Genomic DNA, 144,179 nt, shown 5'->3' on the forward strand with positions numbered 1-144,179 from the left:
CTGAGGCCTGAACATACACCTGGTAAAACTTGCGAACATGTGAAAACTGGTGAACATGTGTACAGAGAACCAGGTGGTGGCCTTGCGAATCTATAATACAGATGATTGATGCTGAATAGTCCAGGAGACCCCAACAGAGCTGCTGGAATGAGCTCTAATGGGGAAGAGAGAAACCTTTTCGTTAAGGCCACAGGCCCTAGAAATCAATCTGGCAATTGTGGATCAGAAAACATGACGTCCCCCATGAGAACCATCAGGTAGAACAAAGAGGGGCCCAGTCTTGTGAACAAAGGCTATGGTTGCTAGGTAGACCCTGACATCCAAGCAGTTTACAGCAATTTCCTTACCGTGTTTTGAGGCGGGACAGATGGAGAAAACATTCAGGTGCAAAACAAGAAAAGAGTTGCCAACTCAGAATGAAACAAATGTAATGGTGAACAGGAAGCCAGCGTTATGCCTGAGTCTTTCCAACTGTCGGCTCAAAGGGAGGGGTCTATTGAAAGATGGATCACAAGTTGAGATCCCAAGGATTGGGATGAGTGAGATTATTCCCTAGGGTTCAGCTGTCTGCACTATGCAAAAGTATGCCTTCCATGTGCGATAGTAAGAGTAAGGTGGGAATAACAGAATCAGAAATACCCCTGCCCTTCAAAACATGGGTTTCAACATCCATGCCATAAAAAAAAGCCAGAAACTGGGAAGCATGATCAAATAGGAGGCCTTGGGCCAGTAAGTCTGGTCTGTTTGAAAGAGGCTAACTCTGTCCGCCAGAAGTCTTAGTATGTCTGTGTACCACATTACTCTGGGCTAGTTTGGTATGATGAGAACCACCAAAACCCTTTCTGCCTCTATCTTGTACAGCAGTTGAGGAAGAATCTCCACTGGAGGGAAGGAATAAACAAGTTTGAATGGAGCCCACAAGCATCTACTGCTAAGGCTAGAGGATCCTGGGCTTGGATACAAATTTGTTCAGCTTGTTGAACCTGGAAGCCAGGATGGTCACATCTGAATTTCCCCACCTTTGACAGTTTCTGAAAGATCTCAGGGTGTAGGGACCACTGCCCCAGGTCCAGACATCAGTGGCTTAGGAAGTCTGCCTGTCTGGAGTGAAACTGGGCAAAGGGAACTGGAGGAGGGTTCTAATAACCCTTAAACTCTCTTGCAGAAGCAAACAGGTGCTGTGTTGACCTGAGGGCTCACATGTGGTATCCTAGAGAAGCAACATTCCACTGAGGAAGGGTCATGCTGCTTTGGGTTTTATTCAAGATTAGACCCAGGTACTCCAAGACAGTGTGAGGGCTTGATATCAGACACTGGAAAGCTGATTATCCAGCAGAAGGTTAAGCATTAAATCCTCCTTTGGATGTTGGACAGTTATGGCTGAGGGGTCCTCCACAAAGAGGTTGTCCGGGTAACCTGTGACATGAATGTGCCTTAGGCTCGAAGTGCCAGACATGTGGCAAGCAACACTTAGAGCGCAGAGGATAGCTCAATGTATTGCTACAAATTGGAGTGTTCGTCTCTCTGAGCAAAATGCAAAAAGTGTTGATGTGGAGAGAAGATGGGAATGTATAGATAGGCATCTTGTATGTCTAATGATGCCAGAAAATTCCCTTGTCTGACAAAAACAATGGCAGACCTCCTGATTCCATCTGGAATTTTGTTACACAAAATCTGTTTAGAAATTTTAAGTCCGGAATTGGATGGATGCCCCATTTGGGATTGAGACTACGAAAAGGTTTGACTAGAAACCTTTAAAATCGCTCTTGTGAAGGAACTACTGGTAGAACCACTCCTTGTATCTGAACTTGGTGCAAGGTGGTCAATAAGTCTGCCTTCTTTTGGTCTGAAACTGGCAGGTTGGAAAGCGAGTGAGTAGGGGGCAGAAATAGAAACTATGTTGTACCCTCTGAAATAAAGGATTAGACCCAGGGGCCTGGGACATCTTGGATCAATACTAGTGAAAATGCCAGATGTCCCCCCCCCCCACTCCAAGGAGTGGAGTTGCCCAGCATTTTGAGGCAGGCTTGGTGGGCATTGGCGCTCCAGGCTTGCAAAGAAAGGCAGCGTGAAGCCTTGGTTTTTGGGGTTGATGCCTGGGGACTACTTCCACAGAGCAGAAGTAGCAGTTTTAGAAGTTAGAGACTTAGCCTTTTTTCTTGTGAGGTAGGAGGACCTTTTCCCCAGTGACTTCCTTGATGAATTTATCAAGGAATTCTCCAAATAGGCATTCACCATCAAAAGATATGCATAGAAGATGCTTCAAACAACCAGGTTCATCAGGTTAAACTTTTAGCCATAAAATCCTGCACATTTGCAGAGATCAGGCATATTCTATAGACTAAATGAATTGTATTCTCTAGAGCAGCCTTTCAGCACAGAGAAACCTTTAAAATAAATTTCTGGTCTCAAGGAACCCCTGCTAAAAATTACTATATCTACAACTCATGATACATTAGTGTGATGGTCAGTGAGAAGAATGATTCTTAACACTTTCAGTCATTGGGAAGAATTACCCCCTTACAGATTGCTAAAAAAATCAATGGTGTCAGTGGGAACTTATGTGACCGGCAGAAATTGATAATTGCTCAAGGAACCCCTAGCCACCTCTGGAAGAACCCTAGGATTTCCAGGAACTCTAGTTGAGAAACCCTGCTTTAGTGCATTAACACAAAATATGTTGAGGGCATCAGCTGAAATTGTTCTAGGAGAGCAGGGTAGTTAACTAGTTCCTGGTCTGTCTCGCCCAGTTAGCCATAGTCTGGCAAGTAGATATGGTTATAATTGCTGGCTGCAGGGCTGGCCTGCAAGAGCAAATAAATACTTGAAAGTGTTTTAAAACACAAACAGATTAATTACAAGGGGGCACATCCTCCATAGGAACTGTAAGGTGTTTAGTGAGAGCTGAAAGAGCCATGATGCTGGGCCTACTAGAGGTTCAGGCTTCATACATCACAGTGAGGAAATACCCTGAAGGGGTCTTCAGGGTCTGGGAACCATAGAAATTGACTACAACTCTGGACCTGAATAGCACCCTGTAGATATTTTGGGGGAGAGTTAGTAAATTTGGTGTACCCTCCAGCTTTAGTGAATAAACCCCTTTGTGTCAAGGTAAGTACCCAACTCTGGATCCCACTCCAAATAAAACATTTCAAGCTGACCCACACAGGGGGGTACTGGATGCAATAACTGAGGGTTACAATCCTTAAACCACTAGATAGTCCAGGGCAATAAGCAGTCAGATTTTGAGAAAAGTATCTGAAGAAAACAACCGATTGGTTTATCAGAAAAAACACTTTTCCGGAGGAAAACAGGTCCATCAGGCAGGACACTAGCAAAAAAAAAACGTTAATCTCCTGGAGTGGGCAGGGTTGTGCACACAGAGGGGAGTAATCACCTGTAGGTGGCTTGTATATTAACACATGGTCTATAAATACAAATCCTGCATATTGTACTGTGCAATTACAATATTGTGATTTTTGGTTTACCAGCAAAATCCTTTTTCTTGGAGTATATTACAAGACACCTTTATTCCTCCCCACTCCCTGTTCCTCACTGCTTGCTGTAAAACTAAGCCTCAGCTGAGCTGAGAGGGGTTTTGCCTGGGCTGGGAATTCCTGCCTTTTTTGGCATCCAGGTAGTAGATGAAGCTATGCAAATTATTCCTATTGCCCAGCCACCCACTCATAACAAAGGAATAACTCATTTTGATTTGAGATTAAGTGAGACACACAGATACCTTCTCTTAGTATTAAACCCAACTTTGGAACTTTGCCCTATTTTTATAAGGTTTGTAAATGTAAACTTTGTAAAGTACCTTTGAAAAACTTTGAATTAGGCACAGTTTGGACATATTCATGTTGGCGCCAGACAAAAATGTCATTCACGCATGGGCACTTCACTCTGCATTCATGAAATTGTGCCATGATTGCATCATCGTGGCCCAGCTGCTCAAGCACCTGGAGAGGGAGAACCAGAAGATGGAAGCACTGGGAGCAGTGACAGCTCAGGGATAGAAGGGTTTGTTTCACAGGTAAGTGTAGTAATGTTCTAATGTGCAATGCATACTAGCACATTATTGTATCAACCCTGGGGACAGAAAAATAAAAAGGCATTATTTACTGCCATCAATTTTTTGTAAATCCTCACATATACCCAGTGACTGGCTTTAGTTCATCCTCCACAAGATGTACCTGTATATCTGCAGTCTTCTCTTCATCCATTCAAAGTGCTGAATTTGAAAACTATTCAGAGTTCAGAAAAAAGAGGGTGGAGAGCGGAAATTACGCAGTGCAGAGCTCAATGAGGTGAGCTCTGAGAGCGGATTGGAGAAAAGAGACACACCCTCTCAACACAGCTCATAGAAGCAGAACTGAGGCTGTCAGTCTACTGGAGGCCCCTCCCCTGTCACCATTTTTCTCTGTCAGGAAAATGGACAGCTGCCATTTGCCATGTGCTTTTCTTAAATACCTTTTGCCCTGTACACCCTTGATAACACCTTGTTTTGGGGCAAAACATGTTGGGTTAATAGATTTTTGTGGTTTTTAATTCTTTATTTTTAATTATGGGCACTTAGATTTGTTGGAGTAATATGGGTTTAGTTGTAAGAAGAAAAAGGGAGATTTTTGGACTGGTAGAGTTAGTGGATTGATAGGAGGGCATTCTTTTCGCAGGCTGGAAGGGTACTGTGGTATACTGATTTTGATGGGCAGCTGAGCTTTTTAGTACCCACAGTATCAATCCATGCCTTCGGGTTGTGGTATATGGCCAGGATACTAATTCCTACCATAAACACATTTCCACTCAGACAGAAAGATTTACCAACGGCAGCTAAAGACATACTTGCCATCTCCCTTTAATGAAGGCAATTGTATAGCTGCTCCATCATTTTGTATTTTTGCACCAATTCTGCATTACCCTATAAGGTTATACACCTGGCATTCATAGGACTTCCTTTCATTTTCTACATTGAGTTTTAGAGAGTTATGAATAAAATGGAAGTTTGAGGTCATAGTGGGTTTGGTGCATGGATATAGCATACCCCTGCTGTTTCTCTAGTAATAGTTCCCACGTAAAGACCAATCTTACAGTAGAAGTACACATCAGGTTGTTTTTGGTTTGTTGTGTCAGAAAAACTTGCCAGAAGTGACTCATGCTGATAGAGGAATGAGGCAGCAGACAGAAATTACAGTGAGAGCTCTTAATTGAGACAAGTACACATGTTTCATGTCTGAGGTTAAAAAAACCACTTTAAGAACCACTACTGTGCTCCACTTTGGTTTAGAGGCAAGCTTTTTTTGGTTCCTTTCATCACACCACACCAGTACCCGTCATATTACATTTACCACAAATGAAAGTGTAGGTTAGGTGTATGTGCAAATGCTTTCTACAAAACCACAATGACATGTCTAAGTCAGCATACATCATTGGTGTTGATAAGCTACGCTTTAATAATTTGATTGTTAGTTTTAGGAGGATAGAAAGGTAACAATATTTAGTCACAAAGTAAGAAATCCATACTTTTTAAACAGTAAATATGATGAATTGATAAGGAAGTTGGTACTCTTTCAAAGGCAGAACACATAGAACCAGTTACAATCCTAATAGGCCTTGCTGGTCATGTACTGGTTGTACTGCTGTAGCTTCATGTCTGGTCTCTATGTTGCAATGAGAACTCCATGACACATTGTTCTTTCTAACATAATATTTATTTAGATATGCTGTTCTTCAATAAATGTATACACCGTTTACAGATGGAATGGACCAACTATTGCACCAAAATTCACAAACATCAAAATCTGCCCCACAGCAGAAGACAAGCCGCCTGGGAATGTGGGGCACAGGGCTAACTAGAGCAAAGGAAGAGACGCTATCAGAGGTGGACAGAAAAGTTTAATAACAGAAGCTAGATCATACCAATCACATGAGCCAGAAGGAATGGGCAGCAATCGTCCCAGATGGGAAACCTAACAAGTTCAATGAAACCTAAGTACCTGCATAGACTAAGACTGGCAATATGTGGCAGTCCAGCAGCTGTGAGACTACAAGTCCCAGCATCCTTCAGGAAAGGCAGGGTCTTGGATTCCACAAAAAAAACAAACAGCCACAAGTTGCCTTGATGTATATGGACTAACAACTTTAAAATGTGTTACCTCACATAAAACAGCTATCAGACCTCAAAAGCTTTTAATCAACAGCTGAATTTAGGATATTTCCACCAAGACAATTTAGCCAGCCTCTTCTCAGCCTGAAATGGATGAAAACATTGACAGCTGTTCAGTTACACCACATAAAACCAATACATGGTGCCGATTTGGTAAAGGAACAGAGGCTGTTCACTCTGCAAAATGAGTGTTCAGTTATATTAGGAAACAGGTTGAAGTCGTGTTCACTTAGCAGTTAACAGGTTTGCTTGCACATGTTTGGATGACTAAAGTAAACACAAGATTCACCTTAAAGTGTTACTAAACCCAGAGCCCTGCATTCACTATATCTGATCTCCCACAGTACACAGAACAGGGAAATGCAATTATTTTAGTAAATATAAACTGCTGGACAGTGCTGATTGTCCCTGTGCTGATCACATGCACTCTCCCACCCCCAAAAAAACCTAGCAATACACACCAATCTGAGCATGTGCAGCTTGCCCCCATAGCCTTTGTTCGAGATATTTAAGAGACACTAGAAGGGGAGAATCAAAGAAGATAGGATCAAACATCCTTTTTACACAATGCGGAGGATCAACTCCTTAGGTTCCACAGTGAGTATAACAACAAGCATGCTTTACTGCATATACAGACTAGATTTAGTAACACTTTCAGCTGGCCATACACCGTTTCATATTTTGTTCAGCCTGCAGGCTTAAAGGAAAAAAAAAAAATCTAAGATTCCATCACCCACACTATACAGCACCAAAAGGATGAATCCCTCTGCTGGGCTATTGCAGTGGTCGTTAGAATACCTGGATAGTCGCTGCATCTGACTGGATGCAGCTACTATTCGAATTTTTCACTTAGCTATTTCGATTTTTCAAATCGACTGATGTCAGTGGGAGGTGGCTGACAAGGCCACCCAATGAGCAAGTTTCAGCCAGTTCTTCAGGAACCGGACGAATTTCAAACAGTGTGTAGCCAGCTTTATTCACTAAGCTAAAGGAACGTCACCTTGCTGAGGACGCCAAGTGTATTATTTGATTAAACCCCTCTGAAATTCTTCAGTGGGAACAATTTTCTCTAACTATCTGCGCAAGGCAACAGGTGTTTTTGAGGCCTTTCACAAGATCAGCTTAGTTACTTCTGTTGAGAAGTAATGCATTAAGACATCTAAAGCGTAATGAAAAAAATACATAAAATCTATGTGCACATCACTGCACAATAAATAACTTTAGTGCCTGAAAAAGCGCCAGTCAGTGCTTCACCGCATGAAACTGAGGCAATCAATACTAGTCGTTCTGTAACATCTTCTAATATGTATTTATAAAGCATTTCACTCTCAGTGTTGGAATATTACACACAACAGTAAGCAGCTTGATGGAAGGTGAATTAATGTTTTGAGGCCCAACTCCAGAATAGAAAATCCCTCTGATTTATTCCCACTCCCCTGGAGCACCAGCACCAAATATATTTTAGTTGTTTTCAGTCTGGTCACATGACATCATGGGTCCTTTGCCTCCTCAGGCAGTAGGTGGGCCCTGAATGCCATAGACTGAAAAAAAAAAGGCTTGACTCTGCTCTCTGATGAGTTCTCCCATGAAACCAGGGTGGTTTGTGGACAAACCCCCAGGGGGTCTATAATTGATACCCTGGGATCACAGGAGGATACTGGACATTATTCAACCTGGAAGATGATTGACACTGTATCAGTGGACAGTGTAAAGGGTAAGGAGGATAGGCTGAGTATTCCAGCAAGAGTGGCTTTGGATTTTTATTGCAGTGGCTTGTTTTTTTTTTAAGCTGGTGTTGGGATTTAAAGTTATATCCAACTATGAGAGTGCTGCATTTCCATAAACAAAAAAAAAAAAAAAACGAAATGCAGAATATAATGTTAAACAACATTTCCCACTTTACAAACACATACTGTGTACCCGGCACCCATGTTGGCAGCCATTCTGGGGATTTTTCAAAGAACACAGCCATTCAGTATGCTAGAAACTAGCAGCATATTGGTTTGCCCAAAAATGACTGTTTCCACAATAAATGGGTGACAGGTACACTTTGAGAGAGACCATTTCTGCCCTTTTCATTCAAGGGGCTCCATAAAAGACTGTAAACTGTGGGGTGTGGGGCGGCTGCAGAATGATGGCGGGGAGGGAAAGTGTGGATCTCAGTGCTTGGCGGAGGAGTCTCGAGGGTAGAATTCTGCCAAGGTGCTTGCAGGGATTCTCTTGAGCATTTCTTTGGGGAAGATTCGAAGGAGCTGCCAGCCGATGTCCAACGTCTCGTACACTGTGCGGTTATCATACGGACCTGAGGAAGCAAGGAAATTGTGTGAAAAGCGTGCTGGGAAACTGGTCAGGACATTAAGAACATAACCAGAAGTGAAGAGCAGACAAGATAGTACTACTAGACTATGAAGTCAACGCAAGTCAATTGTCTTAATTGCTAGGACTAGGTTATTCCTCTTATTCTGCTGCATGAAATGTCACTTATTGACTCAGATTGTGTCTAAAGATAAAAGCATGCACATAACAGTTGTGTAACATTCTTAAACTGCTGTTTACTGACACCGTGTGGCAGCTTGTTAGAACATTGCTCTCCTACTCTTAAAATACCTATCAATTGGGTTCTATAGCTTAGGACTTATGGGGTTAATAGTGGGCCACGTCAGACCCCCCTGGTGCCCTTGCTGCTCCCATCCATGTGTACCAAAGCTGCTATTATCCCTTAACGAGCCACTCGTTGCCTTGGCAACTGACTGCCACCCACGCGCATACACATCCCCCATGTGACAGTCCTTCGCAAGCTATTTAAAGGAGGGCTGAATAGCAGGATCTGCAGTGATAACCGGTGATGGCTCAGGACCACCCGGAGCCACCCTGCTGCCAAACTCAATTTAACTCCTTCTGTGTTGCATAGAATGTCTTGCAAAGTCACCACATACAGAAATAGCCATGGTAAACGTGGCGTGGCCTCTGACACAAATTTACATCAATCATTCACTGTCAACATTTCTGACTGCATTACATAGAATTCTTACAAAATCCACCATTCAAAAGTTCTCAGAAACAATTCCCCCTTTAACAGGGATAAGCAAAGCCCAAAAATACCCTGTAAGCTTTAAATAGAGCCATTAGCTGGCAAGAGGTGCAGGGTCACAAATAAGTACAGTTTATGTGTGGGAAAGTGAGAAGCCATAAACATAAGAGAAAGATAAAACATACTGAAGTATCTGCTCACAGAACATCTCTCACATCGCTCCAACAAATGCTACAGCTGAACATTTCCAAAACTGTCAAGTGAAGGTTTATGTTTTCTGTCTCTTCAAACATGCCCATTTGTTGCTGATCAATGGTTTTGTACCTCATGGATGACGGACCAAAAACAAATTAGCACTTCTGACTGCCTCTATGCTTGTTTTGAGTCAGGGATTTCAAGTACTGCAGCCATAGGCAGTCAGGCAGAAGGCATTTTCAGGTGGTAATTTGAAGCAGCTTACACACAGACCTGTCACAAATCTGGACAATAAAACTAAAGGAATATTTCAAACACACGATCGCACACTGAAGAGGTCACTCGAAAGGTTTTATTCCACCAGCACAGAGCTCTAAAGCAAGTGGGGGCTGAATAAAGCTTTATGAGCAATGACATCAGAGTGCAACCCTATGGTCAGATAGTGACAGCGAAATGCAGTGCAGGAAGGCTCCCTGTGGTCTGCTCACCTGAGATGTATGGAGACCTAAAGGAGGATTCTTATGAATCTGCAAACTGAAGGATTATTTTCCTTAAAAGCATTGTGGCTATGTAATGTAATTTTTAATGCAAGTTTTACTCAACAGGCCTGCTGTAAACGTAAGCCCTATACCTGGGCAATACAGATCAAGCATTCAAAAAATGCAAAGGATTACCTTAAAGCAGAGTTAAACCCAACTAGTAGAAAACTGTGAGCAGGCGGCTCTTTACTGTAGAAGAGCCATGCTATGTCTCTGCTGCAATGATGTATGCTTACCTACCTGTTTGGAGTTTCCTACTGAATGCAGATTGAGCTGTGTGTGCGACTGTCTGCAGAGTCATTAGCTAAAGACCTCCAAACTTTGTGTGGCCTTCAGATTAGCACAACACCAGTACATAGAGAGCTCCATGGAATGGGTTTTCTTGGCGAGTAGCTGCATCCAAGCCTTACATCACCAAATGCAATGCAAAATGACAGATGCAGTGGTGTAAAGCACACCGCCACTGGACTCTAGAGCAGGAAACATGTTCACTGGGGTAACGAATCACGCTTCTTGGTCTGGCAATCCAATGGACATGTCTGGGTTTGGTGGTTGCCAGGAGAACAGTACTAGCCTGACTGCATTGTGTCAAGTGCAAAGTTTGGAGGAGGGGGGTTTATGGTGTGGGGGTTGTTTTTCAGGGTTTGGGCTTGGCCCCTTCGTTCCAGTGAAGGGAACTCTTAAGAAGTCACCATACCAAGAAATGTTTGGACAATTTCATGCTCCCAACTTTGTGGTAACAGTTTGGGGATGGTCCCTTCCTGTTCCAACATGACTGCTCACCAATGCAGAAAGCCAGGTCCATAAAGACATGGATGAGCGGAGTTTGAGGTAGAGGAACTTGACTGACCTGCACAGAGTCCTGACGTCAACCCAATAAAGCACCTTTGGGATGAATTAGAGTGGAGACTGAGCCAGGCCTTCTCGCCTGACATCAGTGCCTGACCTCACAATTGCGCTTCTGGAAGAATGGTCAAACATTCCCATAGACAGACTTTTAAACCTTGTGGACAGCTTTCCCAGAAGAGTTGAAGCTGTTAAAGCTGCAAAGGGTGGGCCAACTCAATATTGAACCCTACTGACTAAGACGGGATGCCATAAAAGGTCATGTGTTTGTAAAGGCAGGCGCCCCAATACTTTTGGCAATATAGTGTATGTTAGCCAGTTCAAACAATACAAATGCTATCAGTCACAACCAAAATGAAAATCACCAGCAATCTCACTGTGCTTATTCATCATTTGCATTCAGGGAAGTGTGACACAGAAAAGGGTGAATCTCTATTCAACTGAAGAGGCCTGGAAAATGAAAGGATAACTGGATAAGGTACCCACTTTATTAGAATAATTTTCTAGAGGGTACCGAAGGATGGTGGCTTGCTGTCAGCATTACACACTTTTCCCTGAAGTAGTTTTTTTTGGGAAGAAAGTCTTTCTACATGTGTGGGGAATGTCATGTCTACCTGGCTACAAGAATCGCAACTTATGTAGTATAAAACCAATATAAAACACTACGTTATTTACATAGTAGTGTAAAATGTGGTGTGTATATACGTCATATTTGAACAAGTACTTACAATTGCACAGTAAAACACACAAAAGACTGGATAAGGAAGAGATCCATGTTACCTCCTCTATACGAGTATACAGTCTACATGAATTTTATAAAAAATTATATGCTTTACAAATTTGTAAATTAGTGCTTAAGTGCCTATATAGGTTCTTTCATTCGAATATGAAAACCTGTTATATAATTTGGTATTACAGATGGCTGCTCTTAGTCCTGGTTCACACTGAATGTGACTTAGAAATCAAGCGACTTCACTCGAAATCGCACGATTTCAAAGCTGCATGTCAATGCGACTTCAGGTGTGACTTTTGCAGACATATCTGTGCGACTTCCTGCAGAGATGTCTATGCAAGTCGCACCTGAAATCGGCAAAAGTAGTGCAGGAACTACTTTTCAAATCGGTGCACCGATTAGAACGGTTCCATTGCCGACCATTGGATTTGACTTGTCATGTGATTTGACTGGTCAAATTGGTTGACAAGTCGCATCAGTGCGAATGGGGGCTGTGTGTCTTTGTAGAACAAAGACAGTCTCCTTGTTCTACAATATTTGGGAATCTGGAGGTTGGTCAAACGGATATGGTGTTCCTGAGATAACAGAAAATAAAGGATCTTGTTAAAAAAAATAAATAAATAAAAATGAATAAGGCTGCTTTCACACTGATCCATTTTTCTTCCGCTTTTGCGTAAAAAAAAAAAAAAAAAAGTGTAACCATGTATTCCTATGGAACGCATCACACTGATCCATTGCAGACCCGGTCTTGCTTGCTGCATTTTTGGTGCAGGTTTGGTGCGGTAAAAAAAACCCCACACCTCTCTATTGAAACCAATAGAAAACGCATCAAAAACGTACCCGCGGTGCATTTTTAGTGTGGTTTGAGTCACGTTATGTTAAAAACACACCACAAATGCAGTAAAAACACCTATGCGATTTTGCAGAGTATCAGTGTGAAAGTAGTCTAAATGTGCTGCTTGAACATTTTTGCTAAATGCCTAGACTTGGGATGGTAATACATGGCAACTGTCCAGTTCTGGGATGTAAAATGCCCCTGTATCATCAAGAGGTCAGATCCTTGGTACACCTGCCATGTGTAAGGATGCTTTAATCTCTACTTTCTCTTTTCTAAATAAAACTTTCACTGTGAGCCAAGGTGGTAAGTGGCTTCCTTTTCAGCCCTGGTTCACACAGATTTGGTTTTTGATGCATTTTTAACTACTCTGACTCGCATGACATGGCAAATAAAATGTTTTCCAATGGAGGGCATTCATATATATGCAGTAAGGAGACTGTTTTGAAAAGAAAGACAAAAAAATCGCAGCTGTACCAAGGCTGCAAGAAAAACTCATTGGAATTTAGGCATGAATCGCACTTGAAACCTGAATGAATTTACACCGCATATGTCTAAACCTAGCCTCAGAGAACACCGCTGATTATATATATATATATATATATATATATATATATATATATATATATATATATATACATATACACACACATACATACATATACACACACACACATATACACACACACACGTGATTTAGCATTTTTTGGGGGTGGGGGTGCATGCGCTCCCTACCCGCGCCGCCATTCGCGGGCACAGCTGTCAATCACCGGGTCCTGGCCAGTGATTACTTGCCGGTGCTCGGTGAATTCCGAGCATCTCCGACGGGGAGGAGAACTGTTTGTAAACAAAACAGTTCTCCTCCCTGTCAGCTCAGGCACACAGTGAAGCACACAGACAAGTTAACCCTTTGATTGCCCCTCATGTTAAACCCTTCCTGTCCAGTGCCATTAGTACAGTGTCAGTGCTTTTTTTTAGCTGTACTGGTGTCACTGGGAATGTCAGTGACACCAAGTCAGTTCCCTTCAGTGTCAGAATGCCTCCCGCAGTCCCGCTAAAAGTTGCTCATCCCTGCCATTCCTAGTAAAAATAAAAAATCCCAGTATATATTCTGCCATTTATAAATGCTATAACTTTTGCGTAAACCAATTAATTTACGCGTATTGGAATTTTTTTTAGCAAAGACATGTAGTAGAACACATTTTGGCCTAAATTTATGACGAAATTAGATTTTTTTTACTGGACATGATTAATAGCAAAAAGTCCAAAATATAGTTTTTTTTTCTCAGAATTATTTTTTTATATAGCGCAAAAAACCCCCCAAAAAAACCCAAAAAAAAACAAAAACAAAAAAAAAACGCACGGGAGATCAAATACCACAGAAAGAAAGCTCAATTTGTGGGGGGGAAAAAAAAAGACATAAATTTCATTTGGGTGCAGCATTGCATGACCGCGAAATTGTCAGTTAAAGTAATGCAGCGCCGTAATGCAAAATATGGCCTGGTCAGGAAGGGGGGGGGGGATCCTCTGGAGAGCAAGTTGTTAACATCTCTTGATGAGAATACTGTGTTGACTCTTCCTTCCTATGCTACTTGGTGGCCAAATCAGGAAAAACAGATTAGCAAGCTGCAAAAGAAAGTCATCATTATTATGTATTTATTAATTACAGGTACTATATAGTACCGTCAATTTACACAGCGCTTTACATATATATTGTACATTCACATCAGTCCCTAACCCTCAAGGGGCGTACAATCTAAGGTCCCCAACTTACATTCATACATACACATACTAGGGCCAATTTAGAAAGGATCCAATAAACCTACCAGCATGTTTTTGGAGTGTGGGAAGAAACGGAGTACCCGGAGGAAACCCACGCAGGCGCAGGGAGAACATGCAAACTCCAGGCAGGTGATGTCATGTTTGGGACATAAAACACAGAACGAGTACTAATCTTGGATGTCCACACACTTACCTTGGGCTATGAAGTTCTTCTCAAACTTATGTAGGAACTCTAGGTACAGAAGATCATCAGAGGTCAAAGCTTCTTCACCTACAACTGCCTTCATGGCTTGGACATCTTTACCAATAGCATAACAGGCGTACTAAGGAGACAAAAGAAAAATGGACCACTCACATTTCTGTACCAACTATACAAAGATATGGGGAGGCAGAAAGGTGACCGAATTTCCAGCAATAAACAAACGCACACATTCTACAATCAATGAGATCTCCCAGACTGTCATGTACTGGTATAATGCTGTAAGATTCATCTCAGTATGGGTTCAGCTTTTTTTTTTTTTAAGTTTTTCTTTTGCTTTATTCAGTATCTGAAGTAATTAGCAGACACAGCTTACATGCATCAGATATAGGGGGACATTGTGGAAACTATACTTGCGTGCAGTGTACATGTCTGCAAGGCTCTTGTATACGCAAAGCAAAGTAAGTTGAGACCAACAAAGCCTTGGCACAAAACTATCAAATCACAGCTGTGCCCAGAAGTTTGAGTGACATCAAGGCCCAGGAAGGAAGGGAGGCATCAGATAGAACACAGAGCTTTTGGGTCTTCAGCTGCTTGAATGTTACTCTTGCGCATGTGTCACATCGCCAATGCACAGCGAGCAGGCCATAAATGCTGCCTGAGCTACGCATGCGTGGCATAGATCACATTACCTGCTGACAGGCAAGGGGGACATTTATGACAAAGAAGACCTCTAGGGTTTCTTCTGTTATAAAAGCCCTGTCACTGCATTTTCTAATTCATGACTTTACTATCACTTCAAGGGTATCTAAAGCTAAAAACCTCTTTAGTCTTGCATAGACTAGTTAAAACCCCATCAAGTATTTTTTCCTGCCTGTGTCCTAATTTAGGAGATTTTCCTTCAACTTCATGTCTCAGGCAGAAGAAAGATCATTTCAGACAGTTGTCATTTGAATAAGGTTTATCTCAAATTTCTGTTCCAGAGACAAGTCAATATTTTTGCTTTTCCTCACTTTCAGTTCCAGTGATAATAGCCACTAAGACAGACTGCATTTCTCAAATGGGGATGCAGCAGCAATTAAAACCCTTTCCTACTCTATCCGCAATTTGAACTTAAAGCAGAACTAAACTCGCCAATATAAAGTGGTTGTAAACACATACATATACCCAGTGAACTGACTGGCCTCAGGTGATAAAAAAATTAACTCCTCTTACGTAAGTTGTACCTGTTTATATGTGGCCATATCTTCTTATCTTAAATAATTTTTACAGCCTGTCTGAGCTTTCAGAGGCAGGGGGCAGGGATCTGACATCACACACTGCACAGTTCAGTGAGGAGAGATCTGATTGGAAGGAAGGTACACCCCCCTCCACACAGCAAACAGGAACACATGCATAGCTGAGGCTGTCGATCACATGCTGTGTGTACTGGAGGGCTGCTCCCCCACCCCCCTCCATCTCATGTAGGGTGTCACCTCTGGAACTCCCTGCCCCAACCCATCAGATTATCACCTACTCTCCTCTCCTTTAGGTGCACCCTGAAAACCCATCTCTTCAGGGAAGCCTACCCCAACCCCTGCTAACTTGCCGACCTCCTCCACTCTTCCTACCACTCCATCCCCCACAGTTATCTCCTCCTGTACCACTATCCCCTCCCTCCTAGATTGTAAGCTCCAAAGAGCAGGGCCCTCAATCCCCTCATGTTTTGCATTGTATTGGTATTGTTCTGTCACATGTTCTGTCCCCCTTTGTAATGTACAGCGCTGAGCAAACTATTGGCGCTTTATATATACTGTATAATAATAATCTCATGAAGTCAGGAAAGTCTTTCATCAGTGAATCATGAAGACAGCAGAGGAACTAGACTGCATTCTGGATAGAGGCAAGTAAACACTATATAAATATGTGATTTATTAATTTTTCATGTCAGCAGCTTACACTTTAAAGTAGTTGTAAACCTCAGACATGAAATATGAACAAGGCATATCTATCTATAGTGTGTACTTGTATCTGTCCAAGCACCAGAGCACTAAGTGGTATTTCAGTCTGCGGTCTCATTCCTCTGCTATCTACATTACTCAAATTCTGACACCGGGAGATAAAAAGGTGACAGGCTAGGGACCTTCAGCACACAGAAGGCGATTACCAGCCTCAGCTCTGTTTCAGTGTGAAGGGGGGTCGTCCGTTCCCTCCAATTAGTTCTCAGTGCTCTTATACAGTGTGTAATTGCAGCTCCCCATCACTTGCTTTGTGAGAATCCTTTATCATCTCCAAGTTTTACAAGGATGTACAGGACAAATGGCTGGAACAACTTATGCTGGAGGATTTGTTTTACCTCAGTATCACCTGAGGCTAGTCACTTCACTGGGTATAGGGTAAGGTTTACAAACACTTGTGAATTATACCTATCAAAGCTTTTTGTACCCTCAAAAAAAATGTCAAGTTGTGAAATGGTTGACATGTACAGCACCCTGACAACTGCAATGCAGAGGCTAAGATGCCAGCTTCCTTGGTTTTAATAGGCAAGAAAGTTTAGTTCAACTTTAAAACTAATCAATTAAAGCCACTTCCAAAAAAACGTTTTCAAGGAATGCTGATAATTGTCAAAATGACAGTGTGCTTATATCAGTTGTCAAGCACCTTTCAAACTCAAATAACTGGTGTCACTGCTGATCACATGTGCAGCACTATGGCAGTTGCGGATCAAACAGAGGCCAAGATGGCACCATCTACAGCTATAAAAAGGATAGGAGATAGGATTTTTTCAGATTCAGCAACAAAGCACCACTTGCAGATCTAAAACTTCACTTAAGGGAAACCCTGTTCAGAACTATTATTGGACGTTTTCAGCATGACACATAGATCTGTAACCATGATGCTTTCAATTAGGCTTTGAAGTCCGCATTCCAGAAAAAGTCAGAGCGCTGGTTCACACCACAATTTCTGCATTCGAGATGTGTTTTTGCTTATGCTTTTACATGCATTTTTTAATGTGTTTTCATTGCATTCCAGTGCATTTTTCTTTTTGACACTTAAAAAATCTTAGGACAATGTGCGTTCCAGTGTGTTTACAAGCATTCCAGTTCATATACATGCGTTTTTCTGCGTTCCATACAGAAAAAAAATGCAGCAGGTCCTACTTTTGTTGACTGCATTGGAACTGATTGCACTGGTGTGAGCTAGGGCCACTGGAATACATTGAAAGCACTGTACATGCGTTTTTGATGCAGATTAAAAACACACTGGATTGCATCAGCGTGAACTAGCTCCTGAGGGTTGGTTCACACCAGATGCTTCCAAGTGCGTTTTTAAACTGTATCAAACAGGCATAGCCTGCTTCTTTTCATCTGGAACACAGTAAAATGCACCAGAATGCACTGGAATTCACATTGTCCTTAAGACAAATAAAAAGAGTAAAAATGCATTGGAACACATTGAAAACGCATCAAAAATGTGTATGCGGCGCTCGTGAGCAGCAACCAGGATGGCTGCTTTCTAAATTCCCGCCTCGGCCGCCGGACACATCGGCCGATCTTCGCCCTCCAGGGGGGGTCCCCCTGTTTCCTCTCTGGCCCCCTGTCTCCCTGGTGCCCTGATGGGCAAAAAAACGCCGGCCGCCCGTGCCTCCAGCTCCCGGCGGGCCGCTCCGGAGTTTGCGGCCTACCCGCCGGAGATCGCGGCTGAAGCCGCGGCCTCGATTTTTGGCCGGCCGCCGGACACTTCCAGGACCCCGGCCGCGGATTCGCGGCTCCCGCCGGGGACTTCAGATAGAGCCCCAGACGCAATTTTGGGTCCTTTGCTGTCACCATCCATGGGTGGGTCGGACCCTGGCAGTGGGGAGGACCTGGCACCAGAGCCATCCCTGCAGTCTCCGATCCCATCCCTGCGGGATGCTGAGCTCCTACGCCGCTTTAAGTGCATGTTGCAGTCTGAGTTGTCCTCCGCTACCTCCAAACTGGCCGATCGTCTTTCACGGGAAATTCAGGAGTTGGGCAATCGGACGAATGACCTTGAAGATAAGATGGACGCGGCAGTCACGGTCATGGAAAACCACGAACAGGATCTGTGCGACCTCAAGAAAGAATTGGCGGACACGCTACTACAGCTTGAGGATTTCGAAAATCGTTCCCGCCGTGGCAATCTGCGGTTAAGGGGTATCCCGGAAACGGTCGCAGATCTTACTTCTACTGCTACTGCTCTGTTCCAGGAGCTGACACCCGCTATTCCCATAGACCGGCTTGAATTTGACCGCATACATCGTGCATTGGGCCCCAGACGACCGGAGGGGCCCCCAAGGGACATTATCATCAAGTTTACGTATTACCGCACTAAGGAAACTATCCTCTTGGCGGCTAGGAACAACCCTGACCTCAGCTTCCAGGGGCATCGCTACCAGCTCTTTGCGGACCTCTCCCAGACCACTCTTCAGAAGCGCCGCCAGTTGAAGCCCTTCACTTCGGTCCTGGTGAAACATCGTATTAAATACGCCTGGGGCTTCCCGTTTCGCCTCACCTTCACCTACCAGGGCCGCAGTCACTCTGTGGCTACGCCGGAGGAGGCCCATTCTCTCCTGGAGTCCTTGCGCCTTCTTTCGCCTGATTCTGCGGATCGGAGCCCGGCTCATTCATCAGGATCTCCACGCCACGGTCCGCTTGCTATTGGAAGCGGAAATTGCTAGCTGCTTTATGGGTTTTTCTGCCGAGCGTGTTGCGTTGATATCGCCATGGCCTCGCCCCTTTTGAAAATACACTCACAGAATGTTCAAGGCTTCAATTCGCCTCAGAAGCGGGCTAAAATCTTTCATCACCTTAAATCGCAACAAATTGACGTGGTATGTTTACAAGAGACCAGGTTTTCGCAGTCCTCCGCTCCGCGTTATCTTTCACCTCACTATCCCACCTTTTACACGGCCTCGGCTCCTGAGAAGCGTCGGGGTGTACTGATAGCTTTTAAACGCAATCTTCCCTTTGTCTGTGCTCGGAATATAGCGGACCCCACGGGCAGGTATTTGCTTTTGCAGGGCACTATCTGGGACCAGGAGGTTACTTTTGTCTCTTACTACGCACCCAATCGTTTTCAGGATAAATTCTTTTCACATCTTTGCACCATTGTTTCCCGACACTCCAAGGGTCTCATTCTTGTTTTGGGGGATTCAAATGTTACTTTGGATTCCACGTTGGATAGGCGTTGTGCACGGGGGGCGGCCCCTTCCCATGACTTTGTGCTGGAGGAACGTATGCGCTCTCTTTTGCGGACAGCGGGGCTAGCGGACGTCTGGAGGGAGCTTCACCCGACTGAACGCGACTTTACATTTTATTCCAGTCCTCATGATAGTTTTTGTAGAATTGATCATATATTTATGCCGGTTCAGCAGCTTCCCTTGGTCCGGCGGATAACTATTCCCTCCTCACCTTGGTCGGATCACGATCCCTTGGTACTTCTCCTTGCCCTCTCTGGGTCAGAACGGCGCCCTTTTCATTGGCACATCAACGATTCTTTATTGACCACTCAGGCTACCTGCCAACAAATAGAATTTTTCTTACGTACATACTTCACGGAAAACTCGGGATCGGTCTCCTCGGCAGTGCCCCTCTGGGAAGCGCATAAGGCCACGGTGCGGGGTCATGTTATACAGCTGGCGGCGGTCCGGAAGCGGGAGCGGGAGCGCCGACTTTTGGAGCTTCATTCTCTCCTGGCTTCTGCGGATGCGCGCTGGAAGTCGTCTCCATCCGCAGCCCATAAACGCGCTCGGGACGCTTTGGCGACCGAATTAGACTTACTTGCCTCTTCGGAGGCGGAACGGGCTCTGCGTTGGACCAAACACAAATTTTATTCCTGTGCTAATAAACCGGGCCCGATGCTGGCTAGGAAGCTCAATTCCGTGGGGAAACCCCATAAACCAATCCGACTGCGACTTCCCACAGGTGGATGTACTTCTAATCCCCGGCAGATTGTTTCCCGATTTTCGGACTTCCTTTCGCGCCTTTACACTACGCCTGATCCCTTCCCTGTGTCTCAGGCAGAGGCATTTTTTCAAGATCTTCGTCTTCCGGGATTATCCGAGGCGGCACAGGTGGCCCTCAATGCCTGTGTTACCATACCGGAAGTGCTCCAAGCCATCAAATCTTTGAGGTCCACCGCGGCCCCGGGTCCTGATGGCTACTCCGGTCTCTATTATAAGAAATTCTCGGTCCTATTGGCACCCTTCTTGGCTGCCTATTTCAATGAGTTACGACAGGGCTCCTTGCCCTCCCCGGACGCGCTTAGAGCACATATAGCCATGATTCCTAAGACGAACGAGGATGTACAGGAACCGCAAGCCTTTCGGCCCATTTCTCTTCTTAATGAAGACCTGAAGATATTGGGCAAGATTCTTAGCTCTCGCATCAATAACTATTTGCGTAGCCTGGTCCACAGGGACCAAGTGGGGTTTATCCCTGGGAGGCAGGCGGGTGATAACGTTCGTAAGGTGGTCCATCTTATACATCTTCTGCAACAGCGGAAAATCCCGGGATTCTTACTGTCCTTAGACATATATAAAGCTTTTGACTCTCTATCCTGGGAATATCTGCGGTTTGTGCTGTCTCGTTGGGGTTTTGGGGATTCTATCCTTTCTTGGATTCAAGCCTTGTATTCGTCTCCTTCGGCCTCCGTTAAATATGCTGGATATTTTTCAAACCCCTTTCCTATTGGGCGAGGGACGAGACAGGGCTGCCCTTTGTCCCCGGCGCTTTTTGTACTGGCGCTTGAGCCGCTGGCTTTAGCGCTCCGGACCGATTGCAATATATCGGGGGTTTCATACGCGGGACAGGAGTTTAAGCTGAATCTTTTTGCGGACGATGCCCTCTTGACTCTTACTAAGCCCCTGACGATGCTTCCTAATCTGCAACAGGTTCTTGAGCGCTTCTCTTTGATTTCGGGTCTCCGTATTAACTTGGATAAGACTGTCGCTCTTAATATTACTTTGGATTCCGATTTGGTTTCACGCCTTCAATCCTACTTCCCTTATAAATGGGCTTCCTCCTCTCTTGAATATTTGGGCATCCGCTTGACCCCCACCTATGACTCCCTCTTTGCTGCGAATTATTACCCATTGCTTAGTTCTTTATCTTCTCTTCTGCATTCCTGGCAATTTCCGCACCTGTCTTGGATAGGGCGGGTTCATTCAGTGAAAATAACTGTCCTGCCGAAATTGTTATATTATTTTCGTACTCTCCCGGTGCGGGTTCCCCCTCATTTCCTTCGGTTGCTTCAGGCGAAGCTTATGCGTTTCATCTGGGCCAATAAGCACCCCAGAGTATCTAGAAATACGCTCTTTGCTCATAGACTCCAGGGTGGCCTTGGGGTGCCCAATGTAACTAAGTATTACCAGGCGAGCCAGATTGCCCCGCTGTCTATGTTGCACGCTTCCTCTGACGTCCCTTTCTGGGTCTTGCTGGAGCTACCTAACTGTGCCCCTATCCAACCGTCGGCGCTTCTATGGCTTCCCCCTGCCCTGCGCCCTATATCGCTGAGCCCGATGTTGCTCCATGGCTTACGAGTCTGGGACTCGGTACGTTGTTCCAGTGGCCTGATGTCACCCTTTCTGCCTTTGCTTCCAATTGTTAACAACCCTCTTTTCCCACCGGGTTTAGATCACCCAAGGGCTTTCTCTTGGTGGGTGGCTCATGGGTTTTCACAGGTACGACACTTTTTGGTTTCTCGGTCCTTCCCTACCTGGGATCTTCTTCGGGAGTCCCGGGATGTTCCCCCGGCGGAATTTTTTCGATACCTTCAATTGCGGCACTGGCTACTCTCGCTGCGGAGCACTTCTTCTTTTCCATACCAGAAATCGGCCTTTGAACAGCTTTGTCAGCAGCGCCCGGGCGCCCCGGGCCTTATCTCCCTCCTTTATGCAGCCTTGAACAGACGCCCGTTGCATACTTCTCTTTCATATGTTGTTCAGTGGGAGCGTGACTTGGGGGTGGATGTGGATCCGGAGGACTGGAATAGGGCCTGGTCACTCATAGCTAAATGCTCATTCAATACCACCACGCTGGAGGCAGCCTATAAGGTATTGTTTCGTTGGTATTGGGTTCCGGCTCGTTTGGCCCAGGCTAATCCCGCTTGTAGTGATCGATGTTTCCGGGGTTGTGGCCATCGTGGCGATGTCTTGCATATCTGGTGGTCATGCCCGAGACTGGTCCGTTTTTGGTCTCGTGTATTTGGCCTCCTTTTCACGTTGTTTCATCTATCCATACGCCGGGATGCTCGGTATGCCTTGCTTCATTGCCCCATACCGGGTCTCTTTGCTCATCAGCAGAAGCTGGCATCCTATTTGTTTCTGTCGGCCACCAGAACGATTGCTCAGGCCTGGAAGAGTCCGTTTGTCCCTTTTCAGGGGGTGCGGGATCGTATGACCAATATGATGCTTAATGAGCAGATGTCGAGCATATGTAACGACTCCCAATGTAAATTCTCGAAAATATGGGAACCATGGTTGCAATATGCCTTTCCCACGCTTCCTTTGGCTAGTATGGGGATGTACTGGCGTTAGGCATTGGCGTTTGATGGTGGCGCTCCTGGATCTCTGCCTCCTCTTCTCTTTTTTTTCTTTTTCTCTCCTCTTATTTCTCTTCTCTTTCTTTCTCTCCATTTCTGTTAGTTTTTTTTGGGTGATAGTTGACAGTTGCCTTTAATTGCAGTTAGAATTTCATTACCGTCATTGTAACCTATGTGCCATTGAAGGCCCCTGCGTGGGCGTACCTTCTGCCTTGTTGAAGTTAGAGCACTGTTTTTCTTTTATTATTATGTTTTTTATTTTATCGGTGCAATTGATAGCCCCTGTGGGGGCATGTTTTGTCGCCTCTGTTTTATACTGCTTAAAACTAATAAAAACTATTGAAATACAAAAAAAAAAAAAAAATGTGTATGCAAAAGCACATCTGAAACACAGGAATTATGGTATGAACCAGCCCTGCGAGTTTCTGTATCTTCAAATCCCCTTTCTTACCAGCAAATAATCGGGCAGATTTGAAAAGTGAGATGAACCTTGCTTGTTATTATGGTCTTGAATACATAAAGAGGAAACACCTTAAAATATATTCCTGGTAATTACACCTTGAAACCCAAGTTAGCCTTTCAGTTAAGAGCACTGTATGTGTTCAGATGGCAGTGCTTAGACATTTTATACAGATTCACCCCATAAATTGGTTCTGGGACACATGCTGCACAATGAAGACAAACCAGTACATTAAGAGGCATGAGGATCACACTCACCAGCTGGTTGGACACATCTGAATGGTCCTTTCTGGTCATCCCTTCACCAATGGCAGACTTCATCAGACGGGAGAGTGAGGGCAGTACATTGATAGGTGGATAGATCTAAAAATGAGAGAAGGTCAACAACCATTCTGTGGGTATAGACACAGATCACAAGATATTACTCTATTCCCTTTTACCTGTCTGTTGTGTAGTTGCCGGTCTACATAGATCTGTCCTTCTGTGATGTATCCGGTCAAATCAGGGATGGGATGGGTGATGTCTGCAAAAAAAACAAGCAGTGTCAGAAATTCTGTATGTCCAATATTATTTCATGCGTTCTCTCTACCACATTCTGCAAACTATTCTCTGATAATATGTATAGCACACACTGACCATCATTAGGCATAGTAAGGATGGGAATCTGTGTAATTGAGCCATTCCTGCCCTCCACACGTCCAGCTCTTTCATAAATTGTGGCCAAGTCAGTGTACATGTAACCTGGAAAACCTCTTCTACCAGGGACCTCTTCTCGTGCTGCTGACACCTGGTGGATAGAGCAAGAATAGCAGATTTTCAATACCAACTTCGTATCTCAGAGTGGCTACTATACAGCAAGACACATTGCGCCACTTGTTGCCAGAAATGGCTACTGCTGAAATTGCATTTAGTAAACTTAACTATGCGTGAATGGTGCCTAAATTCCAAAACATACCTGTCTTGAGAAAAACTCAAGGACCCCCATACTGCACCCTTCTGATAGAGTACCATATTAAAGTGGAACTTCACTCAATCAACATTGACTATTTTAATCCTTATGCTGCTAGTATTAGTAAAGAGATAGGAAAGTATATCATATTTACTTGTTTTAAACCTTTTCACATTTCTTCAGTTACTTTCTGGTTTCCAGGTCTAAGCAAATTACATCATACATCCCAGGTGCCTTTAGAAGAGGAGGAGAAGTTTTCTCAGCTAACAACACCCTCTTGCCTGCATACCTGAGCTAAGGGCAGATGGATTCCAGAAAGAAAATGCTACATGAATCCTCTACCCAAGTTGGCCACATCCATAAACGCTAGGGGGTGTTTTTCAAAAGTGATTTCTCAGCAAAATAAAGCATGAAGATATTGATGGAGGAGGGAGTTTGCTTTGAATATTAAAAAATAATTTGGTTTGTGTTCCTCAGATGCAGTTTAGTTCCGCTTTAAAGCACGCTATACTAGCAAGAGTTGGTTACACAACAGTGGCTGTCCGATATATAACTATGTCAGAACTACACAGTGTTTGTGAACACAAATAGTATCAGCTGCTCTAGTGACATCTGGGATCCCACATGTTAGGACTAGGACTAGACAATTCACTTCACACTGGTAATCTTAATGGATATTAATTCCAATATATTAATTTTCTCTAAATTTAAAACGTGTAATTTTCAGTTTAAAAATTTAGCCCCTGCTCCAGGCTACAATTGAAAGGGAACACACTGAGGAAGAGATGCTTGCTTCACTTCATTTTACTAGTTAGACTTCTACTCAAAAAGCTGTAAAATGTTATACCCTCCCTTGCAACTAAGCCATCATTTTATGCTGCTGTATTGTGAAAGGACAACAAACCTTTCCATGAAAATACTGACTTCAGCTCCATCAAAGCAAAAGTATACCTTTCATAAAATGGCTAGCTTTATCAACAGTCTCAAGCACCAAGTCAGGCTGAGCCAATAACAGAAGCCGTGCAAATTGTCCACCTAAAACATTATGGCTGGCACCGGACTTTAAGGCTTTTATATTGCTAAAGGGAAGTTCAAGCTCCTTGGCTCTTAAATTGCCCCCTATGTTATCTCAACAATCTTCTGAGCTTTAGTTTGCAACATTGGCATAGGAACACTGGCTAGCAATGCACTAGGGGGCATCCTAGTTTTGTAACCAGCCAGTGCCATGTTGGGTTTTCTTGGTAACTCATGTGAACTAAAGTACATAAAAAGTGTGTAAGGACAGTTATTGTATGGGCATTGGATTGCAAGCTCAGATGTGAAAGTCCTAAAAAGCACTGTATTATAGTTAAAGTGGTTGTAAACTAATACATATACCCAGTGAAGTGACTGGCCTCAGGTGACAGATACAGAGATTAAACAAATCCCCTTACATAAGTTGTACCTATTTATCTGTAGCCATTTCTTCTGCACATGAAGTGACTCATGCAGATAGAGGAACAAAGCAGCAGACAGAAATTACATTTAGTGCTCTGAACTGAGAAATACACACTATAGAGATATATGCTTTGTTCATCTTTCATGTCAGAGGTTTACAACCACTTTAAAGAGATATGTGAATTCAAAGATATAAAGTGATTGTAGAGGTTTTTTAACATTTAACCCTGTTATACTTCCCTTCTCTGTGCAATGGTTTTTACACAGAGCAGGTCTGGTCCACCTCTTCTGGGGTCCTCCGCCAGTGTTCCTGGCTCCTCCTCTCTTCTGACTGCCCCCACAGCAAGCCATTTTCTATGGGAGCACTCATGAAGGCTCGCTCCTGAGTCCACTGGCACACGGGCTGGCTCGATTCCACCCTCTGCTATCTTTTCATAGGCTGTGATTGACAGCATCAGGAGCCAATGGCTTCCACTGCCTCATTGGCCAGCGAGGAGAGAGTGGGAGAGAGACGCTGCTCTTGGGCACAGCGCTGGATGGAGAACGGGCTCAGAGTATTTGTGATGGGGGACCAGAAAGTGAGGTAAAAACCTTCTACCTTTAAAATCTCTTTACACTTCTGGGATACAAGTGCAAGTACAATTATTTTGAAAAGCTTACCTCTCTCAGGGCTTCAGCATAAGAGCTCATGTCAGTCAGAATGACCAGCACATGCTTCTCGCATTGATATGCCAGGAACTCGGCAGTAGTGAGAGCAAGACGAGGGGTGATGATACGTTCAATGCTGTGGGCAACACACAATATGAACTGCATGACCTTTTCCTATTAAAGAACCTCAGTAAATCAGCAAATACCCTTTAATCAACAATGAGGCACTCTGATTTTTTTTCTCACTCATCCCCTACTGGCAAGTGCTGGGTCATACACTTACGTAGGATCGTTGGCCAAGTTCAAGAAGAGACACACATTGTCCATTGATCCGTTCTCCTCGAAATCTGACTTAAAGAAGCGAGCTGTCTCCATGTTTACCTTTGGTAAAAAATACACGAATGTGAGTATAGAAGACATACAAAAAAAAAAAAAAGCATTAGGAAATGGGAAAGTGCCACTAAGTATACTGGAACATCAAGGATATGGGAGTACAAGGTTAAGAAGCTTAATCCATATGCTGGTAGGCAAGACTTCAGTTTTAAGGTCAATTCAAAACAAATTGACTTCTTTGATCCTATTACTTCAACGATCTAAATGTTGCTGGTTGTATACAGATGCAGCATAGGATATGATAACTACAACCAACCTACTCAGGCCTTCCACCTCTGAAAGTGGTACCATTCTACATAATCTATTGGGAATGTCCATCCCCCAAAACTACTAAAATATAAAAAAGTAACAAAAAAAAAAAAGTTAACCAAATATTAATCTTGAAGAGGATCTGGAAGTATACAAACTCCATAACCACCCCTACCTATTACACTTCAGCTCTTTGGATGTACATAGTAATGTACAGAGAGTGAAGGGTCCAGCACAAGTTCGTGGCTGCAGCAGCAGCCACAAGCTTGTACTTTTTTTCTTCAGTCGGGGGTAAAATGCAGGAGGGGAGGGGCAATCACTATTCCGGCATTCTGACAACTGCAGGTGCTGGCTATTAGAATACAATAGCTGGAAAGACCTGCTCCTGTATAAATAATTCCTGTCTATTGCATGCTGCTGGACAACTGCAGGGAGAAGATGGGGCAAGACATCATACACATGCCCAAATTATTTAGATGGGTTTTTTCCAGCTTGTGACACCCATGTCCTCAAGTTGTTATTAATGAAATTCAGGCAAACACATACATGGGATCTCTCTCAACTACCAAGTGTTTGTAAGGTTCTTCAGCCGGTCCTGAAATTTAATCAGACAGCACAGCTAAGCTGACCGCTACATTTGCTAATCTCTCTGCCTTCAGCAGATGACTGCACAATGAGGGAGCACAGCAGCAGACTGAGGAGGCTCTCTGTCTTTCTGCAAGTATTCTGTCAGCACATTTTCACAACAAAGCCTAACTAGCTACTATCTCTGTCCTTTACTAGTCTGAGTGCTGCCGTAGAGAAGAATACAGAAGGCTGATAGATTCAGGCATTTGAACTTGTGACATTTAAAATGCACTTGATTTTGATTAATGAATACATAACCATTTTTTTTGTATCTGTCCTCAAAGATTAGTACTCATTAACACTATACTCTGGAAAAACGATTGTTCTCTTTCCTAGCGATGTGAACAAGGCAAAATTTGTGTGGGATAAAAAAAAAAAAAAAAACAAACAAAAAAAAAAAAAACTTGTTTAAAACCTGTTCTCTACAATTCGCTAAGCTTACTGCGGATAATCTGGACAGCATTTGTTAAATACGTCTAAAAAATTAACTGAGCAAAAGTGGACGACAACAATGTTTAACACGTGTTCTTCGTACTAACAGACGACTCTATTAAAGATTACTGATCATATACTACATTTTGTCAAATGCTTACCCCCATAGCAGCAAACACAATGGCAAAGTTATCTTCACTGTAATCCATAACATCCTTTGATTTCTTTACCAGGCCTGCCTGGCGACAGATTTGAGCTGCAATCTGGCAGGACACAAAAGAAACAAATGAGTACATACATATGGTTGCTATATAAAGCTTCCTCCCAAATGCTCAAAATTCCCAGAGTTTGAAACTAAAAAGTGGCATTTGCCGTTGTCTTTAAGGAATGTATATGTGCTTTAGTTTTAGATATATATTACATGCAGTACATCCAAAATAGATCAACCTAAATAATCTTAGCAATGCGAGTTGATGCTTTACAAAGCTTACTTCAATTTATCTTTGGCAAATATGTATGTACGGTATATGTGGGCAGATACTGGTTATACATGAAGGCTGTGCTTCAGTTTCAGTGGCACACCATATTTATATACTTTACTGCTAACAATGTACATCTATGAGTCAGATGACTTACAGAAAGCAATACACTCATTGTGTGGCCATTTTAGCTCAACAAGAATAGAATATTGTCAATGAGCACATATTTACAGTTACTGCAGTATTTGCCTTAAAATAGATGTAAACCCAAATTGAATCACATCTCAGGGTTCATTTAAAGCCACTTAAGGACCAGGCCCATCCTGACACTTCTCTCCTACATGCAAAAATCTGTATTTTTTGCTAGTAAATTACTTAGAACCTCGAAACAGTATATATTTTTTAATCAGGAGCTCCAGAGAATAAAATGATGGTCGTTGCAATTTTTTCTATGTCACACAGTATTTGCACAGCTGTTTTTCAAACCCAGTTTTTCAGAAAAAAAACACTTTATTGAATGAAAAAAACAAAAAAACTATATATAACCCAATTTTTTAATAACATATCATGCTTTAAAATTGTGCATGCTTGTAGAATGGCACCAAACAATGGTATTTAAAAATCTCCATAGGCGACGCTTTACAAATCCTTACAAGTTACTACTTGAGAGTTACAGAGGAGGTCTAGTGCTAGAATTATTGCTCTTGCATTGATGTTTGCGGCGATACCTCACGTGTGGTGCGAACGTTTACGTATGTGGGTATGACCTATGTATGTGTTCATCACTGTGCATGAGCACGGGGGGATGGGGCACTTTAATTTTCTTTTTTTACTATATTATTTTAGCACTTTTTTTATTTTTACACTGTCCCTTTAATTTAAAATTTTTTTTAATCACTTTTATTCCGATCACAAGGAATGTAACCATCCCCTGTGCTAGAAATAAGCAGTGACAGGTCCGTTTTATGGAGAATAAGAACCCACATCTCTCCCCTACAATGGAGCATTAGAATATATATATATTATCTAATGTGTAAAAAAAGAAACGGCATGGTTCACTTTCAGAAGTCATGAAGTCACTCCGGTCCTCCTAGGCCATAAAGATGAATGGAGGGCAACCCCTCCCACTTATCGGAAATACTGGCGCCTGAGGAAAATTTTAATACAGGGGGTTATGGCATCTAGCTGCAGCCATAACCCTAAATGTCAAAATCCTTATGTATTTTCCTAGTTAGGCGGTCAGCAAGTGGTTAAAAACACATTTCTAAAACCAAGTAATGGGCTTTGCAAATGTGTCGTGTCCTACTGGGAAGCCCACAGAGGACAGGTGAAGTGAGAAGAGACTGGTCATGTGATCTGTCAGTTTATGACTGGATATTTACTGTATTACTGACAGGGTTTTTATGGTGTTATCCTGGGCTTTACAACTAGGGAAAAAGCACACCTGTTTCAGGTGTATTAGAGACAGAATGCATGACTAGTCTATTGGCAATTAACCTGGGATTTTTTTTTTATATCTACATTAACCATATCAGGTGATAGCTTGTGAACTGGGTTGGATTTTTCTGGCCCTTAGGAATCAAGGACATATGAGATCCCTGGGACTTTACATGAAGACTGGACTGAACATACTTTCCAAGTTGGAGGAGAGCATCTCTAAGTTATTTATAGAATGTTCCAGTGAATCTATAAGGCCCCAGACTTTTCACTAAAAATATTGTGGAATGAATACCCAAAGAGGAGAGCTGTAATCACGTGCTTGGTTAGAGAAGTTTTGCAACGTCTATGTATTGTTGGAGATGGGCCTGATAATCCAGGAAAAAACAGATTGGGTGGTTGCAAACATTGCAGAGGCTTGTATATTGTGAAATACAATGGTGGTATCTGTGGTTGCGTGCACCATGCCTCTTTCAGGGGGTCAGTATTTTGGAAATGTACAGTATGCATGTTCTTCGTATGAATTAGGTAGGGGAAGGAACCTACTGTATTTGTTGTCGTATTCATGAAGTGAATAGAAGAAATTATCCATATGGTAGTGTTAAATTGGTTCATAAGCTTCTGTAAATCTGATTTAAGGAGCAGGAATTGACACATTGTGAGGTCTTGAGGTTTTCTGACTTTTGGAGGTCTACGAGTAAATATGGTGGATGAACTCTCCTTTTTCTGATGGGAGGTTTGAGCCATTAGTGCACCTCTAATCATACGCTTGATTGTTTACCAGTATATGTAGGGAGGGGAGTTTTCGTGTAGCTGTGGTCTATCAAAATTAAAGATTGTCGTCAATATCTGTTCCTTTGTCAAGAAATCAGTAAGTAAAGATTTAAAATGGAAGTCCAGGCTAAAACATTCTAATCTTAACCACTTGCGGACTGCCTGCCATGTACTGGGGACGGACGATCCATGCAGGCAAAGACATACTGGTACATCGCTGCCTGCTTCCAGGTTTAGGGCGCGTGCACCCCCCCGTTAACATCAGCTTTTTTTCTGCTGAACTCCTGCAGCCACTTCCAGTCTGCAAGCACTGTAGAGACAACTGCATGGCATTTCCCAGGACTGGGAGACAGGGACAGAGCATCATAACCCTATAACAGGAAGTGCCTGATAAAATACCCTCATGGCAGGATCACCATATATTATATTAATGAAAACAGATTTCAAAGTACTGAAAATTAATTTTGAATTACATTACTATATAACCATTTACAAAAGAGTTTAGTGATTATGTATACTTTAAAGTCATTTTTAATCTAACTTTCAGATATTAAATGACTGTTCCACTTTATTTGAGACTGTATTATATGTAGAGATTTGTAGTATAGCCACTACAGGCAAGGGAATTCCAAACTTGCCTCATTGTGGGGAAGACCGGCAGCAGAGAAAATGGGGATCTTCTGTCCACGAGCGATACTGTTCATACCATCAATAGCAGATATCCCAGTCTGGATCATTTCCTCCGGGTAGATTCTGCACTGTGGATTAATGGGCTGTCCTGCAGGAGATGTACACCATGGACAATGAGACATCTAGAGTGGCAAAACCAGGCCTTGCAGATTCGGGAAAATTGAGAACTTATTACACTTAAATATGTGCATGCAGATTTACCCAGCCTCAATATTCCAACAATGAATTTGGGCAATTTAGATACAAAAAATTTGATTCTCTGCCAAAAGTTTGCAATAATGCTCAGCCACACTTATGACTGACATAGTCAAATATGACACAAATCTATATTATGGAGTTCTCTCCCTTCCTTTGGTCAGATCCCAATTTCTTAATCACTTGCCCTCCAGAGGCTTTATCCCCCTTCCTGACCAAACCATTTTTTTCGATACAGAGCTGCGTTACTTTAACTGACAATTGCATGGTCATGCAACACTTCACCCAAATTAAATTTATGTCCTTTATTCCCCCCACAAACGGAGCTTTCTTTCGGTGGTATTTGATCGCTTCTGTGTTTTTTATTTTTTGCGCTATAAACTAAAAAAAAGAAAAAAGACCGACAAAAAACAGAATATTTTTGACTTTTTGCTATAAAACATATCCACTAAAAAATTAAAAAAAAAAATCAAATTTCGTCAAATTTAGACCAAAATGTATTCTGCGACATGTCTTTGCTATAAAAACACCCCAATACATGTAAATTAATTGGTTTACGTGAAAGCTATTTGTCTACAAATAGCGGTATATACAGTGAATTTAAAAAGTCTACACACCCCTGTTAAAATGTCAGGTTTCTGTGATGTAAAAAAATGACAAAGAAATTGCTTCAGAACTTTTTCCACCTTTATAAACTGTACAACTCAATTGTAAAACAAACTGAAATCTTTTTTTTGGGGGGGGGGGGGGGGGAGAGTAAACAAAACTAAAATAATGTGGCTGCATAAGTGTGCACACCCTCATATAACTGGGGATGTAGCTGTGTTAAGAATTAAACAATTACATTCAAAATCATGTTAAATAAGAATCAGTATGCACCTGCCATCATTTAAGAGTGCCTCTGATTAACCCCAAATATAGTTCAGCTATTCTAGTAGGTCTTTCATGACATTTTCTTAATCGCATCCTACAGCAAAGCCATGGTTCGCAGAAAGCTTCCAAAGCATCAGAGGGATCTCTTTGTTGAAAGGTATCAGTCAGAAAAAGGGTACAGAAGAATTTCCAAGTTATTAGATATACCATGGAACACAGTCATCAAGTGGAGAAAATATGGCGCAACAGTGACATTACCAAGAACTGGACGTCCCTCCAAAATTGATGAAGATGAGCAGAAAACTGGTCTGGGAGGCTGCAAAAAGCCTTACAGCAACATTAAAGGAGCTGCAGGAATGTCTGGCAAGTACTGGCTGTGTGGTACATGTGACAACAATCTCCAATATTCTTCATATGTCTGAGCTATGGGGTAGAGTGACAAGATGGAAGTCTTTTCGTACAAAGAAAAACATCCAATCCCGGATAAAATTTGCAAAAACACATCTGAAATCTCCTAAAAAGCATGTGGGAAAGGGTGTTATTGACTGATGAAACCAAGGTTCAACTTTTTGGCCATAATTCCAAAAGATGTTTGGCGCAAAAACAACACTGCACATCACCAAAAGAACACCATACCCACAGTGAAGCATGGTGGTGGTAGCATCATGCTTTGGGGCTGTTTTTCTTCAGCTGGAACTGTGACCTTAGTCAAGGTCGAGGGAATTATGAACAGTTCTAAATATCAGTCAATATTGGCACAAAACCTTAAGGCTTCTGCTAGAAAGCTGAACACGAAGAGGAACTTCATCTTTCGGCATGACAACGACCCAAAGCATACATCCAAATCAACAAAGGAATGGCTTCACCAGAAGAAGATTAAAGTTTTGGAATGGCCCAGCTAGAGCCCAAACCTGAATCCAATTGAATATCTGTCGGGTGTTCTGAAGAGGGCTGTGCACAGGAGATGCCCTCGCAATCTGAGATTTGGAGTGTTTTGCAAGGAAGAGTGGGCAAATCTTGCCAAGTCAAGATGTGCCATGCTGATAGACTCATACCCAAAAAGACAGTGCTGTAATAAAATCAAAAGGTGCTTCAACAAAGTATTAGTTTAAGGGTGTGCACACCATATTATTTTAGTTTTTTATTTTTTACTTCTTTCCACCTAAAAGATTTCAGTTTGTTGTTCATCTGAGCTGTAGTTTATAGGTTACATTACAGGTGGAAAAAGTTCTGAAATTATTTATCTTTGTCTCATTTTTTTACATCACAGAAACCTGACATTTTAACAGGGGTGTGTAGACTTTTTATATCCACTGTATACTGGAATTTTTTTTTCTTTTATACTAGTAATAGCGGCGATCAGTGACGTATAGCGGGACTGCGGCAGGCATTCTGACACTGGGTGGGAAATGACTGTCACTGACATCTCCAGTGACACTAATTCAGTGATCAGTGCTAATAAAAAGCACTGATACTGTACAAATGAAACTGGGCAAGAAGGGGTTAACATCTGGGGTGATCAAAGGGTTAACTGTGGGCTGTGTGTTTTGCTAGGGAGGCATGCGGTTTTGTATTGCTCTGCACAAAGCAGCATGCTGGAGCTGACAGGGGAGAGATCTGTACAATTTACATACAGAGCTCTCCCTCCTCAGTGATACTTGGTGATCGCCAGTTGCCGGCGGGGAATCTCCAGCCGGGACCAGGTGATTGACAGCTGTAGCCATCAATGATGGTGCGGGTAGGGTGCGCGCGTGCATCCCCTATCCAGAAATACAAAATCATGTATATATGCACATGATTTTGCGCACCCTTGCCACCCTGTAGCAGTATTTGCACTATAGAGCAGCAGGGAAGCGGTTAAACAATTCAACCCCACCACCGACAGGAGTTGCAGGGAAACCAATATCGCATAGCTCAGTGCTGCCACTGCAGCTCTTTGCCAGATTTCCAGGATGCAGTAGATGGATAAATATGATCCATTTAAGGTAACTGACCTACCAGTATTTAATGAACATTTAACATAACTGAGCTAATCATTTTTATGCGGTACAGTACTTTGCCTTCTCAAAGAATGCAACAAAATTAAAAATCATATACAAATCCACATATTAAAATCTATCCAAAGATCTGCACAATAAAAATTACACTATGGACTGATTCATACCAGAATGCAGTGTGTTGCAGCGCATAGGATTTTGCATGTTAAGGCAATATGGCAAGCAGCCTTTTAAAAATGAACAGGATATAATGCATCTCACGAAATGGAAAAACTGCATTCTTTACAGTGTGATGCACTAAACATCGTGCATTATGGTGCACTGCAATGCACTGTAATTTAGCTGCGTTGTGAAGGTCTGCTGGGGTGCCATCCAGAATGACACAATGGTGTAAATGAGTTTCAAGGGTCCTACAGAAATGTCAGCGTTCCTTACTTACCCATGATGTCTAGATAATCCTCTGCCAGCACAGTGGGTCCCCGATCTATGGGTTTCCCTGAGCCATTAAACACACGACCTGTAAGAAATGGGAACAAAAATTCTTAAACTTCCAGACAGAATCAAAATAAGGATGTGATGCATTCAGAGTTTCTAGTCAGTATGTCATAGTTGCCAATGTTAGTGATTCCAAGAGACACTTTGCTGCTCAAAATCAAAAAAACTCCATTATAACAAATTTCCTAAATGGAGGGATAGATTTTTTGCATACAACTGTTCAATAAACAAGTGTACAAAAATATACAGCATAATTAAAATTTATCACAGCAAAAATTTTGATATAGCTAGATCAACAAACAAAACCAACCAAAACATTTCCAGGAGTTCATCTTTAAAAGCAGCACTGACCCTGCAGCTCAGATCAGTTGGTAGCTGTAGTTTATACTGTATGGTGAGACTTTACATACCCAGCATGTCCTCAGATACTGGAGTTCTCAGGATATCACCAGAAAATTCACAGGAGGTCTTTTTGGCATCAATACCTGATGTTCCCTCAAATACCTATACAAGATGATACACAGATAAACATAAGTAGACATAAAGAATGTGGACAAATCAGAGGTAGGCAAGCAACTCACAACTAAAATTGCCCTGTAATCTTCACCAAAAAGTACACAAGATATTTTCTTTAGACCCACTAAAAAAAAACCACTCTAGAAGTGTTCCAAGAGCAGACGTGTGTGGCTAGGTAAGCGAATAAGGAAAGCTAACAGTTTACTGAAGAAGGTCAAGAAAGGGCAAAGGAGGATGAAATATTGGAATGCAAATCCAATCATGAAGATTAAAAATGATGGGCTGGGGACTGTATTGTGTGTAAACCTAATGCCTCATTTGTCAGGATAATATATATATATATATATATATATATATATATATATATATATATATATATATATATATATATATATATATATATATATATATACACATATACATATACACACACACACATATATATACACACACAGTGGGGCAAAAAAGTATTTAGTCAGCCACCAATTGTGCAAGTTCTCCCACTTAAAAAGATGAGAGAGGCCTGTAATTGGCATCATAGGTAGACCTCAACTATGGGAGACAAAATGAGAAAAAAAATCCAGACAATCACATTGGCTGATTTGGAAAGAATTTATTTGCAAATTATGGTGGAAAATAAGTATTTGGTCACCTACAAACAAGCAAGATTTCTGGCTCTCACAGACCTGTACCTTCTTCATTAAGAGGCTCCTCTGTCCTGCACTCATTACCTGTATCAATGGCACCTGTTTGAACTTGTTATCAGTATAAAAGACACCTGTCCACAACCTCAAACAGTCACACTCCAAACTCCACTATGGTGAAGACCAAAGAGCTGTCGAAGGACACCAGAAACAAAATTGTAGACCTGCACCAGGCTGGGAAGACTGAATCTGCAATAGGCAAGCAGCTTGGTGTGAACAAATCAACTGTGGGAGCAATAATTAGAAAATGGAAGACATACAAGACCACTGATAATCTCCCTCGATCTGGGGCTCCATGCAAGATCTCACCACGTTGGGTCAAAATGATCACAAGAACGGTGAGAAAAAATCCCAGAACCACACGGGGGGACCTAGTGAATGACCTGCAGAGAGCTGGGACCAACGTAACAAAGGCTACCATCAGTAACACACTACGCCGCCAGGGACTCAGATCCTGCAGTGCCAGACGTGTCCCCCTGCTTAAGCCAGTACATGTCCGGGCCCATCTGAAGTTTACTAGAGAGCATTTGGATGATCCAGAAGAGGATTGGGAGAATGTCATATGGTCAGATGAAACCAAAATAGAACTGTTTGGTAGAAACACAACTCGTCGTGTTTGGAGGAGAGAGAATGCTGAGTTGCATCCAAAGAACACCATACCTACTGTGAAGCATGGGGGTGGCAACATCATGCTTTGGGGCAGTTTCTCCGCAAAGGGACCAGGACGACTGATCCATGTACAGGACAGAATGAATGGGGCCATGTATCGTGAGATTTTGCGTGCAAACCTCCTTCCATCAGCAAGGGCATTGAAGATGAAACTTGGCTGGGTCTTCCAACATAACAATGATCCCAAACATACCGCCCGGGCAACGAAGCAGTGGCTTCGTAAGAAGCATTTCAAGGTCCTGGAGGGGCCTAGCCAGTCTCCAGATCTCAACCCCATAGAAAACCTTTGGAGAGAGATGAAAGTGCGTGTTGCCCAGTGACAGCCCCAAAACATCACTGCTCTAGAGGAGATCTGCATGGAGGAATGGGCCAACATACCAGCAATAGTGTGTGCAAACCTTGTGAAGACTTACAGGAAACGTTTGAACTCTGTCATTGCCAACAAAGGATATATAACAAAGTATTGAGATGAACTTTTGATATTGACCAAATACTTATTTTCCACCATAATTTGCAAATAAATTCTTTCCAAATCAGCCAATGTGATTGTCTGGATTTTTTTTTCTCATTTTGTCTCTCATAGTTGAGGTCTACCTATGATGCCAATTACAGGCCTCTCTCATCTTTTTAAGTGGGAGAACTTGCACAAGTGAAAGTTTGATTTATGATTATTATTCTGTCCCATTACTTTTGGTCCCTTAACAAGTGGGAGGCACATATGCAAACTGTTGTAATTCCTACACTGTTCACCTGATTTGGATGTAAATACCCTCAAATTAAAGCTGACAGTCTGCAGTTAAAGCACATCTTGTTCGTTTCATTTCAAATCCATTGTGGTGGTGTATAGAGCCAAAAATGTTAGAATTGTGTCGATGTCCCAATATTTATGGACCTGACTGTATGCATGCCTGACAATGTTGGGGCATGCTCCTAATGAGACGACTGATGGTGTCCTGGGGTACTTGCTTCCAGATCTGGACCAGGGCATCACTGAGCTCCTGGACAGTCTGAGGTGCAACCTGGTGGTGTCGGATGGACAGAAACATGATATCCCAGAGGTCTATTGCATTTAGGTCAGGCAAGCGTGGGGGCCATTCAATGGTATCAATTCCTTCATCTTCCAGGAACTGCCTGCATACTCTTGCCACACGAGGCCATGTCATGCACCAGGCAGAAACCAAGACCCACTGCACCAGCGTAGGGTCTGAAAATGGGTCCAAGGACGTCATCCCAATACCTAATGGCAGTCAGGGTGCCATTGTCTAGCCTGTAGAGGTCTGTACGTCCTTCCATGGATATGCCTCCCCAGACCATCACTGACCCACCACGAAAACAGTCATGCTGAATGATGTTACAGTCCACATAATGTTCTCCACGGATTCTCCAGACCATTTCATGTCTGTCACATGTGCTCAGGGCAGGGGCGGACTGACCATTTGGAAACTCAGGCACTGCCTGGGGTCAGTAGGGGGCCCATGAGATGCCCCTGGTAACTTTTTCATAGGCTTTTTTGAGTTTGGGCAAGGACACAGGGGCCCCATGATCCCTTATTGTCTGGGGGCCCCATGAGTTGTCAGTCCGCCCCTGGCTCAGGGTGGACCTGCTCTCATCTGTGAAAAGCACAGGGCGCCAGTGGCGGGCCCACCAATTCTGATGTTTAATGGCAAATGCCAATCGAGCTCTATGGTACCAGGCAGTGAGCACAGGGCCCACTAGAAAACGTTGGGCCCTCAAGCCATCCTCATGAAGACTTTCTAATTGTTTGGTCAGAGACATTCACACCAGTTGCCTGCTGGAGGTCATTTTGTAGGGCTCTGGCAGTGCTCATCCTGTTCCTCTTTTCACAAAGGAGCAGACACCGTTCCTGCTGATGGGTTAAGGATCTTCTACGGCCCTGTCCAGCCCTCCTAGAGTAACTGCCTGTCTCCTGGAATCACCTCCATGCTCTTGAGACTGCACAGGGAGACACAGAAAACCTTCTGGCAATGGCTCGTAACAACCCCCTCTGCTACTTAACTGACGAGATCAATATCCCAGGAGTTTAATGGGCTTGATGCTATATTCTGATTAAAAAGTGTTCCTTATTTTTGAGTAGTGTGTGATCTATATATACACATACACACACAGTATATGTACATTTATTGGTTCCCACATAAGATCTGTGTACATACTATGAATCATTGCACCATTTTTTGTTTCCAACATTTTACCTGTACCACAGCTTTAGATCCACTGACTTCCAACACTTGCCCGCTTCTTTTTGTGCCATCAGGGAGAGTCAAGTGGACAATCTCAGAATACCTGGGGAACTGAGAGACAAATAGGAGTGAGAAAGGAAAGTGATAAGCACAATAGATTGTTCTGTTACAGTGTTATTGTAAAGGGATTCCGCTTGCAACAATTGCAAAGAATTGTCTTTAAATTATTATCCAGACCCATGTTAAAAAGCCATGCCCAGTGCCCCTAAAAAAAAAAAAAAAAAAAAAAAACAAAAAGGAGGGAATATTGGCATTACCTTTGAATTTTGACAGACAGTAGATGCACAAGTATCTAAACTAGCATGGAAGCAATTTGATACATACCCAGTTTGAACATTAAAAGAACTTTGATCAATACCAGTTGGCACATCATCCCATTGTTTAGTAAACTCTATGAACAGCCTTGCTGTAAAAGTGCCATTTGGATAGCAGTCATTTGTTGTCAGAGGACTTCTTAAAATCTTTTCTGTGGAGAATTGTCTAAAGGCCTAATCTGTATTTTGTACTCCAGTAAAGTCACTGCTGTGCTATCCTACATGGTGTCTAGAAAACAAGACCTACACAGTTAAGGCCAGAAAGTCAAACACCGGTGCTCACTTCGAAGTATTCTAGGTAGGTTCAAAGCCCCATACAGAGGTGTTTATCTCTCTGGACTAGCATGGAGCTAAATGCAAGCAGCCTTTATTAATGAATAAAGACATGAACTGTACAAACTCACCCACACATCTAAGTTTGACAGGTACACAAAAGTGGGTGCATTGCCCCCATTTCACCCGTATCCAGGGCTGTACACTTGTTCATGCATACGGCTGTGTGGGTGAACCGATGTAGCTACTGCATCTTCATTTATCAATATAGGTTGTCACTTAAGCCCAGAATGATAAATGGCTCTTCATGCTGTACAGGGCTCTGTGCCCATGTGAATGAGGACCTAAAATACACAGTACATACATATGAAATTACCTACCAAAGATTTGTAATTATGTTCCACCAGTCCTATGATTTATAAACTTTCACCCTGTTGTACAACCAAGAAGCCCGACTACGTTACATTTTCTACTTTAGCAATACCACTTTTCTATGTCACTGCTTTACCTCCTGTCTGCTAACTGGAAAATGAGCCTGCAAAATCGTTTAATGGGTAGTAGCTGACCCTTTCTGAAGGTAAAGACTGATCACTGCTGCTCTCTTCTTGTGCTGGGTGACTGGTCTTGTGCCCTCACCCTCCTGTAGTTTTCTGCAGGCAGCCTGTAGTGGGGGGAGCTGCTGGGCCCCTCTCACAGCTCTGCTTTTGCACAGGCTATGTACAGCACAGTGATGATGTCACTTGCTACTTCTCTAAGATGTATGGCTTTGCAAAGACATTTGGTGCACAGAGTGGATCTATATCCTTTGTGGCTATTGAGAACTATATTTAAAAGAAAGTCTTTTGTCTGGAGTTCAACTTTAACAATATCTTACCTTGACATTGTCCAGGATAACAAGAGGGCCATTGACTCCTGACACTGTTCGATAAGCTGCAACACAAAGATTAACAGATTAGTAGAAATCATCAATATCGCGTCTTCAATGGAGAGCGCCAATCAATCAAAGAATTCAAAAGTAAGCCAGTCCAATATGCCCAGAAGAAGCTAGCCCTTCATCAAGCAGATCTTTGTACAAAGGTTTGGATAACATTCACTTTATGAACACTTATTGCAGTGTATGCAAATAATGCAATATGGCCATACACATGTGGTCAGCTCGCTTGAGCTCCCTGGCTGGAAGACTAAGATACCGCCCTGCAAAGCTCAATACAGATCAATAGGGCCTCATGCAGACTGAGGTGTCAACACGCCTGGGTTTTGAGGTGTAAAATGGTAATTTCCTGCACTCGTGGCACAGAGTCGCCAATGCAAGTGAATTGCTGTATGCATCTGCAGTTACTCACGCATGCACATATGGTGCATTTCCCCGAACACGAAAGTGGCTCGCCTAGGGAAATCCGCTGTTACATGTATTCCCCTGGACATGCTACTTTCACATTCAGAAATGTATGCTGTATGTGCATAAGTGGGATTTACAAGGAGCCAGATTGTACTGGCAGTTGTATGTGAAACAGTAGCTCCCCGGACGCAGGTAAGCACTATCCATTTTACATTTCAAAATTCAGGAGCATGTAAACATCTGTCTGCATTAGACCTATACAAGAAAGGGAACATAGCAGTCCTTTTCTAAGTGTAGTACAAATCATAAAATCATATAATGAATATAAAGAGCAACTCACAAAAAAGAGCATAAAGGGTCGCATGTCACATAAGGCAGCCGCGAGGAAGGAGCCCGCATGCTCTGATCGTGCACCAAATAGGCAGCCCGTCATATGACTTCCGGTGATGTCACTGCTGTTGGCTTTGGATTCCCTGGCGTCTTGGAGCCCTGGAAACCACCAGTATGGCCGAGCAGTCTGCGGATCACGACGCCCCCAGTGGTCTGAAGCAGAGTATCCACAGCGGAGGCTGGCTTATGTGACATGCGACCCTTTATTCTCTCTTTGTGAGCTGCTCTTAACCACTTGCTCTCCTGAGGATTTACCCCCCTTTCTGACCAGGCCTTTTTTTTTGCTATTCGGTGCTGCACTATTTCAACTGGTAATTGCACAGTCACGCAATGCTGTACCCAAACAAAATTTATGTCCTTTTTTTCACACAAATAGAGCTTTCTTTCGGTGGTATTTGGTCATCTGTGTGCTTTTTATTTCTAGCGCTATAAACAAAAAAAAAAAAAAAAAAAGACTGAAAATTTTGAAAAAACCCTATATTTTTTCATTACCGTCAAAAAATATCCAAAAAACTCAAATTTCGTCATAAATTTAGGCCAAAATGTATTCTGCTACATGTTTTGGGTAAAAAAAATCCCAATAAGTGTATATTGTTTGCTTTGTGTGAAATTTATAGCATCTATATATAGCATGGTATAGATAATGGAATTTACAGAGCTTTTACTTCCCAACTGCCTATCACATTTCTTTAGGTGCTAAAATAGGACAGAACAAACACCCCCAAATTACCCCTTTTCGGAACGTAGACACCCTAAGCTATCTGCTGAGAGGCATATTGAGTCCATGAAAGATTTATTTTTGCACAAGTTTTTTGAAAAGGTTTTGTTTTTTTTTGTTTTTTTTTTTACACAAAGTTGTCATTTAAATGATATATTTCTCACACAAGCCATGGGTATATGTGGAATTATACTCCAAAATACATTCAACTACTTCTACTGAGTATGGGGATACCACATGTGAGACTTTTTGGGAGCCTAGCCACATACAGGAGCCTGAAATCCAATGACCACCTTGAAAGGCTGAAGGTGCATAACTTCCTCACTACGTATCACAGTTTCGGAGGCCCCAAAATGCCAGGATAGCGCCAAATGCCAGGATAGCGCCAACCCCCCCCCCCCCCAATTTACAGATTTTTGAAAGTAGACACCTCAAGGAATTTAAAAAGAGGCATGGTATTTTGCAGATCTCTTTTTCCACAAGGTTTTGAAATATAAAAAAAAAAGAAAAAATATGTTTTTGTTTTCTTTCTTCATTTTCCAAAAACTTGTGGCAACAAACGACATCTGGAAAATACTCAAATTCCTTGAGGTGTCTACTTTCCAAAAATGGGTCATTTGGGCGGGTTTGGTGCTGTCCTGGCATTTCAGGGCCTCCAAAACTGTGATAGGTAGTAGTCAGGAAGTGTAATGAGGAAATAAAGCACTTTAAAAAGCCCAAAAGGTGCTTATTGGATTTTGGGGTCCTGTACTTGGCTAGACCAGTTTTTTCAACCAGGGTGCCTTGAGGTTTCCTTAGGGATGCCTTGGCAAAATGTTTAAAAGTTGCCCAAAACTTGTATACAAGCCAGTGGGTGGAACAAGCCTGCCTTTTAGTTATACAAAGCAAAAGGTTTTCATTGTATACCATTAGGACCTTCTAGCCGCCGATGTCCTGACAACCAATGATGTCATCAGTTGATAAGGAGGATGTTGGTTGCCTACACAGCATCCTATTTTGACCCTCCCATGCCCCACTCCATCAGTGCTGGAGTCACATTAGCTGAGTGATAGAGAAAAACAGAGAGAAGAGGAACAGTAGAATACTAGTCAGTACCATCGTGCAAAAGTGTATTTGCTCTGGAATAAGAAGTCACCTCTAATGTTGGTTGTCCTACATGTGTGGATGTGGCTGCGTTATACAAAACTATTAGAATAGTTTTTCCCATTTTGGGATGGGGTGCCTCAAGACTGTCCATAATTTTGAAGGGTGCCTTGGGACTTTCCATAATTTGGAAGGGTGCCTTGACTAAAAAAAAAGTTGAGAAACACTGGGCTAGACTGCCAAAAAGTCTCTCTCATGTGGTATCCCCATACTCAGGAGAAGTAGCAAAATGTATTTTGGGGAGTAATTCCACATATACCCATGACATGTGTGATCATTTTGTGTAAAAAAAACATTTTATTTGTCATTTTCCAAAAACTTGTGATAAAAAAAATCAATTCTTCTATTGACTCAACATGCCTCTCAGCAAATAGTTTGGAGTGTCTACTTTCCAAAAAGGGGTCATTTTGGGGAGGTAGGGGCATTTTATGTCCAGCATTAGAAGTTTATGCCACACATCAAATCAGTATTTTTTGCTAGGAAATTACTTTGAACCCCCAAACATATATTTTTTAAAGCAGACACCCTAGTGAAGAAAATGGTGGGTGCTGCAATTTTTTTATGTCACATAGTACTCGCTCAGCAATTTAAAAAAAAAAAAAACCCACACTTTTTTATATTTAATGCACAAAAACCAATACAACCGCAATTCAATTTTTTTTTTAGTAATGCTCCTGTTGAGGGTTAGGCCCAAAAAAACGTTAAATTCGGAAAACATAATGGGTTTCTATGCGAATGGTCTGGCAAGGTTTGAATTTGGGTTGGTGGTGATAAACTGTTTTGCATATAAATTGCTTTGATCCACAATCAATGCATACAGATCTGTGAAAAACAACTCCAGAAAATCAAATGGAGCATTTAAATTTACCATTTCCATCTGAATTCCAGGTTGGGCAGTGAATGGGGGATGTACGGGTGCTGCAAAATTTGTGGGCTACCAATCGGGATTTGCTAGCACATTTGGAAGGATATTAGGGGCTTTACAGGCCTGTGTATGAATTCTTAGTGGCTGCCGAACAATACTTGTGCTCGCCACCACACCAGCTTGCACTGCACTTACGGGACTCGCCACGTCACCAAGTAATACTGCAATGCTGGTATGTGAAATACCAGGATGTACTAGGCCGCTGGTGCTCACCAGTTCACCAAAAGGTAGAGCAGTACTAGTATTAGCACTCTGCTGCATATGAGAGTCATCATGCAATTGTAACGTTTCAGCAACCTGATCTTAGCAGGTGGTACTTCTTCTCCATCATCTGAGCCATCTGTTAGGGTGCGGCTGCTGTCTACAGGTCCGTATTCTGAGTCTGATTGTGTCAGTCAGTCTTTCCCTTCACTCTCATCTGACATGCTCAGAATCCTATAGGCCTCTTCACTAGAGTACCTTTCCATTGACATTTTGGCCAATAAATTAATTAGGTATCTAGTGGGACTTGAACTGCTGCAAAAAAAAAAAAAAAGTAACTGGCAAGAGCTAAAAGAGATCAGGCCTGATTCTGTGAACACTACAGTTTTGTGTGCAAAGTATCAAGTGACAGTCTCCCTCTTATCAGGAGGTGAGAGGGGGACATTGGAAGAAGGGGAGGATCAGAGAAGTCAGGATCAAACAGCGTTTTTACACAATGCAGAGGATTGACCCCTTAGGTTCCACAGTGAGTATAACAAACATGCTTTACTGCATATACAGACTGATTTTACTGTTGTGCGTTTAGTAACACTTTAATACAGTCATGAATTGATTTTATGATTTAATGCACACTTAGAAAAGCCCTGCTGTGTTCCCTTTCTCTTATCTCTACTCTAGAGGAAATTCTACTCTGACAGCTTTTTGGACACTTTCTGGATTTTAGATAATGAGCATTTTTTATGGCCTTTAGAAGGACTATTTATTCTTATATCATACTAATCTAGTGATCCACTTACTGATTCCCTGAGCGCCACTGATCTCCCCTTATTTGCATTAAACCTATAGATGTCATTACAACACTGGGCAGTGATAACCTGGAACACATCCTTAGAAGCAGCATATTCCCCAGACTCCTGGGCCTTGTGGTTTCACTAGGCCCAGGCACATGATGCCTCTAACTATACATGCTACACAGTCTTCTGGAGCCCTACTATACATTTTTGCTCTCCTGTACAATACCTCCAGAATACACGGAGAGGCATTCCAAAAAAAAAAGGAGTTAGAAATTTCAGCACACTATCCCTTGGTGTTACCAGGAGACGGAATGGAGACACCACCTCAACAGGTACAAATGAAAAACAAAACAAAAAAGCAAAACAAAAAAAAAAACAAAAAAAAACAGAAGTTTTACCTTTTCCCAAATATATACCAAAAAAAAAAAAAAAACTTTCAACAGGAGTTCTTTTCCAAGGCTGAACCTTTTAAAACCTTATGACAATAGTAAAATGTTCACATTTGTGGCAAGTGACATCAGCGGAATGTATTCTATAAAAACTCACAGTGAACCCGTGCTAGTCACATTACACATTTCATACAGTATGTAGCATTGTCTCCCATTAACCAGAACCCACAATATTGAAAGTCGTTCAGCACTAATGAGTGATTCAGAGCAGTAATTACCTAGAATAAGGGACAGATCTGGCTGGAAAGGATTGCTGTTCTTAGGAGTCAAACCCACATGGTCCAGATTGTCATTATCTATAGATCACTTGCTGGCTCCAACACAATCCACTCATTGAGAAATCTTTGCTTTGCATTCTCTCATTTTCAGCGAAGGAATATTTTCCTGGCAAAGCTAGGAGGCCAGCTAAAATGTAAAAAAATTCCCACGATTGCCGAAGCTTGGGACACAAAATCAGAAAAAGCTTATTGAACAGCTCCGCACAGTGGTCAAAGAACACTACCCATGCTACACAATACAAATCCTTTTTCTGTAAAGTAGATGTAAACCCAATCTCTAAGATCTCCTGTAAACCTTCAAATGTAATGCAACTCAAAAGTCATCTTAATAGTCTTAATTTTTAGCTTTGGTTAATAAATTAGATGACCATGCCATGAAGGTCCTTGTTCTGGTACTTCCCATTACAGGGTGACAACACTCAATCTCTGTCTCTCATTGGTTCTCCTACATTGTCCCCATGTCCCATTCTCTACCAGTGGAAACTACAAGTGGGAATTTCCTGCACAATACACAGGCATGATTCACTGCTGTCTCCAAACCTATCCCGAGAAGCAGGAAGACACGAAGAGGCTGAAAAAGGGCTGTAGACGATTAGCAACAATGAGATGTAACAAAGGACGAACATTAGTTGGAGTGTTTTATGAGGCAAAGTGAAAACTTAATCTCTTTCAATTAGGGTTTATATGTACTTTACAGCAGAACTTTACCCTGAAAATGCACTTTCTGGCTACAGACCTCTCCCCCACACCACAATAGCTCCTTTTTTCATTTCTGGGGGTGCAATTTTTTTTCCAGAATGATGTGTCCTTCTCCAGCAGCTCCCTGGGAGCCCCCACCCCAGGAGGCTGCAGGAAACTACAGACAAACTGGCTGTGGAATGGAGCCTCACACATCATTGGGGGCCTGGCTGTCTAAATCTGGAAGAGGTAGCCGGCTGAAGTCCAAGATAGCGACAGGTGACAGTACAAAACTGCACAACAGATGCAGCCAACTTAAGCAATGTATTACAATACTTACATATATTTTCAAATACAACCCCCCCCCCCAAAAAAAAACAAAAAAAAAAACACATACTTCACTTACTACCCCTAGTGCTATTTTTGGGAATTGCTAAAGTGTAAGACCTACCCCTAAAATAAGACCTAGTTGTGATCAGGGCTTTTGTTTAGCCGGAACATGGCGGAACACCATTCCACCACTGGCCCTGCACACACCCATATCTACTGTCTCTTATAAACAAAGAAGCGTGGCTGAAGTGACACCACCATCCGCTCCCACAGAACCTCCCTACCCCTGTACTCACTGTGGGACAGGGAAGGAACAGATATCTGCGGGTGCAGTATGCAGTGTGTTTAGGGGCGGGGCATGGAAGCCGATGCCCCAGGGGTAATCACCGGCCAGTGGGGAAGAGGCGGAGTGGTAAGTGCACTTGGTGCACTGTGTGGGAAGATAGGACCTGAAACGGGAGTTACTATAGAGAGGGGCCAGCTGCTGACAGCTCTGTTTTGCAAAGCTAGCTAACCATATGGGGGTAGTGGAGGGGGAGGGGGGATGTGCAAAGGTGAGCTGCAGTCAGGTGTTGCAGAGGTAAATTGAGTCAGGTGAGTTGCAGACAGGGTACATAGGTGAGCTGCAGCTGGGGGGGTGCAGAGGTGAGCCGAGTTGCAACCCACCTTCACACCCCCCAGCCACAGCTCACCCCTGCACCCTGTCTGTGGCTCATATCTGCACCCTGTCTGAAACTCACCTGTCAAGGCACCCCTGCAACACCTGACTGCAGCTCACAACTGTCATCAGCCGGCCCTCTCCATAGTAACCCTCATCCACAACTGCCTGCAGCTCACCTCTGCACCCCCTGTCCACACCTGGACATTTAACAAATAAGACCTACCCCAAAAATAAGCTCTAATGTGCTTTTTTGAGCCAAACAAAATATAAGACAGTGTCTTATTTTCGGGGAAACATGGTATTTGTAAATAAGTATCAGGACAGAATGAAAACTCCCAAAATGAACCCTTTTAGTCCCCTTTCAGATGGGGCAGAGCCATCAGTGGAACAGCCTGCTCAGCGAGGGATCTCTCCACTGATCCCTGCTGAGCGGGCGGATGACAGCTCTGTGTCTGCTCCACTTCAGAGCAGACACAGACACTGCCCGCTGTCTTCTATGGGGCTGTCAGATGGAAACGGACCACCTGTGTTTCCATCCGACTACCATCTGATCTGATTCACAAGACGGATGGGGAACGAATCCCCATCCGGCTGTTTTTGGCGCAGAGGATCGGATCGGCTGCAGGCGGGTGTCAGCGGACATGTGTCCATAGGAGGTCTATAGATGGTACAATCGGGTCCGCCTTAAAAAGTGACAGGCGAACCCGATCGGACCATCAGTGTGAAAGGGGCCATATGGAAAAGTAGACACTGAGATCTTATTTTTGCAAGTTTTTTTTTTTTTTTGCAAAGAAACATGCTAGTATTGAGGGTCTCAAACACAGAGCATGGTAATGATACATTAGATACTTTATTGTGCAGCTGTGAAGGGGTTCATATACAAGTCACATACTGTGGCAGGATGGAGTGGAGAGAAGGGAGTCAGATATATAAATGTTCTATTCACACTGCAACACAGCCTAGTGCTGCATTTTATCGCAGGGCACCACGCCGAACCCCACTGCAATATAAGGCAGAACAACGCATCGCAATCTCCTACATTACAGTGAACTTACCTTTTGTACACTTCTCGTGTTTATTCAAAACTAAAAAAAAAAAAACAACTCTGCAGTATAGTGTGAATTCATCCCAATGCATTCCCTGCAACAACACCACAGCCCACTATTTCCCTCCCATCTAAACACTTACCCGAGCCTGTCAACAATCCAGCGTGGGGCTCGGCTTCAGTCTTCTCTCCCCCTTTCTTCCTCTTCTCACAGGGACTCTGGCAGCAGCCATTGAATAAACAGGTTCATGTTGGTGCTTTATAAATACTGTATAATAATAATAATATTATACTTTCAAAATTTAATCAGTGGGGAAGCACAGACAAAGTGGAACTTTACCCATAACTTGATAAAAATTAATGTTCTTTAACAAAGGAACATACATTCCACATTAATAATTATGTTACCAAAATTAGTGTGTGCTGGAAATTGCCTCCATCATTGTTCCTGTTTCTTCTTGCTGGAATCAACAAATTCGGCACAGTGCTGAAATATAGAGAGCAACTGAGCATGTGCATAGCAGGGTGAGAGATTATTACTGTATTTTAAACAGTATAGATACTTATCTTTAATATTTTACATAGCTATACCTACAAAAGGGGCCAGCATAAAGTGATCTAGCAGGACTTCATTTTCTGCCTGAAGTTTCACTTTAAGCTGCATAACTGTCAGTGTAGTCAGGCAAAGTGATGAGTTTAGTTGCCGACACCTTACCAGTAGAGGCTTAAAAGCGCTAAACTCTGCCACATCAAAAGCAGCCAAAAGGAATAAGGGTGGTTTTAGGTTACCCTATCCTCTACACACGCTGATCATGCTTTTTGTGTGATGAGAAATGAAGGATTCAAGTGTGAATAAGGATCAGAGCTGGGTCCCCAATGATCACTAACGGCTGTTGCCTTTACTACGTTCCACTTCCTGAACATTCTAAGCATCTGAATTTTTGAAAGCTATTCTACAATATTTAGTTTTATTACCAGATCTCTGTAGAAGAATGCTATGTGGCCCATCATCTCTCCTGTTCTGCCTATAGTGTAAGATGGCATGTATGTGAGGAATGTGAAACTCTTCATAATGTACACTGTGGCCACAACGGCCTCCCTTAGCAGTACTATGCTGTTTCGTCTCACACATCTGCTGCTTTACAAAGACTAATACACTACGTACCTGCTCCACTTCACTTTATCAGTAAGGCACTGCAATTTACAGTGGAGCTTGAACTGCTGTATCCTTGTTTACTGTAGCCAGATCCGTGCAAATGTTAGCCAAAGCAACTCTTAACCGCTTGCCCTCCAGAGGATTTACCCCCCTTCCTGACCAGGCCATGCAACGCTGCACCCAAATGAAATTTCCGTCCTTTTTTTCCCCACGAATTCAGCTTTCTTTTGGTGGCATTTGATCACCTGTGCAGATTTTATTTTTTTGTATTATAAAAAAAAAAAAAAAAAAAAAAAGGACCGACAATTTTGAGAAGAAAAAAACCACCCCAATATTTTGGACTTTTTGCTATTAAACATGTCCAGTAAAAAAATTGTATTCTGCGACACGTCTTTGCTACAAAAAAAAAATCCCAATACGTGTAAATTAATTGGTTTGCCAAAATGTATTCTGCGATGTATCTTTGCTAAAAAAAATTTGCAATACCTTACCAACCGCCACCCCCCTCTGTCATTCCCTCCACTGGCTTCCGATTGCCCAACGCATTAAATTCAAACTACTAACAATGGCGTACAAAGCCATTCATAACACTGCCCCAAACTACCTACCGACCTGATACCCAAATACCCTGGTCTCCTCGTCCCACACCAGACTGCAGGACTTCTCCAGGACTTCCCCATCCTCTGGAACTCACTACCCCAATCCATCAGACTGTCACCTAGCCTCCTCACCTTTAGGCGCACCCTGAAAACCCATCTCTTCAGGGAAGCCTACCCCGCCCTCACCTAACAGCCAATCTCCTCCACTCCTCCTACCACTCTATCCCCCGCAGCCTCTTCCTCCTGTACCACTATCTCCCCCTCCTAGATTGTAAGCTCAAAAGAGCAGGGCCCTTGACCCCCTCGTGTATTGTTTTGTTACTGTATTGTCTCATGTACTGTCCCCCACTATAATGTACAGCGCTGAGCAAACTTTTTGGCACTATATAAACTCTGTATAATAAATTGGTTTATGTGAAAGTTATAGCATTTACAATTGGCGGTATAGATACTGGGATTTATTTTTTGTGCTAGTAATAGCGGTGATCAGTGACTTTTAGTGAGACTGCGGCAGACATTTTGACACTGGAGGGAACTGCCTTGGTGTCACTGACATCCCCAGTGACACTAATACAGTGCTCAGTGCTTAAAAAAAGCACTGACACTGTACTAATGGCACTGGGCAGGAAGGGGTTAATATGAGGGACAATCAAAGGGTTAACTATTTGTAGGGAGTGTTTTACTAGGAGGCAGGGGGTGTGCGCTTCACTGTAAGCACACTACTCTGGATGACTGTGCTGTGCACAGTCTGTCATCCGGTGTAAAGCTTTGTCAGCTTTCCTATCTTGACCAATACATACATATTAAGGCTGGAAATGCACACATTTTAACCGCTTCCCGTCTGCCCTATAGCAGAATCACTGCTACAGGGTGGCACAGGTACTCAAAATCACATGCATATATACATGACTTTGCATTTCCAGGTAGGCTCTACCTGCGCTGCCATTCACGGCCTCGGCTGTCAATCACCGGGTCCTGGCCAGTGATTGCCGAGCAACTCCAGATGGGGGGGGATGTGTCAGAATGTCAGCCACAGTGCCCCTATAAGTTGATCGCCGCCATTACTAGCAAAAGTAATTAAACAAAATCCCAGTATCTATACCGCCATTTGTAAACGCTATAACTTTAACATATACCAATTAATTTACAGATATTGGGATTTTTTTTTAGCAAAGACATGTAGCAGAATACATTTTGGCCTACATTTATGATGAAATTTGATTTTTTTAATTTTTTTACTGGACGTGTTTAAAAAAAAAAAAAAGTCAAAAATATTGTTTTTTTACTCAAAATTGTTGGGTTTTTTTTAAAGCGCAAAAAATAAAAACCGCAAAAGGCGATCAAACACCACCGAAACAAAGCTAAATTCATGGGGAAAGGATGGAAATTTCATTTGGGTGCAGCGTTGCATGACCACGCAATTGTCAGTTAAAGTAACGCGGCACTATAACACAAAGTGGCCTGGACAGGAAGGGAGGTAAATCCTCTGGAGGGCAAGTGGTTAATTACAGAAATTAACAGTTTTTGAGACCAAAGAGAGGGGGAGAGTTTCCAATAAGGAAGGGACTGCTCTCAGCTTCAACCAAATGGCAGCATCCAGCAAGAAGAAACAAGAGCAATGTTTGAGGCAATTTACAACACATACTAATTTTGGTAGCATAATTATTAATGTGGAATGTATGTTCTTTTGTTAACAAATGGTTATGGATAAAGCTCTTCTTAAAGTCAATCCACAAACAGGGCTCAACTCCAGGAAAGCAGTTAAATGCAGCTTAGTACAGTATATGGAAATGGTTTAGCCAGTCTTGTGATCAGGGAACTCTGCCAGGCTATGTAGCCAGGCCCTTGACTTCCAAAGCAGCAGCACCAATGATGCTGCTGCATTGGAAGGTGGGGTGAAGAACCCACCTTAAACTGGAATTTTGATCAAAACCCAACTACTTAAAAATGCCCCCCCCCCATTCTCATCACTTATTCTGACTAACCCATGTATAACCTGTATACTTACTTTTCGAGCTGCTCCAGTTTGGTCACTCGATCTCCCGTGTCATCCAGCAGTGGCTGCAGGGGAACGGAGAAAGTGCTCAACGCCTGGAAATGACCAGGAGCAGTAACGTCATCCATAGGCTTACTATAGACCATCTTGTCGGTGCTCCCTCTTTTCCCCTGTAGCCGGCCCTGGCTGACAAAGGAGCTTATCACATGACTGGATGGAAGTTGCCTGAAAACAAGTATACAGATCTTTTCTTACATGTTAGTCAGAATATGTGTTAGGAGGGGGGAGGGAGCATTTTTAAGATTAGTTAGGTTTTCACTGGAATTCTACTTTAAGCCTGTTGACTGGACAGTGACAAAGAAGCAGACAGATGGGTGATCGCTCTTCTCTCTCCTACTGTCAAGAACATTTGCACTGCAAAAGAGCCTGTGTACTGACTCCTATTGTTGGTCTACAGATCACAAGTCAGGTTTGTTTCCCATATTCTATCTTAATAATTATGCACAAATATATGTCTAACGCAACTGAAAATTGCCTGCATTGTCTAGGCCCAAAGACACAACTATGTACGGGAATCCAAAGACTGCATCATTTACAGGACATAAGAGGGATGAGACCATTGCTCTTCTTTTTAGAGACTTTCTTTTTACACTTCCTCTGAGTACAGACTATCCACCTCTAGGCAGAGATTTTATTTCCTCTTCTTTAAGCGTTGTGTCACCCAGAATTGAAATCCTCATTTTTCCAGGAAGCAAGCCGTCACGGGACAATGAAACAACTAACCATTTTCATGAACCATATAATCTACCTCAAAATGAAGTTACTTATTCCACTGCACTGTAGAGTTGCAATAAAGACAGTGTGATAAGTGACTTGTGTGCTGCAGGTAAACTGTAAATATACTTCATTTTTATATAAAAAAAAAAGAAAAAAAACACAACATGCATAGAAGACATGTTCTGATCTAGCAGAGACTTGCATGCACTCCTGCAAGAGTACTGACTGACATGACTGGTGGGGAAATTTTCATTGTGCATTTACAAAATACAGGTGGCTGCATGTCAGGAAGAGAGTCAGTCATGAACATTATCAGATGCTCAGATATTTTTTTGCCAATATAAGGCTGGCATACAGATTTACAAGGCCATGGGTTAGGTGCTAGGATTAGCCCTAACCCAGCCATAGCCTCAGCCATGCTTCAAGATACAGTTTTATGGCTCCTTTGTTTGGGATAGAATATTAAATGTTTAATTAGCGGTGCTATCATTTTTGTCTGGTAATTAAGTAGTGGATATCAGACAACGTGGACCCTTAATGTGTTATGTAAACCATAACAATGACGCTCACTTATTTGCTGCCTTTTGATCTGTTAGATTAAAATACACGTTTTGTCATATCTGACAAATGCAAAAAATACATTGTTCCTGCCAAAACTTCAATGAGCCTTTAACTTCCTGTGTGTGAAGCGGGAGGTGTTCTGTAGTCCAAATCAGAATAGAGCAAACTAGAGTGACAAAGATGATCCTCCACAGATCCATATATACAGTACAGTGAGTGATCATTCTCACCACAGGACAGAAGTGCGTAACTGGCAAATGTTCAGGTGAAAAATGCAGCCACCATATCCAAGGACTCTGCTGCAATATATTAGATACAGTCACTTGTCCATGCAAGGCAAGATAAATGTCCCTGTAAGGGCATCTCTGACCCCCATATTATGCTCCCCTAGAATTCCTTGCGCCTTTAGCCCTGGTTCACATCAATGCGATTTGTCATGCGATTTGACAGTGTAAAATCTCATAACAAGTCGCACCGCATTTGCGGCAATGGAACCGTTCAAGTCGCAATAAATTTGAAAAAGGTTCCTACACTACTTTTCTGCAACTTCTGCAGCTTGCACTAACATCTGTTAAATGAAATCGAGCTGAAGTAGTGAGATTTCAAAGCTACACTGGTGTGAACCAGGGCTTATAGTTGGCTTTGTTAGCAACCCAAAGAGCAGTGACGTCTCTCTCCTAGTCAAATGGCAGGGCTCTGGCCTAGTGACAAGCCCAGGCACTGTTACAGGGGAGCAGGTCGCATGCACCTCCATACCTAAATGTTCTGTGCAGGGGCGGACTGAGAACTCATGGGGCCCCCGGGCAATAGGGGATCATGGGGCACCTGTGTCCTTGCCCAAACTCAAAAACGCCTTTGAAAAAGGTACCAGGGGCATCTCATGGGGCCCCCTACTGACCCCGGGCCCTCGGGCAGTGCCCGAGTTTCCAAATGGTCAGTCCACCCCTGGTTCTGTGTAATGTCTCCTTCTGCAAAGAAGCATAGGTAAGGCACGTACAGGTGAAACTCGAAAAATTAGAATATCGTGCAAAAGTTAATTTATTTCAGTAATGCAACTTAAAAGGTGATTAATATATGAGATAGACTCATTACATGCAAAGCAAGATAGTTCAAGCCGTGATTTGTCATAATTGTGATGATTATGGCTTACAGCTCATGAAAACCCCAAATCCACAATCTCAGAAAATTAGAATATTGTGAAAAGGTGCAATATTCTCGGCTCAAAATGCCCCACTCTAATCAGCTAATTAAGCCATAACACCTGCAAAGGGTTCCTGAGCCTTTAAATGGTCTCTCAGTCTGGTTCAGTAGGAATCACAATCATGGGAAAGACTGCTGACCTGACAGTTGTGCTGAAAACCATCATTGACACCCTCCATAAGGAGGGAAAGCCTCAAAAGGTAATTGCAAAAGAAGTTGGATGTTCCCAAAGTGCTGTATCAAAGCACATTAATAGAAAGTTATGTGGAAGGGAAGAGTGTGGAAGAAAAAGGTTCACAAGCAGCAGGGATGACCACAGCCTGGAGAGGATTGTCAGGAAAAGGCCATTCAAAAGTCCACTGTGCTTCATCAAGTCCAGGGTCAACGCAGCCATCTACCAGGAGATTTTGGAGTACTTCATGCTTCCTTCTGCAGCTTTATGGAGATGCTGACTTCATTTTCCAGCAGGATTTGGCACCTACCTACACTGCCGAAAGCACCAAAACCTGCTTCAATTACTGTGCTTGATTGGCCAGCAAACTCGCCTGACCTGAATCCCATAGAGAATCTATGGGGCATTGCCAAGAAAAAGATGAGAGACATGAGACCGAACAATGCAGAAGAGCTGAAGGCCGCTATTGAAGCATCCTGGTCTTCCATAACACCTCAGCAGTGCCACAGGCTGATAGCTTCCATGCCACGCCGCATTGAGGCAATAATTGCTGCAAAAGGGGCCCAAACCAAGTACTGAGTACATATGCATGCTTATACTTTTCAGAGGTCCGATATTGTTCTATGTACAATCCTTGTTTTATTGATTGCATGTAATAATCTAATTTTCTGAGATTGTGGATTTGGGGTTTTCATGAGCTGTAAGCCATAATCATCACAATTATGAGAAATCACGGTTTGAACTATCTTGCTTTGCATGTAATGAGTCTATCTCATATTAGTTTCACCTTTTAAGTTGCATTACTGAAATAAATTAACTTTTACACGATATTCTAATTTTTTTAGTTTCACTTGTATATTGAGGTCGTCCAGAGACGCTGTTAATTTGCCCTACATGGGCAGGCTGACAGTGACTTTAAAGCTGAACTGTGGGCAAAAACAGTATTGGGGTATTAACTAGGTACCAATAACATACCTCTAATAACGTGTCTTACTTGTGGCTGCTGATTTGTTCCTGAAATCTGTTAGATTTTTGATAGAACACATCCTCTGAAAGTGATAAAGTGCTGATATTTTGCCACTGAAATGGTCAGTTGGGGCTGTAGCACAATGATCAGTGCAAATTGTTCACTCTGCAGCTCCTCCATTCTGAAAATGTCTTGTATTCTTTTAAAAGAATACAAAGCATTCTATGACTGGGCAAGGGGAGATGGTGAAGTTAATGTGCCCACTGTCCAAACACAGGACATCTGGAATTATGTGAAAAGAATGCATAACATTTTTTGAATGACGGAGTTGCACAACAAGTGGAGTATATATTTGTGATCTGGTACCTTTAGTGCCAGCACGTCTAAGGGGAACAATACCAACCAAAAAAAAAAAAAGAACAAAAACGCACGCAACTTGCCTCGGGAGTGAGCCCGCAAGTGTGCCACCATAGGAAGGACCCTAGAAGAGGAGGATTGGGCTAGCTCTGTGCAATACCACTGCACAGAGCAGGCAAGTTTAACATGTTCGTTTTAGGAAAAAATTACTTTACAACTGCATTAAATATTCAGCTGTTATTCACTTAACAGTTTGAACACAATACAATAAACATTCCACAGCAAACTATGTTTAACAGTGGACAGCACAGTCTCCAGTCAGTGTGTTAGCATGGAGATAAGGGGGGGTAGGAGCAAGGGAGTGTCTTGCCCTTCTAAGCTAAGAGGTGGTGTGTTTATTATGTCACACAGTGTAGGGAGACGCATCACTCGTCCTTGCATTCAATAGTGGCTCCATAAGAAACTGCAAGAGAAAGGAGCCACCCTGAAACAGGAAACCTGGGGCAGTGATCAAGGCACCAGCTTAAAGCAGTATTAAACCTAAAAGCAAATATTATATTGCAGCTTACCAATTCTTAGGCCTCATGTACACTGCATTTGCTACACTGACGTTTAGGAGCAGTTATCCTATGTGTCCATGTACACAGTCGTTTAGAGAAGTTCACAAGCAGCTGATTGTACTGGCGTTTCTCTGAAAGTGCAAAAACTGCACTCAAGACAAGAGTTTACCGGTATTTAAAACACTAGGCGAGTTTAGCACTTCAGCATTTATTCAATTTAGTGCCCAGAATAAATTAAAATTCTGGCCAATCAAACTCCCAAACACCAAATGCTGCTAAACTCACCTAAATTGGTTTGAAAAAATGCAGCTTAGGTGAGTTTTTAACGCTGATTTTCCCAGAAGAATCCGCATTTACAATAAACTAGAGTGCATGAAGCCTTAGATGCAATGGCTGCATTCGTTTTCTTTAGGCTTTCTTCTATTTTCATCTGATCCAGCCAGTAAAGCCTCATGTACACATGAACTCCCCTAGACGTTTAGCTCTCCTGGCAGCAGAAAAATACTAAATATGGCGTGTATAAATGCGGTATTAGGTTTACTCGCGTTTATCGCTTAAACATTTTTTCATTTGATTGGCCAGCAAATTTTTCATTGACATGAATAATCGTCCAAGTGCTAAACGTGGCTAGTGTTTAGACGCGTTTACACTGCAATTAGCGTTTTTTGGCCAAAAACTTTCCTCTCCTGAATGCAATTCTTCTGCATTCAGGATTGGAATGCATATTATCTGCCCCTAAACTCTGCTACTACTAAACTGTGGTAAAAGCCTATGTGTACATGAAAACACACATATTTTACTGAGTTCAGTTCAGAGACTTTAGCAAAAATACACCAAAAGCTCAGCAATGTACATGAGGCTGAAATCAGTTTTTCAAAAGAACAAGCGCTCTTCCAGATGTATACATCAGTTTCCATGGATGAGACAAACCACTTACCATCGACAGGGTGGCTTACAATAATCAGCTTTTATTTATTCTTATATTATCTAAATCCTATATTCTAAAAGGAAAAAACAGTTTGCTATAACTTATTTTAAAGCGTGAGCTCGAGTTTGGTTGCTGTGGTTAGGTGAGGTTAAACCTCCCTCTCCTGAATGCGGAATAATCGTGTTCAGGATAGGAACGTTCTGACCGCCGGCTGCGTTTTGCCCGCGGTTGGCGGTAAGGATAGGCTCGTGTTCATGGAGCCTAATACAGGAGTTGTGTAACTGGCCAGATTCTCAGGTGAAAACAGACAGTAAAAAGACAAGAAAAAAAAAAAGAAAGCAGCCACCACTTCTAAGGATTGGTAAAGTGCAACATATTACATTTTGGTTTAGAGTTTAATACTGCTTTAAACAGGAACATAGGTAAGGATTAATAGATGAAGAAGCTGCATACTAAGTAACTGAATAAGCCATTGAAATAGCTCAAACTGGGGGCAGCACAGTGCCTAAATGGTCAGCACTTCCGCCTGGCAGTACTAGGGTTGTTGGTTCGAATCCAAACCACGGCACCACCTGCCTGGAGTTTCCATGTTCTCCCTGCGTGGGTTTCCTCTGGGTACTCCGGTTTCCTCCCACATTCCAAAGACATACTGGTAGGTTAATTGGCTCCTGTCTAAATTGGCCCTACTATGTGTATGTATGAAGGTGAGTTAGGGACCTTAGATTATATGCCCCTTGAGGGATAGGGACTGATGTGAATGTACAATATATATGTAAAGCGCTGCGTAAATTGACAGCGCTATACAAGTACTTGTAATAAATAAATACTGATGAGTTTCTTTTGCAGCTTGCAAATATATATATATATATATGTAAAGCACTGCGTAAATTGATGGCGCTATACAAGTACCTGTAATAAATAAATAATCTGAGGGATTAATATCACATTACGGCAATTGTTCAGGACAACAATGGTGACACATCCCACAATCTTGTAACTCTGACAATATTCAATGTTTATACAACATAATCCAGATAAAGGCAGTGGTAAACCCACACAAAACGGTGTACCCTGATGGTCAAGAATGTGCACATTCCAAAGAACTGATAGTAAATACAGTATATACTACTAGTAGCTACTTTCATCTGGTTTCAAGTTGTGGCGAAACAATGTGTTGAATGGTCATGCAACACATGAGCCGCATTGTCCAATTGAATGGGCTGCTGTGCCTGCGTTTCATGTAGGATGAAGGTTCTTGAATCCATTTCTAAACAGCAGTGGTTTTGAAACTTAATTTCCTAGCAGTTCCCGCATCCACAAATGTTCTGCATTTTTAAATGCGTAGGGGTGCCATTAAGAATGAATGGCAGCCTCAGGCATCTATACGGAGCAGCGTGGGCAGTTGCAGGAACAGCAGTGATACCTGCAACCACCCGCAATAGTGTGAACCTAGCCTCGACTGACTGCAAATGCTAAATAGACTAGTGGTGATTCGGAGAAGCCTTCTCGGACTTTCATCATCCAGCAAGTAGAGGAGATTTGAACATTGTACCTGAAGGTGGAACATTCAGGGCTGGAAATTCCCAGTCTCCAGGTCACCGACAGCTATTGTTAGAGACGTTACCTTTTGATTGACAGCCATGCCAGGCACAGCCACTCAGCTTTGGACATGATGTGGGTGGGTACCTATTGACAATGAGACTACAGTGCTTGTCTAGTAGATGAGGTCTCTTGTTATCACCCCTTCCCCCTGTAGGCTAAGGATCAACGAATATGTTTGACCAAATTAGGGTATGGTCTGAGGAGGAGGGGGGGTTGTTCACACTCAGATGGTAATATCACCTCTGCTAAACTGGGCTCAGCAATGGGAACAGATGAGCTCTGTGTTCCAATCTGGTCCCGCAAATTCACATGCATGTACAGAGGGGAACCACAAACTACACCCATCTAGCTACTAAGGAATTACAACTCCCAGTATGTTGAGCACAAAGGTTACACAGAAATTGTGTGCACATCTGGCTCCAAGTAACCCATCATCCTGTATGAAGAGAGCAGTATGCAGCAATGACGACAATCACTACTAGCCTGTTCCCTAGAGCTTGCCATCTAGTTATACAGGCGAAACTCAAAATTAGAATATCATGCAAAAGTTCATTTATTTCAGTAAGGCAACTTAAAAGGTGAAACTAATATGAGATACTCATTACATGCAAAGTAAGATAGTTGTGATGATTATGGCTCACAGCTCATGAAAACCCCAATTCCACAATCTCAGAAAATTAGAATATTACATGCAATCAATAAAACAAGGACTGTACATAGAACAATATCGGACCTCTGAAAAGTATAAGCATGCATATGTACTCAGTACTTGGTTTGGTTTATCTCTCATCTTTCTCTTGGCAATGCCCCATAGATTTTCTATGGGGTTCAGGTCAGGCGAGTTTGCTGGCCAATCAAGCACAGTAATCCCACGGTCATTAAACCAGGTTTTGGTGCTTTTGGCAGTGTGAGAAGATGCCAAGTCCTGCTGGAAAATGAAGTCAGCATCCCCATAAAGCTCGTCTGCGGAAGGAAGTGCTCCAAAATCTCCTGGTAGACGGCTGTGTTGACCCTGGACATAATGAAGCACAGTGGACCAACACCAGCAGATGACATGGCTCCCCAAATCAACACAGACTGTGGAAACTTCACACTGGACTTCAAGCATCTTGCAGTGTGTGCCTCTCCATTCTTCCTCCATACTCTGGGTCCTTGGTTTCCAAATGACATGCAAAAGTTGCTATCATCAGAAATGAGGACTTTGGACCACTGAGCAACAGACCAGGTCTGTTTTTCTTTAGCCCCGGTAAGACGCTTCTGACATTGTTTGTTGTTCAGGAGCGGCTTGACAAGAGGAATACGACATTTGAAGCCCATGTCCAGGGTCCGTCTGTGTGCGGTGGCTCTTGATGCACTGACTCCAGCCTCAGTCCACTCCTTGTGAAAGTCCCCAACACTTTTGAATGGCTTTTCCTGACAATTCTCTCCAGGCTGCGGTCATCCCTACTGCTTGTGCACCTTTTTCTTCCACACAACTTTCTATTAATGTGCTTTGATACAGCACTTTGGGAACATCCAACTTCTTTTGCAATTACCTTTTGAGGCTTTCCCTCCTTATGGAGGGTGTCAATGATGGTTTTCTGCACAACTGTCAGGTCAGCAGTCTTTCCCATGATTGTGACTCCTACTGAACCAGACTGAGAGACCATTTAAAGGCTCAGGAACCCTTTGCAGGTGTTATGGCTTAATTAGCTGATTAGAGTGGGACACTTTGAGCCGAGAATATTGCACCTTTTCACAATATTCTAATTTTCTGAGATTGTGGATTTGGGGTTTTCATGAGCTGTAAGCCATAATCATCACAATTATGACAAATCACGGCTTGAACTATCTCGCTTTGCATGTAATGAGTCTCATATATTAGTTTCACCTTTTAAGTTTCATTACTGAAATAAATTAACTTTTTGCACGATATTCTAATTTTTCGAGTTTCACCTGTAGTTAAGGGCTGTTCTTCTGAAGGTGGCTCTGCACAGGCACAAATCAGACAATTCAGAATCATTGAAATATGTACGTGTGTGCTAAGATGACATCAGAAGCATCGGGAGCTTTCCAGACCAGCAGAATACAACTATTGCTAGTGGCCATAGCCACCGGCAGTAAATAAATGCTAGAAATCAGACAGGCTGATTGTACCCAAATCGATCGATGGATTGACTTGGGTACAATCAGACTGCCCATACATGGATAGAATCTCAGCCAGTCCCAGCTGAACCTATTGAGCTTTAATCTATCTATGGCTGTCTTTAAAGGATTTCAACTTAAAAAAAAAAAACGCACAGGTAAAAAATTGTACATTTATTGTTTTTTATTAGGAGCCTGTAAAGCATTGCACTTGTGATCAACAGATTATGGGTGCATTGCAAGTCTCCTGCAGACTGTCAGTGTAGCTGTCTGCCCGTATCTTGACGTGAAGGCAGTGACTGAATGAGAACTACAGGCCGTAGATCGCACTGCCTGATGATAGTTGTAGTTCTCTCATTCACAGATTAGCCTGTAATGAGATGACAGCCTAACAGAGACAGACCTTTGCAGGCTGTGTAGTGCTGGTTCTGGGTGAGCTTTAACTGCATGATGCCGTTGGTCTGAATAAAAAGCTAAGAGCTTGTATAGGCTTTCTTCATATGTGTGACCAGGGGCCGTAAAACCAGACGTTTAAGGAGCACACTGTAGCGGCGCGTTAGCGCGGCACTTATAAGGTTAAATTAGGCGGGGAACAGGTGACATATCTCCTCCCCAAGGCTTGTCAAATGCCCTCTGAAAAGCAGTCTCCTGCAGATCACTCTTCAGAGTATGAGCCCTCACACAATCCCTGCATTTGGTGTACTGTCCTTCATGAGCGCTTACATGCATTCGCAGTGCACTTTTGTGGTGTTTGTAGGGTGTTCATTAATTTGATTTTTTTTGCAAGGTTTACATGTGAATAAATGGTGTTGTACACCACAATGGTGTAAACTAGGTTCACTAAAATACATTTTTCTTGTACATGTGTTTGTGCGGTGTTTAAAAATGCATTAGACTGTATCAGGTGGTAATGAGCCCTAAGAGGTTTATTTGTTGTACAATCCTTTACAATGTATACACGCAGCATATTTCACCATTGTGCCTTTAGAATATAACTGCAAATTGGTACATGTATATTCTACAAAATGATGACTGGAACAATATTAGCTTCCTATATCAGAACACAGCTAGGATTTCACAATTTGCTCTGTGCAGGAACAGACATCTGGGGAGGAGGACAGGAATGGAGAAGGAGGGGGGTGAGTGATGGTCACATGATGGGAAAGCATGTGATGTGTTCTATCACATGACATACAAGCTTTCAATGCACCATCTCACTTCCCTATTCTTCATACATTCCATAGACTATAGAAGTTGCTGAGCAGGTGAAGAGCTGGCCTCCAGTAAATGCTAGAAAGAAAACTTGGCTTGATGTCATGTAAACAGCTCAGTGTGTAAACCTACAACAGAGAGCTGATACTTTTTATTACTCCAAACCAGCCCCAGGCAGCACAGATTCCAACACTACTACATTACCAGCGCCAAATGTTACCGTTTATATAAAAAGACAATCGTCTGGTGTCACTCAAGTCTAAAACTGATTGTGTATGTTAGCAGGTCACTGCTACAATGTAAGATCTACGCTTCTTGATAATTAAGGAACACTACAAGAGGTTATAATCACCTTTTACCAAAAACTAAGAACACCCATAAACATAAAATGTGGCAGGTTCAATGCAACCTCCCCCTCCCCCATAAGACTATGCCATAATCACTACACTGGGCTAATCATTTGTGTTTAAATAAAAGGAAAGGAAGCAGAAGAGTGATGCAGACAGTCACTTCCAGCGACATTCAGAATGAGGCAATATCACTACAAATGTAATGCCCCCCATGTAGCCAGCTGTTATCTCCTCCCCCACAGACATATAACTGTCACCCATTCCAAGAGATATCAGATCAGAAATCTGTCACATTCATCAATGTCAGTTTTAGGCAGGAAAATCAGGTTCTAAAATCCTAACAGCATGCTGAAAAATCTGAGCCAAAGAATGTCTGACTCCTGAGGAAAAAAAATAATCCTCCCACTTTGCAATTGTCAAGTGTCTTCTGCCCGGCTTCTTACCAGGACAGGCAGATCTTGGGGTCACTGACCAGACCTGCTCATCTAGCTGATGACCACAATCAAAGCTACATATATATACAATAAGAATTTTCTTGATCATCTTTTGTTGTAATAACATTTATTCATTTTTCTAATCATTAGTGGGGTCAAATCAAGGAGGGGGGGAGTTGTTTGCCTGCTGGTCAAACTTAACCCCTTGGTGCTAGCGCCTGCTGGCCATATAGGAGGTCTGTGATGTCAAGAGGTGGGGTTTAGGGTCATGTAATTGGCTGTCACATGATCATAAAGCTCCCGATCACAAGTAACGATCGGGACCTTTCTGTGAGGCACCGCTAAATGTGTTGGGAGCGTGCAGGGCATGTGCTCTCAGCACATTTTGTCTACATTGGGTATGCAAATACGCGACCCCTCAGTGCCAAGGCCCATCTGCCAAGAGGACACATATTTGCATACACCAAGGAGTTAAAAGGCCTTGTTCACACGAGGATATACCATCTGTGTCCAATACAGAGCTATGATTATGATCACATCCATGCTGGGCCATGTTTACCTGCACAAGTGTTTTGGGCATCCCTGTGCAGGTGCATGTCTATAGGGACATAGTGGCAGAACGGACGCAGGCGCTACTCCCATTATGACATCCATATGGGTGCGTCCCTGAACTCACCCAGGATGCATCTGGGGCCATGCACCCACACATGTCACACTGGTAGCAGCAGCTGTGTCTCTGCAGCCACTCTGTCCCAATAGACATGAAAGGGACTACCTGTACATCCTCATGCCAGCAAAACATGCCCATGAACAGGGTACGCATATCACTGCCCTGTGTGAACAAGGCCAAAAAGTGGACAGGGTAAGAGCTGCAATATGGAAATATTTGGCAGCATGGCTGTGGGCTTTTACATTTAGCTGCCATGTACATGTGTAAAAGCTGGAGCTGGAAGTGTGCTTGTTTCCCTCCCCTAGTACAGACAACTCCTGGTCACCGTTAAAGCGGAACCATACTCACCTCAGTTCCAGCGATGTCAGCAGCTGGGCAGGGAGCAGAGGGACGCTGCATCTTTGAGCGCCTGGCTTCCAGGTTTTGATGACCAGCCGCTGTCATTGGCCGAGCAGGGATAACATCACTCCCGCGCATGAGCGGGAGTTCAGTCAGCTTCGGCATTGCTGGATTTGTACAGTGAGCTGCACTGCTCACTGTACAGGGCTGGACAGGCAGTTAAAGCAGAGTTCCACCTGAAAAAAAAATAAAAAGTCGGCAGCTACAAAAACTGTAGCTGCTGACTTTTAAAATACAGCCTCTTACCTGTCCCTCGGTCCAGCCGTGTCCTCACCACCGCTTGGTTTCATCGGCCATCTTCTCTCCCTGGCGCCAGCATCTTCAGTGTGTGCACCCGACTGTGACAGCTTGTGGCTTCACTGCGCATGCGTGAGAAGCGCTGCTCTTTGTGAATGGCCCCGTAGTCTTCTGGGACCTGTCATGTGTCCCAGAAGACTACAGGCAGGGAGGGAGGACAACTTCCCCTAGGTGATCGCAGTGGAAGTGCGAGCTGGTATCTGTCAAATTCGGGTATCCGCTCCCCCAAGGTGCCAATCCTTAATGGGGAGCGGGGGACAAAGGCTTAAACCGGAACTTCCTCTTTTGGGTGGAGCTCCGCTTTAAGTAGCTTTATTGCAGAAAAGACAAAGCATGTCTCTTCAACATTAAAATTCCTGCCTGTCCGCCCATTTTTATTATATGACTTAAAGATCCACTTTAACAATCAAGAGGTGGTGGGTACAGGTTCCTGATCACATGATCATCATGAAAATGATTAACAATCACATGACCGGGAAGCTTTCTCTGGTGATAAGTTTTAAAGGAAGGGAGAGGGCCAATTCCCACAACCTGCAGCTATAAGGCCTCATGCACACTGGGCATCAAAAACACCATTTTTAAGTGTATTTGCCATTTCTTGCCTCTATATCCCCCCCCCCCTCCTTTGTGTCCATGCACATATAGGTGTTTACAGGCAGAAAAAGTTATCACTTGTGCAATCAGGACCATTTTGACAGGGGAAAAAAATGTCAAACGTGCCTAATGCAGGCCATAGACGGGGAGAAAACCGGCCGTTTTTTTTTTTTTTTAGAAAAACAAAAAATCAGTTGTTCAGTCGGCCGACGTTACCACCATTGGTAAAAAAAAAAGTCGGCTGATTTTCGTCCCGTCTATGGCCGGCAAATATAATAGCGGTGTCCCTGCAGAGAGCTCCACTATTATATTTGACAGAAGAAATAGAATATGAAGAAAAAGAAGAACTAGAATATGAAGAAGAAAAAATTGCAACATTGTATCTATTTGTATAAGAGAGAGGGTTTGACTTGAGTGTTCATTCACTTCAATGGCTAGAAGTTATTATTTTGACCAATCAAATAAATGAATGCCCAAATGCCTGACATACCTAAACGCATTAGCCAAAATGTAGCTATAGGCGAGTTTTTAACGCTGCTTTTATCCTGCCAGGAGCAAAGGTGTTCAGAAGAGCTGGACGAAGGCCCTGTGTGCATGGGGACTGAAGGGTTAATGAAGTATCCCCAGCAATGACTTCCTTACTTGGAAACCTAGGAAATATACAAATTATACACACAGCTCTCTCTCTTTACACACATATGTATGTGTATATATATACAAACAAAACCCCTAGCCAGGTCTGGGCCCCTTCCACCATCCAGTGATAACACAGACACACAAGGACCCCTCCTCCCCTCCCCCCGCACTCACTGAGCCTGGGCTGGGACAGGTAGTCTCGGCTGGCGGCCTGGACGTGCTCTCGGGCGGCTGGCACAGCTGGGTTGCCGGGGCCTCCCCTCAGCCCGGTGTCTGCTCCTCTCATCACTCTCATCGCCATCTTCCCTGCAGCTGTGACTGTGTCGCCTGGAACTGCGCTGACCCGCCTTCTTATAAACTCTGTGATGTCACCACGCACGGACCTGCCTATGTCCGGACTCTGATTATGGAGGAGGCGGAGCCTGGAGTCCCCCTGGTTGGGCTCTGTCTGTCCGGGTGGCCGGGTCACGGAGCAGACAGTACCGACATATGCTTATGTGACGAAAGCGGAAATTACCGTAAAGAAGCCATACCACGGAACAAGCGGCGTACCAAGCATGCCGCCTGTGTCCATAGACACTCACTTCCGGTGGCTTCAAAGTAGTAGTAAGATGGCTGACTTCCGGTACGTGGCTAAGGCTGTTGTCCTTGGTGCTGAAAGTGAAATGTGATGATTCGAGAGACCCCCCAATACAGAAATGAATGACATTCACCCAGTACACATGGTTCTGTCCTCCAGGAGCAGCTGAGTGACCCCCAGACTACTCACCATGTACCCATTACTAATACCCATTATAAGGAACGGTTCACACTATAGAAACGCAGTCCAGAGGCGTTCTGGATGCGTTTCCGCATGTGTGTTTTTGATGCGTTCTGGTGCGTTGATGCGTTCCAGTGCATTTTTTTATGATTCCGTTCATTTTTCCCCTCCTTTTTGTTCAATTTAAATATGAACATGTACGTTCCACTGCGCTTTTTTATGATTCCAGTTCTTTTTTTCCCTCCTTTTTGTTCAATTTAAATATGGACATGTACGTTCCAGCGCGCTTTTTTATGATTCCAGTTCATTTTTCCCCTCCTTTTTGTTCAATTTCCAGTGCAGTTTTTATGTTTTACCGCGTTTCAGTACAGTTCTGTGCAGAAAAAAAAATGCATCATGTTCTACTATTTTTTTTTTCTGCAACCAGAATGCACTGGAACTGCAAGCACTGATGTGAACTATGACATTGACACCCATATAACCTACTTTCTGTGCTTTTTGGATGCAGAAAAAAATCAACTGAAATGCATGTAGTGTGAACTGGCCCTAATACAGGTCTGCCTAATGCCACCAGCTTTATAGTCACCTAGAAATGCCTATATATACTGTGTACACATATTAGTATATAATGTATATGAAGCTGAACTCTGGCCAAAAACAATATCTGACACGTGCACTGTGGGGTCTCATCAACACTGGGCTTTTGTGTTTTGCAAACCCATAAGATGTATAGGCGTTCACTCATTTTAGATTGTAAGCTCTTAACAAGCAGGGCCCTCTGACTCCTCTTGTATTCAATTGTATTGTAACTGCACTGTTTGCTCTCCCATTGTAAAGCTGAAAAACTGTTGGCGCTATATAAATCCTGTATAATAATAGTATAATAATTCATTTCATTGGCAATAATATGAAAAAAGTAGTTCTAAAGGAGTTCTAAAGCCAAAAGTTTTTCCTTTATGTCTAATTTTGGGTACAGTAGTAAAATGTTAAAACCCTGTCTTTTTTGCAATCTGTGTCTCATTGGAAGATCTCCATCACTTCCTGTCCTGTTGACTTAAAGTGGAGCTCCACCCAAAAGGGGAAGTTCCATTTTAAGCCTTTGTCCCCCACTCCCCATTAAGGATTGGCACCTTTGGAGAGCGGGTACCCGAATTTGGCAGGTACCCACTCTAACTTCTGCTGCGATCACCTAGGCGATCGGAAGCAGAAGTTGTCCTTCCCTCCCTGTAGTCTTTTGGGACATGTGACAGATCCCAGAAGACTACGGGGCCATTCACAAAGAGCAGCACTTCTCGCACTTGTACAGTGGGCACCCGGCTGTGAAGCCGCAAGCTGTCACAGCCAGGTGCCCACATTGAAGATGCCGGCGCCAGGGAGAGAAGACGACCAGTGAAACCAGCGGTGGTGAGGACACTGCTGGACCGAGGGACAGGTAAGTGGCTGTATTTTAAAAGTTAGCAGCTCCAGTTTTTGTTGCTGCTGACTTTTATTTTTTTTTTTTAGGTGGAACTCTGCTTTAACAGGAAGTAAGAGGCTATCTTTCCAATGTGAGGGAAATCCCCTGGCCTCATGCACACTGGGTGTTTTAAAAATGCCAGTAGCGTTAGCTGTAAGCCCTGGTTCACACCGATGCGGTGCGGAATTCAGTATTTTCAGTGCAAATTCCACCCCACATCAGAATCACACCCCGTTCATGCGTAGCGCTGTGGGAGTGTATGTTAACAACACCCCAAAAGCAGTCTGCAAAATGCGGTGCGATGTGCAGAATCAGATTACATTGGTGTGAATACCCATGCGATCCGATTCTAGTGCGGACCCAAAAAAGGGTCCTGCATGTTTTTGGTGTGGGTGCAGTGCAAATAGAGCCATACAAAATGTATGGCTCCAATCGCACCGCACGCAAATCGCATGTGATTTGCACAGGAATGCAGTGTGGTTCCTGTGTGAATCCCATGTGATATACCGCACTGCACATGTGAACCCAGGCTAAAAGGTTGCATTAAAAAAGCTTTTTTAGTATTTCGCATTAGTGTACGGCTGCGTTTTGCCGTGTTAGCATATTTTTACACAAACAAAAATAATTTTTTGGCTCAAAAACATGTTGGTTTGCTGCATTTTACCGCGTTTACCAGTGTTAGAGCGTTTTTACAGCTAACAATTCCTCTTGAAACCCATTAGTTCTGGGGGGAGGGGTTTCCAGCCAAAAAACGCTGATTAAACCTTATGTGTTCATAGACACAAAGGATAACATGCTGGGGAGTTTACTGGCTGTAGAAAAAAAACGCAAGAAACCATAAACAGCAGCTGTAAAAAAGCCCAGTGTGCACAAGGCCATGCAGACTAGCGCTTTTTTTTTAAGCTTAAAAAACACCGGATAAAAACACGAGTAATAGCGTTTTTAGTAGCATTCAGGAGCGATAAGGAGCATTAGTATTTTTTTAAGCATTTTTAGTCCTCATGCACACTGGATGTTTTTACAGCTGCTGTTTTTGGCTTTTGGCGTTTCTTTCTACAGCCAGTACACTTCCCAGCATGTTATCCTATATGTCCATGCACACAGACTGTAATCAGCGTTTTTTTGGCTGGAAACCCCTCCCAGAAGTAGTGGGTTTCTAGAGGAGTTTTTTAGCTGTAAAAATGCTCTGACGCTGAAACGCAGCAAAACGCGGTAAAATGCGGTAAACTGATACAAACCAGCATTTTTGGACTTTTTCTGAGTTAAAAAAACACAAAAAAAAGCAAATGTGAAAAAAAAGTAGCATATGCCGCTAAACGCTAATGCAAAAACACTGAAAAACTGTGACTTTATGTGACTTTACACAGCTAACGTTACCAGCGTTATTAAAGCGCCCAGTGTGCATGGAGCCTTACAGTACATGGAGAGAAAAAAGCTAGAAAGAAGCTGTTAGGAGCATTTTAGTACCGTTTAGTGTTTTTTTTCTGCTGAAAAAACTCTCCAAACAAAAACAATTTTGTTTCTGCTCCTAGACATGAAGCTCAAAAAATGCTAATAGCCTAAAGTAGTGTGCATGGACACATAGGATAACACTATAGCTTCTAGGAGCAGAAAAAAATGCTAATAACAGCTTCTAGGAGATAAAAATGCTTGTGTGCATTGAGTCTAAAGCTGGGTGTACACTGAGGTTTTTTTCATGCTGAATGGAAAAAAAGCTTGACAGATTCCTGCGTCCACATCTCTCCTGCTGCGCTATTATATTCTGACAGTGGGGACTCGGACTTTGTCAGACTACACGGAGGAGTGCTGCAGCCACTGACTGCAGTGGCTGATCAAATGCTGGTTTTCCAGCAGAACTGTTCAAAAGAAAATGGGTCTATTGATGGTCTTCTGTTGAACAAAGAGGGCTTCACACAGATCGAGATTGGTCTGGTTTCTGCTGAACCGGTCAAATTTCAGTCTGTGTGTACCCAGATCCCAACAAACGTTCACCCGCTATAAATCTTAATGTACACTTCCTCCCTTCACGCTGCCAAACAAGCCTACTTTATTACCCTCATTAATACCTTCTCCTCCAGTCCTCGACGGCTCTTCTCCACTTTTAACTCTGTACTTTCTCCACCTCCACCCAGTACCTCACTTATCGCCCACGAGATTGCTAACCACTTCAAAAACAAGATTGACGCAATTCGTAGGGATGTCACCACTGCTCAGACACCCACCCCACTTAGCACTCCTCACACAATAACCCCCTCAACACTTTGCTCCCTTGACCTCACTACCACTGAAGAGGTCACTAAGATTTTCTCCGAAGCCTGCCTCACCACCTGCCCCCTGGACCCTGTCTCCTCACAACTCCTGCGGTCCCCCTCCTCTTCCATCCTATGCTCCCTCACTCACATCTTCAATCTTTCCCTCTCTACTGGCACCTTCCCCTCCCCTCTAAAGCAAGCGCACATCACTCCCATACTTAAGAAACCCTCCCTGGACCCCTCCGACCTGAAGAACTTAAGACCCATCTCCCTACTGCCATTTACCTCTAAACTCCTAGAACGCTTAGTCTACAATCACCTGAGCTCCCATCTCATGGACAACAACCTTCTCGACCCTTTACAGTCTGGTTTCCGTCCCTTACACTCCACCGAAACTGCCCTACTCAAACTCACCAATGACCTACTAACCGCCAAAACCAATGGCCACTCTACTATACTCCTACTACTTGACCTCTCTGCAGCTTTTGACACGGTTGACCACCCCCTCCTCCTCAAAAAACTGCACTCACTTGGCCTCAGAGACTCCGTTCTCTCCTGGTTCTCCGCCTATCTATCGCAGCGCTCCTTCAGTGTTACCTATAATGCTGCCACCTCCCCTTCACTCCCTCTCTCTGTTGGGGTCCCTCAAGGTTCTGTCCTCGGACCCCTCCTCTTCTCCATCTACACCTTCTCCCTTCGCCAATTGATAATCTCCCACAGCTTCAACTACCATCTCTATGCCGACGACACACACTATCTCTCTACCCCTCACCTCACCCCCTCAGTCTCCAGTTGCATCACCAGCCTACTAAGTGACATATCGGACTGGATATCACTCCACTTCCTCAAACTCAACCTTTCCAAAACTGAGCTCGTAGTATTCCCCCCCAGCCCGTGCACCCCCCGACTTCTCCATCAAGATCAACAACACTATCATCAGTCCCACCCCTCACGCCAGGGTACTAGGTATAATCGTAGACTCCAATCTGTCCTTTCAGCCCCAGGTCCAATCGCTGACAAACTCATGTAGACTTTACCTCCGCAACATCTCCAAGATACGACCATTCCTAACCCCGGAAACCACTAAGCAACTCATTCACTCCCTTATTATATCACACCTTGACTACTGTAACTCCCTCCTCACTGGCCTACCTCATTGCAGGCTATCCCTACTCCAGTCTATCATGAATGCTGCTGCCAGACTCATTCACCTTACTAACCGTTCTGTATCTGCCACCCCTCTCTGCCAATAACTCCACTGGCTCCCAATTGCCCAACGGATAAAATTCAAAACACTAACACTGACGTATAAAGCCATTCATAACACTGCCCCTAATTACATCACCGACCTTGTCTCTAAATACCACCCAAACTGTACTCTCTGCTCCTCGCAAGACCTCCTACTATCTAGCTCCCTTGTCTCCTCCTCCCATGCCTGTCTCCAGGATTTCTCAAGGGCTTCACCCATCCTCTGGAACTCCCTACCCCAATCTATCAGGCTATCGCCTACTCTGCTCACTTTTAGGCGCACTCTGAAAACCCATCTCTTTAGGGAAGCCTACCCCAGCTAATACTGGAATCCTCTACTCTTCCTACCACTCCATCCCCCACAGCTAATTACCTCTTGTACCACTATCCCCTCCCTCCTAGATTGTAAGCTCCAAGGAGCAGGGCCCTCTAATCCCTCTTGTATTGAACTGTATTGTTACTGTACTGTCTCCCTCCTGTAAAGTGCTGAGCAAACTGTCGGCACTATATAAGTCCTATATAATAATAATACCCAGCTTTAGACAATGGTCACAGTAACAAGGGTCCCCATTGGAAGATTTCCCCTCTATTCCCATCCTGGTGGCAACTCAAAATTGTGTATTTCTCCTCACTTTCATTCCTAAAGACACAGGTGAAAATTAGAGGGTGAATCTCCCTAATGGGAACACAGACAGCAATAAAAATCAAACATTGGTTCCAACCACTCAACAGTCTATCCAAATCTGAAATTATTTTTTTTCAAGTTTTGACTTTAATTTTACTTTAAATGTTAATGCTAGAAATAACTATTAACAGATACCATTAATTATGTACAAAAGGGGTTCTGTAATCACTGACATGTGCCATGTAAATGCGGGTCTAGCTAAATGTACCTGTCAAATTGTATCTGCTCACTCCTATCCTGCCTACATTAGCTCACAGTGCAGTGAAGCAGTCTGAGGCTGGAAGGAAGATGTTCTCCTCTGAGCAGCTGGGAAAACACAAGAGAAACCTGTTTTTGCTTCTTCATAGCATTCTAGCACCGAAAAATAAACCAGTTCATGCAGACCCATCTGTCAGGATCATTTATTGACCTTTGTGACCAGACACATTTAATTTAAAATCAACTTTATTCTGGTAAAAATGAATGAAAATATATTTTCATTTAAAATATAATTATACTTCCCCCCGCATCAACTAATTGTTTTAATAAAACCTTTTCGGTTTTCATTACATACATTATTTTTGATCCAGTGTTGTCATCACTGTGTCTCTGTGCTTCTCTATGCAATGCAGGGAGATCGTGACTGGTAGGAGGGGCAGTCAGGCTGCTGTAATTAGCTTCCTGAAATCATCATAGCACCTGTCTCAAGAGCCCTCAGTCCTGATGCAAGCAGTGGGCTAGCTCTTGGGAGAGGTTATGCAAATATCAAAATAATTTGATGGATGGGTGTCAGTCTGGAGAAGTTGGTGTGCCTAGCAGGCTGTATTTACATAGAGACTGCTCTAGGTCCGGAGTGTCAAACTGAATTTCACTATGACCTGCATCAGCATTATAGTTGCTCTCAAAGGGCGGATTGTATCTGTATGACTACATACATTTTTTCGGGGCTTTTTTTCTCAGAGGATAAGTATAGGAACTCAACCACTCAACCAGCCCCCTCCCCCCATGAAGTGCAAATTGCACTTTGAACAGTGGGAGGTTCTTAAAGGGGCATATAAAATACCAAGAATGCGTTATGTGTGGAGTTCAGGGGTGTGATATGTACAGAGTGCAGTATCAGGGGTGCCCTATGCGCAGAGTTCAGGGGTGTGCTAGATACATAGTGCAGAGTTCAAGGGTGCGCTATGTACAGAGTGCAGGGTTCAGAGGTGCGATATGTACAGAGTGCAGGGTTCAGAGGTGCGATATGTACAGAGTGCAGGGTTCAGGGGTGCGATATGTACAGAGTGCAGGGTTCAGAGGTGCGATATGTACAGAGTGTAGTATCAGGGGTGCCCTATGCACAGAGTGCAGAGTTCAGGGGTGCGCTACATACATAGTGCAGAGTTCAAGGTTGTGCTATGTACTGAGTGCAGGGTTCAGGGGTGCGCTACATACATTATGCAGAGTTCAAGGGTGCGCTATGTATTGAGTGCAGAGTTCAAGGTTGTGCTATGTACTGAGTGCAGGGTTCAGGGGTGAGCTACATACATTATGCAGAGTTCAAGGGTGTGCGCTATGTATTGAGTGCAGGGTTCAGGGGTGAGCTACATACATAGTGCAGAGTTCAAGGGTGCGCTATGTACAGAGTGCAGGGTTCAGAGGTGCGATTTGTACAGAGTGTAGTATCAGGGGTGCCCTATGCACAGAGTGCAGAGTTCAGGGGTGCGCTACATACATAGTGCAGAGTTCAAGGTTGTGCTATGTACTGAGTGCAGGGTTCAGGGGTGCGCTACATACATTATGCAGAGTTCAAGGGTGCGCTATGTATTGAGTGCAGAGTTCAAGGTTGTGCTATGTACTGAGTGCAGGGTTCAGGGGTGAGCTACATACATTATGCAGAGTTCAAGGGTGTGCGCTATGTATTGAGTGCAGGGTTCAGGGGTGAGCTACATACATAGTGCAGAGTTCAAGGGTGCGCTATGTACAGAGTGCAGGGTTCAGAGGTGCGATTTGTACAGAGTGTAGTATCAGGGGTGCCCTATGCACAGAGTGCAGAGTTCAGGGGTGCGCTACATACATAGTGCAGAGTTCAAGGTTGTGCTATGTACTGACTGCAGGGTTCAGGGGTGCGCTACATACATTATGCAGAGTTCAAAGGTGCGCTATGTACTGAGTGCAGGGTTCAGGGGTGCGCTACATACATTATGCAGAGTTCAAAGGTGCGCTATGTACTGAGTGCAGAGTTCAGGGGTGTGCTACATACATAGTGCAGAGTTCAAGGATGTGCTATGTACTCAGTGCAGGGTGCAGGGGTGCGCTATGTACAGAGTGCAGGGTTCAGAGGTGCGATATGTACTGAGTGCAGGGTTCAGAGGTGTGCTACATACATAGTGCAGAGTTCAAGGGTGCACTATGTACTGAGTGCAGGGTTCAGGGGTGCGCTGTGTACAAAGTGCAGGGTTCATGGGTGTGCTATGTATAGATTGCAGGGTTCAAGGGTTCCCTATGTACAGAGTGCAGGGTTCAGGGGTGCCCTATGCACAGAGTGCAGGGTTCAGGGGTGCGCTATGTACAGAGTGCAGTTTTATGGGTTCCCTATGCACAGAGTGCAGAGGTGTGCTGCGTACAGAGTGCAGGGATGTGCTATGTACAGAATGCAGGGTTGAGGAGTGCACTACATGCAGAGTTCAGGGTTCAGCTCTCTTTTACAGGCTGTCCATATCTCACTTCCACTCTTCTTGCACTCTCTCACTTGCACAAGATCATTCATCTCCTAGATTGTAAGCTCCAAGGAGCAGGGCCCTCCTTTCCCTCTTGTATTGAACTATATTGTTGCTGTATTGTCTCCCATTATATTGTAAAGCACTGAGCAAACTGTTGATGCTATATAAATCCTGTATAATAATAATAATAATTGATCAGCATCACAGTGCAGCTTATTGTAATGCCCCATCCCGCACTGCACTTGCATCTGCATCTCCCTTGTCCCTGCTGTGAGTGCAGGGCAGATAGGGATCTGTGAGAGCTGTTGAGATAAAAGCTGTTGTTGCAAAAATAAAACGCTTCTGTGTTTACAAATTACAGAGGTGAGCTGGGAGCGGAGGGTGAGAGCTGCGGAGTTCTGCCATGTTCTTGCTGAATAAAAGCCCTGGGTGCAAGGGCCACAGGAAATGATCTGGTGGGATGGATTCAGTCTGTGGACCTTCTGTTTGACACATGTGCTCTAAGTAATGCCCCATGTGATGTTGAGCCTCTATTATTGAAAGAACTAAAATCCAATGAATGAAATAGGTGGACCAAGGTGCAGTAAGGCTGGGAAGGAAAGAGCTAGATGGTGATGGATATCTTCCAACCAGGTAAAGAGTCAGACTTGCTGCCAACTAATGCATACTGCGAGAAGCTTACAGTGTGCAATAAAATCAGAGGAAACACTTTCAGAACAGAAGAGGAGCACTGGTACTGAAGAAAATGGGGCAAGGGCAGAACAGTTACCCACAGCAAACAGGGTGATGCTTCATCTTCTGGAATAATAACAGAAAAAAATAGTTTGGTTTACATGTATACTTACCTCAATTTTCCTAACTGTATCTCCTCCATGGCAGCAATGAGCAGGAGGATTTTCAGTACAAAACCTTGTATATCATGAACTGATCTCCTAATGGGGCTTCAAAAGTGAACTATGAATTACCAGTCACAGTAAGGCATTTACTCAGCCTAGCTCCTCTAAACAGCTTTTCTCCTGGAAGGAAAAAAGCTGCATAAATAATGCAGTAAAAGCAAATGATCACATTAACACACAAATGTGTGAACATGCCTAAAAACAGTTAGAATTAATGTGCGCTTAGGCATGTTCATGTGTTTCTTTCTGTCCAAACACTCCTCTCCTGAACACGCTGGTGATTTTTTTGTCCAGCCTGTAAATTCTCCCCTTCTAAACAACCTGTAAAAGCACGTGTGAATGGACCCATGTGTTAATATACAGTATAGGTATGTTTCCAGGCTGACAAAAAATAAACACCTAACGCCTGTAAAAGTGGCATTTGTTCTTTATTACAGGTACTTATATAGCGCCATCAATTTACGCAGCACTTTACATGTATATATATAGTACATTCACATCAGTCCCTAAACCTCAAAGAGCGTACAATCTAAGGTCCCTAACTTACATTCATACATACACATACTAGGGCCAATTTAGACAGGAGCCAATTAACCTACCAGCATGTCTTTGGAATGTGGGAGGAAACCGGAGTACCCAGAGGAAACCCACGCAGGTACAGGGATGACATGTTTAGGGTAATATAGCATTTTGTATAAGCTGGACTTTGGCCACACTGCTTCCTACCTCTCATGCCTCTCTACTTGCCTTTTATGCGATGGCTTCACTGGTCAATAGGGAAGCTTTGAAGGTGGCAGAAGGAAGGAAAAAAAAATTTGGTTTACAGCAACTTTAACCTCCTTGGCGGTATTCCCGAGTGTATCTCGAGATAAAGCTACACTCGGGAATACCTTGCAGTGTTGCTCCTGGATCTCTTCTTCACTTACCTTGTCCTGCGCTCCCGCGATGTCCCTCCTGCAGTGTCCCCTGTAATGTCCTCCGGCCGATGCTGGCATCTATCTTCTGGGTTCCATCCCCTGTGAGCGTACGGGGACGGAATGGCAGGGAATTTGAAAGTTGTAAAAGTGACATTCACTAAATTCACTAAAATCACATAGTATTACATTACTGTATCAAACCATTTCACATACATTTTGTCCCTAGTGCTTTGTCCTGTGCCCTGCCTGCATTTTTACTGTTCTTTCTGGCCTGGAAACTGAGAAACATCCATGGCGTCCAAAAAGCGTCCCTTTAGGTCAAAAGCGGTTTTAGATCAGCTAGAGAACAGTGATAGTAAATTAGAACTACTTGCAGAATTGAGTGATAATGATTCGTGGGGAAATTCATCATCAGACACTGAAAATGATGTTGCGACTTTGCTCAGTGATGTGCGAACTTGGCGCTATATTTAAAATTTCAGTGTTTTTGGTTTGATTACATTATTGAATTAAATTTATTATTATTTTTTAGGATTATTTATTAAATTATAATTTATGATTTCGTGTTTCAAATTTTAACATACCCGGGATGTTTACTAGACTCTTGTTCGGACAGATTTCAGTGAGTTATTCCTGAAAATTACAGGCCTACAATAAAAAAATACATATTTCCATGCAAAAAAAGTACCGCTTTGAGCACATATATATGGACATAATCAGACCGTTAGAGAGGTTAAGGGTCCTGTATTAAACAAAAAGCAAGAAAAACTCATTAAAAATGCTTCCCTATGTATGTCTATATATGTTTTCACACTGGGACATTGCACTTCCGTTGCAGTGTAAAAAAATTGCTTGCTGCATTTTTGGAGCTTGTTTGTTCAGTTAAATAAAAATCGCAGGAAAAATGCACTTCCCCATTGAAATCAATGGGAATACGCTTCAAAATCGCACCCGAAATGATTTCAAAAATGCATGGCAAAAGCACTGTAAATACATGGCAAAAACTTGTTTTTGCAGCAGATCAGTGTGAAAGAGGTATACTCAGTGCAGGTGAGCCTTTCTGGTGCTTTTTAAATACCAGTGATTGATCCACTGCCAGTGCTTTATAAATATGTCCCTAGGTGTAAATATCTCAAATAATTTAGAGGATAGATTTCTTGCGGTTTGCATGAAATGAAAACCATGACTGTTTACATTAAACCTCAGTCTGTTCATACGAACAGGATGAACAGGTACTGTTTACTAATTTCCATTATAGTGCTGTATATAGAAACAAGATTTCAGATATGGTTGGTCGGAACCTGAAGAGACCTCTTGATGCACAACACAGATTTTATCATATGACACCTTCACAAGTTTTTATATTCTGTGACAGATGGAATTTTTGAAATTGGAACTGAAAATGTCTGTGCTTGCAGAAAGGTTTTTACAACGGTCTTCAGGTTGCACCACAATAGGGATGAGGTTTGGGTTTGCTGCTACCATGGGTTTTAAGGGAATCCCGCAGGTTCAAAATTCCATCAATATATGGCTGGCTTAACTGTCTTGGAAGCTGGTGTAGGGAAAACTGAAAAACTGCAAAGGGAGAGATTAATGTTAAGTTCAGGGTGGACTGACAACTCATGGGGCCCCAGGGTAATAGGGGATCATGGGGCCCCAGTGTCCTTGTCCAAACTCAAAAAAGCCTATGAAAAAGGTATCATGGGGCCCCCTACTGACCCCGGGCCCTCGGGCAGTGCCCGAATTTCCAAATGGTCAGTCCGCCCCTGGTTAAGTTAGCAAACTGTACTTCAATTTTAAATTAAAGAAATGGTGCAGCGCTAAAAAACACTATATAAAAATAATATATAAAAAATAACAAAAATATATAATCCAAATAAATCTATAATAAGCAATATTCCAGGTTATAACTTATTTTATAAAAAAGTGAATATAGGGCTATAAATGGCGCCAAACATAAATGTGATCATGTGAACAGTCTATTACGTTCACATGATCACATTTATGTTTGGCGCCATTTATAGCGCTATATTCACTTATATATAATAAGTTATAACCTGGATTATTGATTATTATAGATTTATTTGAATTATCTATTTTTATTATTTTTATATATTATTTTTTATATAGTGTTTTTTAGCACTGCACCGCTTCCTTATTTTGATATTGTTCACTAGGTTTAGGGTTCCTATATTGGTGCATATGCAGTTTATGGTATTTTTATCCTAAGCGTTCGCTGTATTTTCACCATATTTGTACTTCAATTTTGATTTCCAGCTCTTTGGGGCATTTTTGTCTTACATTTTATTTTGATTTTGAGATAAGCTGTCACTTTTAGCTGCTATCCTGTACATAGCAAATGTTTCTAATCCATTAACATCAGTTTTTTTGAACGGAATAAAACCCTATTTTTCTTCCATTAAAAAAACGGAAAGGATGAAAAACGGATGTAAACGGACAAAAAACAGACGTAAACAGACACAAACAGATGAAAACTGATGTAAACGGATGAAAAATGGATGTAAACTGATGAAAAACGGATGCGAACTGATAAAAAAAACAGATGAAAAACGGATGTAAACTGATGTAAACTGATGAAACTGCTGAAAAACTGATGTGAACTGCTGAAAAACTGATGTGAACAGATGTAAACTGATGAAAAACCTAATGTAAACTTGGAAAACCGTGACTGAACTGATGAAAAAAACGGAACGCCCGCATGAAAGGGGCCTGATGCCTTTTTATTTTTTTGGTTTATTATAATGCCTTTTTATTCTTTTGCTGCAAGTACCGTAGGCTTCAGGGTGATATTTTATTGTTTTCATTTCGTTTTTAATTTTGTTTCTTTTTTTATTGTTTCTTTTATGGATAAGTTCACCTTTTTAACAAAAAAATATTAAGTACACATTTTTTGGCAGGTAAAAAAATGTGCAGTTACAATTTTTTGTTTTGGGAACCTGTAAAGTATTGCACCAGCGATCAGCAGAATGCTGGTGCCATGTCAGTGTACCTGTGTGCTTGATCCTTGCAGGGGCCAGCAGATACACACAGACAGGAAGAATCAGTGAACCACTACAGCGCTCAACAGCGTCATGGTAGTTCATTGAGAATTACAAGCTCTGCACCACCATGTTTTTTTTCAATTGTGATAGCTAGCCGGGGGGGGGGAGAAGATATCCCGCTAGCTGTCACAACGGGGGATCGGGGGGGAGCAGGGGCTTGTACTTTTATAACATGTTACACCCTGAATATGGGTGTAACATGTAACATGTTACAAAAGGTGAACTTATCCTTTAAGCTTGTGGGGCATTATTTTATGTTTGAGGTTCTCAAAATGGAGTATTCACTTGTTACCAACTATCTGTTCTCCAAGCTCCCATCTGTTCTCAGCACACATCTAAACCATCTCACATTATACCACTCAAATTCCACAAGCCCCCTTATGATCAGAAATAAGTTAGGCATACACAAGTTAGGCATATTATCCCTGAATAAAACTGCCTTGCTGCTGGCCTGTTTTGTACTGCTGTAGCCTTTGCAGTATCTTAATTCTTACAGTAAAACTCCTGCCTGTGTCCTTTGTCTCTAGTAAATTTGGGTATATCCTTGCTCATTAAAATCATCCTGCTGCTGGCCAAAGTGTGTGCCTGAACCCAAAGACTGAATTGAGAACAAACCTGTTCTCTACTAGACCACTCAAGCCTCTTAAAAACAATCAAAATTTCAATTCCACCCATATATTTACTTACTGAAACATCTTCATGTTTTTAATGTGTTTTAAAAAATATTTTAAAAATCCGCTGTGCAAACTGTTTTCGCTATATAAATCCTGTATAATAATAAAGTGGTTCTAAAGGCTGATGGTTTTTTACCTTTAATGCATTCCATGCATGTTGGTAAAAAACCTTCTGTATGCAGCTCCCCTTGCAGCCCCCCTAATAGTTACCTGAGCCTGATGCACGAGAGCAGCTGCTCTCCCAGGTCTCTGCCTCTTCATTGACTGGGAGGCTACCAGTGGCTGCCACTGTTGTCAATCACAGCCAGTGACGAGGAAGCATTTTCTGTGCATCCACATGCAGGGAGTCTCAGTCATGTCAATTGGAATGCTGCACGGACACTACTGCTGGTCCCAGTCTGACATCCATTTGAGTGCATGTCCCTAAATGCAGTGTGCATCCTGTGTGGACAAAGTCAGCCCTTCCCATGGATGTAAGGATAGGTATGCCTGTGCAAATGAGACCTTACTATCAGCAGCACATTTGCTTAGTGGTTAGTGCCTGGCAGCACTAGAGTCGTTGGTTCAAATCCCAACCATGTCTAAAATGTCTAGTATGTGTATGTATGGTTGTGAGATAGGGACCTTAGAACTTATGCAACTAATGTGAATGTACAATATATGTAAAGTGCTTTGTAAAATGACAGTGCTATATAAGTACCTATAATGATCCTCTATGACCTTCATAATAATATGTTGCTGATAACTGTCATCATTTGTAGTGACTGAAAGACAACTTTTTGCTAGTTACCTAAGAAAAAAAGATTTTGTAGACATGGACAGTTTCTACAAGTCCAGATCTGCCACCAGTGAGCAGTTCTTAGAGGTCTTATCCAGGTAAAGCAGCTTTTTGTTTTTGAAGATGTTTGCCTGAAAACAATATAAGCAGAACTGCTTGAGTTATTTTCTAAGCATATTATGATGAACCCTTGTGCTTGGTATGATTCTAAATCAATTATAGCAGACCTTTGCCTTCAAAGAAGAAATAGTACATTCTGTTTTAGTAAAAATTTATTGCTGGACAGTTTTCACAATGCCACATTCACAAGTACTGTAGAGGAAACCAAGTTCTAATATGTAAGGAAATCAATATATTTATTTCTGCTGTATACTACAGCTCCTACTGTACTTTTAGCCCGCTTCAGATATGAGAGCCATTGGGTCTCATTGACTGCTGCACTAGTTCCTCCATCCCAAACTCGCTCATTGATGTCTTTATGGACCTTGCGTTGAGCACTGGTGCGCAGTCATGTTGGAACAGGAAGGGACCATCCCCAAACTCTTTCCACAAAGTTGGGAGCATGAAATTGTCCAAAATGTCTTGGTATGCTGACGCCTTAAGAGTTATCTTCACTGGAACTAAGGGGCCAAGCCCAACCCCTGAAAAACAACCCCACACCATAATCTCACCAAACTTTGCACTTGGCACAATGCAGTCAGGCAAGTACCATTCTCCTGGCAACCGCCAAACCAAGACATATTCATCGGATTGCCAGACAGAGACATGTGATTTGTCACTCCAGAGAACACGCCTCCATTGCTCTAGAGTCCAGTGGCGGTGTGCTTTTCACCACTGCATCCGACGTTTGCGTTGCACTTGGTAATATAAGGCTTGGATGCAGTTGCTCGGCCATGGAAACCCATTCCATGAAGCTCTCTACACACTGTTGTTGTGCTAAGCTGAAGGCCACATGAGGTTTGGAGGTCTTTAGCTATTGAAGCTGCAGACAGTTGGGAACTTCTGTGCACTGTGCGCTTCAGCATGACCCCGCTCTGTCATTTTATGTGGCCTACCATTTCAATGCTGAGTTGCTGTTGTCCCCAGTTGCTTCCACTTTGTTATAATACCACTAACAGTTGACCGTGGAATATTTAGTAACAAGGAAATTTCACGGATGGACTTATTGCACAGGTGGCAACCTATCACGGTACCACACTTGAATTCACTGAGCTCCTGTACAGCGACCCATTTTTTCACAAATGTTTGTAGAAGCAGTCTGCATGCCTAGGTGCTTGATGTTATACACCTGTGGCCATGGAAGAGATTGGGACACCTGAATCCAATGATTTGGAGGGGTGGCCCAATACTTTTGGCAATATAGTGTATCTGGAGCGAGCCGGAAGTGTAGTGGGAGCTGTACTATTCGGCAGAAAGAAAAGTATTTATTTTAAAGTACTGTGAAGCACTCTGGCCGTTTATAGCAACTGAGCAAAGGTAACGTTTCTTTACACATCAGAACTTACAAAAACCCCTTTTTTTGCTCAAGTTCCACTGTAATTGAAAAACAAACCAGAACTCAAGTGCTGTAAGGCTATCCATTTAGCTACTATCTGAATCAAGATGGTAGCTCAAGTAAACATATAAACCTATCCCCTGAAAGCATATAAGTCTTACTTTCACCCTTGAAAGTGTAATAAATGATAATACCTCAATATGCTCACCCTATAGCCAAAGCAAACAAGTGCTAAACTAAATAAACTATGTATAAAAGGTATAAATCAATTGAATCAAGTACATATAATAATATAAACGCAGTATCAAAAAAAAAAATTAATATAAACGCAGTGTCCAAAAATAAATATTATAAACGCAGTGTCCAAAATACCGAGGTATAAATCAATCGAATTAAGTACATATAAGATCAAGAGATCTTATCCAGACGCTCCGGTCTACTGCTGAGACTCTGCATTAAGGTTTGGAGATAAGAAATCACATCCAGACGCTTCTGATAGCTGCTGAGACTCTGCATGAAGTTTGGGTTATGAGAGCTGTGGTGCTATTTATCTGTTTTTAAAAGTAAGAGCATAATAAAGTGTTATTTATTTATACCATACAGAATTACACTATATATCCTTTTTATATATGATGGGTACTATGAATACTATGGAGTAATCCTGCTCAAGGTCCCGATGACAGCTAGGAGCATTATCCATGAGGCTATGAAGACATCTAAATGAACAAATCCAGGCTGGATTAGCTTTCCTTGGATGGTGTATACCCTTAGTGGTACTAATGTGCTATTTCTTTTGCCATCTGGATCACTTTGGAGTTAGGAGTCTTTTTGGGAAAGTATCTGCAGAAAGGACATGGATTTGCATATTTAGTGTGTGACTTTAATATTTTTGAACACTTGGTATTTTGGACACTGCGTTTATAAGATTTATTTTTGGACACTGTGTTTATATTATTAATTTTTGAATACTGCGTTTATATTATTATATGTACTTGATTCAATTGATTTATACCTTGGTATTTTGGATACTGTGTTTATGATATTTATTTCTGGACACTGCGTTTATATAAAAAAAAATTTTTTACACTACGTTTATATTATTATATGTACTTGATTCAATTGATTTATACCTTTATACATAGTTTATTTAGTTTAGCACTTGTTTGCTTTGGCTATAGGGTGAGCATATTGAGGTATTATCATTTAGCTACTGTGCCTCACTTTAACAAACGATAAAGAACATCATCTCTCCATAGATATTAAAGTGAATCCTACCGCATGTACTTACTGTTCCATCGCTCTTCTACTGGTCTGTTTGCTGCAGGGGGTGACAAGAAACAGCTGTTACTTTCCAATATGGATCATGTGACTTACTATCCTACTTTCATATGACAGCCCGGGTACTTGGTCACTGGCCCATGGCATCACATGGGAGTGGGGAGAAAGGCCTAAGCAAACAGAGCAGGAGAGAAGGTAAGGAAGGTACATAGGAGCAGATATAATAGAAAATCTTGCCTTTCTCTTGTACTGTTGAATGGCTTGCGCTTCTTATGATGAGCATAGGATAAATTGCAGAAATATCTAAGGATAGGTTCACATTTGTGCATTGTGGGAACGTGTGTTTTCCCACAATGCACAGAAACGCACTGTCCTTTTGCAGGAGTGCCATTCCATCATTAATTTCTAATGTCACCCCCACACATCTGTGAATGCAAGAGTTGTTAATGGCACCCCCAAGCCTTAATTCTTAAATGCACCTTCACGCATATGCAAGTGTGCGTCTTTTTGCATTTACCAAAAGCACTATGTGTTCTGGTGCTGCGTGATTTCTCAGAAGGGTCAGATACTTCTTTCAGCATTTCTCACACATAGGGGAGTTCACTGAAATGAATTTGTTGTACATGCGACACATGGAAACACACGAAACCGCCAGTGATGTGAATGGAGCCCTACAGGAATGGATGATACATTTACTACTTTATGTTGTAGAAAATGATTTGTATGACAAATGGAAAGGTTAGTATAAGGACTTGATACTAATTCTATCACAGCTGCATAAGTCTGGTGATGTTTTGACTATTGGACTAGTAATAAAGAATTATGGGTTGGAATATTTTCAGTTAAATTGGACCAAAACCTAACAAGAAACTTTACCTGTTACCTGGGACAGGGTTTTTTTCTGCCAGAATGTGCTGGAATGGAGTTCCAGCACCTATGCCACAGACAGGAGAAGAAACACTCTCTGTATTACTTAGAGCCGATGCAGCTCACTTAGTTCCAGGTAGAGCTCACTTAGTTCTGGCTGCAGCCCAAGAGAGAGGAAGATGTTGTAATATCGTCCGCACTCCGTCTCTTCCTGCAGTCCAGATGTTGGTTTTGGAGCCAGTCAGCTCAGCTGTGTTGAAGAGCTGATCACTGCTCAGTGCTCACTGTGGACTGGGGACAAGTTGCTAGACATGTTTTTAGTAAATATGACAATGTTGCTGGATGGGGCTGTAATTGTGTGTGTATGTTAATGCTGCTTGGATGTGGACCTGTGCTGCCTGTGACTGTCTCTTTGTTGCTGTATTGGACTGTCTATTTCCTGGATTGTGATGTCTCTTTACTATATGGGGATCTCTCTGTGTTGAATTTGACTGTCTGTTTGCTGGATGGGGATGTCTTTTTTGCTAGATGGGGCTGTCTCTTTGCTGGATTTGGCTGTCTCTTTGCTGAATATATGGGAATATATCCTTGCTAGATTGGGCTGTCTCTTTGCCGGACTTGGATGTCTCTTTGCTGAATATATGGGGATGTCTCTTTGCTGGATTGGGCTGTCTATTTGCTGGATGGGGCTGTCTCTTTGCTTGATAGGATGTCTCTTTGCTGGATTGGGTTGTCTCTTTGCCTGATGGGAAGGTCTCTTTGATGGATGGGACTGTCTCTTTGCTGAATGGGGATGTCTCTTTGCTGTGCTACATTAGTCTGTCTCTTTGCTGGATTGGGCTGTTTGCTGGATGGGGATGTCTCTGCTGGATTAGGTTGTCTGTTTGCTGGATGGGGATGTCTCTTTGCTGGATTGGGCTGTCTGTTTGCTGGTCTGGGCAGTCTTTTTGCTGTATTGGGCAGTCTCTTTGCTCAATATATGGGGATGTCTTTTTGCTGGATTGGACCACCTAATTACTGAATATATGGGTATGTCTTAATGCGTGATTAAGCAATCTCTTTGCTGAATATATGGAGATGTCTCTTTTCTGGATTGGACTGTCCCTTTGCTGAATATATGGGGATGGTTCTTTGCTGAATTTGGATGTCTCTTTGCTGAATATATGGGAATGTATCCATGCTGGATTGGGATGTCTCTTTGCTAAATATATAGGGATGTCTCTTTGCTGGATTGCGCCATGTCTTTGCTGAATATATGGGACTGTGTATTTGCTGAATTGGGCCATCTGTTTTCTGAATATAAGGGGATGTGTCTTTGCTGGACATATGGGGACTATCTCTTTGCTGGATAGGGCCATCTCTTTGCTGAATATATGGGGATTTCTTTTTGCTGAATATTTTGGGATATCTCTTTGCTGGATATATGGGAGGTTGTCTGTTGTGGTTGGAGGAATCTATTCTTGCTGTAGTGGGCCTATTATTACTTTTACTGCAATAACAAACTCTAAGGGCTCATAATAGCCCCCCAAATTATACTTGGTTCCCTCTTCTGTAAAAGAGGCAGTTCTAGGGGAGAGTCAAGCGTGACCCAGGAGAGGAGAGTTCCTGCACCTTTTCTCTGAAAAAAAAAGCCTGACCTGGGAAGAAGTTGACTATCCTCATACATACACCAGTAGTTTACAATAAACTTTGTACTTTAGGTAGGATTCATCCAGCTGCATTGCCCGTCTGCATGTTGGTGCGCTGCATTGCCCTTCATTCTGAATGGCACACTAACATGCTTTTCCCAACATGTACCACTGTGTGTTAGGCCTGGTTCACACCAATGCATTGTGCTTTTTGGCCATTTTGCAGTGCTTTTTGCATGCACATTTTTGAAGCGTTTTTACTGCACTTTATGATTTTTTTTCAGTGTTTGTTTTGTTAAAGTGGAAATGTTTTTGCTGGGCAGATAAAAAATGCAAAGCGCTGTAAAAACGTGGCAAAAATGCACTACATGCGTTTCAGCAGCTTCTCCATTGAACTCTATTGTAGCAAAAATGCAGCTTTTTGCATTTATAAAAGTCCCTGACCTTTCAAAAAACACAGCAGTTAAAAAGAGCATAGATGTGAACATGTCCCATAGCAAACCATGCTAAATGGACTGTAATGCATTTCTGCAGAAATCACTAAAAAAACGCATTGGTGTGAACCAGGCCTTAAGGTTGACTATGCTAAATGCTGTGTATGCACCTTCTCTGGTGCATTAGGAAACCCATTCAAAATAATGGGCTGCTTTAACACATTGCAGGATTAAGTGCATTGTAATGCATTGTATGCGTGTATTACCGCACCACAAAGTCTTAAATGGAGTCTGAAACACAGGGTATAGAACAATGTCAGCCTAACTTTAAAAAAAATAATCTAATCTAAATCTACCTATCTATTTCACTTCCCTCTCCTCATTGCCACTGTACTGTGCAGCAGCTTCCTCTCGCCCTGAGCTTCCCTGATGTGTGAGCATCAGAGTGACCCCGTGTCTGCATTCACAGTGGGGATAACCCAGAGTTGCTCCGATGCTCACACAGCAGGGAAGCTCAGGGTGAGAGGCAGCTGCTGCACAGTACAGTGGAAATGGGGAGAGGGGGGGTGAAATATATATATATATATATATATTTAAATAATATATACACCCCTTTTGAACAGTAAGATTTTAATCGATAGCTCAATGAACACAAGAACAATTTCCAAACTTTTGACAAAACTGAGTTTTATAGAACATTGGTTTGCCTCATTTCATGTAAGTAAGGTTAATAATATAACTAAGATTACAAAATCTTCAATTTCACTAAAATTAGTTGATGCAAAAATGAATACACCCCACAACAAAAACTACTCCATCTAGTATTTTGTATGGCTCCATGATTTGTAAGGACAGCACCAAGTCTTCTAGGCATGGAATGAATAAGTTGGTGACGTATTGCAACATCGATCTTTTTCCATTTTTCAAGAACAACCTCTTTTAGAACCTAAATGCTGCATGAAGTGTGATGCTCAACTTGTCTCTTCAGAATTCCCCATAGGTGTTTGATTGGATTCAGATCAGGCTCCATACTTGGCCACTGAATCACTTTCTCCCTGTTCTTCTTCAGAAATGCAACAGTGGTCTTAGATGTGTGTTTTGGATCATTGTCATGTTGGAAAAGTGCACGCCGACCCAGGTCATGGCGTGATGGTAGCATCTTCTCTTTCAATATAGAGCATGTTTCACTGTAGGCACCATGCATTTTTCTTTGTACTCACCTTTGCAACACCACACAGTTTTGAAGCCATCAGTTCCAAAAACATTTATCTTGTTATCTTGGTCTCATTACTCCAGAAAACAGAGTCCCAGTAGTCTTCTTTTCCAGCATGGGCCCTGGCAAATTCTAAGCTTTTTTGTGCATGGGCTTTAGGAGAGGCTTCCTTCTTGGACAACACCCATGCATGCCATTCCTCTGCAGTGTATGCCGTATTGTGTCACGGGAAACAATCACCCCAGTTTGGCTTTCTACTTCTTTAGCTAACTGCAGTGAACTTGCATGGCAAATTTCTTCAACTCTTCTCATCAGAAGACACTCCTGTCGAGGTGTTAACTTCCCTGCACGGTTTGGACATCTCTGTGGGATGGTTGCAGTTCCATCTTTGTTAACTTTTTGTATCACTTTTGCTACAGTATTCTGTCTGATAAGTAAAGCTTTACTTTTATGTTCTTGTAGCCTTCACCTTTCTTGTGTAAAGAAATTATTTTCTTTCTTAGGCCTAGTGACATTTCTCTTCCATGTGGTGCCATTACTGACAGCATGAAATGGGAAGGGGTTTCCTTTGTTACGGTCAAGGTCCTACCTTTTCCCTGGCGTCCATCTTGGATTCTGCTGTGCATGATGGGAATCCTTTTATGCCTTCAGGTCTCTGTGGTCCATCCCCCAGAGGGGTGTGGCTGATGACATATAAGCCTGTGGCCCGCACATGCTCTTTGCACTTGTGTCTTGTGTCTTTGTGTTGCTATTACTCTGTTCTGACTCTCGTGACTCTCCTGGTATCTGATTCGGCTTGTGACTTGACTATTCTTTGTATTCTCCCTTGATCTGACCCTCTGTTGCTGAACCCGGCTCGTGACCTGTGATTCTCGTCTGCTGTCCTGTACTGTTTTGTCCTGTTGGTGTTGACCCGGCTTGTCTGACTACTCTTTTGTCTCTTCCACCAGCTACACGCCATTGGCGGCGGCCATTACCGCAGCTGAGGTGTCTCGGGGGCCGCGACCTGGTTCCTGGCTGCGTCAAGTCCATCCCCACCATCAGGGGCCCTGGTGAAGGGCAGCCTGGGACTTAGACTCCGCGCCCTGAGGGACTTCGGTCTGTGGGTAGTGGTTGTCGTCAGCCAGTGCGTTACATTGTTAGGCCTGCCTGTCCATTCCTCGGCCCCTGCCCTGACAGTTAAGTAATGCCCTTTTATAATCAACTGTCCACTGGACACCTGTTTAATGAATAATTAGACTCACCTGTAGTTGAATTCTTGTTAATTAGGATTTTGTTTTCCTTAATTTTAGCTTTGCTCCTAGGACTTTCATTGGGGTGTATTCATTTTTGCAACATGGTCTTGAATGAGTTTGTTAGGAAAAATACTTTTTTGTATGTACAAATGAACAAATCTGGTTTGCAATGAATGGCCCGCATTTGTGGGAGTATTTTGTAGTATAGTGTCCCATAGAAAATGTTGATTCTGAAAGGAAAGTAAAGGTTTTCTGACAAATATATTGGGGCATACTCATTTATGCTGAGCACTGTAAATATAAATATATATATATTTTAGGCTGAAATTCCTCTATACGTACCCTCTGTTTTAGGTTCCATTTACTTCTTTTGTAGCGCACAGACTCTGATACTCTATATAACACCTTAATGTCCCATGTTGACAACCTTTTGTTAGTATCAGAACTGGGAATGCAAAAAGCAGCTCAAAGCAAGTTGATACATTGTAGAAGGTACAGGTTTGTACTAGATCAAGCGCACCTGTCAGTGAACTGTGAATGATCTCAAAAGTGTTTTAAACTGATCTAGAAGAATAAGAGAACGCATCTGAAAGCAAGCTGTATTTGTGAAATGACACAAGCCCAAAGCATGTCACCACCCTAATCACCCTAAGACCCCATGACAAGTTCGAACCCTATTGTCCGCAATTACAGCAGTCATATCGGTGCTGTTCCAACTTGGTCGGAGCCGCACCGATTTCTAAAGTAGTGCATTCACTACTTTTGGTACGATTTGCATAGACATCTGTGTCAGATGTCTTGCAAATTGCACTTCCAATCGTCATGTCATCCGACTTTGAAATTGTGTGACTTCACTATAAGTCACACGATTTCAAAGTTGGAATTGGTTAGAATTGTAAAGCACACAGTAGAAGTGCAGTCAGCAACTTTCTGGTCTCACATGTATTGGTATATCAGGATAACAAGCAGCCATCTTCTACATGCACCAGACCATTGACAGTCATAACTTTATATATGACTAAGGATCCCTCATAGGCTCAAAATGAGTCAAAGATGACTGTTTTGTATCTGAATCAAGCAAGCTAATTGTGGCCAAGTTGTATACAGCAAAACCTATGCATGGTGATATAACAGGTTTGCTTAAATGCTCTCTTAACCACCGGCATATGCTCACCTTTACTTTGCTGCTCTGCCATTCTGTTTAGCCATCTGAAGTAAGGTAAAAATCCGTACATATTCAGCTACTGGGGTTGTGGGCAGGCTGGAACCTTCCTCCATATCTGGTGATCATGCCCAAAAGCAAAATGATTCCAGTCAGAGGTCTTTGACATGCTCACCAAACTGTCAGGTCTCACAATACTTGTGACTTTTGTGACATTGCAGTCTATGGTGTTGAAGTCGCACCAAAGAAGCAGAAAAGTAGTGCAGGAACTTCTTTTTAAGTTGCTACAACTTGAGTCATATTGATTAAGACAGAACCCATTAAAATGAATATGACTTGTCATGCAACTTTATGTGTCACAAGTCATATCAAGTGGCTTGATAAGTCACATTAGTGTGAATCGGGGTCCAATGTGGAAGAAACCCAGGTTATGCTCCCTGAAAAGATGAAAGCCAAAACATCTGACACAGGGCATGTCGATTTGGCAGTCATAAGTAGACAGCTATCTTTCTGTTTGACTCAGGCCTACCGTAAGGCTCCATGCATACTGGGTGTTTTAATAACGCTGGTAGCATTAGCTGTGTAAGCTCACATCAAACAATGAGTTTTTCAGCGGTTTTTAACGTTTTTGCATTAGCTTTTAGATGCTTTTAGATGTGTTTTTCTGCATCTGCATTTTTTTTAGCATTTTTTAACACAACACACACACACACAAATTTTGCTAAAAAAAAAGTCCAAAAACACCGGTTTTCCACATTTTATCACGTTTTTCAGCATTTTTACAGCTAAAAAACTCTTTTATAAACCCACTAGTTTTGGGGTTTTTTTCCAGCAAAAAAACGTTGCTGTCAAAAAACGCTGATTAAAGCCTATGTGTGCATGGACACATTGGATAACATGCTGGGGAGTTTACTGGCTGTAGAAAAAAAAGCCAAAAGCCAAAAAAAGCAGCTGTAAAAAGATCCAGTGTACATGAGGACTAAATATAAGGTCTAGGCTTTCTGTGTTTTTTTGCACAACCCCTTTCCCTTCTTTTTTATTCCCCATTTTCCATTCTTCCCCTCCTGCCCACCTCCCCACAAATTGTTATAGTGTTCACGTGCACTACTGAACTGCCATTTCTTTTCTATGCTACAAGATATCGTTTTGTATTATGTTTCATACTGTGGTGATAACCCATTTTGATTACTTTAGTACTTTTTGACTTAAATATCTATAAACCTGTTTGATTAAAATTAACAAACATATTGAACAAGAAAAAACCTTATATTTCCAGATTTTATTTTGACAGCACTTGTGGTCGGGGATTGGCCCAGCACTGTCAGTTCTATGTAAGCTATGGCTAGAGTGGCTCAGAGCATACAAAAGGGTTCTTACCCTATACACAACAAGGGGGGCCGAACCTGCATTCACTCCTGGTTATTTTAAAGCATTTTGGTTTCGGTTTTCGGCCAAGTGCATTTTGAAGTTTCGGTTTTGGCACCAGAATTTTCATTTTGGTGCACCACTGCCAAAAACACTTGACTACGCTCATATACTTTTTTCATCATAGGGCATAAGGCAACTCAGTGTACAAGTATAGGCAAGCACAATTAGATAAAATGCGATTCCCTATAGTCAGGTGTAGTCAGGAGTAGGGAAGCAAGCAGAAAAAAACTCAAGTGTGAATGGGGGCTGAAGGAAAAGTAATGCCGGCCATACATGGGTCAAAATTTGACTGATTTTTCGTCCGAAAATCGAACCTAAGAATAATCGTCCGATTTTTGCTCTGTTAGTGGGTCAATGGCACTGGCTGATTTTCGTGGTTCCTCCCCTTCCCGGTGATCGGGCATGTTGGAAAATTTCTGAAAAATTACCGATTTTCAAATCAATGATGGTCAAATCATACGATCGTTTTTCCGAAAAGAATATGCGCATGAGCCGTGACCTGGAAGGAACAGAAGTTTCACCTGTTATATGGGGTGAACTTTATGACTTGGTCGGCCGATTTTCGAAATCATTGATGGCACCATCGGATTACCGAGCAAACTACGTTTTCTATTTTCGGACAACAAATCGTTCGGAATTCGACCCATGTATGGCCTGCATTAGTATGTGTTGCAAAGGAGGGAGGCATTACAGCAAACCTGCTGCTTTGCTCTGCACAGGTGTATTTTAGGGCTTATATAATAAATCACTCGGCAACTTATATCCTCAAATTAATATAACTCCCAAAGACCCAAGAAAAGTCACACTTTCACCCTTGAAAACAAAATATTAAAGAAACCTTTTCTTACACTTAAACTCAAAGACTCATGCACCAAAATAATGCAAGTAAACAAAGATTATTAGACAAATAAATAAAATAAATAAATTAAAGTCCAAAAATTAATCCAAAAGTTAATATCCAAAAATAAGTGTCCAAAAATAAATACATTAATAGTCCACCATAATATCTCAATACAGTGTATACTACTTTTAATTCTCCATTCCAGACCACATGATACCTCAAAAAAAAATAACTAAAATAGTGTATTACCTTCAAATACTTTCAACACATAAATAAATACTATATCTGTGCAAAATATATATGTGCAAAAATTTCTAACCTCAATAGATTCAACTGTGAGTAACACTTGAATCATGCAAAATCACTCTGTGTACACTCCAATAAAAAGTGAAAAAATGGTGTACACTCAAAAGCAAAAATAACAAAAAAAACCCCAATATATATATATATATATATATATAAATAAATAAATAAAGTGAAACAAATCAATCAATAAAGTGAACACTCAGTGAATACCATTACCATTACCCTCATGGAGTAATACCAAGCTTAAAGGGATGTTCTGATGTTTATAGCAGTCACTTTCCAAGCTCTCATTCATTGTCTATAGGGTACACCTTTAATTCTCCATAATCCTCATAAAGACAGAAAAAACCCGTGTAGCATATGATAAAGAGTATAAAGACATTTAATGCAGCGTCTTATATTGGGGACTTGTAATATTCAGCATAATTTCCCATGAACCAGCCTCAGCAGCTTCCTTATCTCAAAAACACGTTTTTCCAATTTCCAAAATGACCACGCCGCCACTTCCGGTTTAGCGTAATACGTCAGACGTCATGTCTCGCATTTCGTCACTTCTGAACTTCTTCTGAAGGGATCCTGACATCTGAGAGGCGATTCCTTTTATCCTGACCTCCATAATTGGCAGGAAGCTGGAACCGCCATGTTCTTTAAGGGCACACGGCCGCAAACGGACACTGTCACTTAACTAAATCTCTGCTGAATATGCAATTTTAACAATGGAACAAGATACATCGGAAATAAATACAAACTTATATTTAAACCTCACATGAGATAATCCTCCACCAACCACGGATTAAACCTCTTACTACTGAATACACCCAAAAATGTACTCAATAGTAATATATCCACAGTACTATATTAACTATACTATATCCTATATACCAACAATAAAGTATTATATCTCTGAATCCCTATAATATTCAATACCTTGCTGCATCAATATACTCAACATATAAACCTATTTTAATTAGCTTATTAATCACTAGCTCCCTCTACTGGTAAAGTCCTATACTCTAAAATTTTCATCTTTAATAACTCTCACTAAAATACAATTTATAATTCCAATTATATAAATATCTATATCATTTTATTATAACTAAAATAACTATATTAAATCAATGTTTTATATATATATATATATATATATAGTATATACTATACTGTATATAAACGTATGACACGTATAATAAAATTCCAAGATACTCATTAACATATTTATTTCAATCCTGTAAATATAATTTTTCATTTTAAATAAAATACCTAAAATATTAATTTTCATTTATATTAAAATATTTTAAAAATTATTTTAAAAAATATTTTTAAAAACCCAAACGAAACTCATAAAATCTATCCCGTTAAAAATCTGAAATAAAACAATTCAAATGTAATTCCATGTTCAGACCTTTTCGGTTTTAAAGTATTTAACTGCAAAATCCATAGAGTTTTGTGATAATCTCTGAACTCTATTACCACCCCTCCAATGTGCCTCTACAGTGTCAATCCCACAACATTTTAACAAACTGGGATCTGAATTGTGAAATTCTTTAAAATGTCTCGACACACTATGGTCCTTTTTCCCTTTCTTAATATTGGCTACATGTTCTTTAAGACTATCACGAAGGGGTCTTTTAGTTTTGCCTACATATTGTAGTTGACAGGGACATTCCATCAAGTATGTTACATACTTTGTGCCACATGTAATACATTTTTTTACCAAAAATTCTTATCCAGTAGTGTGAGATCTGAATTTAGAAATCACTTTTTTATTAATGCCAGTCGTTCTACATATCCTACATTTCTTGCAGGGGTAAAACCCTTTAAAATCAAACATTTGAATACCTTTTTTTGGGAGGTGAGATGACAACCTTTACTAAGGTACTTCTTAAATTATTTGTTTTCCTATATATAAAAGGTAAAGCGGGTCCTAAAATAGTGTCTTTTCTTATAATCGCCCAATACCTCTTAAAAATGTTTTCCACATCTTTAAAGTGGCAATTAAAATGTGAAATGAATGCATAATCAGCTTTCTTATTTTCTTGTAATTTTACATTATTATTTCTCTTAATTTTTCCATCACCCAAATAGTTCTGACTAATTTTATATCTAATTTTTTCTAATATTATTGGGTCATACCCTTTTTGTGTAAACCTTTCTTTGATCAGGTTAGATTGTTCAATGTTAAATCTCAAGATAAGTGAGCGCTTAAAGCAACTTATATAAAATCAATTATTGAATAAAATGAAATAAGAAAATAGCAGCTGAACACCAAAAAGGCACCATATGAACCTTCACAATAATCAAAAATGCATACAAGGGAGAGGTGCAGCGCTAGCTGAATGAATATACACTTATATACTTGATAAATATACACTAATGTAAACCAATAAAAGTGCTGTTAAAGTGCAAAACGGTGACTAAATGATGAGTATAGTCCATAGCGTGCTCAAAATCCAAGAGGGTCCTCAAAGAGCTCCAATCCCTGGATTCGTGGATGAGGTGATAAAGGTAAAAATTGCGCACTCACCAGATACGCAATACAAATGCGCATTCAAAGCTGACAATTCCAGGGTCCTCATATGGATCTGGTCAGATCTGGTCACAAAAGCCCCTCGCCACTTGGTAGTGTTTGCCACACATAGAAGAAACTAACCCCCTATGACTACGTGCCTTCGCACGAAACGCGTCAGAGAGCGGCTACAAGCGGTGTGACGTCACGCCGACCGGCGCCACGAGGGCCCCGGCGGCCATTTACTACCTATCTATTGTATGGTCAGTATCTTTCATGCCTCTGCCTGTATATTGTGTGTCTTTGGGAATAAATACCCCTTGCCTATAAGGTATCACACTATTTGGCCTCCTTTGTTCTTTGGGCTCCGGTGGGAGTCCTTTACATCTGCAGAGCGGCCCTTTCTTCTATGTGTGGCAAACACTACCAAGTGGCGAGGGGCTTTTGTGACCAGATCTGACCAGATCCATATGAGGACCCTGGAATTGTCAGCTTTGAATGCGCATTTGTATTGCGTATCTGGTGAGTGCGCAATTTTTACCTTTATCACCTCATCCACGAATCCAGGGATTGGAGCTCTTTGAGGACCCTCTTGGATTTTGAGCACGCTATGGACTATACTCATCATTTAGTCACCGTTTTGCACTTTAACAGCACTTTTATTGGTTTACATTAGTGTATATTTATCAAGTATATAAGTGTATATTCATTCAGCTAGCGCTGCACCTCTCCCTTGTATGCATTTTAGATTGTTCAATGTAATCCTCCAATCTTAAACAGATCCTCATAATTCTGGTGAACTGTCCTTTTGGTATTCCCTGGATCCATTGGGGATGGTGACAGCTATTTGTGGGGATGTATCCATTTCTATCTGTGTCTTTAAAAAACGTTTTAAAATATAATTTATTATCATGCTTAAAAATATTAAGATCTAAAAAATTTGCCAAATCCTTACTAATATTGTGAGTAAAATCAAGCTCATACTCAGTTTTTTTCAATATATTCCAAAAATATTTTCAAATTTTCTGCAGTACCTTCCCAAATCAACAAGATGTCATCTATAAATCTTTTCCATACCCTAAGGCCCTCCCAATTCTTACCATAAATCTCTTTTTGTTCCCATTTTGCTAAGAAAATATTGGCTAAACTGGGCGCAAATTTTTTGTGCTCATAATAATCCCCTTCATACCAGAAATAGTTTTTGCTCATACTGAATTCCAGCAATTGTAAAATAAATTTTCTTTGTTTAATATGTAAATCAGTATAATTGTTTAAGGCCCATTTTATGGCTTCAGTGCCATCACTATGTTTGATACTGGTATAACATCAATTGTTAACATCAATTGTTACCAAATATATTTCTTGTGGAACCACCATTCCCTCAATCAGATTGATTACATCCTGACTATCCTTCAGATATGAGGGCATTTCTTTCACTACTGGCTGTAAATAAAAATCACCATATTGACCCACCCTCAAATGTATGGAATCTATACCATTTATGATAGGTCTCCCTGGGGGTATAGTAAGACTTGTGTATTTTAGGTAAAATATAAATAAAAGGCACTTTACAATGTACGGGGATAAGATATTTAGCTTCTTTTTCATTTAAAATTTTATCTTCCTTCGCTCTATCCACTAGTTTTTGGAGCTGTTTTTTATATAAATCTATCTCTCAACCCCCCACCTCACCCCCTCGGTCTCTGCCCAAATCACACACCTACTGAGCGACATATCAGATTGGATGTCGCTCCACTTCCTTAAACTGAATCTCTCCAAAACCGAGCTCCTTGTCTTCCCCCCAGCCCGAACCCCACCCCCCATTGACTTCTACATCACATCCAACAACGCCAATATCAAACCCGCTCTGCAGGCCAGAGTACTTGGTGTCATTCTGGACTCCAACCTATCCTTCCAGCCCCAAGTCCAATCTTTAACAAACTCGTGCAGACTCCACCTCCGCAACATCGCCAAAATCCGCACGTTCCTAACCCCAGAAACCACTAAACAGCTCATCCACTCCCTCATCATATCACAACTCGACTACTGCAACTCCCTCCTCACTGGCCTGCCTCGCCGCTGCCCATCCCCGCTTCAGTCGATCCTGAATACGGCTGCCAGACTCATTCACCTTTCCAACCGCTCCATTTCCGCCACCCCCCTCTGCCAATCCCTCCACTGGCTTCCGATTGCACAACGGATCAAATTTAAAATCCTAACACTGATGTACAAAGCTGTCCACCATACTGCCCCGAACTACATCACTGACCTAATATCCAAGTACCGCCCAGCACGCACACTCCGCTCCTCACAAGACCTCCTTCTCTCTAGTTCCCTGGTCTCCTCCTCCCATGCCCGCCTCCAAGACTTCTCCAGGGTGTCACCCTTCCTCTGGAACTCCCTGCCCCAACCCATCAGATTATCACCTACTCTCCTCTCCTTTAGGTGCACCCTGAAAACCCATCTCTTCAGGGAAGCCTACCTCACCCCCTGCTGACTTGCTGACCTCCTCCACTCTTCCTACCACTCCATCCTCCACAGCTATCTCCTCCTGTACCACTATCCCATCCCTTCTAGATTGTAAGCTCGAAAGAGCAGGGCCCTCGATCCCCTCATGTTTTGCATTGTATTGGTATTGTTCTGTCACATGTTCTGTCCCCCTTTGTAATGTACAGCGCTGAGTGAACTATTGGCGCTTTATAAATACTGTATAATAATAATAATAATAATAATATAAACAGGTCGGGTTCTTATGAATTCTTACATACGTGTCTAAATCACTTGGGTTAAAATCTATTTCCTCTTCATATTTCCTTCTATCCATCACCACTACTCCCCCACCCTTATCCGCATGTCTTATTACAATATCTTTCTTATTTTTGAGTGTAAGTAGACCCTGATGGAATATTTCTTCTTCTCTAAATTTCCAAGTATTTAATTCATATAGGTCATCTATGACCATCTGTTTAAACACCTCTATGTTCTGGTTTCTAGAATTAACAGGATTAAATGTAGACTTATTCTTCAAATCGCTATGAACATAATTTAGCCTCGTAATATGATTGGCCGACAGAGAAGGTCCTGGTAGTGAGGCAAAGTATTTCTTGATATTTAGATTTCTTATATACTTATTAATATCAATATACGCCTCAAATTTATTCAAATTTGAATTCGGGGCAAATTTAAGCCTTTATCCAAAACTTTAATTTCATTGTCGGTCAATGGAAAGAAGCTTAAATTATAAATTCCCTCGCCTATACTTCTTTTCTCTTTCTTTTGTTCTCGTTCCCTCTTTCTTGCTCTTGACTTTCTATGATCTGATTTAGGGATCTCTCTCCCTCCTCCTCTCTTGGAACAAAACCGCTTTCCCAATCTCTCCTGTAATTGTTGGGTTGGTTCCTCGGTCCCCCCTTTCCCCAATATGGTTGATAATAAGGTGCTCTGGGTGGTGGTCCCGGAGGACAACCCCTGTACTCCTTCTGAAAAAAATCTCCACTCACCCTGTTCCCTCTTGGACTATTATTATAATAGTTATTCTTTCAGCCTTCTAAAGGTTGGAACCTATTATGAACCGAAACATGATAGGTTTGTTTATATGGACTAAAAGGTTTGAAATTTCCTCTCCCATTATTTCTAAAGGGGGATTTATATATTTGTGGTAATGAGGGATTCAGTGAGCGCTAACCGACACAGCAGCTGATACACTAAAAAGGAAAACCATCAACCTTCAAACAAACAATATAAGATAAATAGTGCAGCGCTTGATGTTATATGACTGTACCAGTATTGAAGATGGTGCAATATCCCTTACTTAAATGTCAACAAATGTGGACCACATGCATTATATGTGACCAAACACACTATATGTGATCCTCCCAAGAGTTGGAAACAGGGGGGAAGAAATGACGTGAGCTTCACACAATTTCACTTCACAATAAAAACGCACAATATAAATGCACAGTACAGTCCAGTCATCAAAGAAACACAGATGAGTGTATCTCGATGAGATCTTTATGATGCATGTAGTCCGGCGATATGCAGAAGAAATGAATAAATTGCGCACTCACCGGAAGCACAATTTAAATTGTGCGTTTGTGTCTCATACACCAAAGATCACTCCGACTGTGGATGAAGGGAAGCTCCGAACAGGTGGTTCTATGATGAAAGGTAACCCATCTGGGGATTCCCTCTGGCAGACAGGTTCCAAAACAGGATCAGCTGAATATATCTCTGGGCCTTGGGGTAATCACCTGGTGGTCCTGAGGAATTAAATGCTCGATGTGGAGCAAAAAGGAATACCCATAGTGTAGTATTTATGTTAAATTATAAAAAAAATTTATTGTATGTTAAAAAAACACTTAACATAAATATGAGAATAAAATCAATCCTTGTGCACTAAGGATATCATGAATGACACACTGACCAGCTGGTATAGAAAAGTGGCCGCCGGACCCCCTTGATCTGGCGGCTTAGCGTCACGGCTAGCAAAGGCTCCTCCTTGACGCGCGTTTCGTATCACACGTACATCATCAGAAGGAATAAGAGCCATAGCTGCCGGACGCCACAAAAGCCATATATATAGTGTATTGTGTGCCTGTAATAAAGTTAATTGGGTGCCATTTTGCCGAAGTCCCGCATACTGCGCATGTGCGGGCGTCCGGGCGCCATTTTATAGTGGCCTAAATGATGTGTGTATCCACCGCATACCCAACTGCGGTGGAACATATTGCACACAAATGAATAAACTGGTGGGGAGGGGCTCACCCCTCTCTCCCACATGTCGCAGTCCCAGGCTTCCCCAGGTACCCCCAAGAGAAGATAGAAGAAACGCCGATCGATGCGGATCGGCGCCATATTCCCGGGGGCTGGCTGTGTAAATGCGCATGCGCGAATGAACACGACAGACCGACGCCATTTTACCGTGGGTCGGTACAGCAGTGCGCATGCGCGAACGGAACCTTATTTGTACCTCACTGGCGAGGTACAAATAAGCTCAGACAAGTCTCTCAAATGGAAACGAGGTGGATATATGAGATGAGAACTTTATTCCCTCTTGGCCATAATGTAGAGGTAGACATAAATTGCTATATAGATAACAGTTAACATCTATGTCTTTAATTGTTCATATGGCCTTCTGTATAGTTCTGATTGTTCACATTTATATTGTGGATTATCAGGAGTATCATTACATTACATGAATATGGATTAAAACTACCTTAGTTACTATAACAATCCATTTATGTGTTGATTATGACTCATAAGGTTTTCTAATATAGCCCACTTAGAAATTAGAAATTTTATTCATATTTTTTCTGATATTGGTCATTGTAACTTTTATAGATTTGAGGTATTTTTGCTTCAATCTTATGTATTTTACTGTATTGAAGTGGGTTTAATGAGGACATATACTGCATGGTTATGTACATTCATTATAGCCCCCATGTTTTGGTTTATATGATCCCCAATGGCTAACATGCGTGTAATCTTATACATGTTTGTATACAATAATATTGTTTATGCATAATGTTTTTAAGCATTGTATATAATTTTTAGTCTTACCACAGTGATTTTTGATCACCTTAGAGTGTTCAAGAGTTAAATATATGTTATTAATGGGCACATAAGATTCCACATGTGACACTTATTAATTAAGTATGATGTATCTAATCTATATATCAGAGCCTCCCCTGGGTGAATAGGACATTGTATAACTTTTTAGTATATCCTTAATTGTTCATTCACTGTCCCTGCATTTGTGCAGGTATAGCGAGTGTGTATTCATTCTGTGAGACCACGGGAATATGGCGGTTCCGTTCGCGCATGCGCACTGCTGTACCGACCCACGGTAAAATGGCGTCGGTCTGTCGTGTTCATTCGCGCATGCGCATTTACACAGCCAGCCCCCGGGAATATGGCGCCGATCCGCATCGATCGGCGTTTCTTCTATCTTCTCTTGGGGGTACCTGGGGAAGCCTGGGACTGCAACATGTGGGAGAGAGGGGTGAGCCCCTCCCCACCAGTTTATTCATTTGTGTGCAATATGTTCCACCGCAGTTGGGTATGCGGTGGATACACACATCATTTAGGCCACTATAAAATGGCGCCCGGACGCCCGCACATGCGCAGTATGCGGGACTTCGGCAAAATGGCACCCAATTAACTTTATTACAGGCACACAATACACTATATATATGGCTTTTGTGGCGTCCGGCAGCTATGGCTCTTATTCCTTCTGATGATGTACGTGTGATACAAAACGCGCGTCAAGGAGGAGCCTTTGCTAGCCGTGACGCTAAGCCGCCGGATCAAGGGGGTCCGGCGGCCACTTTTCTATACCAGCTGGTCAGTGTGTCATTCATGATATCCTTAGTGCACAAGGATTGATTTTATTCTCATATTTATGTTAAGTGTTTTTTTAACATACAATAAATTTTTTTTATAATTTAACATAAATACTACACTATGGGTATTCCTTTTTGCTCCACATCGAGCATTTAATTCCTCAGGACCACCAGGTGATTACCCCAAGGTCCAGAGATTTATATATTCCCTGCTTCAGCTGATATTAAGCGGGTATATTCTTTCTAACCACACCCTGGGGTGGATAACTCTGTAAATTCTTGTTCTTATCCTTAACCCTATTGGTGATTTAGATGGTGATGATTCATTAGTGTGGCAGTTTGCCAATACGATCTCCTGCCATTTATAGATCTTGTTACACTGGTAGTCCCCCATATCCCTAATGAATTTCTTATGTTTTTTCTTTTTGATCTCTGCATCCTTTTTATTTAATTGGTCATGCAAATTTTTAAACAACTCATTATATTATTTCTTATCTTTATACATTTCTACCTTATTTTTTATCTCCATCAATTTGGATTCCACAATTTGAAATGTTCTCTTTTTCCTCTCTATCAACATATTTAATAATTGTTTTTCACATGTATGGAAAAACCTTTTCCAAAATGGAATCCTCATCATTTAATCCATCATTGGGGCCAAGATCCCATCTTAACCTCCTAGGTACTATACCCTCTGAAATATATTTCTCAAAAGTCACTATATTCCACCAAAGTTGTAATTTTCTCTCCATGGTATACCCTACTTTCTTTCCCATTACCTCCAAATTATCATCAAATACTGACTGTAGTAGAAAAAACTTCATCCAAATTAATTTTCCTATTATCCATAAAATTAAATACTTCCATCTTCCCAATCATTAACTAAACCTAATATATGATGTGAAAAAGTGTTCAACTGTCCATAGTGATCATTACTAAATAATAAACCCTTCCCCTATAATCCAAATAAAATTAACACCCCTTGGTGTTTTCAAACAATTATATAATAAATCACTCGGCAACCTTCAGTATATCCTCAAATTAATATAACTCCCAAAGACCCAAGAAAAATCACACTTTCACCCTTGAAAGCAAAATATTAAAGAAACCTTTTCTTACACTTAAACTCAAAGACCCATGCACCAAAAAAATGCAAGTAAACAAATATTATTAGACAAATAAATAAATTGAAGTCCAAAAATTTATCCAAAAGTTAATATCCAAAAATAAGTGTCCAAAAATAAATGTCCAAAAATATATAAATTAATAGTCCACCATAATATCTCAATCCAGTGTATCCAGCTTTTAATTCTCCATTCCGGACCACGTGATACCTCGAAAAAAATAAATAAAATAGTGTATTACCTTCAAATACTTTCAACACAAATAAATACTATATCTGTGCAAAATATATGTGTGCAAAAATTTCTAACATCAATAGATTCAACTATGAGTAACATGTGAATCATGCAGAATCACACTCCAATAAAAAGTGAAAAAATTGTGTACACTCAAAAGCAAAAGAAAACAAAGTATATATATATATATATATATATATATATATATATATATATATATATATAGAGAGAGAGAGAGAGAGAGAGAGAGAGAGAGAGAGAGAGAGAGAGAGAGAGAGAGAGAGAGAGAGAGAGAGAGAGAGATAAATATATATATAAATAAATAAAGTGAAACAAATCAATCAATAAAGTGAACACTCAGTGACCACCTCGAAATGGTAAGATTAAATACCATTACCCTCATGGAGTAATACCAAGAGTATAAAGACATTTAATGCAGCGTCTTATATTGGGGACTTGTAATATTCAGCATAATTTCCCATGAACCAGCCTCAGCAGCTTCCTTATCTCAAAAACACGTTTTTCCAATTTCCAAAATGGCCTCACCACCACTTCCGGTTTAGCGTAATATGTCAGACGTCACGTCGCTGACGCGTTTCGGCACTTCTGATGGGATCCTGACGTCTGAGAGGTGGTTCCTCTTATCCTGACCTCCATAATTGGCAGGAAGCTGGAACTGCCATGTTCTTTAAGGGCACACGGCTGCAAACAAACACTGTCACTTAACTAAATCTCTGCTGAATATACAATCTTAACAATGGAACAAGATACATCGGATTTATTTCCAATGTATCTTGTTCCATTGTTAAGATTGGAACAAGATACAAGAAATAATCTATTTCCGATGTATCAAGTTTTCCTGACACCAAGAAAAAAATGGAGACAGGGGAGGGCACAGCCTGTGATTGACAGCCTCGACTCTGCTCCTGTGTGTTGTGTGAATGGGGGTATGTCCCTTCCCTCCAATCAACTCTCGGAGCTCCACTCACTGATGTAACTTCATCTCCCCACCCCCTGCTTTTCAGAGCTGAGAGATCCTGTGTAAATTCTGCACTTTGAATGCATGTAGGGGAAAGATAGCTGTAGATAAACAGGTACAACTTATGTAGGAGGATTTGTTTCATCTCTGTGTATTGCCTAAGGCTAGTCACTTCACTGTGTATATGTAAGAGTTTACAACCACTTTAAAGAAAATATTAATTAATGAGAAAGTGTCAAAATATGATACATACTGTATATATGTAAATATATTTAACACTAATGTGCAGGAATTCAGACACTTTCTAAAATCTTTGCTATGGGTTAAGTCCAATGAGGCACATGCCACCTTGTGGACTTAAAGTATCTCTTTTATTTACATTGGACAGTTTAATTGAGTGATGGATGTACAGCTATCCCTATATTCACAGTGACCTTACAGGAGAGACACTGCATTCTCACACAGCAAGCAGCTCTGCCCACCCTGTCCCTCTGCTGTCCATTCACAGAAGGATTTGTATTTTGTGAATTGGTTCACATAATACAAATGACTCTGTGATTAAGCAGAAAGAGTATGCACGCAATTGTGCTGCTGCAGAAGCTGAAACCAAAAGAGCTAGAAGTATAGCGATAGCTGTACTACCAGTGCTCAGTAAATATGTACATTGTAAATTACAGAACTAAGTCCACGAAGTGGCATACATTTCATTGGACTTAACCCGTAGTAATCTGGCACAGTTTAAAAAGTAGCTAAATTTCTGGAGAAAATTAACAGCAGACGCCTGTTAATACTGAACATTTAAAGGATAAGCTTACCTTTTAGAAAAAAATAAGAATTGCATATTTTTTTGCAGTTATAAAAATGTGCATTTATAATTTTTGTCTGCATGAGCCTGGAAAACATTGCACCAGTGACCAGCACATCGCTGGCGCTATGCAGGTCTCCTGCAGACCTGTCAGTATATCTGCTCACCCGTACGGGATGCACGGGCAAGCAGACATACTGACAGGAAGAATGAAGGAACTACCACAACGCTTCACAGCACCATGGTAATTCATTGAGGACCACAAGCTGACAGCCGCTAAGGCTGTCGGGACTTGTAGGCTCTCTTTCACAGAGATGACCACGTTTTTTTTTTTTTATTTGACAGCTAGCAAGGGGGGAGAAGAGGGGAGAAGATCCCCTGCTAGCTGTCAAAGTGGGGATCGGGGGGTAGTGGGGGGCCGGTCTGATCATAGTATGTTACATGTTACACCCTGAAGTTTTATTTTAGCATAGTTCCATTGATATCAGCCAAAGAACAGCAGCAATCACATCACTGACAACCACAGCATGCTAGCAGGTCCGTTCATATACTGCAGTGCAGTGATCCTTGGATGGAATCTAAGGCCCCGTTCACACAGGGTGTTTTAATCTGTGCCCCATGCAGGGTTGTGTTTTATCGGCATAGGAATGCCCAGCTGTTGCATGCATCCCCATGCTGGCAGTCCCATATCTGTCAATTGGGAAGCAGAGGCTGGAAGCACACAGCTGCTGCTCCTAATTTGACCTCTGTTCTGTTGCGGTTGCAGAGGCCTGGATGTACCCAGGGTGGTTCAGGCCGTGCACACACATGGATGTCATATTGGGAGCAGCAGCTGTGTGCTTTTGCTTTTGCCATCCTAACAACTCCTGTTCAGGAAGACGGTTGTTCCTTCCTGATTGCTAGCTCCCATGTAAATGCAGAAATGCTGCAAAGCCCTCACTAAAACACTACAACTGTTGGTGGCAAATCCCCACCTCATCCTCACCCAGAAATCAGGAAGAAGGGGCTAAACCACAATTATAAAGGTATTAACTCTGCCTAATATAAAAAAACCCATTTTGTGATTTATGTTGTTGGGGGGCTGATGAGAGGTCTGCTTTCAATTTTAACTATTAAAGAAGAACTTCTTCAATAGTCATAATTTAAAGGGGGGGAAGGGCTCTGGTACAAAAAAGTAAACAAACACTAAAACAAATATATATAAAAATGCAGCGCTGTAAATGATCAAATCATGCAAATCAACACAATAATAGTCCTGAAAAGGTGCTCAATAATTCCCAGTGCCAATGGAAAGAATGCAAACTAACCAGAAACGCATTTAAAATATGCATGTGTGTAAGAAATCCTGGAGATTCCCCTCTCTCCCTCTGGTCAGAAAATGGATATGTGCTGAAATGGATGACGACGACGCCCTCTTGTAGGAAAACGAAATCCTGCAGGTTAGGAAGCTCCCAGGATAGGATATTCCTCTTCAATGGAACCAGGGCTGGGATTGAAATCACTCTGTGGCTGTGAAGTTGGGAGAAAGGCCCCTCACAGAGAACACAGAGAGATACTCATAGTGTAGTATATTACTTCAATTTATTTAAAAAAAACAAGTAAAACATATAATCAGGTGGCAAGTGAAAGTGACCCACTGACCCTCTTAAAATTATTGGTGGCCGCCGGGCCTCCACATGGCACCGGCGGCTTAGTGTCAACGACGTCCACAGGCTCCTTCTGACGCGTTTCGTGCGCACGCACTTCTTCTGAGGTAGAGCAAGGACCATCATGACAGCAGCGCCGTTTAATTTATATAGTATCTGGCCCATGTGCATTACGGTGGCCATTTTGTCGTAGCCCACGTGTCTGCGATTGTGAAGTGCACATGTGCGGCGCCATTTTACCAGGGGCAAATTGCAATCAACATTATAATGATAGGCAATGGCAAATCTCCTGCAGTATATTGAAATGCTCACCCGAAATCGGGTATATCAAGCTACAGCATATAGTGCTGTAAACGTGATTAATCTACGAAATGTCTGGACATAATCCCTGTTTATGTTGCTCAAGAGAGGGGAATTGAGCAACTTAATATGCACATCCATAGACAAGGGTATTTTAAAAATGCAGGTACCATCCGCATCAAAACGTATGTCACAAATGTCCGCAGCCAAGCCACTGCTTAACATAAAATAAACGCAATATCAATTAAAATCCGAATTTCGTATTAAAAATATATACAAGTCGTTTATTAGTGAAAATTATATAAAAAACTCCTTTATATATAAAAAAGATTTATCGTACTAAAATTATAAAACATATTTATTCAAAAACGCATGAAAAAAATGCATGAAAAATTGCATGAGATAAACATATAAAAACAGGGGAAAGTAGCCACCTGGTAAATTGGCAAACATGATCAACATCCTTCAATATTGTGTGTACTAAAGGTGGGGTGATCAATCTTTAAAATAAAACATGATCATGATAAACTATATCTATACATAATCAATAATATAAAATTATATATGAATGAAAACTTTTTTCACACCTCCTAATATATACTGGGGTGTGAGTCCCATCAACAAGTATCAAATTTAATTTTCATATATTCTTACATAGGCAAGAATCACCATACGCTTATCAAAATCACATAATAAAGGGTCAAAAAAGGTATCAAAGATAAAATAATATCATAAATAAAAACACTATACCATAGAAGGAATTCAGCTATTATCAATAAAGCAGTTCACATCCAGTTCGATATTAAGCCCAACTGGATGGAACGTATCTAATTCATATATATATATACTTGGTCTCAAGTTGAGAGACAGCCCTGGTTTTGTATGTTCCTCGCCAGTGTGGGGTGACAATATCGATGCCCGTAAATTTTAAGCTAGTAGGATCCCTATTGTGGCATCGTCTGTAGTGTAGGGATAAAGAATGTTCCTTATATCCCCTCCTAATATTGTTGATATGTTCCCGGAGACGATCTCTCAGTCTCCGCGTAGTTCTCCCCACATATTGCTTGGAACAGGGGCACTCTAATAAGTACACTACATACCTGCTGTTACAGCAGATAAACTTATCAATTTTGTGCACTTTATGAGTTTGATTAGAAGTGAAAGTGTCAATCCTTCTTTTTCTTCTGCCATCACACTTGCATGCTATACATTTGTTACAGGGGTAAAAACCAGTATAGTTAAATAATGTGGGGGCTGGAGTTGGCAGAGTAACGACGTTAGGAGCTATTTTATCTCTCAAAGTGGTGCTTTTTCTGAAAATGACCTCAGGTCTATCAGGAAGTATTTTTGCTAAGGTGGAATCAGCTTTTAAAATGCCCCAATTTTTATTTATAATGTTTTTGATGGACCTATACTGCACCGAAAAGGTGGTGATGAACGGACATACCAGACTCTTAGATGGTTTTGTTTGGATTCCTAACAAATCATCCCTCTTAAGATTGGCCACAGACTCCAAGGCATCATTAAGATTGTCCATATTGTAACCTTTTTCCAAAAATCGCTCTTTTAACACACTTGCTTGTGTATAGTAAGTTCCTAATTCAGTGCAATTTCTTCTTACTCTCAGGAACTGCCCTTTTGGTATACCGGAGAGCCAGTTAGGATGATGGCAGCTCCCCAAAGGGATAAAACTATTGCGATCAGTGGACTTGAAATATGACTTCTTAACAATGCGTCCCTCTAGGTTCAACAATGTTAGATCTAGGAAATCAATTTCTGTAATACTGTAATTAAAAGACAATTTGATATTCACAGTATTATTGTTGAGGGTCTTAAAGAAATTTAATAATGCCTGCTCAGTGCCATTCCACAATAGGAGGATGTCATCAATGTATCGTTTATAAAACGCCAGTTCAGGCCACTCCATGGCGTAGATGTTATCTTCCTCCCAGTATGACATAAAGAGGTTTGCCAAACTGGGGGCAAATTTTGCCCCCATGGCAACACCTCTGACCTGCAAATAGTAATTATTATCAAACCACATATAGTTGTATGTCATGGCAAAATTTAACAATTCTAATATGAAGTTTATATGGGAGGGACTTAATGTACTATTATTGGTAAGATAGTATCTGGTTGCTGTCATTCCATCCGAGTGGCTGATATTACTATACAGCGCCTCCACATCAGCCGTGACCAAATATGTGGAAGATGAAACCGGGATGTCTTTAATTAAATTGAGGACATGTTTTGTATCCTTCAAGTGTGATGGTGTCTGTGATACCAAGGGTTGTAAGTGTAGGTCAATATATGCTCCTATCCTGGAGCATAAAGCGTTAATACCACTTACTATTGGCCTACCAGGTGGTTGTACTGGGTTTTTATGTACTTTAGGTAAAATATACAGTACAGGCAACCGGGGGGCTTTAGGGCATAGAAACTCCTTTTCCTTTTTATTTATTATTGATTGCTCATAACCTACTTTAATAATGGTTTTTAAATTGCGCTTATACTCCCATATTGGGTTTTTCCGTAATGGCTGATATGTGGAGGTATCATTTAAAATGTTATATACTTCCGTCATGTAATCCTTTTTGTCCAGAATTACCACTCCTCCCCCCTTATCGGCTGGTCTTATTACAAGATCCTTTTTCTCAAGGAGTGATTTCATGGCTGCCTCTGAGCTAGAATCACGATACACTTTTTTAATCGGTAGAGTTTTTAAATCTTTAAGGACCTGATCTCTGAATAGATTTACTGCCGAATTATTCTGTGGGGGGGGATTAAAAGTGGATGCATTAGAGAGTGAAGTAAAGTGTCCAGCTGAACCCCTAGTGGTGGGATTATTTAAGAAATATCTTTTGATAGATAACTTTCTAATAAATTTCTGCACATCAATAAAGGCTTGAAATTTGTTCATTGGCTTAGCTGGGGCATACTTCAATCCCTTATCCAAAAGGTTTAATTCATCAGCAGAAGGAGTAGTAGTGCTCAAGTTAAAAATACCTTTCCCCGTTACATTCTCCTGCGTTTTGTGGGGTCTATTGACTCTCCTCCCTCCCCTCTTGCCTCTATACTTCGTTTTCTTACTCGACCTCTCTCTAAAAAATGGTTGTTATTGAGGTGAGTAACTGGAGTTCTGGGGGTGGGGGGTACATGATAATCATCGTAGGGAACTCTCCAAGGAGGGGGATATCCCTGCGTCTAATGATCTCCATAGTAATCCCTATGAGGGGGGTTGTAATAATAATTATTTGGGGTATGTGGAGAACTTACTTGAAGATGTGGGGGGCCAGGTTTGTAATTGGTATCATGATGATTTTGTTTAAGCATGTTAGATTTGGAATGCGCCTTTCGTGGGGCTTGGTTTCCAGACTGATAATATGTATTGGGATGCCATCTAAAGTCTCTAGAGCCAATGTTCTCATCCATCAATCCCATCAGGGGTTGGTATTTATTATGGGTAGAGACATTATATCCCGTATTATTAGCCGGTTTGGCAAATGTGCTAGATGCTCCCTTCTTATGTTTGCGTGATTTAACCGGTTTAAAAGGACCTGACTTATTAGTAGAAATAGGAGGAGGATATGATCCATTATCATCCGCAGGTTTACTCGCTTCCGAATCCTGCCACTTAAATACTAATTGGGTTTGATAGTCAGTCAAATCCCTGTTGTATTTCCTCCTTTTCTTATTCCTTTGTTCTAAATCGACCTCTTCCAGGTGTTTTTTCAACTTATTTGATTCCATCATATATTCATTATTGGACTTGTATGGGACCAATTTTTCTTTCACAATGTTAATTTCTTTGTCTAGATACAATAACTTTTTCTTTTTCCTGATAATTAGAAACTTGAGTAAATCTATTCCTGCCGTGTTGAAATAGTGATACCATTCCAACAGAGAGGAAGTGTCATCGGTATCAGGAAAAATATCCCATCTGAGGGCTCTAGGGACCATTTGTTCCTTGACATATTTATCAAGGAATGAAATATCCCAGATAGTTTTTATCTCTGCTGTAGTAAGATTATGTAGATGGATGAACAATCCCCTGAGATCCTCATTCACATCAACTTGCGTGAAGATATCATCAGGTATAGTAGACCTAGAAGCCCTGATATCAAAAATATCCGCCATAATGGGATATATATATAAATGTATACAATGCGATCACAAAAGAGAGCTGCTCAAAACTGACAATATGGTTAAATCAAAGCTGTATAGGTAAAGGACACACAGTGAGCGCTCTCAAAGAAACAGCAGCTGAACATCCAGGATAAACGCATGTAAAAATCCTCAGTAAAACATATATATATAAAAATGCAGCGCTGTAAATGATCAAATCATGCAAATCAACACAATAATAGTCCTGAAAAGGTGCTCAATAATTCCCAGTGCCAATGGAAAGAATGCAAACTAACCAGAAACACATTTAAAATACGCATGTGTGTAAGAAATCCTGGAGATTCCCCTCTCTCCCTCTGGTCAGAAAATGGATATGTGCTGAAATGGATGACGACGACGCCCTCTTGTAGGAAAACAAAATTCTGCAGGTTAGGAAGCTCCCAGGATAGGATATTCCTCTTCAATGGAACCAGGGCTGGGATTGAAATCACTCTGTGGCTGTGAAGTTGGGAGAAAGGCCCCTCACAGAGAACACAGAGAGATACTCATAGTGTAGTATATTACTTCAATTTATTAAAAAAAAACAAGTAAAACATATAATCAGGTGGCAAGTGAAAGTGACCCACTGACCCTCTTAAAATTATTGGTGGCCGCCGGGCCTCCACATGGCACCGGCGGCTTAGTGTCAACGACGTCCACAGGCTCCTTCTGACGCGTTTCGTGCGCACGCACTTCTTCTGAGGTAGAGCAAGGACCATCATGACAGCAGAGCCGTTTAATTTATATAGTATCTGGCCCATGTGCATTACGGTGGCCATTTTGTCGTAGCCCACGTGTCTGCGATTGTGAAGTGCACATGTGCGGCGCCATTTTACCAGGGGCAAATTGCAATCAACATTATAATGATAGGCAATGGCAAATCTCCTGCAGTATATTGAAATGCTCACCCGAAATCGGGTATATCAAGCTACAGCATATAGTGCTGTAAACGTGATTAATCTACGAAATGTCTGGACATAATCCCTGTTTATGTTGCTCAAGAGAGGGGAATTGAGCAACTTAATATGCACATCCATAGACAAGGGTATTTTAAAAATGCAGGTACCATCCGCATCAAAACGTATGTCACAAATATCCGCAGTCAAGCCACTGCTTAACATATAATAAACGCAATATCAATTAAAATCCGAATTTCGTATTAAAAATATATACAAGTCGTTTATTAGTGAAAATTATATAAAAAACTCCTTTATATATAAAAAAGATTTATCGTACTAAAATTATAAAACATATTTATTCAAAAACGCATGAAAAAAATGCATGAAAAATTGCATGAGATAAACATATAAAAACAGGGGAAAGTAGCCACCTGGTAAATTGGCAAACATGATCAACATCCTTCAATATTGTGTGTACTAAAGGTGGGGTGATCAATCTTTAAAATAAAACATGATCATGATAAACTATATCTATACATAATCAATAATATAAAATTATATATGAATGAAAACTTTTTTCACACCTCCTAATATATACTGGGGTGTGAGTCCCATCAACAAGTATCAAATTTAATTTTCATATATTCTTACATAGGCAAGAATCACCATACGCTTATCAAAATCACATAATAAAGGGTCAAAAAAGGTATCAAAGATAAAATAATATCATAAATAAAAACACTATACCATAGAAGGAATTCAGCTATTATCAATAAAGCAGTTCACATCCAGTTCGATATTACGCCCAACTGGATGGAACGTATCTAATTCATATATATACTTGGTCTCAAGTTGAGAGACAGCCCTGGTTTTGTATGTTCCTCGCCAGTGTGGGGTGACAATATCGATGCCCGTAAATTTTAAGCTAGTAGGATCCCTATTGTGGCATCGTCTGTAGTGTAGGGATAAAGAATGTTCCTTATATCCCCTCCTAATATTGTTGATATGTTCCCGGAGACGATCTCTCAGTCTCCGCGTAGTTCTCCCCACATATTGCTTGGAACAGGGGCACTCTAATAAGTACACTACATACCTGCTGTTACAGCAGATAAACTTATCAATTTTGTGCACTTTATGAGTTTGATTAGAAGTGAAAGTGTCAATCCTTCTTTTTCTTCTGCCATCACACTTCTGACCAGAGGGAGAGAGGGGAATCTCCAGGATTTCTTACACACATGCGTATTTTAAATGCGTTTCTGGTTAGTTTGCATTCTTTCCATTGGCACTGGGAATTATTGAGCACCTTTTCAGGACTATTATTGTGTTGATTTGCATGATTTGATCATTTACAGTGCTGCATTTTTATATATATATGTTTTACTGAGGATTTTTACATGCGTTTATCCTGGATGTTCAGCTGCTGTTTCTTTGAGAGCGCTCACTGTGTGTCCTTTACCTATACAGCTTTGATTTAACCATATTGTCAGTTTTGAGCAGCTCTCTTTTGTGATCGCATTGTATACATTTATATTTATATTTTTGATATCAGGGCTTCTAGGTCTACTATACCTGATGATATCTTCACGCAAGTTGATGTGAATGAGGATCTCAGGGGATTGTTCATCCATCTACATAATCTTACTACAGCAGAGATAAAAACTATCTGGGATATTTCATTCCTTGATAAATATGTCAAGGAACAAATGGTCCCTAGAGCCCTCAGATGGGATAATTTTCCTGATACCGATGACACTTCCTCTCTGTTGGAATGGTATCACTATTTCAACACGGCAGGAATAGATTTACTCAAGTTTCTAATTATCAGGAAAAAGAAAAAGTTATTGTATCTAGACAAAGAAATTAACATTGTGAAAGAAAAATTGGTCCCATACAAGTCCAATAATGAATATATGATGGAATCAAATAAGTTGAAAAAACACCTGGAAGAGGTGGATTTAGAACAAAAGAATAAGAAAAGGAGGAAATACAACAGGGATTTGACTGACTATCAAACCCAATTAGTATTTAAGTGGCAGGATTCGGAAGCGAGTAAACCTGCGGATGATAATGGATCATATCCTCCTCCTATTTCTACTAATAAGTCAGGTCCTTTTAAACCGGTTAAATCACGCAAACATAAGAAGGGAGCATCTAGCACATTTGCCAAACCGGCTAATAATACGGGATATAATGTCTCTACCCATAATAAATACCAACCCCTGATGGGATTGATGGATGAGAACATTGGCTCTAGAGACTTTAGATGGCATCCCAATACATATTATCAGTCTGGAAACCAAGCCCCACGAAAAGGCGCATTCCAAATCTAACATGCTTAAACAAAATCATCATGATACCAATTACAAACCTGGCCCCCCACATCTTCAAGTAAGTTCTCCACATACCCCAAATAATTATTATTACAACCCCCCTCATAGGGATTACTATGGAGATCATTAGACGCAGGGATATCCCCCTCCTTGGAGAGTTCCCTACGATGATTATCATGTACCCCCCACCCCCAGAACTCCAGTTACTCACCTCAATAACAACCATTTTTTAGAGAAAGGTCGAGTAAGAAAACGAAGTATAGAGGCAAGAGGGGAGGGAGGAGAGTCAATAGACCCCACAAAACGCAGGAGAATGTAACGGGGAAAGGTATTTTTAACTTGAGCACTACTACTCTTTCTGCTGATGAATTAAACCTTTTGGATAAGGGATTGAAGTATGCCCCAGCTAAGCCAATGAACAAATTTCAAGCCTTTATTGATGTGCAGAAATTTATTAGAAAGTTATCTATCAAAAGATATTTCTTAAATAATCCCACCACTAGGGGTTCAGCTGGACACTTTACTTCACTCTCTAATGCATCCACTTTTAATCCCCCCCCACAGAATAATTCGGCAGTAAATCTATTCAGAGATCAGGTCCTTAAAGATTTAAAAACTCTACCGATTAAAAAAGTGTATCGTGATTCTAGCTCAGAGGCAGCCATGAAATCACTCCTTGAGAAAAAGGATCTTGTAATAAGACCAGCCGATAAGGGGGGAGGAGTGGTAATTCTGGACAAAAAGGATTACATGACGGAAGTATATAACATTTTAAATGATACCTCCACATATCAGCCATTACGGAAAAACCCAATATGGGAGTATAAGCGCAATTTAAAAACCATTATTAAAGTAGGTTATGAGCAATCAATAATAAATAAAAAGGAAAAGGAGTTTCTATGCCCTAAAGCCCCCCGGTTGCCTGTACTGTATATTTTACCTAAAGTACATAAAAACCCAGTACAACCACCTGGTAGGCCAATAGTAAGTGGTATTAACGCTTTATGCTCCAGGATAGGAGCATATATTGACCTACACTTACAACCCTTGGTATCACAGACACCATCACACTTGAAGGATACAAAACATGTCCTCAATTTAATTAAAGACATCCCGGTTTCATCTTCCACATATTTGGTCACGGCTGATGTGGAGGCGCTGTATAGTAATATCAGCCACTCGGATGGAATGACAGCAACCAGATACTATCTTACCAATAATAGTACATTAAGTCCCTCCCATATAAACTTCATATTAGAATTGTTAAATTTTGCCATGACATACAACTATATGTGGTTTGATAATAATTACTATTTGCAGGTCAGAGGTGTTGCCATGGGGGCAAAATTTGCCCCCAGTTTGGCAAACCTCTTTATGTCATACTGGGAGGAGGATAACATCTACGCCATGGAGTGGCCTGAACTGGCGTTTTATAAACGATACATTGATGACATCTTCCTATTGTGGAATGGCACTGAGCAGGCATTATTAAATTTCTTTAAGACCCTCAACAATAATACTGTGAATATCAAATTGTCTTTTAATTACAGTATTACAGAAATTGACTTCCTAGATCTAACATTGTTGAACCTAGAGGGACGCATTGTTACGAAGTCATATTTCAAGTCCACTGATCGCAATAGTTTTATCCCTTTGGGGAGCTGCCATCATCCTAACTGGCTCTCCGGTATACCAAAAGGGCAGTTCCTGAGAGTAAGAAGAAATTGCACTGAATTAGGAACTTACTATACACAAGCAAGTGTGTTAAAAGAGCGATTTTTGGAAAAAGGTTACAATATGGACAATCTTAATGATGCCTTGGAGTCTGTGGCCAATCTTAAGAGGGATGATTTGTTAGGAATCCAAACAAAACCATCTAAGAGTCTGGTATGTCCGTTCATCACCACCTTTTCGGTGCAGTATAGGTCCATCAAAAACATTATAAATAAAAATTGGGGCATTTTAAAAGCTGATTCCACCTTAGCAAAAATACTTCCTGATAGACCTGAGGTCATTTTCAGAAAAAGCACCACTTTGAGAGATAAAATAGCTCCTAACGTCGTTACTCTGCCAACTCCAGCCCCCACATTATTTAACTATACTGGTTTTTACCCCTGTAACAAATGTATAGCATGCAAGTGTGATGGCAGAAGAAAAAGAAGGATTGACACTTTCACTTCTAATCAAACTCATAAAGTGCACAATATTGATAAGTTTATCTGCTGTAACAGCAGGTATGTAGTGTACTTATTAGAGTGCCCCTGTTCCAAGCAATATGTGGGGAGAACTACGCGGAGACTGAGAGATCGTCTCCGGGAACATATCAACAATATTAGGAGGGGATATAAGGAACATTCTTTATCCCTACACTACAGACGATGCCACAATAGGGATCCTACTAGCTTAAAATTTACGGGCATCGATATTGTCACCCCACACTGGCGAGGAACATACAAAACCAGGGCTGTCTCTCAACTTGAGACCAAGTATATATATGAATTAGATACGTTCCATCCAGTTGGGCTTAATATCGAACTGGATGTGAACTGCTTTATTGATAATAGCTGAATTCCTTCTATGGTATAGTGTTTTTATTTATGATATTATTTTATCTTTGATACCTTTTTTGACCCTTTATTATGTGATTTTGATAAGCGTATGGTGATTCTTGCCTATGTAAGAATATATGAAAATTAAATTTGATACTTGTTGATGGGACTCACACCCCAGTATATATTAGGAGGTGTGAAAAAAGTTTTCATTCATATATAATTTTATATTATTGATTATGTATAGATATAGTTTATCATGATCATGTTTTATTTTAAAGATTGATCACCCCACCTTTAGTACACACAATATTGAAGGATGTTGATCATGTTTGCCAATTTACCAGGTGGCTACTTTCCCCTGTTTTTATATGTTTATCTCATGCAATTTTTCATGCATTTTTTTCATGCGTTTTTGAATAAATATGTTTTATAATTTTAGTACGATAAATCTTTTTTATATATAAAGGAGTTTTTTATATAATTTTCACTAATAAACGACTTGTATATATTTTTAATACGAAATTCGGATTTTAATTGATATTGCGTTTATTTTATGTTAAGCAGTGGCTTGACTGCGGACATTTGTGACATACGTTTTGATGCGGATGGTACCTGCATTTTTAAAATACCCTTGTCTATGGATGTGCATATTAAGTTGCTCAATTCCCCTTTCTTGAGCAACATAAACAGGGATTATGTCCAGACATTTCGTAGATTAATCACGTTTACAGCACTATATGCTGTAGCTTGATATACCCGATTTCGGGTGAGCATTTCAATATACTGCAGGAGATTTGCCATTGCCTATCATTATAATGTTGATTGCAATTTGCCCCTGGTAAAATGGCGCCGCACATGTACACTTCACAACCGCAGACACGTGGGCTACGACAAAATGGCCACCGTAATGCACATGGGCCAGATACTATATAAATTAAACGGCGCTGCTGTCATGATGGTCCTTGCTCTACCTCAGAAGAAGTGTGTGCGCACAAAACGCGTCAGAGGGGGCCTGTGGACGTCGTTGACACTACGCCGCCGGTGCCATGTGGAGGCCCGGCGGCCACCAATAATTTTAAGAGGGTCAGTGGGTCACTTTCACTTGCCACCTGATTATATGTTTTACTTGTTTTTTTTAAATAAATTGAAGTAATATACTACACTATGAGTATCTCTCTGTGTTCTCTGTGAGGGGCCTTTCTCCCAACTTCACAGCCACAGAGTGATTTCAATCCCAGCCCTGGTTCCATTGAAGAGGAATATCCTATCCTGGGAGCTTCCTAACCTGCAGGATTTTGTTTTCCTACAAGAGGGCGTCGTCGTCATCCATTTCAGCACATATCCATTTTCTGACCAGAGGGAGAGAGGGGAATCTCCAGGATTTCTTACACACATGCATATTTTAAATGCGTTTCTGGTTAGTTTGCATTCTTTCCATTGGCACTGGGAATTATTGAGCACCTTTTCAGGACTATTATTGTGTTGATTTGCATGATTTGATCATTTACAGCGCTGCATTTTTATATATATATGTTTTACTGAGGATTTTTACATGCGTTTATCCTGGATGTTCAGCTGCTGTTTCTTTGAGAGCGCTCACTGTGTGTCCTTTACCTATACAAACACTAAAACAAAACTATAATTTTTAAAGGGGAATTTCACCATTAGCAAAAAATAAATTTTTAAAAAAAAAAAGCACTCATACTGCAAGCAAGCAGATATGTGCCCCCTGCTAATTGCCAATCTCCTCCACTCTTCCTACCACTCCATCCCCCACAGCTTTTCCTCCTGTACCACTATCCCCTCCCTCCTAGATTGTAAGCTGAAGGAGCAGGGCCCTCGAACCCCTCGTGTATTGTATTGTTATTGTACTGTCTCATGTATTGTCCCCCTTTGTAATGTACAGCGCTGAGCAAACTATTAGCGCTTTATAAATATTGTATAATAATAATATTTGTTTTTTATTTGCATGTGAATTTGCAAAGCATTGTTGCCCTGATCAGAGGAACACAGGTGCAATACTTTGGTTCTGCAGACTATTCCTCAAACCCCAGGTTTGTCTTGATATGCTGACCTTAAGCTGAGGAGCTAGAGGACATTATCAAAGAAATACAGGTGCAATGCTGTCACCGCACTTGTGATCCACTGAGAACCACATGTCCCTCTGCTGTGGTAGCAGATGGGGCTTGCGGGTTTTATTTTTTTATTCACAGCTTCCTGTGAATGCATGATCTAGCTGTGTGAGCAGAGCATTGCGTTTGATAATCGGCTGCGCAAATATGATGTGACATACAAACTAATTGCAACAACCACCATTGTATTCTCCAAGGCCTCTACGTTTGGATAATATATCATGTTTGGGGGCTCCAGGTCATTTTGTAACAAAAAAAAAATGCTGACTTTTACCATGTATATGGGAAATGTAAAAATTGACCCAGGGAGCAAGAGGTTAAATGGGGGGGGGGTGGATTACAATTGGGCAAAAAGTCCATATATTTGGATTGAAGGTTCATGTTGGTGGATATGTGTTGACGTGTGATATTCAGTGTCACCAGTAGAGGGCACTGCTGTCTCACGATCAGGAGCCTACATTGAGTGTACTGACAAGCAGAGCTATCTGATCCCTTTGCTCTCCCTTGTTTGTTTGTTTGATTTTTTTATTGATTTTATTGACTAAAAAGCACAAAATGGAAAGTGATTCCTCACAATACACAGGAGTAACTGTCCACGCAGAGCCGTGGATAAGGGGGTACCACCAGTCCTCTGTACGGGACCCAGGCCAGCAGGAGGGCACAGGCAATTAGGTAAATCGGATGTTGGTAGGGAGGGTGATCATTGGTACTGATCACTCGCTGTGTTCATTCATAACTTAAGCATCGTAAACTGTTTTTGTTTTTGGAGGGGGCCCCTGTCAGGTCGGCTGTATGGAACCCCGTGGTTTCTAACAACAGCCCTGTGTCCACACCCCAGCAACATGTTCATTCCTCTGCTGTTTTACCTGCTCAACCAGGATCAGATTGTCCCTCCATTTACAGGCAGCACCGCCTTGATGAGATGACGTCTCCCTCTCCTTCCCGAGCTGAAGGAATGACAGGCACTTGCGCATGAGCAGCAGGGCTGCTGTTAGAAACCATGGGGCCACCATGCAGCCAACCTGACACGGGCCCCCTCTAAAAAAACAAACAAAAAAAAAAACGTTTACGATGCTTAGGTTATGAATGAACGCAGTGAGTGAACGGTACCAATCACTTATTGTGTTCATTCAGAAAGAAAGGGGTTGGTAAATGTAACATATTTACTGGACCTTTCCCCCACTCTCCATCCTGAAGGATGCTATTGTGTGCTTTCAGCTGCCAGTGGGAAGCAGAGGGGAAAATCCAGCAGCACTGCAGGGGTGGGGGTACACAGGGGGGCCTGGGTAGCAGGTGATGATTGTATCGGAGGAGGGGGGTAATTATTGGAACCGATTCCCTGTATGGCTATCAATCATGTACCTGGTGATGGAGGCCTTGCGGCTACGTTCCAGACTCCCCTGAGAGTGGGACAGCGGGAGTCTGGCCCAAAGTTCCACAGGTCCCCTGTAGGAGTGCTGGTTGGTGGTCCACTCAGAAGCACAGCTGGTGCACAGAGATAGGTCTGCAGACAGGAGGCGCCTGTGTGTGGTATGTAAGCCCTTCCGGGATTTAGATGTTTACTGGGTAGTCGGTTTAAGCCAAGGTCAGGTACCAGGTGGGAATCAGAGAAGACGTAGTCAGACGGGATAGCCGAGGTCATACACAGAGGAGCAAGAGAGAGAGTATCCGTAAGCCAAGCCGAGGTCAGATCAGGGGTAAAGCAGAGTAGACAGGTCCAGGAGCAAGCCGAGTCAGTAACAGGAAATCACAGGTCAGAATCACAGGAAACAGGAACAGGGCACAGGGAGCTAGAGATCATCCAGCAACTTGAGGAAGTGATGAGCCTCCTTATAAAGGCCGTCTGGCACCAAACTGAGGCTGATGTGTACTTCTGCGGCCATGCAGAGTACTGGCTTAAATGGCAGATCTTCCAGAACTTCTGCCGTGAACAGGACCCTGACAGTGCCCCTCCCTAAAGGGAAGCCTCCGGATGCCCACCTGGGCCATCTTTTCAGGATACTTGGAACAAAATTCTTGAAGAAGCCATGTACATTGCCTTTTGGTTCCCAGGAACTTTCTTCAGGTGGGTGCCCCTTCCATCTGACCAGGTACTGGATTTGTCTTCCCCACCTTCTGCAGTCCATAATTGCATCAACCTCGTATTCCGTCTCCTCCCCAACTGTTATCGGCGGAGGAGGTGGTTCTACTCTCCCTGGAAAAGGATCAGGAACAGCTGGCTTGAGTAGGGAGACGTAGAAAACTGGGTGAATCTTGTATGATTATGGAAGGAACAGCTTAAATGCCACTGGATTGATTTCCCTCTTGATCCAGAAAGGGCCAATGTACCTTGGACCCAACTTACATGATGGGCACAGGAGTTTTAGATTGGCAGTTGATAGCCAAACTTTGTCTCCAATCTTCAGAGGAGGGTTTCCTCTCCGTTTCCTGTCGTAGTGTTTCTTATAATCAGCCTAGAATTTCAGTATAGACTCTCGAAGGACTTTACAGTTGTTCTGTAGCATGGAGAGTGTCCTGTACTGCGGGTACCGAAGCTTCAGGAATGGTGTCAGGTATGGAGGAAGGGTGGAATCCATAATTGGCCCAAAATGGTGACTGGTTTGTAGTAGAATGGACTGACTGTTGTAGGCAAATTATGCCAATGGGAGTAGGGATGTCCTATCATCCTGAGAAAAAGCAGAGAAGCCACGTAAATATTGCTCCAAAGTCTGGTTCGTTCGCTCTGTTTGCCCGTTACTCTGGGGATGGTAGGCGGACGATAAGCAGAGTTCCACCATCAGGGCCTTACAGAGGGCTCTCCAGAACCTGGACATAAACTGCACCCCTCAGTCTGAGATGATATTACTGGGCAGACCATGTAACCTGACAATCTCTTTGATGAAGGTTAGTGCAGTCTCTGTTGCGGATGGTGTACCCACCATTGGTAAAAAGTGGGCCATCTTGGATAGACGATCCACTACTACCAGAATGGTAGTAAACCCCTCCGAGGGTGGCAAATCCACAATGAAGTCCATTGCGACCATCTCCCAGGGACGATCAGGAATGGACAGGGACCTCAGCAACCCCCAGGCCTTGGCTTTGTCTCCCTTCTTCCGCAGATACACTGTGTACGACTTCACGTAAGATCTACAGTCATGATTCAAGTTGGGCCACCAGAAGGATCACTGGATTATTTCCATTTTCTTATGGGCTCCAAAGTGTCCAGCCAGTTGATGGTCATGGATTTTATCCTTGTGCCACAGAAGACCATGCTACCTTCTAAGCGAATCTTGTTCAGGTTCAGGACATAGTGCAGAGGCTTGCTTGATCAAAGACTTTAGGCTGGGTTGGATCAGCAAAGGCTCCTCTGGGTCCGGGAACATGCGGGAAAGGGCATCTGCCTTCCCGTTCTTGGATCCTGGGCGGTAAATTATGTGGAAGTTAAACCTGGAGAAATATAAAGCCCATCTAGCCTGTTGAGGTCTTAGGCGCTTGGAGGACCTTAGATACTCCAGATTTTTATGATCTGTGAAAATCATAATTGGATGGCTGGCTCCTTCCAAGAGATCTCTCCATTCTTCAAAGGCTCTCTTAATCGCTAAAAGTTCCCTATCACCCACATTGTAGTTCCTTTCGGCTTGGATCAGTTTTCTAGAACAAAAGGCTATTGGGTGAAGCAGAGCCTTTGGGCCCTGGCACTGGGAGAGTACGGCTCCTGTAGCAACTTCAGATGCTTCCAACTCCAGGATGAAGGGAAGTGTTGGCTCTGGATGCTGTAACACAGGAGCAGAGGTGAATTGATCTTTAAATTGCTCAAACGCTTTTTGAGCTTCCTGGCTCCAGCAAAATCTTGTATGCTGGTGGGTGAGTTGAGTAATCGGGGCAATGATTGTGGAAAAGCCCTTAATAAATTTCCGATAAAAGTTGGCGAAACCCACAAATCTTTGGACTCCTTTCCTGTCTGAAGGTGCAGGCCAATCCAGGATAGCAGATACTTTCTGAGGGTCCATGGAGATCCCCTCAGTGGAAATTATGAGCCCCAGGAACTGGATGTACTGCTTCTCAAACTCACACTTCTCCGCCTTGGCATACAAGCCATGCATCCTTAGAGTGTTTAGCACTTTTCTAATGTGATCACGATGGAGTTCCAGTGAGGTAGAGAAAATTAAGATATCGTCCAGGTAGACAATCACAAAAAGGTTAAGGTACTCTCTAAAGATGTCGTTCACAAAATGTTGAAACGTAGCAGGGGCATTACATAGCACAAACGGCATCACTAGGTACTCAAAATGTCTGAAGCATGTTCTGAAGGCGGTCTTCCACTCATTGCCCTCTCTTATACGGACTAAATTGTAGGCCCCCCGTAAGTCCAACTTAGTGAACACTCGGGCTGTTCGAAATCTCTGAAACAACTCGGGCACCAGAGGAAGAGGATACTGGTTTTTAATGGTAATTTTATTAAGTTCCCTGTAGTCAATGCAAGGTCTGAGACCGATCCTTTTTTTCTACAAAGAAAATGCCAGCCCTGGCAGGAGAGGAAGAGGGGCGGATGAGTCCTTTAGCGAGATTCTTGTCTAGATAGTGCCGGAGGGCTTCCAGTTCAAGTTCGGACAATGGGAAAATTTGCCCAAATGGTAATTCTGCCCCTGGGAGTAACTCAATTTGGGCAATCGTAAGATCGATGAGAAGGCAATGTGTCGGCCTTTTTCTTATCAAACGCATCAGGGAAGTCGTGGTAGGGAGAGGGAACTGATTGACTGGCCTCTGGTGGAGGTTGGACTGAGAGACATACAGAAGAATTGGTGAGAGCAGGGGCACCACAGTGTTGTAGCCAATATTCTGAAGAAAAGATGATTTCCTTCTTGGGCCAATTGATCTGTGGGTTGTGGGCTTGCAACCAGGGTATTCCTAGGATGGCTGGAAACATGGGAGATCTGATCAAGTCAAAACGAATAAACTCCTGATGCCCGGCGTTGGTGGTTGCAAGAATAGGAATGGTTTCCTGGGTAACAGGTCCGGAACTCGGAGTAATGCCATCCGCAAGTAAGATGTCAAGTCTCTGTTTCTTAGGCAGAAGAGGGATGTGTAAGTCCTTGGCCAATTGGATGTCAAAGAAACAGCTACAAGCTCCTGAGTCAACGACTGCCCGCAACTTGACGTCCCTTCCAGCCACCTGGAATGACATGGGGAAAATTACATGGGTGGTCAAAGTCCCGGATAGCTGAAGGTACGAAGGGTGGGCCTGGCTGGACTTACTTGGTCGTACTGGGCAGTTACGCAGGAAGTGGCCCCTGGCCCCACAGTAAAGACAGAGGTTGCCTTGCTGTCTGCGTAGCCTTTCTTCCTGAGTTAGGGCAGGTTGGAGAAGGTCAATTTGCATCGGTTCTACCTCTGAAGTGTTGATGGCTTGCGGAGCAAGGACAGGAGTCGTTGGTCCTGGAACTTTTGGCAGAACCCAAGTGGGCCAAAAGGTCTGAGTACACTCCGTGCGTCTTTTCCATAGACGCAGATCCAACTGAGTAGCGAGCAGGATAAGGTTCTCCAAGGAGGAGGGAGCTTCCACCCTAGCTAACTCGTCCTTGAGGGACTTGGACAGGCCTAGGCGGAACTGGTACTTCAATGCTGCATCGTTCCAACTAGTGTCTGCAGACCATTTACGGAACTTCACTATGTAGTCTTCCACAGGCCGCCGACCCTGTAGTAGAGCATGGAAGGCGGACTCAGCAGTGGAGGTCCTCTGGGGATCATCGTAGAGGGCAGCCGTGGCTTCAAAGAATTCACTCACTGAGTTAAGTGTGGGGCTCTTTTGTTCCAGAAGACCATGTGCCCAAGACTGAGGTTCTTCAGACAAGAGGGAGATGATGAACCCGACCTTGACCGCTTCCAGAGAAAAGGTCCTGGGTTGCAGAGCAAAATATAATTTACAGACATTCTTGAAAGCTCTGAACTTACGTTGATCCCCGAGAAAACATTCAGGAGTAGGAACTCTGGGTTCTGGCGGTGGTAACACTACAGCAGGAGTGGTGGCAGGAGACTGACTGGCAGGTGCGGTTACTGCATTGGAACTGGTGGAGGGATCCTGGTCCACAGAAGTAGAGAGGGAGTGAAGACGCCCTTCTAGCTTGAAGTGTCCTTGCTGTAGATCCTTCACTGCTTGGGTAAGTGGCATCATCTGTTGGCACAGGGCCTCAAGTGCGGAAGCGCCTCTCTCGGCCTCGGACATACTGGCTGGATGATACTATCACGTACCTGGTGATGGAGGCCAATGGAGAGAGGGCTTCCCTTGCAGCTAAGTTCAAGACTCCCCTGAGAGTGGGACAGCGGGAGTCTGGCCCAAAGTTGCACAGGTCGCCTGTAGGAGTGCTGGCTGGTGGTCCACTCAGAAGCACAGCTGGTGCACGGAGATAGGTCTGCAGACAGGAGGCGCCTGTGCGTGATATGTAAGCCCTTCCGGGATTTAGATGTTTACTGGGTAGTCGGTTCGAACCAAGGTCAGGTACCAGGTGGGAATCAGAGAAGATGTAGTCAGATGGGATAGCCGAGGTCATACACAGAGGAGCGAGAGAGAGAGAGAGTATCCGTAAGCCAAGCCGAGGTCAGATCAGGGGTAAAGCAGAGTAGACAGGTCCAGGAGCAAGCCGAGTCGGTAACAGGAAATCACAGGTCAGAATCACAGGAAACAGGAACAGGGCACAGGGAGCTAGAGATCATCCAGCAACTTGAGGAAGTGATGAGCCTCCCTATAAAGGCTGTCTGGCACCAAACTGAGGCTGATGTGTACTTCTGCGGCCATGCAGAGTACTGGCAGAAATGCCAGATCTTCCATAACCTCTGCCATGGACAGGACCCTGACACTATCTCTGCAACAGCTGGGAGGGAGAGGAGAAGAATCCAGCTTTTAGCTGCTGCAGGAAGAGCCATACAGGGGATTCATTTCCAGTAATCCCCTCGCCCCCCCCCCCAGCATGTCATGCTGATCACCCTCTCTGTCCACATTCAATTCACCCAGCTCTCTGGGCCCCCTGCTGGCCTGGACCCAGTACAGGAGGACTAGTGTTACCCCCTTTTCCACAGCCCTGATAAGCAGGGTGATTCCCTCAGACGTAGGGCGCTTTAAGACCAGCGCATGCACAAGAATACTGAATGCTGGAGGAGATTGCCTCATACACAGCTCATGATACAAAACATAAACTTTTGTGCTCCCTGAGTCATTCACAGACTCATAGTCTTGCTGCTGTTCCAACACAGCTCATGTTACAAAACAGAATATTTATTCTTGTGAGCTCTCTGAGACTGAGTCATTCAGAGACTCAGAGTATTGCTGCTGCTTCATAGACAGTTCATGATAAAAAAAAAAACAGACTCTTGTGTGCTGCTCTGTGATGTAATCAGAAACTTACAGTGCCTTGAAAAAGTATTCATACCCCTTGAAATGTTATACATTTTGTCATATTACAATCAAAAACGTAAATGTATTTTGTTGGGATTTTATGTGATAGGCCAACACAAAGTAGCACATAATTGTGAAGTGGAAAGAAAATAATAAATGGTTTTCAAAATATTTTACAAATAAATATCTGAAAAGTGTGGAATGCATTTGTATTCATTCCCCTTTAATCTGACACCCCTAACTAAAATCTAGTGGAACCAATTGCCTTCAGAAGTCACCTAATTAGTAAATAAAGTCAATCTGTTTGTAATTTAATCTCAGTATGACCCCTGGTTCACATATATGCAGCCGCGTGGGCCACGTTTTTGCATTTGAATGGACTCCCATGCCTCGTGACATGCAGGGAAGAAGTCCCTGCACTTCTTCTGAAAACACAGCCCGCGCAGGAACCTTGGTTCCCAGTACAGTTGCGTTTTCCAGTGCGGGCGGCGTGCCATTAGAACTAAAGTTGTAGAGAAGTTTATAGCAGGGTTAGGTTAGAAAAAAATATCCCAAGCTTTGAACATCTCATGGAGCACTGTCCAATCCATCATCTGAAAATGGAAAGAGAATGGCACAACTGCAAACCTGTAATAAAGGAAATGATGTGGTGCTACTAACTGTGAAAAATACCCTAAACGTGCAAAAAAATGTATAATCATAAACACATGAATAAATCCATAAGTATAACATATAATAAATCACCAGGTGATAATAAAGTGCATATGATAAATGCCAAATGAATATGAGTGAGTAAATAAACATGCATCAGCTATATAATCAAAATTCCTAAACACAGTGTGCGCGCACTGAATGCACCAAAGTAGAAAAACAGACCCACCAATCTGGACTAAATGTCCAATATACAAGTGATCATGAGTTGTCCAATAAACCAAATAGGACAACAATGAGTGCTATCTATCAGGTGAATAGTGAAACACCACATAAAGTGTCATAAATAAATATATAAACATATAACACTAATATACAGTGTAAAAACTATGATATAAAAATGAACCAAACAAATATACCAATATGCTGAAAGTGAAAAAACAAAAACACATGCTGTGGAAATATATACACAATATATTGTAACACTGATATCAAACGAATATATCAGCATGCATATAGTGCAAATAAAATATCACATGTCGTGCACAGAAAATAAATCACTTTATTAAAAATGTGTGATCACACAAAATGTCCAAGTTGGGTGTTAACCACCATATATATGAAATATAGATTCCCGTGAACTTGAGTGATATGTGTGCAAGTGACAAGAGGGCATCCACTGATGGTAAATATGCGCGTTCACCTCCCTGCATCGACCCACACAGGGTCACAACGCTTTTCAGGATCTCTAGATATGGATCCTTCATGTATAGAACTCCTCCATAACTGCGTCACTTTCTCCTGGGTAGCATCCCTCTTTCAAACAGGTATGTATAATGGCAGACCTCCTTCCCCGTGGTACCGTAAGTATGGCCAGTAACTGTCAGTTGCCGGCCGGCTGTGAAATGACTGCGCTGAATACACGGATTCCTCATCCATCCCTCATAGAACGTGGCCTGAGTGCAGAGACCCCCACCTCTCTGAGTCTGCAGAACCTTCACACCTGTGTGTTTATGATTATACATTTTTAGGTATATGATTATTTTCACTACCCAATATTAACAGCAATGTATTAATTGCATACAGATGGTGATTATAAAGATGTTAATGTATATGTTAATAAGTTTATACTTTAACTGCTTCCCTGCTCCCCATCGTGTGCTACACAGCCACCCCCCGTGCCCCTGCCACCGCACAGCCCCGAGCCCCGTCCAATCCGGCGGAGGTGAGCCAGCCACGCGGCCTACAGCACCCACAGACGCCGGGCCCTACAACACCTACAGACTCCGGACCCTACCGCTCCCACTGACGCCGGGCCCTATAGCACCCACAAGCGCTGGCCCACAGCACCTACAAGCGCCAGCCCACAGCACCTACAAGCGCCGGCTCACAACACCCACAGACGCCGGGCCCTACAGCATCTACCGACGCCTAGCCTACAGCACCTACAGACGCCGGGCCTAACAGCACCTCCAGACGCTGTGCCCTACAGCACCTCCAGACGCCGTGCCCTACAGCACCTCCAGACGCCGTGCCCTACAGCACCTCCAGACGCCGTGCCCTACAGCACCTCCAGACGCCGTGCCCTACAGCACCTCCAGACGCCGTGCCCTACAGCACCTCCAGACGCCGTGCCCTACAGCACCTCCAGACGCCGTGCCCTACAGCACCTCCAGACGCCGTGCCCTACAGCACCTCCAGACGCCGTGCCCTACAGCACCTCCAGACGCCGTGCCCTACAGCACCTCCAGACGCCGTGCCCTACAGCACCTCCAGACGCCGTGCCCTACAGCACCTCCAGACGCCGGCCAACAGCACCTACAGACGCCGGCCTACAGCACCCACAAACCACCAAGACTAGCCAGCAGTTGACCCAGCTGCCCACCACTCTCCCTCTCCTCCCACAGATGAACCCGGCCTACGAGACCCGACTCAGCCTCTGCCACTGTGTGACAGACTCTCCGCATCAATACGCCCTGATGTGAAACCTTTCACCTCCCTCAATTGACCAGCACTCCACTCACCCTCCTAATATGCCACCTGTGCTCCTCCTCCTCGTACTCCTCTCCTCCATTCCCAAAATCTCCTCCCTCTACCACCTTACGCCCCCAAAACAACTATACATCGTACCCTGACTACTTCCATCTCCCCACTACGGCTCTCACCACCTTCTCCTGATACTCCATTCTCCCACCGACCCACACGCCACCACTAACAGACCCACATGCTCTTGCACATCCCGCTCCTATGCCACCTTTCTCACCCTTCTTCTTCTCCTAACCGCCGGGGACATCTCCCCAAACCCTGGCCTCTCACCACCTCACTCACCGACTAGGCACCCTCCTACTCCCACAAAATGCCGCAACCCCCTCAACCTTATACCTGCCCCCCTCCTCCCCGCATCCACCCCTCCACTCTTGGTTGCACTCCTGAACGCCTGGTCGGTCTGCAACAAGCTCACCGCCATCCATGACCTCTTTATCTCCCACTCCCTCAACCTCCTAGCGGTCACCGAAACCTGGATCCAAGCCACTGACTCCACCTCCCCTGCGGCACTCTCCTATGGAGGTCTCGCCTGGTCCCATTCACCCAGACCGAGCGGTCGGAGAGGTGGTGGAGTCAGCATGCTCTTGTCACCGCTGAGCACCTTCCAGGTCCTCTAAAACCCCCCCTCTTTATCCTTCTCCTCCTTCGAAGCCCACTGCATCCGGCTTTTCTCTCCCACCCCTCTGAGGATTGCAGTAATCTATCGGCCTCCTGGACCCATATCCTGCTTCCTCAACGACTTTTCCGCCTGGCTACCCTTCTTCCTCTCCTCTGAGCTACCCACCATCATCCTTGGTGACTTCAATATCCCTATCAACGTCAACAACCCGGCTACATCCCAACTCCTCCACTTAACCTCTCCTTTTGCACTCACACAGTGCACACAGTCCTCCACCCACACCGACGGGAACACCCTGGACCTCGCTTTCTCTCATCTCTGCACCCTCCACAACCTCACAAACACCCTTTTCCCTCTCTCTGACCACAACCTCATTACGTTCTCCGTCTCCCCATCCTCTAACACTTCCCCCCCAAAGTCAAACCATCACCAGCCATAACCTCCGCAACCTGAACCCGGCACCTCTCCACTCTGCAGCTGACCGTCTGTACAACAGTATCCTTCCACTGTCATGCCCTGACCTGACCACTACTGCGTATAACGACTCGCTGTCAGCTGCCTTAGACTCCTTAGCACCCCTAACCACACGCAACATTACACCCCAACCACTTCAACCCTGGCAGAATGACCACACTAAAAATCTTAAACAACGCAGTCGCTGGAGCGATTATGGCGCAGTCGCTGGAGCGATTATGGCACAAAACCAGATCCCCTCGAGCGTTCTCCCTCTAGAAATCCGCCTTCCTCACCTACACCTCCTCCCTCCACGCAGCCAAACAAGCCTACTTCGTAACCCTCATCAACAGCCTCTCCACCTGTCCTTGCCGGCTCTTCTCCACTTTCAACTCCATACTCTTTCCCCCCCCCCCCCCCCCCCCCCACCTCCACCCAGTACCTCTCTCACCGCCCACGAGATTGCCAATCACTTCCAAAACAAGATCGATGCAATCCGTAAGGACATCGCCAATGCTCAATCTACCTCCCCACCTAGCCTCCCTCCCACTATAACCCCATCAACTCTCCCCTCCTCTGACCTTGCAACTGCCCTGCCCTGCCCCCCACCACACCTAACATCCCGCACACTATAATCTCCCCAACACTCTGCTTCTTCAGCCTTGCTACCACTGAAGAGGTCACTAAGGTCTTCTCAGACGCCCGCCTCACCACTTGCCCCCTTGACCATGTCCCCACACAACTCCTCCGGTCACCCTCCTCCTCCATCCTACGCTCCCTCACCCACATCTTCAATCTCTCCCTCTCTATTGGCGCATCCCCCTCCCCCCTAAAGCACGCGCACATCACCCCCATACTCAAAAAACCCTCCCTGGACCCCACCGACCTGAACAACCTTAGACCCATCTCTCTGCTGCCATTTACATCCAAGCTCCTTGAGTGCTTAGTCTACAATCGCCTAAGCTCCCACCTCACTGAAACCGAAACCGCCCTACTCAAAATCACTAATGACCTGCTAACTGCCAAAGCTAATGGCCACTACTCAGTCCTCCTACTCCTCGACCTTTCCGCAGCCTTCGACACAGTTGACCACCCCCTCCTCCTTAATAAACTGCACCCCCCTGTCATCAGAGACTCCGCTCTCTCCTGGCTCTCCTCCTATCTATCCCAACGCTCCTTCAGCGTTACCTATAACGCTGCCACCTCCCCCTCTCTCCCCCTCTCTGTTGGGGTCCCCCAAGGCTCTGTCCTCGGGTTCCTTCTCTTCTCCATCTCACCTCCTCCCTCGGCAAATTGATACACTCCCACGGCTTCAACTATCACCTCTACGCCGATGACACTCAAATCTACCTCTCAACCCCTCACCTCACCCCTTCAGTCTCCGCCCATATCACCCACCTACTGAACGACATATCAGACTGGATGTCGCTCCATTTCCTCAAATTGAACCTTTCCAAAACCGAGCTCCTAATTTTCCCCCCAGCCCGTGCCCCCCCCCCATTCTCTCCTTAACGACCAACAATGCCACCATCAGTCCCACCCCGCAAGCCAAAGTCCTAGGTGTCACTCTAGATTCAAACCTGTCCTTCCAACTCCATGTCCAATCGCTGGCAAAATCATGCAGGCTCCACCTCTGCAACATCTCCAAAATACATACGTTCCTAACCCCAGACACTACTAAACAACTCGTTCACTCCCTTATTATCTCACGTCTGGACTACTGCAACTCCTTTCTCACCGGCCTACCTCATCACAGACTATCTCCTCTTCAGTCTATCCTGAACTCAGCGGCCAGACTCATCCACCTTACCAACCACTCCGCTTCTGCCACCCCCCTCTGTCATTCCCTCCACTGGCTTCCGATTGCCCAACGCATTTAATTCAAACTACTAACATTGACATACAAAGCCATTCATAACTCTGCCCCCAAACTACCTCACTGACCTGATACCCAAATACTACCAATCCCGTACTCTTCGCACCTCACAAGACCTCCTACTTTCTAGCTCCCTGGTCTCCTCCTCCCATGCCCGACTGTAGGACTTCTCCAGGACTTCCCCCATCCTCTGGAACTCACTACCCCAATCCATCAGACTGTCCCCTACCCTCCTCACCTTTAGGCGCACCCTGAAAACCCATCTCTTCAGGGAAGCCTACCCCACCCTCACCTAACAGCCGATCTCCTCCACTCCTCCTACCACTCCATCCCCCGCAGCCACTTCCTCCTGTACCACTATCCCCTCCCTCCTAGATTGTAAGCTCGAAAGAGCAGGGCCCTCGAACCCCTCGTGTATTGTTTTGTTACTGTATTGTCTCATGTACTGTCCCCCACTATAATGTACATTGCTGAGCAAACCTTTTGGTGCTATATAAACACTGTAAAATAATATAATAATAATACCATCCCGCAATTTTAATGAATCTGCGCATGCGCAGTAACCCAGATCCTATATGCATATTAGTCAGATCCTTACAGTATATTCAGGTTGCTAAAGATATGCATAAATATCAACATAATAAAATGGGATTAAGAAAATACACATAGAGTCATAATGCTCAAACCAATATAATGGTGATCAATGTCAATGCCATGAATAGGTAAGTATTATATAACATGCTATGACAAATATTAGTACATGTGTAAGTAGATAATGGTATATATAAAAAGATATGGTCAGTAAAAACTCAAAAAATACAAATAATAAAAGATAAAAACAGATCTGTGCAGATAACACCAACACAGAATCTGTATAGCATATATAAAATCTGAATGAATAGATGATAGTAAATCCATATATCATAATAACTGTTACAAAGAACACATGAGAAATATTCCATAATATATAAAGGAATAAAATATAAAATCAGATATAAATCAATATGTATCTAATTAAAAATTATTTTGTGTATAGCTAAAAAATAGAATAGAATAGCTATAAAAACCAGGATAAGATGGCATATTCTAAAATAGTTTTAAAATACTTTTAAAATTGCGATGACAATAAAAAGGAGATTGCTACTAGGAATAAAAGAAGATAAAATAATGGTAACAAAGCAGAGAATGTAAATTTAGCTGTTATCTATAAAACAATTGATATCAAACTCGACATTAAGTCCCTTGGGATATAAGGTATCCAATTCGAATATCTATTTAGATTCAAGCTGAGAGACTGCCCTTCTTTTATTCGTTCCTCTCCAGTGTGTTTTTATGACATCTATGCCCATAAATTTCAGTGAGGAGGGGTCTTTATTATGGCATAAATGATAATGTTTAGAAAGGGAGTGTTCTTTATAACTCTTTTTGATATTGTTCACATGTTCTTTTAGGCGGTCTCTCAATCTTCTTGTAGTTCGACCTACATATTGTTTTTTGCACGGGCATTGCAATAAATACACCACATGTTTACAATTGCATGAAATGAAATTATCTACTGTATATGCCTTTCCTGTAGTTGTAGAGATGAAATTATCAATTTTCTTTTTCCTCATGTTGTTTCAGAGGCAGATTATACATTTGTTACAAGGGAAAAAACCCTTCATTTCAGCAAAGAAAGTTGTATTTTTTGGGGGGTTGATCACATTAGGGGCTATCCTATTCCGTAGGGGCATAGCCTTCCTAAAAGTGATCTCAGGTTTATCAGGTAGGAATCCTGCTAAGGTGGGGTCAGCTTTAAGGATCCTCCAATTATTATTAATAATTTTCGCAACTGTTTTATGCTGGATGGAAAAGTTAGTGCTCAAAAGGGCATATTTTAGGTGCCCTTTGTCTATTCAATTTACTCAGTATTTCATCCCTATCAATATTAGCCACTGTTTCTAAGGTGCAATCCAGCATAGACTCGTCATAACCTTTCTCCAAGAATCTGTTTTTCAGAATAGCTGCCTGGGAATAATAAGTGTCAATGTTAGTGCAGTTTCTTCTAATCCTAAGGAACTGCCCTTTAGGAATATTGGTTAACCAAGCTGGATGATGGCAGCTATCAAGAAGGATATAACTATTCCTATCTGTTTGTTTGGAAAAAAATTCCGTTATAATCCTTCCCCCTTGATTCAACAAAGTTAAATCCAAAAAATGTATACTATGTACACTGTATTCAAAGGTGAGTTTGATATTTAATGTGTTATTATTTAAAGTGCTGAAAAAATTAATTAACGCCTGCTCTTCACCATTCCAAATTAGAAATATATCATCTATATAGCGTCTATAGAAGGAGAGCTCTGGCCATTCTCTGGCATATATGAAATCCTCCTCCCACCTGGCCATAGAGAGGTTGGCCAGTCTGGGAGCAAATTTCACTCCCATCGCAACTCCTTTTGGTTTCTAAATAAAAATGATTGTCGAACCAAAAGTAGTTCTTTGTCATCGCAAATTCTAAAAGTTTAAGTATAAAATCTTTATGTAAAAAAGTCATATCTTTAAAATCATTCAAATAAAATTGCACTGCCTCAATGCCGTCCGAATGATTAATGTTTGTGTAAAGTGATTTAACATCTGCAGTAACCAAGAATGTCGTAGATTCTGTTACTACATTTCTGATATCTTGCAGAACTTGTTTGGTATCGTGTAAGTATGCCGGGGTTTTAGTTACTAGTGGCTGCAGAAAATGATCTATATATTCACCTGCCCTTGAACATAATGAACCAATTCTGCTAATGATTGGTCTACCTGGTGGGGTATTAGGATTTTTATGTATTTTTGGCAATATATATAGCACAGGCAATTTAGGGGCAGAGGGCCACAAGAAATCTTTCTATTTTGTTTATAATCCTATTATCATAGCCTTTAAGAATAATCGTCTTAAGTGATTTCCTGAAAGGTCCCAAAGGATTCTTTTTAAGTAGGAGATCTTTATCACTTAAGATGTTATGTACCTCTTTGATATAGTCCATTTTATTCTATTTTTTTTTTTTTAAAGAAACTTTATTTGGTTTTATCATATACACACATGGACCAACGATGAAAATTATACAGTATATATAGCGTGGCAACATGCCAAAGCAGGTAGCAAATTCCAGAAATACCAATTGTTCTCATAAAGAAAATGCAAAAGTCCCAAAAGAGACAAAGAGAAAGCAGAGAAATATGGAAATGAGAGATTTACTTATAGAAAAGGGAGACATCGCACAAAGTATCAAAGTGTAAGGGCTTAGGAGTAAAGTATCTAGGTGTTTGAAAAGATACGAGTCTAAACATGTGTAGGTATGAGTCCATAGAGATAAACAGATACAAGCCATGTTAACCAATAGTCAAATAACCAAAAGGAAGGTCATCGTGCATATGGGTAAGAAGTGGAAGCAAAATAAGAAAACGTAAGGTAGAGATAGAGCCATAAGGAATGAAGAAGAAAAAAACTGAGAAAACAAGTCTAAAAAGAATAGACCATCAGGAAAGAAAAGATAAGAAAGAAAAGAAAGAAAGAAAAGGAGGGAGAAGTAGAAAAGATATAGTCCATTTTAGATAAGACCACCACTCCACCGCCCTTGTCAGCCGGGCAGACTACTAGGTCTTTTCTTTCCAGGAGAGAGTTCATAGCTTTTTTACAAGCACTATGATCTCTGACATGCTTTACTTTAACATCAATGAGATCTTTAAATACTGAGTCCCTAAAGGCATTGATGTAAGCTTGTGACTGCGGGGGGGGGTTGAATAGGGATGCACAGGAATGCAGTGCGGTTCCTGTGTGAATCCCATGTGATATACCGCACCGCACATATGTGAACCCAGGCTAAAAAGTTGCATTAAAAAAAGGTTTTTTAGCGTTTCGCATTAGTGTTAGGCTGCGTTTTGTTGTGTTTTTCTGTGTTAGCATATTTTTACACAAACAAAATTTTTTTTTGGCTCAAAAACATGCTGGTTTGCTGCATTTTACCGCGTTTACCAGTGTTAGAGTGTTTCTACAGCTACAAATTCCTCTTGAAACCCACTAGGTCTTGGGGGGGGGGGGGGGATTCCAGTCAAAAAACGCTGATTAAACCTTATGTGGTCATAGACACAAAGGATAACATGCTGGGGAGTTTACTGGCTGTAGAAAAAATGCCAGGAGCCAGAAACAGCAGCTGTAAAAAAGCCCAGTGTGCACAAGGCCATGCACACTAGTGTGTTTTTTTTTTTTTTAAACTTAAAAAACACTGGATAAAAACACCGGTAATAGCGTTTTTAGTAGCATTCAGGAGCGATAAGAAGCATTAGTATTTTTTTTAGCGTTTTTAGTCCTCATGCACACTGGATGTTTTTACAGCTGCTGTTTTTGGCTTTTGGCATTTTTTTCTACAGTCAGTACACTCCCCAGTATGTTATCCTAGGTGTCCATGCACACAGACTGTAATCAGCATTTTTTGGCAGGGGTGTTTTTGTGGCTGGAAAAACCCCCCAGAACTAGTGGGTTTCTAGAGGAATTTTTTTAGCTGTAAAAATGCTCTGATGCTGAAAAACGCAGCAAAATGCGGTAAAATGTGGTGAACTGATGCAAAACAGCGTTTTTGGACTTTTTCGAGTAAAATAAATGCTAAAGAATGCAAATGTGAAAAAAAGCAAAAAAACGCAGCATATGCTGTGTGGGAACTCGCTTCAACGTGGTAGAGCTTTTAAACGCAAACAGCTACTCGCTTTCTTTTCAAGGCCTTTTTAGCCCACTTTTATTTAAATGAAAGTTCAAAACAGAAGTTTCCCACACAGGGGTATCCACCATCAAACAAAATTCAATGATTCAGCCTCCTGGCTTACACTCAGCTTGATGTCTGCCTCCTGCAGACTTCTTCAAGAATTATGGCTCTTGCTCACAGCTGGCCACTAGCACACAGCTAGTCTCTAGCAGCCCCTTGCTGCTTTTGGCTTCCACCTCTCCTAGGCGAAGCCCACCTGACTCCTATCTGCCGGGGTGGAGCCCAGAACCCTGGTCCTGACTCTCTCTAAAGGCCTGCACACACCTGTGCAATCAGTCTCCTGGCCTATCCCAAAACCTGGTCCCAGGATTGGAGATTTCATCCCTCCCAGATCTCTTTGAAATCTCCAGGCTCCAGATCCCAAAACAGACCTTACAAACCAAGGAGGAAGGTGAAAAGCCACTTTCCTCCATATCAAACACTTACCCTGGAGCCCCTCAACCTGCCTTGTTGAGAATCCAGGGTGACAGATCGCCACACTGTCACAGCTGCTAAACTCTAATGCAAAAATGCTGAAAAACTCACGTTTATAATGTGACTTTACACAGCTAACGTTACCAGCGTTATTAAAATGCCCAGTGTGCATGGAGCCTTACAATACATGTAGAGAAAATAAAAGCTAGAAAGAAGCTGTTAAGAGCATATTAGTAGCATTTAGTGTTTTTTTCTGCTGGAAAAACGCTCCAAAAAACTCTACAAAAACAATTTTTTTTTCTGCTCTTAGACGCTGAAGCTCAAAAAATACTAATAGCCTAAAGTAGTGTGCATGGACACATAGGATGACAGTATAGCTTCTAGGAGCAGAAAAAAATGCTAATAACAGCTTCTAGGAGCTTACAGATGCTTGTATGCATTGAGTCTAAACCTGGGAATACACTGAGTTTTTTTTCATGCTGAATGGAAAAAAACTTGACAGATACCTGCGTCCACATCTCTCCTGCTGTGCTATTATATTCTGACAGTGGGGACTCGGACTTTGTCAGATTACATGGAGGAGTGCTGCAGCCACTGACTGCAGTGGCTGATCAAATGCTGGTTTTCCAGCAGAACCGTTCAAAAGAAAACGGTCTATTGATGGTCTTCTGTTGAACAAAGAGGGCTTCACACAGATGGAGATTGGTCTGGTTTCTGCTGAACCGGTCAAATTTCAGTCTGTGTGTACCCAGCTTTAGACAATGGTCACAGTAACAAGGGTCCCCATTGGAAGATTTCCCCTCTATTCCCATCCTGGTGGCAACTCAAAATTGTGGATTTCTCCTCACTTTCATTCCCAAAGACACTGATGAAAATTAGAGGGTGAATCTCCCTAATGGGAACACAGACAGCAATAAAAATCAAACATTGGTTCCAACCACTCAACAGTCTATCCAGATCTGAAATTATTTGTTTTCAAGTTTTGACTTTAATTTTACTTTAAATGTTAATGCTAGAAATAACTATTAACAGATACCATTAATTATGTACAAAAGGGGTTCTGTAATCACTGACATGTGCCATGTAAATACGGGTCTAGCTAAATGTACCTGTCAAATTGTATCTGCTCACTCCTATCATGCCTACATTAGCTCACAGTGCAGTGAAGCAGTCTGAGGCTGGAAGAAAGATGTTCTCCTCTGAGCAGCTGGGAAAACATAAGAGAAACCTGTTTTGGCTTCTTCATAGCATTCTAGCACAGAAAAATAAACCAGTTCATGCAGACCCATCTGTCAGGATCATTTATTGACCTTTGTGACCAGACACATTTAGTTTAAAATCAGCTGTATTCTGGTAAAAAAATAATGAAAATATATTTTCATTTAAAATATAATTGTACTTCCCCCCTCATCAACTAATACTAAAATTTTTTAATAAAACCTTTCGGTTTTCATTACATATATTATTTTCAATCCAGTGTTGTCATCACTGTGTCTCTGTGTTTCTCTATGCAATGCAGGGAGATCATGGCTGGTAGGAGGGGCAGTCAGGCTGCTGTAATTAGCTTCCTGAAATCATCATAGCACCTGTCTCAAGAGTACTCAGTCCTGATGCAAGCAGTGTACTAGCTCTTAGGAGAGGTTATGCAAATATCAAAATGATTTGATGGATGGGTGTCAGTCTGGAGAAGTGGGTGTGCCTAGCAGGCTGTATTTACATAGAGACTGCTCTAGGTCAGGGGTGTCAAACTGAATTTCACTATGGCCCGCATCAGCATTATCAGCGGACTGACCATTTGGAAACTCAGGCACTGCCCGAGGGCCCGGGGTCAGTAGGGGGCCCCATAAGATGCCCCTGGTACCTTTTTCATAGGCTTTTTTGAGTTTGGACACAGGGTCCCCATGATCCCCTATTGCCCGGGGGCCCCATGAGTTGTCAGTCCGCCCCTGATCTGTATGACTACATAAATTTATTCAGGGCTTTTTTTCTTAGAGGATAAGCATAGGAACTCAACCACTCAACCAGCCCCCTCCCCCATGAACTGCAAATTGTACTTTGAACAGTGGGGGGTTCTTAAAGGGGCATATAAAATACCAAGAATACGTTATGTGTGGCGTTCAGAGGTGCGCTATGTACAGAATGCAGTATCAGGGGTGCCCTATGCTCAGAGTGCAGAGTTCAGGGGTGAGCTACATACATAGTGCAGAGTTCAAGGGTGTGCTATGTACAGAGTGCAGGGTTCAGGGGTGCGCTATGTATTGAGTGCAGGGTTCAGGGGTGTGCTATGTACACAGTTTTTGGAGGACATGTTTCTGTATCAGACATTTATGGAGTCTTATTGTATGGTTGTCAAAGAACTATTGAATGTTATCTTGGAGGGTCAAGAAAAACAAGTATTTAGGACAAGATGTGTAACAAAAGGCTGCATACCATTCCTCCTCTTGGGAGTTCACACATACCTCCTAGCTGTGGGGCAGGGAGATAAGAGAGCCTCAAGCAAGACACCCCAGTGCCATGCATAATAAAAGGAAAGATTATATGGCTTCTAGCCAGAAGTGATTGACCAGGGTCCGAACATGGTTGGCAATATAACAGTGCCCCTGGTGGAGCGTTGGTGACAATATAGTAGTGCCCCTTGGTGGATACAATCTAATTCCAGAAGTAATCCTACACTTCCTAAGGAATGAGGACAGCCCCTTTTAATTTTGGACACTTGCTCATTGGATGGAGAACTACACCGGGTGGGTCAAGGGTGTGCGTGTATGGGTGTGCGTGTATGGGAGTGCCTTTGCATATAGTGTGGGCCATGTGTCTGGCCTCTTTCTGCTCTGACGTTGGACCAGCTCAAGATACTCAGCTTTGAGGTGGAACTTACGTAACGTATCATCTTTACTATTATTTCTATATATACTCTGTAGTATTGGCTTAGATTTCTATGTTAGTTTTACTTACTTTGTAAATAAATAAGACTTTGCTTCTTTGAGCATTGTGTCTATTATTATTGCTAATATTGCATTGTATTACGTCCTTCAGTATAGTCAAAGATTATATAGTTACTAATTAATTATAGGAAATCCAGATAACAAAACCCATTTTATTTATTTCAAGAGTGCAGGGTTCAGAGGTGCCCTGTGTACAGAGTGCAGGGTTCAGAGGTGCCCTGTGTACAGAGTGCAGGGTTCAGGGGTGCCCTGTGTACAGAGTGCAGGGATCAGGGGTTCCCTGTGCACGGAGTGCAGGGTTCAGGGGTGCGCTAAGTACAGAGTGCAGTTTTATGGGTTCCTTATGCACAGAGTGCAGAATGCAGGGGTGTGCTATGTACAGAGAGCAGTTTTATGGGTTCCATATGCACAGAGTGCAGGGGTGTGCTATGTACAGAATGCAGGGTTCAGGGATGCTCGGTGTACAGAGTGAAGGGTTCAGGGATGCGCTGTGTACAGAGTGAAGGGTTCAGGGATGCGCTGTGTACAGAGTGCAGGGTTCAGGGATGCGCTGTGTACAGAGTGCAGGGTTCAAGGATGCGCTGTGTACAGAGTGCAGGGTTCAGGGGTGCGCTGTGTACGGAGTGCAGAGTTCAGGGGTGCGCTGTGTACGGAGTGCAGAGTTCAGGGGTGCGCTGTGTACAGAGTGCAGAGTTCAGGGGTGCGCTGTGTACAGAGTGCAGAGTTCAGGGGTGCGCTGTGTACAGAGTGCAGGATTTAGGAGTGCTCTATGTACAGAGTGCAGTTTTATGGGTTCCCTATGCACAGAGTGCAGGGATGTGCTATGTACAGAATGCAGGGTTGAGGAGTGCACTACATGCAGAGTTCAGGGTTCAGCTCTTTTTTACAAGCTGTCTACATCTTACTTCCACTCTTTTGCCACTCTCTCACTTGCACAAGATCATTGATCGGCATCGCAGTGCAGTTTATTGTGATGCCCCATCCCACACTGCACTTGCATCTGCATCTCCCTTGTCCTTGCTGTGAGTGCAGGGCAGATAGGGAATCTGTGAGAGCCGTTGAGACAAAAGATGTCGTTGCAAAAATAAAACGCTTCTGTGTTTACAAATTACAGAGGTGAGCAGGGACCAGGGGGCGAGAGCTGCGGAGTTCTGCCATGTTCTTGCTGAATAAAAGCCCTGGGTGCAAGGGCCACAGGAAATGATCTGGTGGGATGGATTCAGTCCGCAGACCTTCTGTTTGACACATCTGTTCTAGGTAATGCCCCATGTGATGTTGAGCCTCTATCATTGAAAGAACTAAAATCCAATGAATGAAATAGGTGGGCCAAGGTACAGTAAGGCCGGGGAGGAAAGGGCTAGATGGTGCTGGACATCTTCCAACCAGGAAAAGAGCCAGACTTGCTGCCAACTAATGCATACTGTGAGAAGCTTACAGTATGCGGTAAAATCAGAGGAAACACTTCAGAAGAGGAGCCTGTATAAATGTGCAAGACTGAAGGGAAGGCTGGAGTTCAGCTTGAGCTTCTTTCCTGCAATGATAAAAGGTATATTCAGACTGGTTTATGAAAACTGGAACTGAGGAAAATGGGGCAAAGGCAGAGAAGTTACCCATAGCAAACAGTCAGGGCAATCGTGCGTCTTCTGGAATAATAACAGAAAAAAATAGAAAAGCTACAATTTCTGGGGAAATTGTGTGAAGTGTTCTTGCCTCCACCAGTAGTCTAGGGCTTGAAAATGAGGGAGAAATGATGGCAGTTTAGAAATCATGTCCTGATTTTTCAGCTCACACTCTAGCTTTTGTCAGCTCCCACTCTAGTTTTGAACATTCCGCCATTCATTCCTATGGGACCAATTTCACCACAAAAATGTTGATATTTCGTGAACCAAGCGGTGAAACGTTCCACAAAGTAATAGCACACCAATCGGGAACAATCCCGCACGTTTCGGTATATTACTGTCTATGTAGTGTAAAAACTATGGGAGGATTTAGGGTGGTAAATTTGGCTATAATAAGAAGAATATATATGTGAGATAACAGTAAGTGGCCTTGCCATGCAAGAACATTTAAATAGTTTGGTTTGCATGTATACCTACCTCAATTTTCCTAACTGTATCTCCTCCATGGCAGTAATGAGCAGGAGGATTTTCAGTACAAAACCCTGTATATCATGAACTGATCTCCTAATGGGGCTTCAAAAGTGAACTATGAATGACCAGTCACAGTAAGGCATTTACTTAGCTCAGCTCCTCTAAACACCTTTTCTCTTGGAAGTAAAAAAAGCTGCTTAAAAAATGCAGTAAAAGCAAATGATCACATTAACACACAAACGTGTGAACACGCCTAAAAACAGTTGTATACGGGACACTTCTGAACAATGAAAACTGACTGCTGGAAAACGTAGGTTAAAAAACGTCTGTTTAGTCGTGTTTGCATAACGCGTTTATGTGCATTTGCTTTTAGAAGCGTTTATTAAAGATAAGCATAGGAGAACCTCCCGAATGCCCAGAATGCACTGAAAAGTGGTAAATTATTAACTATTTAAGACTGTTTCAGAGAAATACAGAGAGTAGAAGCAGAGACAGCAGTATGTGTTGAGATAATTAGGTGTGAGTTGCTCATTAACATTTCTTTTGTTTCCAAGGCTGGGAAAGGTGTCTGGTGGAGTGAGTCATTAAGGTCAGCTGGCAGGGGGTCTTCATGAAGAATTTGAGGTGTGAATGGGCATTAACATATCTTTTGTTTCCAAGGGTGGGAGAGGTTTGAGGTGTGAATTGGTCATTACAATGTGTGACAAGCTTGGTAGGAACATTCTGTGTTCAGTATTTTGTCCATCTGAGTACCTTGAAAACTCTTTGCATGCATTTTTCATTATAAAAAAAGGCTCTGGACAGCATTGGGAACTGGAAGAGTTAAAAAAAAGAAAATTCAAATGCAAACGCTTATAAACGTGATTTGCAGCATTTAGCCACGTTTACAAGCATTTTGCGTTTGAAACGCTGATAAAATAGAATGCTGAATGCAAGTTTGGTGCGTTCAAAAAAACGACTGTTAACTCAAATGCCTGTAAATCACTGTAAACAAATATGTGTGCATGGACACATAGGAAAGCATTAGGGAGAGTTCAGGGGCTGCAGGAAAAAAACGCTGAACTCCTAAACGTGAGTTTATCAGCTGCAATGTACATGAGCCCTTAGAATTAATGTTAACTTAGGTGTGTTCACGTGTTTTTTTCTGTCCAAACACTTATCTGTCCTGAGTAAACAAAGAAGTCCTGGTACCTCCGAAACCTCACATTCGGACCATGAATGCCTGTGCTGTGATGTTTCCTCGCCCCTGTGCCTTGGAAGGACGGAACTCCAACATCGATGGCGGGATCCTGGTATCTTTACTCCCATAGCTTGGGAACACTGTGCGATGTTTGCAAAGATTGGATC

At 42.4% G+C, this 144,179-nt stretch overlaps 1 protein-coding gene across 1 annotated transcript; it reads right to left on the minus strand.

Moving 5' to 3' along the window:
- Positions 1-5,686: 5,686 nt before the first annotated feature.
- Positions 5,687-66,723, minus strand: ATP6V1B2 (ATPase H+ transporting V1 subunit B2). Its single transcript, XM_089658724.1, has 14 exons — positions 66,449-66,723; positions 40,607-40,662; positions 39,098-39,196; positions 35,409-35,502; positions 34,943-35,020; positions 31,387-31,526; positions 28,220-28,321; positions 26,641-26,738; positions 26,370-26,493; positions 23,960-24,110; positions 23,764-23,846; positions 23,582-23,686; positions 14,318-14,447; positions 5,687-8,465 (listed from the first exon to the last, which is right to left on the minus strand). The coding sequence occupies exons 1-14, from the start codon at positions 66,573-66,575 to the stop codon at positions 8,323-8,325; spliced, it is 1,530 nt and encodes a 509-aa protein (XP_089514850.1). The 5' UTR covers positions 66,576-66,723; the 3' UTR covers positions 5,687-8,322.
- Positions 66,724-144,179: the final 77,456 nt, after the last annotated feature.

This window comes from Staurois parvus, unplaced genomic scaffold, assembly GCF_062004578.1.
Source record: "Staurois parvus isolate SC_StPar_1 unplaced genomic scaffold, SC_StPar_1.0 ptg001090l, whole genome shotgun sequence".
Taxonomy (NCBI): Eukaryota; Metazoa; Chordata; class Amphibia; order Anura; family Ranidae; genus Staurois; species Staurois parvus.

What these genes read in the sequence shown, in the direction of transcription:
- ATP6V1B2 (XM_089658724.1), bottom strand. Translation starts at nt 66,575, where the DNA reads ATGGCGATGAGAGTGATGAGAGGAGCAGACACCGGGCTGAGGGGAGGC. An exon ending in GATCTAAAGCTGTGGTACAG is followed by an intron (nt 35,503 to 39,097) that starts GTAAAATGTTGG and finishes CATCTTGTATAG; the next exon opens with GTATTTGAGGGAACATCAGG. An exon ending in CCTTACTATGCCTAATGATG is followed by an intron (nt 23,847 to 23,959) that starts GTCAGTGTGTGC and finishes TTTTTTTTGCAG; the next exon opens with ACATCACCCATCCCATCCCT.